This window comes from Cucumis sativus, chromosome 5, assembly GCF_000004075.3.
Source record: "Cucumis sativus cultivar 9930 chromosome 5, Cucumber_9930_V3, whole genome shotgun sequence".
Classification (NCBI taxonomy): Eukaryota; Viridiplantae; Streptophyta; class Magnoliopsida; order Cucurbitales; family Cucurbitaceae; genus Cucumis; species Cucumis sativus.
Window position 1 is genome coordinate 4,807,651 of NC_026659.2, and position 121,896 is coordinate 4,929,546.

Genomic DNA, 121,896 nt, shown 5'->3' on the forward strand with positions numbered 1-121,896 from the left:
TCGTATACATTCTCCTTTGGTCCATTAGGAAAATCTTTTGTAACTCATTTAGCTACATTATCTTTTTGCTCATCTTTTACATTTTTTGTGCAGAGATGAGATTTATGTTTTCTTATAAAAGAAATAATAACTTTAGCCTCTCTCTCTCTCTCTCTATATATATATAAAAGTTCAAAATATAAAAGATTAAAAATTTGCTCGACTCATACTTCATCCTTGAAATAACAAATTCGTCCTATGTAATGAAACTATTAAGTATCTTATTGATTTAATTTTTATAACGTTTTATCACTGTATGACACACAAGATTTGACTTAACAATCACTACAATAAATTTGACTTTTATCGATGAAATTTTTCGTCACCGAATTTGTATTTTCGTTGTGGAAAACATGTGATGAAATTCTTTCAAAGATTCTTATTAAACATCGCATGTTTGTTGCTACTAAACATAAAAAAATCGCAATATGTGACGTCCCTTGATAGTGTCATGGTATGTGACATTTATAAAGAAGTCACGAACTGTGACATGTTTTGTTCTTTTTGTTGCACTATGGAGTATTTTTGTTTTAGACATTATAGTCTTGTTATCGTAAATTTTTATGTTATTTTTAAAATATTGATATATTGGTTGTTTGAGATGTTTTTAACATTAGTCATGATATCAAACACTTAGAAATGCAACTCTGCTCTATATATAACTATTAGGATATCACCTACAAGAAAAAAAATGATAAAATCAAACTTAAGCTATTGTCACGTCAAATATGTTTTATCTTTCACTCTAAAAATGGTAGAGATTAGAATCAAATCGCTATAAATATGAGATATTACAAAGATAATCAATTCCTTCTAAAGTTTAGAGATTAAAAACTAAACCGTTTAGAAACTAAATCATTATTTAATGTATAGACTATAATACATAAATAAATTTCACATACAATATCTTCACGAATCTTAGTTGAATAGTAATTGGCAATAATGAATTTTGTTTCCAGAGGTGAAAAGTTGATCTCTCATCCCTTGTACCAAAGAAAGAATAAATTACAAGTTTGATCCCTACCGTTTTTTAGAAACTAGAAATCGATCTTTAATGGTTTATAAAGTGAATGTAGTCCTAAGATTTGATAAAATAAAATAAGAACAGAATAAACAAAGCAACAACAATGAAACAAAATAAGAGAGAGAAGTAAAGAAGAGAGAAAGTAAAGAACAAAAATTCAACTCGTATTATAAAGGCAACTTGCATGATCATTTATAGAGCATCGAAGAATGTATATTACAATATAGAATTAAATGAAATGTAGCTATGCATTTACGATATATATTATATCAAAGACTATTATGAACTATTGGTGAATTCATAATTTAACTTAAAAAATAAAAAATAAAAATAATTTTGTTATTGTTGAATTGATTTTATGATTAGAAAAAAGGGGAATTCAGATAAAGAAGAAATAATAGGTAGCTGGAAAGGGTAAGAGGTTACACTTTGGGCAGCTTTTGCACCCCATTTTTGGTCCATATTCTGTCTCTACCAATGACCTATTTGATACTCAATACTCATCACCATTCTACAGTTTATACACTATTCAACCATACCCAAAACTATATCATTTTAAATATATATTCAATATTACTACACACCCATTTATAAATACATTACAATTATTATATATCAAAACAAAATAAATGTCACTTTCATCATTTTAAGTTTAAATCTATTATGAAATAGCATTGACTTTATCAGTTTGTGTATTGTTCTTTGGTACTATATGCCTTAGTTTCATATTTTTCTTAAACTTACTTTAAAAAAAACGAGGATCAAACAAAATTTGTATGAACAAAATATTACAAATGATATAGGTGAATGGGATAAAATGTTATATCAATGTGGATGACAGTTTTATACTATTGGATGTACGAAAGAGAAATTGTAAGAAAATGTATTTATATTGGTTTGTTGTTTGATGAGACGGTTGAATGTCATTTTTCTTGACAAGTTATTTATTAATATTGATATTTTTGTTTAAAAGTATATAATGTTTAAAATTAATTTTGGAGTAAGCAATGACATTTCATATCTCAATAAAAAAAAATACGATGGTTTTAAGTAGTAATTAAATTAAACTCGTTTTTAAATTAGTTGACAAAATAGAGAAATTATTTACACTTTATGATTATTAAATTTTATCTTCAATTGTTTTTTCGTCATAAAGTATAAATAATTTTTATTTTTTATTATTATTATTATTGCTGGAAAAACAAACCCTTTAGTTATTTTGAAACAAACCCAATATTAGTTATGTTTTTTCCAAGGAAAAAAAAATCATTTCATCCTATATGTGATTTCTATGATCATTATGTATCACTTTACTTTTTATTTGATCTTTAAAATCCAATTTATTATATTTTGTACTTAGAAATTAACACCATAACTAAAGTGAATATTAGTACTAATTTATATATAGAGGTCAAAATATAAATTAAACTCAAAATTTAATGGTAAAATGTAACATTTGAAATTTTAAGTAATTTCATAAATTATAAATTTGGTGTTTCTCCAAAGTGAGAATTCAGTACAAACCTTGGTTAAAAAAAATAAAAGAAAATGAAAAAGAGTACAAACCAACAACTATCATATTTCTTTTTTGTTTGTTAAATTTGACGAGCCAATTGGGCCTTCAACTTGGACTACACTCACCGTGCTAAAATGGGCTTTCTCTTCTAAAAGTCCATATAAAACCTCCTCCTATGTGTAATTTTTCGAAAACAACCATTTAAGCCCATTTTAAAAATTAAGAATCTGCATTCAGCCCATTTTCAAATACAACAAAATTTTAAAAACAATTTTTTAGTTTGACTTTTGTTTTTTAAAATATCATTAAAAAATGATAAAATTCAGAGGTGGAATGAGTGCTTATACAACTTAATTTTCCTAAACAACAAACAAAATATAAATTGGTTACGTAATGCTAGATGAAAATAGTATATACTATGGTAGATAAATAGTATTATAATGTTTTTTTTTCCCTATCAATCTAGTTAACTAAATTTGAGTTGACTCTCCTTATAATATATAGTTTATATAGGTTAGTAATTCTTTATTGGACTATGGTAGAGAATAGTTGTATTAATTTTAGGTATATTATTGAATGGTTGTATTAGTTTTGGATATATTATTAAATAATTAACTTGGTTTGGAATACAATGAATTACATAATAAATAAATAGACACTAGAAACAAAAGCTTATGAAGTGATGTGGTGTGGTAGATATAGAATCAGAAAATATAACATAACCAACTAAACTAAGCTAACTGAAATGAACCGGACTGAGTTGAGACTGAATGACCAAAATAGGTCTGATCGATGAACCTTAATTGGACCCGTTCAGATTGAACCGAACCGGCTTTGGTAATACACGAGACTCGTTTCCCTTCTTTTCGTTCTCATCTGGGCGTCGATGAGACATTGAGCGAAAGATCTAAGGTCAAAGAAACTGTGCAACGACGGCGACAACGGCTGGAACCTAGTGCTGAGTTTAACTCATTCTGAATTTCCGGATGAAATTGAAACTACACCTATTATTGCTCCTTCTCTTTGGACCTTCTTCCGACCTTTAGTGGTCGGAATCGTCAGTAGCCAAGAGTTGGAATTTCATTTTCAGGCTAGTTTTTCGTATTCAAAGGAAATATTTATTTTAAAAAAATGGAGCGAAGGAGAGCACCGTGGGGTGCTTGGACTGGGTGCCAACCAGCTGGGAGGTCGCTTGGCACCGGATCGGAGATGGATCTGCCTTCGTCGATGTTTTATCGAATCGGCGAAAGCAGAGTTATTCAATAATTAGCTTGATTTAGAATAAACACTAATTAACTTTAAAACGTTGCATGCTCGTTTGATTAAAATAATTAGCTTGTTCTTTTCACTAATACAGATGTTAACTTCTTTATTTGGAAAACCAAAAGTTAATTTGCTTGGTTTCTAGAAATCCACAAGAGGGTTTAATCGAAGACGGGGATTGTTGTATAATCGGAGTGAAAGTAAGTAACGTGTCTTGATCTAGAAATTACGAGGTATTGTTTTACTTCTTATTTCAGAAATTTATGTTCTTCTGAATTTGTTTTCAGCCTATGTTATTCAATCCTACTCTACGTTTTTTATCCAACAAGAGATAATGTTACCTCAAAAGGTAAGTAGGAGCTCATTTTCTTCTGTGGGTTTTGAAATGACTGTTACTTTAGGTCAATTGATCTATGGAGGAAAACTTAACCCAGAATGAGACAATATATGATGATGGTGTTGCAGTTCTTTTAAAGTTTGTATGTCTGCTTTCAATTGATTGTTTATTTGGCACTACAATATGCTCTCCTTTTGGTCTTTTTTATTTTTTCTCTTTTCTTTCGAAATACTGTCTGGTGGGTTGCTTTTGATACCTATTGTGCTAGTGCTTTCAAGGCATTACAATCCAAAAACCTCTCTTATCAACTGCCACTTTTTTTGTTGTTTCTTTAGGATAAAAACAAAACTTTTTGTTCATAATAAATGCAAAGAATTCCTGTTCAAAAGTGAGCCAAAAAAAGGCACCTTGGAAATTCCCATTTGTGTATAAAAGTTGTATGTTGGGTGTTGTCACAGAAAAAGGTCTTTGTGCACTCCAACTCTGGAACACAATGACATTCTCCCCTGGGGGAAAAAACTTTGCTTTTCTGTTGGCTTGCCAGATTTTGTTTCATGAACTAACAGTCACAAAGATAGGAAGAAGCCTAATAGGGATGTTGAATTTCTTAGGATATGGTTTTGTATTAGTATAATTATTACATTATTGAATAATTATTTTACAAGCTTTTAAAGATAACACGTGATTCGAAAGCCAATAAACTTAAAACAAGATTCTTCCCTATTTAGGATAGCTGATAAGCCTTCTGCGCACATGGGGATTGGTTTGAATTTGCTTTGTCCTATTTGCAGGAAGAAGGAGAAATCTACTCATTTATTTTGGGAATGTTAAAATGTAAAAGAAGCTTGGTCAAATTTGATTCCAAACTCATTTAATCTGCTTAATATGTGCAGGACTTGATGGGATACGCTTGCCTATTGAAGCTGGATATGTCAACCTTAATGCGGGGAAGATTGATAAAGTTGTTTGGACGTTTAGGAACAAAATTGCTAATTCATGGAAGATGAACACCAATGCAGCATGGCTTGAGAATGTTGGTAGCAGAGGTATCAGTTGGATGGTTTGTGACTCTGATGGATCCTTATCTGCTTTGGTTCGCAACAGCTCAATGCCAAATGACCTGTGAAGGCGCTTGAGACCACAGCGGTTTGGGAATATCCTCAATGTACTCCATCTGTTTTAAGCAGAGATGCTTTACTGTTATTTTTGAGTCAAATGCTTTAGAAGTTATTAATATTCGAACCGGTTGCTCGGAGGATCTTCAAACAATGATCTATGAACTTTTAGGGCTAATTACTTTTAACACTATCAAAACTATTCCCATGAATGACCAAGTGAAAACCTCGGACAAAACTATCACGATGTAGGTTACAAATGAAATCATTGAACAAAATGAACCTCATTCTCGAATTGAAATTAATAATATATATTTGTTATTAAAATCAAGTTATTTCAAAATATATATATAAAAATTAAATTCGACACTAGATGACTCATTTTTTTATTTTCATAATATAAATACATAAGTGTGATAAATAAATAAAAGCAAACAAACTTGAAACTCCAATGAAATTCCTCTAACTACTTAAAATTCAAATAAATAAGAACTTATTATTTAAATATAATAAATTTATACTCATTTTTAATTTTGTGTTTACAATATATCTATTTTTCAATTAGGATTTTCTTCTTTGTTCCAAAAGAAAGAATCAATAAACAACAAATAATTTCAATTTCAAAAGTGGGCATTTGGTCTAGTGGTATGATTCTCGCTTAGGGTGCGAGAGGTCCCGAGTTCAATTCTCGGAATGCCCCAAATTTTTTTTATTTTTTTTCCACTTTTAAAACGCACGTTTCCTTTTTCTTTTATTATTTAATGTTTTTTCAAAAAAAGATCGGTTTGGACCCACTATTTATAACGGTCCGGCTTAGTGTTACCAATCACGACTATTCCAAAGTGGCCCCCAGTTTTTTCATCTTTATCTAATCTTTTATTTTTTAAATTTATTTTCTTATATTCATTTTATTCATTAAAACAAAAACTAAAGGCAAAAAAATTATTAATTTTTAATATTGCACGTTCTAGGACTAAATACATTATTATAGTCTATATATCATATGCTTATGTATATTTGAACATTTCTTTTATAATATATATTTGTACACTTCACTAAGTTTTATTTTCAAGTTCAATTTACATTTTTTACATATGTATAGTTCAATATTGGTTAAATTTTATATCTATATTAGTTTAACTATTTTAAGATTGACCATAAGCTTATAATCTTATGGGGTATGTTTATATTTAAAAGTAAACTAAACAAATCCCATTTCTACTTTATCTATGTCTCCCCTATTTTTATTTTAATCGGAAATTTTCAGCCAAAGTCCAAATTCTATTTTTGTCTTCTCCATCAAATTTTAAAATATAATTATTATATTTTTGTCTTTAAATATGTTGGCTATATGGCTATATGGCTATAACCTATATGCTATAAGGATTTTTTTTTCTTACCCTTTTTAAGGGAATAAACATATAAGATTAAATTATGGTTTTTTTATGTCATTATATTAGTAAGTGTTTATTCCATTTTAGTAATCTTCTATTTAGTTTGTAACCATTCAATAAATTTTATATTTTAATTTGTTTCAAAATTAAATAAATAGTAATTAATAATTTTGTTGAAAGAATATATAATTAATTTTTCCATTGAGATCAAAATTGAAATCGTTCCAAATTACAAGATGAAAATAATATTTTTGCCTATATATAATATTATAGTTTATACTCTTTGTAATGTTTTTTCTTCCCCTTAATTTAAATAGTTTCAATTGCAACTATTTAAAAGAAAATGACATTTTTGTACTAAATAATAAATAAATAATTGATACTTCAGTTGATAATGACATCAACATTTAAACTGTTACTTATGAATTATGATTTAATTCCTCATGTCATTTTCAGATTTATTTTGCTTTCAGTGTGATTTTTAGATAAAACAATATTTCAAATTTCAAATTTCAAAATCCTTACTGATCTAATTGCAATGAAATAATTTTAAGAATCACTGTTTGAGGAATGTAAAATAAAAACAAAATAATTTAAATGATTTTTTTTTTCTAAAAACATGTTAATTTAAAGATTGTATGGAGAACAAAAATGTAATTAGAATTATTGAAAATGAAAATAGGGTTAGAAAAACATATTAAAAAAATGCAAAAATCGAGTTGAATTGAAAAGAATGATAATTGAAATATTACTTTATTTATCCCTACTTTGCATTCACACACATTTATTTCACCTTTATATTGTTGTTTTATACTTTATTTAACCATTTTATCTTAAGCTTAAATTCAGACATAATTCCTTAGTTTCTCACTCACAAACTTTCTATCTACAAATCTTTCTTTCTGATACCTCTAAATATTTTTCACTCAACTAATTTAGTAATTATATTTGTGTAACTGATTTCAACCACTGTTAATTTAAGTGCTTTATTAGGTTGAAGAATGTTTGTTGGGTAAATTGCAATCATTCGGGGGAAAAAAATAGTACTTTGGTGAAATTAAAACAGCATCTTTTCTAATATCAGAATTATTTTATGATCATATGTTTTTTTAGTTTGAAGAAATTAGTAACATTTCTTTAGTTTGCAATCATTTTTTTGTCCATGAATTTTAAAAATGTACATTTTGGGTTTATAATTATGTACCCAATTGGTTTAGGTTTTCAAAATAACTCACCTTTTTAGTTCACTATTTTTTCTAAGACCAAATTAGAAAAAAGTAATTTTAGAAATGATATAATTTTTAGAAATTATTATTTTAATTTAAAAAGATAGTTTCACCATTTTTTACCGGAACATTAAAGATTAGTTAGTTTATGAACTACTTGCATGCAACTTTAATATGATTCATGTGACTTCTAATTAAAGATGTCCATATCATTCATATGTGCTCCAAAATAGTCATAGCTAAATTTAGAATTTAGTTAATGATCTTAAAATTTGAGTGTACTAAGTTTACAAACTTTCAATCGTATCTAATTTTATATAACTTTATGTCCAATAAATCTGTGGAATATATTATCAATAGTCTATTAAAAATTGAAATTTTCATACTATTATACATTTTAAAAAATTTAAATATATATTAAACTTTAAAATTAAGAGACTAAACAAATAATTAGAGAAAAAAGGAACAAAATTGTTTACTTTTCACTGGTTCATCCACTAAAAAATAATTAAAAAAGAAGGTAGATGCCTTCAAAAGTAGAAGAAAAAATTATTATTATATAGTAGATTTACTAATATTTTTACAAAGATATTTTGGACACAATTTATAAATGTTAATAATAATTTTTAAAAAATGATTAAAAAGTAGGAAAATTAAAAACCTTCAACTTAGGGAAAAGGAGTTCATACGAAAATAGGAACTTTGTGGTAAAAAGAAAAGTTGTTTATTAGAACATATAAAGTGAATTTTTTAAAGAGAGAGAGAAAATTATCATCCATCATAATCAAACCTAATTCAGCTGGGAGACAGGCCAGAGAGATGAGAAACAAAAATAAAATAAATAAAAGAGCAAATTTCTCTCTTATTTTTCCAGTACTCCGTCACTCTCTCACTCTCTCACTCTCTCACTCTCTCTCTCTCTCTCTCTTTTATTCACTTCTCTTCTTCAATAATTTTCCCACACACATTTCCCTCTTTCATGGACCTCTCGCCCTCCCCCCTCATTCCACCTCCCTTCTACTAAACCCCCAACTCCAAACTAATCATTCCATTCCTCAATCAATTCTTCCATTTCATGTATGACCTTCTATTCCTCTAGTTCTTCACCCTCACCGCGACGGTCATGCGCTCCCCTCAGTCACTCCGCAACGGCGGCGTCGGCGGTGGTGGTACACCATCTCCTCACGCACGTATTCCTACTCCTCACCATCACTTTCACTCCACTGTCTCCGTTCAGAAACTCAAACGCTTCAACTCTCTCATCCTCGTCTTCCGTTTATCTACCTTCTGTTTCTCCCTCGCTTCTGCTGTTTTCATGATTACTAACTCTCGTGGCTCTGGATCCGATTCCCCTCGCTGGTACGATTTCGACGCCTTCAGGTACGTTTTTTTTGCCAATAGAATCACAACTCACAACTAATTTCTCTTCCTCTCTTCCTCTCTTCCTCTCTTCCTCACTTCCTCACTTCCTCACTTTTCTCACTTCCTCAAATCTTCAAAAATCAGGTATGTTTTCGCGGCGAACGCCATAGTTGCAGTTTACTCATTGTTTGAAATGATCGCTTCCGTGTGGGAAATCTCAAGAGAAGTGACTTTATTCCCTGAGATTTTGCAAGTTTGGTTCGATTTCGGCCATGACCAGGTTGAAACCCTAAGTGTTTATTATTTTTATTTCTCTTCTTTGTGTTCCTGTTTTCCTTGTGGTCTAATTGGAATTAGGGCTTTTTTGTTTCTGATTCCATAGGCGTTCGCGTACCTTCTTCTGTCTGCAGACTCGGCAGGGACGGCTCTTGCCATAACTTTGAAGGGAACCGACACGTGTAAGGTAACGAGTGCATTTTGTGTTCAATCTACCATCTCCATTGCCCTGGGATTTGCCGGTTTCCTGTTTCTCGGGTTATCCTCTTTGCTTTCGGGTTTTCGGGTCGTTTGTTTTGTTATCAACGGCTCTCGTTTTCATTTCTAAACACATCCTACCGCGGAATAATTTGATTTCGCTACTTATATCTAATGGTCCTTTCATCTTTTTTTTTTCTTTTCCCTTTCAATTTGGTCCTTAATTTATATATTTTCAATTTTTTTAATTAAATCATAAATTTATATTACAAGTTTATCCCCATGAATTTTACGGTTTGTTGTTGATACGATCTTCGAAAAGTCTTTAGTGTGAAATAGCGTTGGGATTCAGTATATTTAGTTTTTTTAAAAACGCATTTTTCTATCATGTGTGATTTTGAATTTTGTCTAATTAATCCTAAACTCTTTGGTAATTTTAAAAAGATCGCAGAAGTCAGGAATGTATTTGGAACGAAATTGAAATTAACATATCTACAGCCTTCCAAGCTGAAAGTCCTCAAAGTATATGTACTTATGAGATATTTTCCAAGGTTCAATAGCTAATCAGGAGTATACTGTAAAATTTAGGGATTAAACTTCGTTGATAAAAGGACGATAGAAAGAAATTATTTAATTGAAAATTTTGAAAAATTAAGGATCCAATTGAAAGTTTACACAAAAAAGATTTTGGACCATTTGATATGTTTGGCCATTGGAATACCTGTTCTTCACTGTTTATTCCGCTGTCGGTTCTTTCTTTTCTTTGTAGGCTGTACTATTGTGTTGTTTTCTACAGAAACGACATGTCGTTTCTGGCCTCATTTTTAACATTTGGGTAATTCTTTTGTGCATAGTCAATAGACTCATAGTATTAGTAGCTCCCCTGTGTAGGAATTTTTTTTCCAGGTTTACGATAGAGAATAAAGTTCATTTATTTGTTGAAGGATTTTGTTATTTTGGAGACTTGAATTGTTGTAGTTATTACTTGTTATGATGGTTAAAAGTATACAACTCCCTTTAGATTTCCTTTGCTGATCTAGTACTATGAGCAAGGTTCCACAACTTGTTTTGGAAGATTGCCTTAGGTTTTTAGTAGATGTGTTTGGTCCAAAAGTTTTACACTCAGCTCTACAATTTAAGATAATTTCTTTAAAAAAAAAACATTACAAGTTACCATCCATTTTTTTTTTCTTAGTTGTACTCACAAGCTTCTACCAAATTGGTTCACGAGGTGTAAATACATAAGAGGGGTGAGACAATGGTCTCTCCACACATCTCCACTATAGTATGTTTTGTTTATGTTTCACTTGAAAAGATATCCCATCTATATGTGTAGCGGCCCTTTTATGACTTTTTCCATGTTTTAAACATATATATATGAAGGAAAACTAAATTTTTAGCTGTAGGCTGTAGCATACCAACTATATTTCACTCAGCCATCGTGAGAAAGCTGCAGTGAATATTGAATTTTAGTCCCAATATTGGCATGGTTTTGAACATTTTGATGATCCTTTTAATCTTTTCTTCAAGTTCACACTGAGACGTGCTGTGATTTCATTCACCAACTTCATTTCATCAGTTCAATAGTTCATTATTTTTAGTAATACACTGAAACTAGAACTAAAGAATCAATAAATCAGAAGATAAACTTCAATCTAGATACTAAAAACAACAAAATAAAGTAGTAAAATTCAATGTTTATTAGTGTGCTTAGCACAAAAAAGAACAAAATGAATGTCAATATAATTCTACAAATTACCTCCATACATTATAAATTTTTTACTTGATCATTTGTCTAAAAAATCACTTAGTAGACGCTTCTTATTTTTGGATGAAATTTTGAGATATGAAGTAGTGTGACACTTACCTAAAAATAAATATTAAAGTTTGAGGGTATTTTTTATAAGGAGCATTTTTAAATATATATATATAGATATAAAAAAATAGGGACATTAATGGACTAGTGAGTTAATTTTGAAAATGTATGTAAAAAGTTAAAATCAAACAAATTTTCAATAATTGATCATTAATATTTATTATTTGAAAATTACATTTTTTTTTTGTGAATATACTAGAATGAACCAATATACTTATAAGATATGGGTGAAGTTTATTAACTTTTGTAAAGTGACCAATATATTTGTAAAATGTGTATCAATGTTATATTTGGTAAATATTTTCAATCCTTTGTCATCTAAAATAATTCTTTCTAACAAAATGTAAGATTAAATAATAAAATTAATTTTGAGTAAATATAAACAATTTCCAAAATTTCGTTCTAGGTGATTACATTATATTGACTCTTGATTTTTATTCAAAATTCTAAAAGATTCGATAACCTTTAAAAGAATGAACAGCAATAAGAACAACTTCTAAAAACGGAAGATTGTTTTAACATGTTTAAAAGTGAACTTTGATTGTAAGTGTAGTGTCTTCTCCCAGAGGGATATTGATTGAGAAATGAGTGGAGAAACCAAATGGGGGATCCATGTAAGAATGGAAGAAGAAAAGTAAAATGGTGTGATCGCAGTGGGATTTGAACCCACGACCTTTAGATTCGGAATCTAATGCGATATCCACTCCGCTATGCGACCCCTTGATGCAACAGCGATACAAGAATCGATTTGATTACGATTCTATGAAAAACGACAGAGCAAAAAACAAGAAGCAGATGAAAAACTATAAACAAGTTTCAAGCATCTGTGATCTGGTTTTACGATGCACAAAAGGAAATTACGAAGAAGACGATATGTAGTTGTATTTTGCGTACCTTTGTGTTTTTAAATTGCAATGTCTAGGGCTTTTTCGATGTCGATGCGATTCGGACTTGAGTAGATTCCGGAGAGGGAAGAGAATCAATTAACCCGATCCGTTCGGTTTCTCTGCCAGTTGATGACTGAAGAGAGCGGGGGCGATGGAGTTTATTTTGGAATTTCATAGATTCAGTGGAAGATCGGTTTGCGATTGCGATTTGATTTGATTCGGGCTCCTTAGAAACCTATAACCTTGTTTTTCGTCTTCCATTCGACTGACGGCACTCTCTCTAAATATAAATTTATATGGGAACTCGGTTATATCAATTTAAAGATTTTTTTAAATAACAATAATTAAATAAATATGATCAAAAATAGCAAAAGTTTTGCCAAAAGACCATAGCAAAGTCGTGTTCTCACATACACGATCCATCAGCGAATTTAGTATAGGTTCAGGAGCTCGAGGCCCCCTCAACTTTATTGTCTTTATAATATGTATAAATCAAATCAATTAATATTTAATATTTGTAGACAGTTTAGTAATAATCATGTTTATCAGTTTCCCTTTCAACCAGACTTTAAACTTACTTATGTAGTTTTTTCTCTATTATCAATCAATTTTCTGAATCCGCCACTTATTGCCTCTACATATCTCAAAAAACTCTCTTCTCCGATCATCAGTCATCGTCATCTCCTTCTCCTAGTCCGATTTGATTGTTATTGTCGTCGGTTTGTATTGCCACATTCAATTTAAGTTTTTTTCATATATTGTTCTTCATTTTTTTTTTCATATATCGTTCTTCAAATGTGATTATTGGTTTATTTTTGCCACCAAGTCAGTTTTAGGAGGGTGAAACTTTGGCTGTAAATATTGTTTTGGGTTTAAGACTTATACTGTATTTGCACTTTCCTTTTCACCAAGAAACTAAACAATAATGGAAGCTTAAATAAGAAAAGTAAATAATTGGATGAGTTATTTATCTATTTTCAGCTAAAGAGAAAAGCATTAGAACCTTAAAAAAGAAAATAAAAAAAATAAAAAGAAGAAAACATCAATTGGTGTTGCCTCCATATGAAAATTTGAGTTATAATTTAGTCCATTTATATCAATTGATTCAAATACTAATTTGATTTCATTTTGAAATTACCAACTAAAATATATATGATTTAATGGAGTAATAAATAAGTAAAGTATATTAAAGAGTTAAATAAAGTAAAAAAAAAAAAAAGTTGTGAACCCAATCCATTACTTAGTCGTAACATTTGACCAAACCTACATGCACGACGTGATTGACCACGTAACTTGTGACCGACCGAATACCTGACTTTGCTCCAAATAAAATATTATCATATTTTTTTTAATAGTTTAAGCTCTAATCCTATTTTTTTTCAACAATTATTTTAGAAATTTAATTGAAAAAATGTTTAAAATATTTCATAAATGAACGGAAGTTGCAAATGTAGTGATCAGAATCAAAATGCTTAATATGTACGAGGACATTTTTAAAAAATTACAAATGTAACAAAGTCTAATCAAAATAAAATAGTACACAAATTATTCTCACCACTAAACTAGAGTCAGATTAATGATATCAAAACTAAAATTTATTATAACAAACATGTGGTCTAAGCGGAGTTAAAACTTAAATAAATTACAAATTTTAAATTAAATTGAATGTTCAATGTTTTAATATCCTTATAAAAAATGACAAAGTAGATAAACTATTTACTTTATGGCAAAATAAAGTGTAATAAATTTTTGTATCAAATACATGACTTCATACCTAAGTCGCATACTTGATACACAACTTCATGCATGCCATATACCTAACAATCATCACTACTACACTAATAAGACAATTAAAATGTCATATGTGCGTTCAAAGTCGTGTATCCTGTACACGACATAGGTGTAATCATGTACCAAGTCTGAATCCTTCATTTGAACTTTAGCCTTACACGAGTTTCTTCAACTTTATACCAATTGATAATTAATACCCTTAAACTTTACGACAAAGGTTAAAAGTTGATCTAAACAAAGTTCAAAACTATCTTTTTAGAACTTATATTCAACTTTCAAACCTAGCTTTGGAATATTTTATGATATGGAAAAGTTAAAAATTAAAATGTAAATGAGTATGTAACCATTATAAGTGTGTATGTCATTATTTTTATTTTAAGAATACAGTTACCCACCAAGATTATGAAAATAAAATATTTGATATAAAATCAATATCTACAATACTTAATATTTATTTGGGAAAATGTCTAAAGTATTTTATATTGGTAACTATAAAGTGCTTCTAATAAATAGATTCAATTTTATTGTTTGCTTTGAAATCAAATAAATAAGTTTATCTATCATTCTTTGCAAAAAAAAAAAAAAAAAAAAAAAAAACCGGTCATTCATTTTTAAAATACTTAAATTATTTATATATTAACATTGAAAATATATTTCTTTTGAGCTTCTACTTTATCTACATAAAATTCCCAATGATTCTTTTATTGATTATATAAACGTCCATCAATATGTTACATACTTATCTATATCAATATAAATATATATGTCCATAATTATATAACTATATATATAGAAAACAATAATAAGGAGATAGAAAGAGTTTTTCAATCGTCTACCTTTTAATTTAATATAGATATGAAAAAATTGTTGGAAAATATATATATAAGAAAAATAACTCATCATTGAAAAATAAAAAATCAAGATAATTAATTTGATTTAGAATATAATTAATATAAAATATAAAATATTGTATATTTATGATAGATGTGTATTAATATAAGATATGGTTTTAAATATAGGAAAATAAATCAAAATATTACTCATTAATGTAAAAGTTTAAAAAAGAATTACAAACGTATAAACAAATCCAATCCCACAAAAATTATTTCTAAACATTTTATCTTGATCTGACTACAATTTGGAATCTATGAAAAAGAAAGTAATTACTTGAAAATAAATTCAAAAAAATATATATTAATTTAAAAAATATATATGTATATATATATATATATCACAGATCTTTATTAGGCAGCCAATCGTCGGATGACACATTGACAAATATAACATGTTATGCCGTATAGAAGTTTCTATATCGCGTATAAATACGGCATCATCCTATAGCCATAACCCTTCTTTATTATTCGTTTAATTCGTAATTATCTCAAAACCTTAATCTCCTAGTGGTAAACCCAGATTTCTACCTATCTCAGGTAAATTCTTTGTTGTTGAAGGGAACTTTTCATAATTCTCACGTTTCTCACTTTCCTTTTGATACAACTCAATTTCATTCATTTTTTATTTTTTTTGCTTTTTATTTGATCTTATATATATATATATAAAGCCTTTTATGTGTTGCAATTTCATTCAGAATCATATATTATAATCAACAATTTTCTGGGTCTTGCAATTTGGCTATTTGCTTTTAAAGGGTAAGATAAGATGATTTTTTCATTTTTCTTAAAACCCCTTTATGATTTTTCCTTTGATTGGTACGTGTTAATTGAGATTGAACAATAGTTGGGTGGATTTTGTTTTTGATCCAATTCAGGTTTATTTTGAGTTTCAATCTTTTGTTCATCTTATTTTTTGTTTCAGAAATTTGAGGAGAGGTCTCAGCAATGGCTAAGCAGTCTTCAAATGGAGATTTTTATACCTCTACAAAAGCCCCTCCTCCCCCTTCCCCTCTAAGGAGTGCTAAGTTTTTTCAGGTAACTATTTCTTAGCCTTGTATGGCTGTTTGAATGATGAGATATCTATAATCAGGTTGACTTTTTTTATGGATCCCTTGTTGAATGTGATTGATATTTTTGCAAATATAGCTTTTTCCTTCTTTTTAAGAAACTTCATTTGATGATCTTGCCATTGAAATTTCCACTGTGAAGTAATTGGATTGAAGTCTCTTTGTTTGTTGATCTTAGCTTGTTCCAAACATTTTGGGATTAAGTTGAATGGGTTTTTTTTTGGGGGGGTTTCATAAAGGTTACCTCTAACAAGTTTGAAGGATACTACTAAGAGAGTTTTGTGATTATAATAATAAAGTGGGATTCAAGCTCGAGTCTGAGTGACTAGCTCGAGGTTGTGACTTCTGTCAAATGACATACCTTATCACTCTTTAACAATTGATATGAAGCTTTTTTTTTTTTGAAGAAAATTGAAATTTGATTGACATGGAAGTTTCTAGAACATCACCTTATGTTTCTGTTTTGAAGCACATTTTCATTTTTATTGTTGTGTTAGAATCATATGCTCTGCCTTCTTTTTTGTCAGTGTCCAAATCAATAAAATCCTTGTGTGACAATCATCTTAGTCTTACTCTGTTTTGTGTTTCAATGACAGGCTAATATGAGAATTTTGGTTACGGGAGGAGCAGGATTTATTGGCTCTCATCTAGTGGACAGATTGATGGAAAACGAAAAGAATGAGGTATAGAAACCTCGACGGGAGGAGTTTTAAGCAAAAATTACTGCCAACTGTATGGTTTGGAAGTTCATGTTCAAAGTGTTTTTCTTCTCTTTAGGTCATCGTTGCGGATAATTATTTTACTGGTTCGAAGGACAACCTCAGAAAATGGATCGGCCATCCTAGATTTGAACTCATACGTCATGGTACTAGCTTGTGTTTTCTTTGTCTACATACTTTGTCATCTTTTATTTGTTTTCCCTTTTCTGCTTGTTACCCATGATTTATGACGACTCTATTCTTCCTTTTCACAATGCTAGATGTCACTGAGCCGTTGCTGGTCGAGGTGGATCAGATATACCATTTGGCATGCCCCGCCTCGCCGATCTTCTACAAATACAATCCTGTTAAGGTACTAGAATTTGAAGAACTCTTTGGGAGGTCAAGTTGTTGTATTCTTATTTGCAAGCCTGATGTTTTAACTTTTAACTCATGGTGTTTAGACAACAAAGACAAATGTCATTGGCACATTGAATATGTTGGGACTTGCCAAGAGAGTTGGAGCAAGGTTAGAACAATGACTTTCATGGCTTGGGATTAGTCATCTGTAATCAACTGGTTTAGTATATATATATTTATGTTATTAACCAATGATAATGACAATTAGGATTTTGCTTACGTCGACTTCGGAGGTATATGGCGACCCCCTCGTTCATCCTCAAGACGAAAGCTACTGGGGAAATGTCAACCCAATCGGTATGTTGAATATTCTCAAAACTGATGTCTGAGGATCGATTTAGATCTCCCTCGCTCCCTTGTAACATGAGTTCTATATACATGAAAGGTGTTAGAAGTTGCTACGATGAAGGAAAGCGTGTGGCGGAAACATTGATGTTTGATTATCACAGGCAGCATGGGATTGGTGAGATTTATGTCCTTTTTTTAGACCAATATTGTGTTTTTACTTCATCCAGTTTGATGTCAACTTAATAACTGAGAGAAAATTTTCTGTAAAAGAGATAAGAATTGCTAGGATTTTCAACACATATGGACCGAGAATGAATATTGATGACGGTCGTGTTGTTAGCAACTTCCTTGCTCAGGCAATCCGGTAAGTTTCCATGGGCTGGAATCTCTACTAGTCTGCTTTGCGTGAATTCTCACATACACATGCTCTTCATAATGCAGTAGCGAACCATTGACTGTGCAGGCGCCTGGTACACAAACCCGGAGTTTCTGTTATGTTTCTGACATGGTATGTGATCAACAACTCTGAGCTCTAATTTTTTCACTGGTTTTCCATGTCTTTGTGTTTGGATATGGTGAGGGCTCTCTACTCATGGTTTATTACTTTTTAACTCACCAAGGTTGAAGGACTAATCAGACTCATGGAAGGAGATAATACCGGGCCGATTAACATTGGGAATCCAGGTTTGTATATAACTTAACATAGAACTGTGAGTTCCAGGTAGGCAGGCAACTGTTCAACTGTCGTTAGTAACTCTATCATTATTTTCTTAGGTGAATTTACCATGCTCGAGCTCGCTGAAACTGTCAAGGAGGTATGATATTTATTTCTCTCTCCCTTCTTTCTCTAAAGCTAACAAAAAAAAGTTAAAAATAGAAAGACTGATCAAAATAATCCAATGTGAAAAAAACATAAAGTGTATGTTTGGATGGACTTTTTAAGTGTTTATAACTCATTAAAAGTTATATACAAACTCATCAAAAGTTATATACAAGCTCAAATTGTTGAAGCTTTCAATTCATTGCTTTAGCTAACTCCCAATATCATTTGGTTTTTGCAGCTCATCAATCCGAATGTCGAGATTGTCATGGTCGAGAACACCCCAGACGATCCAAGACAGAGGAAACCAGACATTACAAAAGCACAGGAGGTTCTTGGATGGGAACCAAAGATCAACCTGAGAGATGGACTGCCTCTGATGGAGGATGATTTTAGGGCAAGGCTTCAAGTGCCAAGATAGGCCAAGTAAATGGCATTTTCTTAGGAAACAAACACTATATTTTTCCTTTGGCCTTTTGCATAAAAATCTTTGCAGCTGCTTCATGGTGAATGGGAAACATGGTTGAGAGCGAAGTGAAGATGTTTTGATGATGAGTTTTTTAGTCTTTTACTAGGTTGTTAATAAGAATGATTATTTTCAATTTTTATTTTATGAAGTTAATTCTTCAAGGGAGAAAGAATAAAACATTTTTCATTATGGATTATGAACAATGCTTTGATGAATTATGAGTTAAAATGAGGGGTGTTATTTTTGAGGATTCTCTTTCTTTCCATTCATTTGCTTGGCCAATTTATTTTTCTTTTAAAACTATTTAACTTTGACTGTTCATTTTCTCTCTCGACTCATGCCACTACTTTTACCCAAATGGTAAATGAGGCAAAAAGAAAAAAAATAGGAAAAAGGAGTGATTGTTCTTTTAGACATATATTTACTATTAGACTTTGATATTTCATAATCTGTGCTAGAGTTCATACTCCCTAAAATAACACAATTTGAGTGTAGAAATTTAAACTCAGATAGTTGTGATTTGCTTTTTTTTTTCTAATGATTTCATATATTTTTGTGATATAGTGGAAACTCAATATGTATGTACTTGTCTAACCTATTTCTATTTCTTTTTTTATGAATTTTAGTGAGGCATAGTGAAAATTAGATTCAAAATTTTATGAAATCCTAAATTAAATTGAATTAAGGTTAAGAGAAGTTTTCTCTTTGTAGTTCCTAATTTGCTTGAAGTATTCACATGAACTCGAACCACCACTAATGTTGACTTGATATTTTCCAGATTTAGAATTGGGTTGTGGAATTCGACGAGTGAACGGTTTGAAAGAGAGATGGATAGAACTTTGGAAGTTTGAACTTAGGTTGAAAATAATTTGAAGGAAAAATAAATAAAGAGACACGAGTCTTTCAAATTTTATAAACAGTTTACATGCAAGTTTACTTGTAACTCATCAAAATCCAATCCAACACCTCACAATCCACTGTCTCTTGGTGGCTTGATGTTAACACTATGTGCAACAACTTATCCCACTAACAGTTAGGGGTTATTTAACAAAATGTTAAATTTTTTCACTAATTTTAGTAAGAGGACAAGATGATCTCTTCGCCATTGTAATGAAGTCAAAAGTTAACATTTTTACTTTTTACCTTTTTATTTGTCTTTACTAATCCTAACTTTTGAGCATGAATCTACCTTTCATCTTTCTGAAATTCAAATCACATTTGAATGTAAAGTCGGTCAAAAGTTAATCATTTGACTTTTTACAACTTTTACCATTTTCATCATTTTCGAGCTTTCAAGTAGCATTCATATTTTTATATTTAAATCATATTTAAATATAAAACTATATCTCTAAATTGATAATCAACTTTTATATCACACGTACTTGTCAGTTTCTTTCTCCTCACTCAACTCGAACTATTCGAACTAATCCAACATAATGTTCTAAGTTAATTCCATATGATATAATAGAGAAACCTAATGATCTATAGATCATGGACTCGAACGATTCAAGTTTAATTGACTAAACTCTTTTAAATCGAGCTAATAAACATTCGTTAACTAACATGTCATTTCATTAAAGTCTCGTACGTAGTTGCACTCCCTTCACTATAGATATGTTTGTGTCCATTTGATATGAGAATATGACCATGATTAGTAAGTTAATCCTTCACAAGTTGTTTGTAATTTCCGTTGGATAAAAATTACTCGTTTTACCCCTAAGATTACATCTTATTTCTTAAGTCTCGTCAATCCTCTAATGAACAATTGATTTGAAGTCCAACCTATTAATCAAATCCCTCTCTAACCAATGAGAGGGTGGACCCCTTGTTCAATACCTAAATTCAGTGCTTAAGGAAACCGCCTATATAGTAACCATAAAATGAGTAGGAGTGAATTGTGTATTCCATCCGATGTTTCAGCTATCCACCTGGTCTTACCCTCTAAAATGGGAGCTAGGCTTATTGGACTCGTTAATGAGTTACCCTCACATATGACATATCTAAGGATGATCCCATGAGAACATAAGTTCATAGTTAGTTCAGGATTAATATTAAGTTATATGTGGGTCATCAATAATCCAAATAGTCAAATTTATACAGTCAACAATGTTTTAACGTGACTATTTCATGGTCATAGTCTTATGTAAAGTTTTTACATAGGATGTCCCCCGCTTTCATGTCTCCACATAAACGATTTAGGATCACAATCGTTTCACTAACTACAAAGTAGATCACATCCATAGTGTTTTCAAAATAAGGTGTCCAACTTTATTCATATACTATAGACCATTTAGGTTATATATATACTCGAACTTGATCCATGTTTTCTATCTCTAAATAAAGTTCAAGTTTACTCAATATAACCTCGAGACTTTAGTTTATTGGATTCACAATTTTAGTATTAAATTACCATAATAATTCATCAGTAACAACTTTAATGAATAGAACATGATTTTAAATTACAAACTACACGCCTTATAACATAAATTCCAACAATTTTGATAAGCCAAGCCAAACACAATTTATAAAATGTTTATCATTATTAATCACACCAAAATGTTTTTAGTTCAAATCTCCCATTTATATATACTTTAGACTATATTATCCGTTTCAAAACTTATAAAAAAAATCACAAAAACGTGTTAATTAAACGTAAGAAATTGATTCAAACTATTTCATAATCACTTAACAACCCTTCTAACACATGTTCAATTCTTATATTATATTACAAGTTGGTTTGTAATTTATAAACATTACCAAAATTCCTATTTCAAGAAATATGTCCAACAAACAAATTCTTAAGCATCATGAAGACATATATATACAAACGTATAAATATTTAAATTTATTAAAATAAAATAATTAAAATTGTTTATTGGTTTCCTTAATTGAATAATTAAACACTGAGTTCTAATTAGTAATTAAAGAGTGTGTACGAAACCACCCTTAATTAAAATGAAACATACTAATTAATGAAACAACAAAAGGAAAAACTCTATACCCTTTAACCAGAAAAGTTAACAACTATAATTAGATCGAATAAAACCATGATTAATAACAAATTGACAGAGCCATTAATAACTATAAATTGACAATATTTATATTTGTTTTAATGCTATACCTTTTTTTAATAACAACAACTAAAAAAAAATGTTTTCTCAATTTCTTTTAGCAATAACCATATACTACATCATATTTATAGCAATAACCTTACTTTAAACATATATGAATAATAAGTCACAAAATACAAAAATACCAAATAATAGAGACGATAGTAAATCTAACTATCCAATTCAAAACAACTCGAAAGAAATAGGTAAATATGACAAAATTTTAGATCTAGTTATTGAAATCTATCGGTTATAGATTATTTGTCACTAATAGTCTTCTATCATTAATATAAACTTCTATATTTATAATTATTTAAAAAGGTTGTACGCCTAGTTGTTATGTCTAAAAGCGTTATTCAATGCAATTACCCTAATCAATAAAAGTTTAGTTCAACTAGTATTCAATAAAATTTACCTAGTTCGTAGTTCTAACTATTGTACTCAGGAGGTTTATGGGTACAAATTTTGTCCATGCTTATTGTTTTTCCCTCATTTATAGTTTCAAACACTTATGGGTAATATAAATATTTTAACCACGGTCAATCTTTCTTATTTTTCAAATCATTTTCAATTAAACCAACCTACCTCTATGTGTATATATATATAAAAAAGGACATTTTTAAAAATAACAAAGTAAAGTTATAGCAAAATTTTAGATTATAGCAATGATAAAAATGAATAGTCTTCTATTATTATCTATCACTCTAATTGATAGAAGCATATAAATGTCTATCAATGTTTACTATTGATAAAATATCAAAATTTTGTCAGATGTTGTAGACAATTTTAACAATTCTCCTATAAAACATTTACTTTTTAAAATTTTAAAATTAGATGTTTGATTTGTATCGAGCCACGAAACAAGAGAGTTATTTATTTATTTATAATCAAAACTTATAAATGTTGAGAAAAGAATAATGAATGGTTAATTTGTAGGTTGTTTAATTTATTTTACATTATATAGATGAATAATGATGTTAAATTTGGAAGTAAAATGAAAATGAAAATAGACCAAATTGAAAGCTTATTATCGAAATAAACACAACTTAATTTAAAATCCCCTTTGGTGGTGGTTATTATTATTATTATTTGAAAATTGGGGTAAAATATAATGGTTAGTAATTTTGAGGAAATTGAGAAAATAGATAAAGGGAAGGTAAGGCAATGTGTGTGTATAAAAAATGTAATTTAAGAAAGGGCATGCTTGCCAGCTAATAAGCTTCATAAAATTACGCCCATACGGACAGCTAATTCCACTCTCGCGAATTTTAAGATTCTTTTTTTCTTCTAACTCTCAAAATTCTTTCACATTTCGTTTCTTATTATTTATTTATTATTACAAAGGATTCTAATTTTCTAACTATTTTTCTTTTTTAGAAAATATTATAATTTTCTTCTTCTTCTCTTTCCATTTTCTCTCTCTCTTGTCTGAAACTTTCTCACCGGCAGCGAAGCCTCAAACAGTTTCCTTCTGATTCTGTTTCAAATGTAGAAGAAACAACAACACATAACCTCTCAGCACCTTCAACTCACTTCTTCTTCTTCTTCTTCTTTCTTCTTCTTTTTCTTTTTCTTTTTCCATTTCTCTTGTGTTCTTATGTCTTCTACCTTCAGTCCCTCTCGGAGCCCAGGGAGTTCTCGGCTCCAACAGTTGGGACCTGTATCTGGAGTCTCTCGTTTGAGATCTTCATCGCTTAAAAAGCCTCCTGAACCGCTAAGAAGAGCCGTCACTGATTGTCTTTCTTCTTCTGCAGCTAATTCGCATCATGGTGGTCCTTCTGCTTCTGTTCTTGTTGCCGAAGCTTCCAGGACCCTCCGGGTGAGTAATTCCATGGTTTTTTCTCTTCATTTCTTTTGGATCTTGTAATTCTGCTTGGATTACTTCATTATCTGCGTTTTTCTGATTTGGGTTTTTTTTTTTTTTTTTTTTTTTTTGTTAATTGTAACTTTCTGTTCGTTTGACTTGAGTTGTTTGGTTTGAGGGAATTTCGTTGGGTCTGAGCTTAATTTTTTTGCCTTGTTGAGAGATGGGATTTCTGAACTTTGGTGGGTTCTTGTGAATATGATTGTTTGTTTCGTTTTCGCTATTGAATGAATTGTGCTGATATGAATCTAGGCTGGTGTTTTCTTTCGTTTTTTAATGTTGGTTTTTTTGGGATTGGACATTGGGAGTGTCGTCTCTGCTTTTTGTAGCTTATTGGTGACATGAGAATAATTGCAGCGTTCAAGTGGAGGTGTAATTATGGCAATTTACTTCTTTTAGGTGAATGTGTTCCCGTCAATCAATTATGTTTAAGGAAATAAATCACAACTAAAACAGGACGTTCAAACACTCATGTCGTGTTGCATTATTTAAAAGTTGTGCTCATTTCTGCTGGGTTTCATTTGCATCACGGGCTAATTCTCATATTTAATTATTCTCCAGTTATAATGGATCGGTATTATCTTCATCCTCCTACATTTACTCTTTTATTTGTTTAGTTTATGCATTTTTATATCTGCATAAAATTGTGTTCATTCTAACAATGACATGAAATATAAAACGGTAGTGAATACTGTGATGGCTTGGTTAGTAGTACATAGATTTTGAGTCTGGTTAAGAGGCAAATTCGGTGGATTAGAACTAATACTGCTGCTGCTCAGTTAGGAATGTTTGGGAATTTCAGACCCTGTCAATGTAGGGACAAGTGATTAAATGACATGTTCAAACCTCTCATTTTTTATTCCAATTTCTCATCTTTGCAGCAGGGTTCACCTTCATTAGGCTAACCATGGCTAATCTGTAATTGAATGCAAATGATTTGCATTACTTATCCTGTCTTTACCCATCTTTCTACAAAGATTGCCGCTTCACCTCAGTTGAAATTGGCTGAGAATTCATCCAGTCACAACCCCACCGACCTTTCTCCTTGTAGTCTGTCTCTGTATTGGAACTGTTTGAAGAAGGTACCCTCATTGCCATCCTCTTTTTACAATTTTGATACCTTACTATTTTAGCTAAGCCATAGCCACTCTAAACTCCTGCATTTGGAGCCTCAATCATTTGAAAGGCAGCAGAGGAAGTAGGATATTCCCGCTCCACTTCATTAGTAAATCAGCTAGCCTCAATAGATGGTAACAGGTCTGTAATAGCATGAACTTTAGATTTTATTAAAGTTCTCTCTAATTTAAACTTAACAAGGATGATTTCTTTGGAGATTTATAGTTTATTACTTTTGAGAAGGTAGAGCTTTTGAAGGTCTTTTTGTTGGGTACAAAACATAGTTGGACAGATATTTTAGCCGAAGGTGGAATTATGAGTTCACTCAGAAGTCTAGTATATCAATGCTGTTGACCAGTCCTCCTGGGATGGTTGTGTTGTTTGCCTCCATGCATCCAAATGTTGGCAGAGAGTTATTAGAAGTGTTCAACCAAAGATGGATCTTCAAATATTCAGTTGGAAAAGTAAACACATAAAAGATGAGCTAACTTAGATCCTCACTTCAAAATACCAGAAAAAGGATCAGTGAAAATGTGTCAATACCGGGCTACGTAACAAAGAAAAAATTTGGGCGTCATGACTTTTGTTTGGAGAGCCAATCTTGAAGCATTTGGGCTGGCAATGATGCTGAATATACACACTAATTAACGGTAAGTTATCAGCAAATTGAATGGATGTGGCAATACTTGGATACCACATTTCTAACTTTCAAAAACACCCTATAAGAGACTTTCAAATTTTTGGTTTTGTACTATCTCAACATAGGGACGTCGGTTGAGGGGTTCCTTCTCCAACATCCCTTTGTAAAAAGGGTTGTCTTCTGTGGTTTGCAGCAGTGTGCGCAAGTTTATGGGTTGTTTTGGGAAGCTGAAGAACAGTGTAGAAAGGGATGTAATAGTCGGAGCCCTGTTTTTGGTGGGCTTGGCTTTTGTATATTCTTGTATCATTTTTTCCATAAAAATTGGTATTACTGGAAGCCAATGAAATTGTCCTGCTGTCAACAACCAATAGAAAGGAAGAAGATCGTTAATTGAGGTTGGAGCCTGAACTTCAACAAAGACAACTGTGGGTGCAGCCGCACACTTGCCAAGTTAGTGACGAATATGGTCGTTTGACTTCCTCCTGTTATTATTGCTTTGATGCATCTTATGCAGGAACACAATGAAATCAAGCCAACAAGGCAACAACCCATATAGGTGCATCAAATTTATTTTCAATGTTCTATTGGTGTAATTAGTGCAAAGAATGCCAACATGAGCTCAGCTTAACTGACACCTATATGTACCTGTGGACAAGAGGTTCCGAGTTCAAATCTCTCCACTCTGTTTTTTACAATACCTTTTCAAAAAAAAAAAGTGCAAAGAATCCTAATTCTAATAAATCGAAGATACTAATCCTAATAAACCATGAAAACTAATCCTAATTCTAGTCAATCAAGGAAACTAATCCTAATGCTAACCTACAAATTTGAAGGGTTTAAATTCCATCCAACATCCCAAGATTTGAGCACAAAATGTTGGGTCGGATCGTGTGGGTCGAGTTCAATGGGTTGTGTTGATATAGCCTAAGTAGTTTCAAGGAATAAACCTCCAAGGATCAATCATATGAATAGTTTATTAAGGTGATAAATTGTTTCATACAAGAGGGTTACGCTATTATTGACTGAGTTGCTCCCAGGTTAGCTTCTTGGCTATATTGTGGGGATTTCGGATCGAGAGAAACGGCAGGATGGTTAGAGAGGTGGAGTTGTGTGGTGAAGTCTAGAAGGTCATGAGTCTCATATTGGTTTGCAATGAGGCAATCATAATTTGTATGGTGAGGTTTGGAAGGATGAGGTTTGTAACTATGATCTTCGATTGATTTTGTTGGGTCGAGATATCTTTTTGTTTTTGGTTTGGGTCCTTGTATATTCTTTCATTTCTCTTGATGAAAGAATATGTAGTTAATTTTTTGTTTTTGGCCTTGGGCAGGATTTTTTTTGTTGGTTAGATTCTTTGTTCTGTTGCTTTCTTAAAGGTGTTAGTAATTCCTGGTGGCTCTTGGCTTGACCCTTTTGGTTGGTTAATTTTTATCTTTTCTCCCATTGAAGGATGTTTCCTTGAACTTTCAGTATCTTTTCATGTTTAAATGAAAAATTATCTGTGGTAAAAAAATTTGCTTATTATTAACAAGCCATCATCTCATCAGAATTTAATTCTAACATCAAAAGCTTGATCAAAATGATAGGACTATTTGGCCGCACCTGCAACAACAGACCTAGCATATTGTGTAATCTTGGAACACACAATTGCAGAGAGGGAGCGAAGGTAACCAAACTTTTTAATGATGCTGATCTAACTAGACTTATGAACTGTCTTTTTTGCTTAAGATGGTGATTCCTAATGTTTACTTTTATTTTTCACATTCTGCCAAGGAAGATGGTTTTGTACTATATATCATAATTTTCACATTATTTTAAGTTATTGGCAGATGTATACAAGCATCAGGATTTTTTTTCAAACCATGTTTTGATAATTACATTTTTTTTAATTTTGTTGATAGAGTATGCTAGTAGCCAACTTTCAAATATTTCTTTGCGATGCCATTGGGTTTGGAGGATCGTGAATATTTTCTTACTTTTTTTTTTAAAAAAACATTTTTGTATGAGCACATGCTAGAACCCCAACCCAGGTGAGTCCAAGAGTCCATGCAACTCTCTCATTACAGCTAGGCGTGGTTGATACCAAGATCTTAAGAAATTGATTTATTTTAATGGCATTCGCTAGGGGGAAAATCTTTTATATTCTTCTATTAATATTACTTACGAGACACATCATTGGCATGGCTATATAACAAGAGCAATTAAAGATCATGTGTATTCTAGTATTATTAGTACTTGCTAGATACTTTATTGCAGCAGTTAAATATTTGGAAATTAGAGAACTAAAATGATGTCTGATTTTATGCTTGTATTCTGAGAAGGCATTATATCAGTTACCTATATACTTATTTAGAATAACCATGGGTGTTAAATGCTGGCTAACTCACATTGCATATTTGACTAGTCTCTTTCTAATAAAAACAACTATTAAATCACCAATTGACCCAAAAGCTTAAGCTAGTGGGTAAGGGTAAATTTAAAAGTATCACTAACATCCCCCTCACTTGTGGATTTGAAATATGAGAAAGGTCCAACAAGTGAAAATAAACATTAATTGTAGAGGAACCAACATTCTAGGGGCTTGAACACAAGACCTTCCTGGATCACCTGTTCTGATAGAGTGATATTGTCTTAAATCACCGATTTAACCCAAAAGCTTAAGCTTGTGGGTAAGGGTAAGTTTAATTATATATCACCAACAACAATCTTTCATTGGAATAGAATGAAAGAATACACGGGCAACCAAAAAAAGCAGCCGACAAAAAAGGGAGCACCTCTCCAAGAAGGGCCTCTAGCCCTGTATAATAATGCCTTTCAAATAATTATGAAAAATCTTTGTAGCTGAAGCTCATTTGACTAGTCTCACCAAACAATTACATGACCCTAGAACCCCTGACATAAAAAACTCATGAGATATGACATGCTATGTAGGTTTCCATAAGGATTAAGCCATGACCTGAAAAGCTTTGGGTTGGAAGTTCTTTTTGATCATTCACCATTATCCTATTTGCGTGGTTACCTGTTAGTAATTTTTTGGATGGAAAACATTTTTTTTATTATGCATGCACAATTGTGTTAATTTTTCTTATCTCCAGCTTTTTCTTTGAGCATAGATGTTCTGCATTTCCAGTGCTATTGCTGCTTTACAACTCATTTGGCTTTTTCTGCATCCAGCCCAGCTGTAGTTGCAAGGTCTGTGGCACTTTTGAAACGCTACCTTCTTAGGTATGTTTATCAAATCATCTTATATTTCAGTAATACCCTAATACTTGTTGAACGGGGTTGAATATCATCGTGAATCCTTCTTTTTTCCTTTTAATTTTTTTTGGAAGAAACAAGGTTCTTTACTTTATCAACGAATACAAATACAAATACAAACAAGGCTTTTAGTGTATTTCTCTTGTACTTAGAGCATTAGTCTCATTATTATCTCTGTTTAAAAAAAAATATAAATCAGGAAAAGTATAATTCCTTCTGCCCAAGTTGGATGACAGAAAAGATGATCTCCCAAGAGCGTAGTCTTACACCCAGGTCATGTGTTGGAACTTGGTGTAGATGTATATTTACACCAATACCTAGCATTAAAAATAGCCCAAAAGGTGAAATTAAATAATTGAAGTTCCTATTATTCCTCACACCAAAGGATCTATCCAAAGGATTTGATTATCCACCGAAATTGAAGAAAGAAAATCATGTATATCGTCCTGCATTACCATAGAAAAGAAAAAAGGTCATAAAATTAATTTTCAGAAGAAAAAATGTCCCTGCGATGGACTTTATTCTCCTTCAATATAGGCATTTCGTTATTTTAGCTCAAAATTTACTTCTTATATCACGAATTTTGGTCTACCAAGACGGGATACATTGATGGAACTACTCACTGTCCAAGTCTTTCAAGTGGATTCTTTTTGTTATCAAGAACAGAAGATAAAAAAAGAGGATGACATTGTAATAGGCTGGATCTCGATCTCACTGTCGTAATAGGCTAGTCTTATTTGGGATATGGTGTTTTGGTGCTAAGGGGTGTCAACCTTGTTGAGATGTTCGGGTGCTCTTTCTGATCCTTGTTTAGACTTCTTTATTTCGCTCTTTGTATAAATCTCTTGTACATTGAGTTCTTATTGTTAACAAGGAAGTTTGTTTCCGTTTTTTTTAAAAAAAGGTGAGATGAGATATTCTCACGCACCAAGTTACAAAAAAGAAGCCCAAATGGTGTGTAAATATGAGTTTGGCTTAAATTACAAATTAGTTTAGAAGTAGACGACAAGTAGAAGCAAAAGGAGTGACTAAAATCCCAACATATGTCCCTATATGATTAGTGACCATGAAAAGTTCTCGAAGTTCTTTCATACTGTAGGTTCCAATGAAGGGCGAAAACTCCATTAGACCAAAGAATTTTCGCCTGAGCATGAATACAGGGACCTTCAATAATCTGAAGAAGGGAGGGGCTACGTTCAATACCTCGACTTGACTGCTTGTTAATAGACTCTTTTGTAACCATGATCTTGTTTTGATTGTTAGATATGCCCCTTGTTTTTTGTCTGGATAAATTATTATTTTCTTCTGGTACAAACCATAACCCCCCCCCCCCCCCCCCAAAAAAAAAAAAAAAATCGACCTGATCGAGTTTTTTTCCCCCACAAATTAACTATCAAATAACTTTTGTCAAAACTTGTTATCAATTTATTATGATAAAACTATTTTTTTAACTCAATGTATGCATATGAGAATACTTTTTTTAAAGGAAAATTAATTTAAATGACAAAACTACTAAAAATACTTACAATTGTAACTAAATATCAGCAGATAGAGTACTAACTGTGTATGTCATGAATGATAGACAGAGAGTAGTTTATCACAGTCTATCACAGATAGACTTTGTGAATATTTGGTTCATTTTGATATATTTAAAAACAATCCTTTTTAAATGTATTTTCAAATGAACACTTATTCAGAGGTTAGGAATTGCAACAGTTTTTGAAGTTTAAGGTCAAGATTGTAAAACTTATTTGCACTCAGGTGCAATTTGGTGAAATCAAAAGTTTAGGGAAAAATTGATAGAATTTGACCATTTAAGGAAAGGAAATTAATTTTTTCCCAAAAAAATCAGTATGGCTGACTGGAAAGTACCATTTTGTAGCATCTCAAATGATTCAAGGCGGGTGAGCTCAACTCTAGATGAAACAAGTCCTAGCTTCCTACTTGACAATTTGCAGCAGTTTTTTTCTCTCTATTATTTTTTTCTTTGCATTAAACAATTCTACTGCTACTGCATGCTCTTCTATTCTCTAGTTCTCCTTAAATGCCTTTCCCGACTACTCATTCATTGGAGGAGCCGTTCCTGCTGTTTTTTTATACGAATTTGTGGTATACTTTATTTTTGCAGATACAAACCCTCTGAAGAAACATTAATGCAGATAGACCGGTTTTGCTTAAACACAATTAGTGAGTGTAGTTTTAGTCCAAATAGAAGGTCATCACCATGGTCTCAATCTTTGAGTCAACCTTCTGCTGCACCTACAACCTCTTCTACTTTTTCTCCATTGCCAGTATCAAGTATTGCCTCTGGATCTCTTATAAAATCACTGAAATATGTTCGCTCCTTGGTGGGACAACACATACCAAGGAGATCATTTCAACCAGCTGCTTTTGCTGGTGCACCTTCTATGTCAAGACAGTCGCTACCTGCACTGTCATCTATGCTGAGTAGATCCTTCAATTCACAATTAAATGCTGCAAGTAGTGCAGAATCTTCAGAGCATAAAGACTCTACAGTTTTATCTATATCAAATTTATCTAATATTGAAGAAGTTGATGGTACGGTTGACCTTGAATACATTTCACTTGATGCCTTGAAATGGCGCTGGCTTGGGGAACAACGGTTGTCTCTTTTTCAAAGAGAGAGGTAATTGGCTTGTTAAATAAGCTTCATTTTCTTTATGCCTTTTATGCATGCAGTATAAGTAAATATGCTTATCTTGTTTCCTCTTCAAAAGAAAAAAAGTTAGGATGGTTATTCTACCGTTGCTAAATTAAATGCTGAATCTGTTCGATGGTGCAGCGATAATTTTGCTAATACCCAAGATTTGAGAACACGTAATCTTCTAGAGGTAGGCGCAGCAGCACTTTTAGTTGGAGATACAGAAGCCAAAATGAAGGATCAACCTTGGAAATCTTTTGGAACAGCTGATATGCCATATGTTGATCAACTATTGCAGCCTTCACCTGTAGCAACTATAACCAATTCTTCCTCTGCCCGTCTCCACTTGAGGGCTATAACTGCATCAAAGCGCACAAAACCAGGCTTGCATCAGATCTGGTATTGGTTTTTTGTCTTATTTTTATTCTTGTTTCCATGTATTATACTTCTCCTCATGCTTGCTAGTCTTACTTAAAAGATACACTAGACATTGACTAAACTGAAGTTTTGGAGGGTGTCCATGTCCCTCTTGCACAAATGTCAAGTCTTAGGCTGCGATAATACAAACTAAAGTACTCTAGATTTCCCAGATCCCACCCCTAAAAGTTGTAAGAAGTATAAAGATGGGCTATCAATCTCCCTGTTCTTGCACTAATGTCAAGTCTTAGGCTGCGTTCACTAGGACCTGGAAAAGAACATTTTTATTAACTATAGTTCTCCATAATAGATATTAACCTATAAAACAGTTAGAGAAACTTAGATTCTGTTTTTATTTTGTTAATCAGTTTGATAACTTCCCCCACTGTAACTAATTATTTCTCTTTCTCATATGTGTATAAATACCATTGAGCACATCATAAATAAAATGAGAAAGTCAATTATATTTCCCTTGGTCTTCTAATATAACCAGATTATTTAATCAAATTATACTTAAAGAAAGGTTAACTTTTATAAATTTGTTTCTTGATTTCTTGGTAATGTCATTTAGGGAAGATTCTCCTGGGAGTACGTTTCGACCAAAGGCTCGACCACTCTTCCAATATCGTTACTACAGGTACAAAACAGTAGATTCTGACATGGAACCCTGTAAGTTCATAAAGTATAGAAAATCATTAAGCCAGTACTTGCTTATTTCAATTTGTAAAGTCACACAGAGAGTAATTTCCATGATTATGATCATTGCTTACATGGAGTTGCTTGTGAATGATGGCCTTGTTATAACAAAAACTAGTGGTCTCATTTTCATGCAATATATGAAACTTACATGTGTTTTGAATTTCTACATTAACGCTTTTGCTTTCTGTTTGATATCTCTTCCAGGTTTCTAATTGATGATTGTATGGTGTTCAATGAAAAGTTTGGTTCATTTTAAAAGAAGGATGATTTTGGTTCATTTTGTAATTACGGCCTTTCCATGATTTTTAACAACCTGGAAAGCTCTTCTACATTAGTCTTTTTGAATATATCTCTTTGTTTTCTATCAAAGTTTTTTTAAAAAGAAGTATATGATTGTATGTTGTTGTTGAAGTGGTATGCTGGGTGTTACCATATCTTAGCGTCTGTTTCATGCAATTACTGTTATTATTTTTTTTTCAAGGAACGAATCAATATGAGGGTCTGGCATGCAATATTGATTTAAGATACTGGTGATTTGGTGAACATGAGTTCTTTAACACGATTTCAACTAGTTATGACATATTCCATCATCTAAGAGGTCATTTGTTCAAATCCCCATTCTCACATGTTATTAAACTCTCAAACATTCTTTAATATTTTGTTCAAATTCTCATTCATACATATTATTGAACTTCCAAACGTAAGCTCTTTAATCTGAGGCTGTGAGCAACATATGTGCATATACATTTTTTCTTTCTTGAAGGTATATTGTGAGGCTCCACCATGTAATCATATTAAAACTTCTAATATTAACCAAAAGTTAAAAGGAAAAAAAAAAAAAATTAAACTTGAACAAGAAGTTTTTATTAATCCTATTCATAGTATTTTGTAGTTGCATTGTACCTCACAAAATTAACTTCATGCCTATCAGTGAACAGCAGCCTTTGAGACTGAATCCTGCCGAGGTGTGCGAGGTTATTGCTGCAGTTTGCTCTGAAATGTCGTCACCCATTGCTAATCCTCTTACAGTAACATCTAGGTTAAGTACAAACAGTGGCAAGCCATCAATGGATGTGGCCGTAAGCGTTCTCGTAAAGCTCATTATTGACATGTATGTTCTTTTTTTTTCTCTTCAGATGCTTAAATTAAATTAGGTCATATGTTTGCATATTTTCATATACTACTATATTTTTGTTAAAAACGATAAAGAAAATAGACACCGAGTAACGTGGAAACTCAAGTACCGGTAGAAAAACTACGATATGATTTTCTTATTAATTTCTCATATAAATAAAAGATACAAAGAGGAAAATAAATAGACAACTTTATGATAAAAAAGGAAAGGAAATTAGGGTAAATCCTTCCTTGGGCCAAGCCACTAATTCCGCTCAACATCTCCATTTTGTTGAGGGGTGTAAGCATCCGAGCTCTGGTGAACAATCCTTTTAGAGGACAAGAACTCACTAAGGATATGGTTTTGAAACTTCCCACCATCATCACATGAAAAATTGCAATTTTTGCATTGAACTGCGTTTCTATAGTGTGATAGAAGTTCTGAAAAATTGAGGAAACCTCGAATTTATTAGTGAGTATAAGAAACAAAATTCTTAGAAGAACCTTTCAAGTGATCTGTAACACCCGAGTCTAGGATCCACGGATTCTTCCTATCGACACTGATAAGACTAAGGAACTGAGGCATACCTGACTGAGTAATGACTCCTAGAGTGGAGGGTGGATTGGGACCATTCTGGTTTACGATAGGGCCAGATGATTGAGAGGTTCTAGCAGACACACTCGTACAAGCACGCCCTGAGTTCTGTTTATCATTTAAGGAATGTTTTTACCTCCTGGAGGACGACCATGAAGTTTCCAACACTGATCCTTAGTGTGCCATTGTTTCTTGCAATGCTCACAGATAGGGATTGGTTTTCCGTCGTTCTTCTCACTATCATGGGTTGAGGATCTAGCACTGAAGGTAGTGGATTCAGTAGCAGGAGTACTTAGAACACTTGTAGCATTCGTATGTTCTTCTTCAAGACAGACTTCATAACACACTTCCATTAAGGAGGAAAGGGGTCTTTGACTAAGTATACGGCCACAATGTCAAACTTGGGATTGAGACCAATAAGGAAGTCATAAATCCGATCAACTTCTTCAAGTCTAGCATACTATATGCCATCATTTGGAGTATCCCATATTGTCTTTCTGCACAAGTTTATCTCTTGTTAGAGTAAGGAGAGTATTAAAGTAGGAGGCTACATCTAGAGTTCCTAGCTTGCAATTATAGACGAGAGACGTTCTGACTCTTTGAATAGAGTTTCTGAGTAGTGTCCCATAGATCCTTCGGTAGAGGCTTTCCAATTTGTGGTTCCATACTATTAATCAACATGGACAGAAATGTGAGTCCTCCCTCTCCAGAGACGTTCTTGGGCATCAATGGGTGGGGGCCGAAGAGTCTCCTATGTCAGAAAACTGATTTGGTGACGGCCCTCAAGAAGCATTTTTACTGATTGAGACCAAGAAAAGTAGTTCTGGCCATTAAACTTCCCTTTGGAAAAACATTTGTAGATGGTGCAAGAGAACTAGTTATATAATTTGAGGACAAAGTAGGGAATGAAGTTACTAAGTCCTTGGAATACATCGGTAAGTCGGTTGGTTTGTATTGTGCCGAAGATTCACCACGGATTTGTGGTTTATTATGGAGTTGATTGATCCTGGTACCACGGATTTGTGGTTGCAGTAAAGAATCAGAGTTTAGCGGCTCATAAAACGATGGCAGTGTCTGGAAACCGAGGGAAGCGGCGGCACGTGGATGTGTGGCTGACCAAAAAGGTACTGCTGCTGGACTTGGGAAAACAGGTGGGAGTAAGCTGGCTGGAGTCAGGCGACGGCATGTGGGGATATGTGCTTGGCAATGACGACGCGTGGGTGGATAGCTGAGGCGTGTACAATTGGTTTCCTCCACTAAGCTGTTGACTTCGAGGGTGGGCCCATTGTGATCATTGGCGTCTTCTGAAGCTGGTGGAGCAGCAACAGCGGCGTTGATCTTGATGGCTGTCTCGTCTTTCTCTGTTTGGGTTTCATCTATAATCGTGTTTAGGGTTTTATCTGATAACATGTTAAGAGTGGTAAAGAAAATAAACATTGATTTACGTGGAAACCCGAGTATCGAGAGAAAAACCACGATTTAACTTTTTTTTTTATCAATTTCTCATATAAACAAAAGATACAAAGGGAAAAATAAATAGACAACAAACTTATGATTAAAAGGAAAGAAAGTTTGGGTAAATCCTTCCTCGGGCCTAGCCCACCAATTCTAAGAATTTTCAATCCATGGTGGCCACTCACATAGGAATTAATTTCCTACGAGTTTCCTTGACACCCAAATGTTTTAGGGTTAGACGAGTTGTCCAAAAAATATGCTATTCATTACTCATTCATTTCATTTTGTGTGCTGATATGTTTTTAGTACTCATTTAATTCCCTCATGTGCACATATTTGCACTCGCATCAACAATCTTTTGTGCTCAAGCTGTTAAATATAACCGTTGTAGAGTTATGCCACAAAATGATTTGATTTCTAGGAGGAAGAGAGGAGAACAATAAGATATGGAACTTTGCCCCCCCCCCCCCCCCCCCCCCCCCCCGGTTTGTTTCCCATAGATATTTTATAAGGAGGGAGAGTTAAAAGTGGGCATGGAGAGTTAAAATAAACTTGATTTGATGACTTTGATCTGATATGTTTAACATGTATAATTTTGTTAGGAGAGAGTTGAAAAATGGGCATAGAAAATTTGATGTGTTTGCTCTTCTAATTTCATTTCTCTTCCAACAAATGAGTTTTTCAATCTGGATCCTTGCTTGAACGAATGGGTCCATGGTTTAGAGACAACGGGCTTTGTATACCACTAATAAGAGCAGCAAGTGTACGACAAAACAAAGGAAATGCATTGAGACCTTTATCAATTATTCTTTAGGTTTGATTCTGCATAGTTGGGGTCCCTTATTGCCTCCTTTTCTGTGGGCTTGGTTTTTTGTATGTGTATTCTTTCATTTTTTTTCTCAATGAAAGTGGTTATTTTCAATAAAAAAGGGACATGCCATAGAGATGTTCGGAAACTAGAATGCTCTATCTCTTATGAGAAAAAAAGCTAAATCTATGCTTAGGTAGGGGTCTCTTTCGGCTTGATCGTGCTTGTGATTTTTTGGGCCTCACCTTGCGTTTGTGGATGTTTGCTTTATACAAAAACGTCAATTTCCCTCCATCTTAAAAACTGTTGTCTACGTACTTGGTCTCAATCAATATGGTTATTATCTTGATTGTTTTTTTACCAATATGTGGAGCTTTTGGATCAACTTTTTGCTTCTTTTTCTATGGGGTGCTTCTGTTTGATGATCTTTGGATTGTAGTTTTGTGTAGATCGTCACCGTTGTTTTGGTGTTAGGTTGGCTTCTTGCTTCATCAACCCAACTTTCATCTTCTTTTATTTAATCACCTTTTTGTTGTTCCCCTCCCCCGTGGTTTATTTTGTTTCCTTTCTTTTTATATGGGTTTCCCCTTTGTATCTCACTGGATATTTCATTTATCAATAAAATTGTTTCTTATAAAGCAAATATGTATTCCCAAACGCATACATTGATTATCTTATACATTTCTTGTGGGCCTTTGGTCTTGCCAAAAGAAATATCTAGTATCCTGGCACTAGTTGCATATCTAAATGTATGTGTTTTGTTGCATAGTTGGAGCCCCTTCTTGTAAGTAGATATCTCTCCCTTTTTTTGGGCTTGTGTTGTATATGCCCCCATATTCTTTCATAAAAGATGTTCTAGTATCTTGGCATTAGTTTTTGTGGGTCATCCCTTCCAAGGTAAGAAAAAAACTTTTTGGGTGGTCTTAAATTGAGATTTCTTTAGATATCTTTTGTGTAAGAGGAATGCACAAATTCTTAGGCATACCTTCACAACCCTGACTGTCTTTTTGAATTTTGATTTTATTTCATGTTTCTGTTGGTGTTAAAATTAATATCATTTTTAGTGATTATAGTCTTTCTCCTATAATTTCCCATTGACGCAGTTATTAGTACTTTATATTTAGGTATTGCGATCCTTTTATGCTCCCTTATATTATTCACTAATGGAATTTGTTTATCTTCTAAAGAAAACATATATTTTGATCTCTCACTTTTTCTCTTTATGTTTTTTTATTTATTATTATTTAAATACTAATGATTTTTTTTATAATTGTTCCTTGTGACTAGAAGGCTATTTTCTGTTAATTTTACTGGTAGGGGTTGTCTCTTCCCCTTCCTCTTTAGGCACTTCTTAAATTTTATGTTCTTTATATCTTTAGGTTTATTATTCAAAAAATGTGTGCTGATCTTGAAGGACATCTGAATTTATTTTGCCTTTCTTTATTCTTGAATTATTTCATTTGTACTCATCTAAATTCTTAGGTATAACAACGTAAACTGTTTCTCTTATTTTGAGATGACTTTATCCAAGAAACAATTTGATAGTATCCAAGAAACAATTTGATAGATCGGAATATTACTCTCTCAGGAATGTAATGATAACCTTAAGTCAAGGTTTTGTGAATAATTTTCATTGAGCCAATTGATGTTCCGATGTATTTTCCTTTTGTATACTTTTTTGTTTGTCAAGCATGACTGAAATTATTCAATAATTTCTCATACAGGTATGTTCTGGATTCTGGGATTGCTGCACCTCTCACTTTATCCATGCTTGAGGTGAAATATCAGTTCTGAATCGATTTATCATTAAAAAGTTATCCAAATAGCAAATGGTCCCCCATTTAAGATTTGTTTTAACGTTATTTCTTAATATTTATTTCTCTTAAAGGAAATGCTCAGTTCTCCAAGATCAACCTGCAAAGTTCGTGCATTTGATTTAATCTTGAACCTTGGTGTTCATGCTCATTTATTAGAACCAATCACGCTTGATGAAAATTCTACAATTGAAGAAGAGTATTCTCAAGAATCATATCTTGCGGAAGAAGCTCAATTAAATTCACATGGGAAGAACAATCTTGATTCTCCTAACAATATCAATGCAACTTCATCTATTAACAATTTCGAATGTTGGATTCTCAATATCTTGTACGAGATACTGCTTCTTCTTGTTCAGGTATGAGTTTATGTCATGGCTTTGCAAAAAAGATTCCTTCTTCAATTATGACAGCTCAGTCCAAAAGTACTAAGATGATTTTCAACATCAGCTTCTTTGAGAAAATTTGGCAGAAGGTTCTGATTTTTGGAATGTTCAGGAATTCCAAGGATAAAGCTAGGTGCCTTTGTCTAACAATTGGAAGGCTCAATTTTTTTCTTTTTCTTTCTTTTTTTTTTGGGGGGGGGGGGGGGGGGGGGGCGTCTCAACCCCTTGCCTTTAGGTTGTTCTCCCCTTTTTGGTTGGATATACTTATTTGTTTCCTATCCAAAAAAAGAAAAAAGCTAGGTGCGCTTTGTCAAATGCAATACTATCTGTTCTTTTGGGAAATTTGGCTACAATGAAATCTCAGAAGTTTCAATGAGAAAGCTAGGAGTCTCGGGATTTTATGGGAGAAAATGTTGATTGATTCTTTCTCTCAGAGCCCTTTAACAAACTTAGAAAAAAAAATTCTTCTATTTGGAATTTGTTTTTTAGTTTTTGTTGTAGCTGTGGACTGAATTTTCTCTTTTCTATTGCTCTTAGTATAAACTCTTTTACTTCGAACTTAAGGTTTTTTTTTTATTAATAATGATTTAAGAGGCTTGTCTCCGTTTAAAGAAAAAAAACTTCGAAAAAGTGCTCTAGTCAAGAGAAATAAAGCACCAAACACTGTTGCTAGAACTCTTTGAAGATTCTGTATGCTCTTGTATTCTTTTTTGTGTGCTCGTGTATTCTTTCTTTCTTTACTCAAAAAGTGAAATCCAGCCAAACCACCCTCTCATTGACTGCTCCTAAAAATACTCCGAAGGACAACAATTTAGCAGGTTACACACCAACCCTCCTTAGATACTGAAAGGACCCCTCACAAAAGCCAACATATCTCTATTGGAGCAAGTTAGCTTTTTAGCCCCCCGCCCCCCAAGCTTTGGCAATCGCATACAAAGAGCTCTTTGTATTTGTGCAGAGGGATAGTTAGTAGCAAACCACCCACAGTAATCCCCTCACTTCACCATCTAGAGGAATGAAAAGTTGAATGAGAATCTAGCGAAATGTTATTGTGCACCGAACAATTGACTGATATGATGATTTTGATCAGAATATGGTAAATTAGTGCCTGGAGAGTAAATACAGAAAGCCTTTTAAACCAAAGCCCTAAGAGAAACATGAAATATCACCAAAGATCAAACCTCATTAGGGTCCACAACCCTAAACACTTTATCGTTTCTCTTTCCATAGATCCCACAACAAAGCACATATCCTCACAAACCAAAGAAAGCGCCCTCTCTAAAGGGTGGTTGAAGAAGGAACTCCCACTGACTAGCTAGCAAGACATCAAACTCTTGCATGAAATAGTTCCAAATAGATCTTGCAAACTAGCCTCTAAGAGAAAGTGATCTTGCAAACTAGCCCTCTAAGAGAAAGTGATCTAGGTTTTCCTTTTCCTTCCGATAAAGAATGCAACAAAAAGGTTTTGTTAACAAAGAAAACTTTCTCAAAACCTTATCCATTGTATGCACACGACCAAGCCAAACAAAGAACCTAACTTTCTTTAGAATCTTAAGCCTCCATAAAATGTCAAAGACTGACCGGACAACAGTAGAGGGATCAACTAAATTCCTAAAAGAAGACTTACAAGAGGAACCCCGTTGGGTTAGGACACCAAACTCGAACATTTCTTCTCTCCAATCTAAAGTCAAAACTCTCAATCAAAGAAAGAACAGAGGCCACCTCCTTTGATTCCCTATTGGACAACACTTGATGGAAACCAATGGAGAAAGAGACTGAATTCCCTAACCAAATGAAAACATTGGACATGAAACAATTTTTCAAGGAGGGTAGATGGTATGACCTATGAATAAAGAATTCCTCTTTGCTAGAGCAGAAGAACACCGTGCCATCCGCAACTCGCAAATACACAGAGCCACCTCCTTAATCCCCACCTTAAAGGGCTCACATGATGCTTCCCTCCATCTTGATAAAGGAAAATTAGGATTTATGAATTATTAATATTTTCCATTATTATTTTCCTTCAGTGGTTTCTTTGAGGTCTATATATTTCCTATGTAGAACATCATTATGTACGTTGAATTATTCAATAATATAGAATTTCACATGGTATCAGAGCTCTAGGGTTTTTTGTCACATTAAAATTAGCCGTCATTGCTGCCTCTAGGCTTGTTCAACCTCTACCTTCGTCGATTTGACTAGCCATCGATGGAGGTAGACCCACGTGTAGATTCGCCGTTCTTTGGTGCCAACACCGCCCAACGCGCTGTACAAACTGCTGCAAAATCGAATATTCCAGTTCAAACCAGCACTCTGTTCCAAAGCGTTTTCCATCTTCTGTTCAGATTGGTGCGTCTTTGACCCATCTGTCGTCCGTTTCATATCAGGTACAGCATCACTCAAATTCATATTCACCATCCAGATCTGTTTCCATGGATTTCTCCAATCTGCTGCCTAGTTTGCTCCAAATTTGTCTCGGGGAGTTCATGTCTCCAAACAACATCATGGGTTTCATTCTCTATTTGTGTTCGCACAGCTGTCTCTAGATTTTATGAGTTAAAGCCCTTTGTCCATGAAAAATTCATGCTTTTCTCAACCGGTTTGGTTTGTTCAATTAGCTCGATTGGTTCGATTTGGTTCAGTCTTGATTCACTGGTCTACTTTTGGTTGGTTCCATCATTGAGTCTGGTTCAGTTAGCCCAATTGTTATGTTCTATTTTTTGTATCTGTTCCGTTTCCAATCAGTCGTTCATGGATCTTGTTATAATCTCTTATTGCCCAAAAGTTCTTTGTTTCGTTCTTCGTAGGTTTTGTTATAGATCTCTATACTAGGATCTATGTTTCTATCCCAGAAGTTGTTTGTGGGTTTGTCTTTAGCCTAGAAGTTCTTTGTGTTATTGTTCTTCGTGGGTTTCTAATTCTATCATAGATTTACTGACTTGATTAAGACTTTTTCTTAGCAAACTCAAGTTCGTGATTCTAGCACCTTCAGTTTGAGGGAGGGTGTTAAAAGAAAAATTAGGGTTTATGAATTCTTAGTATTTTCCATTATTATTTTCCTTTTTGATATTTTTCATTTATGAATTTTCCTTAAGTGGTTTCTTTGAGGTCTATATATTTCCTATGTAAAACATCATTATGTACTCTAAATTATTATGTTTTATTCAATAATATAGAAATTTCACACATGACACACCTGACTATAAATGATATCGCTTAGCACGTCCACCACTGAAAGGAATAATTTATTGAGCCCTTCGGAGAACCATTAATAAGGATCAAATAATTCACATTCCTAACACAAGCCTACTTCCACATTCTCCACTTGTACCTAAAACCTTTTTTCTCCAACACCCTGACTAAGAAATCCCAATAGACATGGTCATAAGTTTTCTCAAAGTCGATTTGAAAGATCACCCTCCTTTTTCTTGGCTCTATTATTTTCAGAGGCCACATTTATCTAAAAGAAGTTCTATTTTACCTGTTTGGAAACTCTTTCTTTAGTGGGGGTTTTTGTGGGCTTGGTTTTTTTTATATGCCTTTGTATTCTTTCATTCTTTCTCAATGAAAACAATTGTTTTTATTAAAAAAATGACAAAATTTTTCCTGGTATAAAATTTGTTTAAAGGGTACTTCTTGAATAACCCAACATAAGAGCATGGTACACAACTGAAATGGAAGATGTGTAACTACAATAGCTGATGGCCATTATTTTGTAAATATCTAAAACATCCATTTTGTGATTGCAGATTGAAGAGAAGGAAGAATCTGTCTGGACGTCTGCTTTGAGCTGTCTACTCTACTTTGTTTGTGATAGAGGCAGACTCAGGAGAAGCCGATTAAAGGGCCTTGACATAAGGGTGAGTTGTTTGTTAACTTGCCTCAAAGATAATGTAGGAAAAAAGAAAACATTGGGGGGTGGCTGTGTGTTGTATCTGATTGTGCAGTCTGAATTTCAGCCTTGAGTTTGTTGATTTACACACAAAAAATACAGAGTTGTGTGAACATGTATTTTATCTTCGATTTTCCCTCAAGTATGAAAAAGAACTGCAATATAGCTCATCAATTTTTTTGTTGGGGGGTGGGAGGTAGAAGAATGATACTGATTTTCATGTTAACAAATGTATTTTTGTAAGTATAAATATTAGGGTTGAGAGGATTAGACCAAGGAACTCAGCCTCACTGGTGGACAAAATAAACAGCCATATGCTAAAAAATTAATAAAGCTTAAATACAGTTCCTTCCAAATATGTTTACGTGGCCCTTTTTATTTCTTATGAAAAAGCTTAGCAGGTGTATAACCCATGTAGTTCATTGCGACTATCTGGTCTGTTCGCAGTAAGGAAATGTAAATTGTATAATGCTATTCATCATTAAATTTTCTTATCTTAATTTTCATTTAGCTGCTTTATTGATAATGAGTGGCAAACACATCAGACCCTCCCCTACTTTCTTGTGATCTTGAAATCAGTCATAGCCATTGGTTTGTTGTCAATAGGGAAATGTACATTGTAATAATGCTATTCTTCATCATTCTTGTGCTGTTTTATTTAGCCTCTCTCTCTCCCCCATTTCTAGGCATCTCTATTATTCTCCCTGTATAACTCTATTGAAGTTTGAGTTTATTAATATAAAGAAGTTAGTCTCCGTTTCAAAAGGAGAACAGGGATGTGATGCTTTATTTTCTCTTTCTTTCCTTTCAGGTTATTAAGGCATTCCTGGAAACTAGCAGAAGAAACTCTTGGGCTGAGATAGTCCATTGTAGGCTTATTTGCCTGTTAACAAACATGTTTTATCAAGTCTCGGAGGATCCCACAGAGGGTGCTTCAAGCCCCATATTTCTTGTAGATCAAGTGGATCTGGTTGGAGGAACTAAGTTTATTTTCTTAGAGGTATGCCAATTTGTTTACGGTTCAGCAGTACGATAGACCGACTCCTGGGAAGAAATTTTGATGTACTTCAGCTAATGATTACTGCAAGAAATCTCGTTACTACATCTATTTTGTTCTTGGGAAGTTACCTTAGAGATACCCCAAGTTAATCCTTGATTTGCTAGTTTAAATCTAAAATGGTTACTAGTTTGTGATAAGTTAAATTGTTTGACTGGCATGTTGACAGTCCAGTTATTTAGAATTTCCTCTAGATTAGAAGTGGCATTCATTCCTTTTTTCTTTCTTGTATGTGAACTGATGATAACTGATAAAAACTGTTTTAAAACTGTCTAACTTTTCTAATATTTTGAGTATTTTTTTTAATGCAGTATTCTCTAGCAAACTCAAGAGAAGAGCGGAGAAATCTCTTTCTGGTGCTTTTTGATTATGTTTTGCATCAAATAAATGAATCTTGCATCACTACTGGAGTTATGGAATATGGTGATGATGAGATACAGCCCCTTGCAAACCTGTTCACTCTCGCCAATGCACCTGAGGCTTTTTACATCTCAGTTAAGCTTGGAGTGGAAGGTGTTGGAGAGATTTTGAAAGCGTCTATCTCATCAGCATTGTGTCGATATCCTAATAGTGAGCGACTAAATATGGTATGGGTCATCTAAACTTGTCAGTGTAGGGTGTCAATTTACTTTGGATAAAAACAGTTCTTCATGGGATGGGGTTATAAATTTATCTGAAATCGTAGTTGTATCTTGGCATGCATATTCTTGGGAATTTCTAGATACATTATTTAAAATCATTTTTACTCAATTAGCATATATATCAAATATTTGTTCAAACCCTTTCTATCAACTTCGTTTTACTTCTAAGTTCTATCTCTATCTGTAACCTCCACCACCCATTTATTGACATCAGCTCCCTCTCCTGCTTCTCTCTCCTTGTTTTTCTGGAAGCAAGAAACTATTAGGTATCCACATTCCTGCACTCAGAAAATACACAAACACCACCCAACGGGGGTATTGGCCTCCCTGTGCAGTACTTTTTTTTTTATAAGAAACATGTGTATTCATATAACAAAATAGAACAACCTAAGGGCAAGGGACAAGAGGGCCCTCCTAGAAGTAACTAAAAAATGATGGTCTTCCAACTGTTGAATATCATTGAAAGGCTATAATAATAAAAGTGTTTGGTGTAATTCGTACTCCACCAAGAAGTTGTGTGTTGCAACACAGTAAAAAAAAGAATCAAAAGAATTATATCTATCTTAAAAAATTGTACTATTCCTTTCTTTCCAAATGCACCACAAAAGGGACCGAGTAGCACATCTCCATAAGATGTTTCCTTTCGGGCTATAACCTCTAATGTTGAGCCCTTCAATCAACCAGCTATCAACTGTACTAGAAAGACAAAGCTCCAAATCAAAAAATCTAAATGAAGTTTTGTAAGCTTTCCTAGTAAAGAGAGTGCAAAAATAAGTGGTTCAGAGTTTCCTCTTCTTTGAAGCAAAGGCAACACATTGAGGGGTTGAGCATAGTGAACTGAATTTTTTTTTGTAGCTTCTCATGAGTGTTAAGGCTTCTGTAAGCGAGCAACCATAAGAATTTTTTTACCTTTTTCGGAATTTTAGTCTTTCAAATGTGACGAATCAAAGGAACAATAATGGAGGGGGATCTCTTGGTTAAGTTGAGAAGAGTAGACTTTGTAGTAAAACTACCATTAACATTAGGAATCCATTTAAGACTATCATCACCATCTGAGGGGGCCCAAGAATGAAGAATTTTTAGAATTGAGGCCATATTGACAAGCTCGTCATGGAACATATTTCTTCTAAGGCCCAAGTTCCACGAATGAGTAACAATACACCAACATTCACATAAGCATCCTTGTTCAATGACAAGGAGAACAAGTTAGGAAATTTTTCTGCAAGTGGCTCACACCACACCAATTGTCCTTCCAAATTCTGATTTTGGTTCCTTTTTCCAATACAAAAGCTGAGAATTTAAAGGTCTCCTTGTGCTTCAAAATACCGGCCCATAATCTGTAAGACTTCCCCTGTTCAGATCTTTAGTAGACCACCCATTCTCTTCTAATCCGTAAATGGCAACAATTAAGCGAGGAGGCTTCCTTGCTAAACCTCCAAAACCATTTAGTGAGAAGAGCATTGTTCTTTTGCCTAAACGAGCCAATCCCAAGACCACCATAACAGATCGGGCGAGAAGTACAATCCCATTTGACGAGGTGGGCAACCGAATTAGTAACCCTCTTGTCCAAACTAAATTCCTTATCATCTTTTCCATTCTATTGATAACAGCAGCTGGCGCTTGAGCAAGGAAGAATAAATAACAAGGAAGACTATTAAGAATTGATTGTACAAGAGTTATCCTTCCCCCTTTGCAGAGGGACTCATTCCTCCACCTATCGATTTTATATCCGAATCGCTCTTCAAGGGTGTTTCACATCTCTTTTTTGTTACGATCCCCTTGAATAGAAAGGCCCAAGTAATTAAAGGGAATCCCTGTGTAGTATTATTATACATTAAAAAATGGTGTTTTAGAGTTCACAATAACACGAAAATCAGCAAGAAAGATAAGAGAAAAATGGCAAAGGAACACGCCAAGGCAATCGACTATTTGGGAGAGCCGCCTTTCCTATCTTTGAGCTGTGTCATTCCCCAAAATGTTTACCCTTCACATTGAATCCCAAAACCCTACAAAACCCCTCTTACCGTTTTTCTTCCATACACTTTCATAATAGGAGGTATCACGGAAACCTGTTTGAACATTCCATTGGATGAACGAAGGAGGGAGAGTTGGTTAGTTGGAAGATGGATGAGGATTTGTAGTGTGATTGGGGTTGAGAAAGGGACATTTTAGAAAATTTCCCATCCTTATCTAAACTTATTTTGGTATAAAATTATGAACAATTATGATGGGGACAATGTGGAATGCAAAATCCAAAGCAAATATTTATTGATCTCCTTTAGTAATAATCATTTAGGAAGAAAGGGATCTCCTATATGCAACATGGACAATTAAGCTAGATTGAACCTGTCCAAGAGTAGTCTGTAATCATGTTAGGCCTATTCTTGAATGTGTTATCTAGCATCAGTAAAAATGGGAAAGTATGGTACTGCGAATTAGTTATTGGTGCACGTTGCTTATATATTTCATTGAGGGGATAAAGGGATGCTATTGGTTATTTTGGAAGGAGTAGCATCTTGGAGAGTTCTCAGCCTGCCCTCTTGAATTGACTCAAGGTCTTGTTGGGTGATCTTCACCCCTTGCTCTTTACAAAAAACATAATACTGTATGATATCTATAAGAATGCTATCTTATTAGTCAACTGAAAGCCCTCTTGTAAATTTCCTGGCTTTAGGGTGGTACAAATTATTCTTGTTAGACTTTGAGATCCAATGGATTTTCCTCTTAATTTTATCTAACTTCAACTTGAAAACGACATTTGATTGTTTTTCTTCTTTTGCAGCTCTTGGAGAACATAATGGAGAAATTTAATACAATAATCAAATCATTTACGCATTTGGACAATGAGTTCTCGTATATGATTCAGATAACCAAATCTCTCAAACTTTTTGAAAGCATTCAAGGTTCTATGTTAAGAAATGGTGTTAGCATGAAATCCAAACTATCATGGGCCACTCTGCATTCCCTTCTTCATTCAGAGAGAATTGCTTATCGTCAAAATGGCTATGTTTGGCTAGGGGATCTTCTTTTTGAAGAAATAACCAGTGAACGGGATGAAAATATGTGGACAAATGTGAAAAAATTACAGCAGAGAATCACATACGCTGGTGTAAATGACTATTCAACTACTTCAGACATACCCCTTTCCATCTGGCTTATGTGTGGACTTCTAAAGTCGAAACACCCCATCATTAGATGGGGCTTTTTATTTGTTGTAGAAAGACTTCTTATGCGATGCAAATTTTTGTTGAATGAAAATGAAATGCGAAATTCTGGCAGCAATGATCTTGGCCAAGCATCCAAAGATACCCGCCTTGAGAAAGCTAATGCAGTGATAGATATAATGTGCAGTGCACTTTTCTTGGTCTTTCAGATCAACGAAACAGATCGCATCAATATTTTAAAGGTACTTCTTTAATGATATGAACAGATCATCAGCATATGCTCTTTGCTCTACATATTAAAGTCATAAAATTGAAAATCCGAAAAACTCTAGAGAACGATGCACTTATGAAACGCAGACATCTATGATGCTAGGTAATATATTCATATGACTTATTTCAAAAATCTAGCAAACCTTTTACATGTTCTCTAAAAAAGTAAACCTTTTTAATGTAATTTTGGATTAGAGAAGTCCTTTTAAGGAAACCTTGAGTCCATTACATATTTTTTCAGCGCTTCTTGTTTTCTCATGAATGATTTTATTTCTAATTTTGGTATTGTTTTAGATGTAATATGCTTTTGAAATTTGCAATTGGATATGTTCTAATAATATCATTTCTGATCCTGCTGGAGCGTTAGAAAATTTAAAAGAAGTGATGAGTATATTTCTTCTGTATAATCTGTTGTCTTCTTGATTTTGATATTGCTGACCATTTGACTTTTATATAGTATTTCGTGTATGTGGTTCTCATGGAATCTGAATCAATATTTGTTTATTACACTATTTTATGGGCTACTCCAGTGATGGAATCTTCTTTTGCACCCTTGTTATCTGGTACTTAACTAGTGTTTTTTGTGGACAGATGTGCGACATACTCTTCTCTCAATTATGCTTGAGAGTACCACAATCTTCTGACTTACCGATTGGAGATGATCTGCCCCATGGCAGAGTTATAGATTACTCGGGTGAAAGTAAAACAACAGGACTTTTTGAATCTGAAGCTAAACTGGATGGTAATTTCTTTGGTGAGCTAAAGGAGGAGAAAGGCAGATACAGTAAAACTTATAACAATCCTCTTGATCATGAGACAGCCTCCATGGCAGCATTGCTGCTTCAAGGACAAACTATTGTCCCCATGCAGTTGATTTCGCATGTTCCTGCTGCCCTTTTCTACTGGCCATTGATTCAACTTGCTGGAGCAGCAACAGACAACATTGCTTTAGGTGTTGCTGTTGGAAGCCAAGCAAGAGGGAACCACCCAGGTGCCGCTTCTGACATTCGATCAGCTCTGCTCTTACTCCTAATTGCCAAGTGCAGTTCTGATTCATCTGCTTTCCAAGAAGTGGATGGGGAACAATTTTTCAGGTGATTCATCATAGCTTTCTCTCTCCCCCTGAATCTGTCTTCTCTGTGTGGATATGTTTAACAGTGTTTGTGTTGCTTTGTTGGGTTTTTACAGAGAGCTTCTAGATGATACAGATTCAAGGGTGGCCTATTACTCTTCAGCGTTTCTTTTGAAGGCAAGCAAATTCCTTTCCACCACAAAGTATCTTTGTATGATATTTCAAATTTCTTTTTCCTTTTGTCAATGAATGAAGATTTTTTCATTTTATTTTCAGCGTATGATGACGGAGAAACCTGAGAAGTACCAACACATGCTTCAGAATCTTGTAATTAAAGCTCAGCAGGTGATGTTATCACGTTTGTTGTCAAATGCAGATTCTAGTTTGATTAATGTATATGCAGAGTATCATCAATCTATTTGTATTAGGCATTCACATTATCTTTACTATTGTTCCTCTGCATAAATAAAATGTCCTTTCTTTATTCTTTTTTTACTTTCTCCTTTTCGTTGAAAAAGAATGAAGGGAATACAATGATAAGCAAAAGTCCCCAACAAAAAACTAAGGGCAAGAGGGAGCTCAAATCATTTACCAAATGAGTGGGGAAAAAGAAAAGAAAGAAGTTGCGGTCTTAGTGTAGATGATGCACACAAGTGAATGAAATACTTCAAAGTCTCATTCAATTCCCCAAAATGTACAACATGCTGCCATATTCATAGACTGGCACAAACGAATTGGGATAAAACTGGCTGTGAAGGTGGATTAAATATATTCACCAATACAAGAACTTGAGCAAAATCTTAAAAAAAAAAAAAACTATTCAAATAAAGCTTTACAAGAAACAACAGAACAAACAAGCATGATCAAGAAATGCCAAGATTATGATGTCCTTACATCACTAGATATGGCCTTTAGTTAGACCTAATGGAAGGCAAAACATCATAATGATCGTTGTATTTTGAAAATTTAGGCTTCACATATCTTTAAAGTTAATTTTTGCTCGCATGGCATTACCTGAAGGCTGTGGTGGGCCTTTGTATAAGCAGATTCTTTGATTTGGCTGCAGCTTCACATCTCTTTTCCATGTGCAGTTTTTATTTTTAAGGATAAACAATAATTATATTTATAAGAAAAGGGGGAGGGAAAGGAGAAACCCCACCGTCTCTCACAGAACTTGGGGGATTGTTTATTTTTTGTTTCTCTTTTTAATATATATATATATATGTATATTTTGGGTTAGAAACCAAGCTTTCACCGAAGAAAATGGAAGAATATATAAGGACATACAAAAAACAAGTTCACAACTACCTACAAGAGTGAACTCCAATCCAAAAGAATGATACTAAACTGATAATTACAGGTAGTCAGATAGACATACAGCCACAATGAGACACTAAACCTCTTCCGTCCAAAGCTCCTCCAAAAACCTCTTCATCCCTCTAAAAGCTGTACTGCTCCTCTCAATCCACACTTCCCACGAAATAGCTTTAGTCTGCCACAAGGTCCTGTCCTTATTACGAAGCAGGGAGAGCGAGTTCAACACATTCTCTTCAAACAAAGACTTCTAGAGGTTTTGTGGATCGGTGACAGTGCTCTCCAGTCTTAAGAGTTCCTTGAAGAGATAAAAAGATCAAAACTTAGATGTGTACATAGCAATTTATTGATTAATTTAACTCAACTCTATACTAATATTTAGTTTATATAAAAATTTAATTGGTTTTAGTAGCAGAAGAAAAAAATCTACATCACATGCATTGTTGTCCGTCTTGTTGATTTTTTACCTTAATTCACGCATGTCAAATACACCTTCAACTTTCTTACTATATTGCTAGAATTACTTTTAACCAAGATGTTCTCTTCGTTTGATAATTGAGCTGAAATTGCTGACATGATTCCTTCCTTTCTTTTCTCACCATGCAGAGCAATAATGAGAAGCTGTTGGAAAATCCATACCTTCAGATGCGTGGTATACTTAAGCTGGCAAACGATATGGGTGTTGAGTTGTGATTTACTCTGATTTTCTGGAAGCATTCTGTTTGGATACATCACATTTGGCGTTGTACAGAAAAAGTTTTGATATGCATGGTGTTTCGATCACTTGCTTTAATTTACATCTTTGGAGCATATGAAGAAATGCGCCTGACTAAGTGTACATGACAGAGCTTGTGTCCTCATATGGGAACTTAATTTAAATCATGCTAGGAGAATGACTATCCATTGAGAAAGGCGATAGTGAAACGACGGGATGATCTTGTTTATTCATAGTTTTATCTTGCCACTGTACAGTTGGTTCTTGAATTCAGCCATCAACTCTGTTTTCTTTGCTAAGCACTCACGAAGGAAGATGGTGAGCTAATTTGATGACTGGCCCTGCAGATAGCTATGTAGAGATCCATCCTCGGCTATGCCAAATAACTTTCCTTTTCAACCATACGTCAAGGAGAAAGCAACTAAGGCATCCGGGAAACCCTTCTAGATTACTCATTTGTCTCCCCTCATTCGCCCCCAAATCATTGGAAATGGAAGTTTTTTTATATTTTCATCAGGTACTACCTATTATCTCCATGCTTCTCTTATTTTTTTTCTTTTTCCCAAATGAATAGTTTTCTTTGTGTTGCAACATGGAATATCAATATTCTTTGAGCAACTATCACTTGTTTTCAAAATGGAAAAATACTTGAGTGCATCCCAAGTCACCAAGTCTAGCGTACACCTATGTTTGTGCATTCCACTAAATTGTCTTATCATAACTCATCATGTAGCAAATTTTTTGTATATCTTTCTTTTTATATATATAGTTTTTGTTTGATGAGCATTAGATGCATAAAGATAGGTTCATTTTGAGATGCACCACCAAAGCATTGCTTTTTTTCAATCTTTTACACTAATATGTCTTCTTTTTGGTGGAAAACAGCTGTATGTTGTGTATAATGTTTTTGGACGGACTTGCAAGTGAAACTTGAGAAGATTCATTTCATTTGTACAGAAACCACATTACCTCCAACAAGCCTTCTTCTGTTTTTGTCATTCCTGAAGGCAATCTTTTAACCATGTTTTTTTTTCCTTCTAGAATCTTCTTTGTTTTTACCAAGTTTGTAAAGTCAGCTTAACTGATGGAGAAAATATCATCAAAATGTCTCCCACCATATGGCTCTTTAGTCTCATTTCCCAGAGCATTGCAGGTGTCCGATATTTTTAGGACATTTAATTGCCTGCTTGCCTGGCATGGGTTTTTCTGGAAGCTATGTTTTGTGATAATTATTATTGTTGCTTCTTTAACATTTAAGTTTTTTTCTGCTAATTTTTCCCCCACAGCCTTAGTTGGTAATCGAAATTTTCATTTTTACTCGTGTTATTGTATTGGTATTTTGCTACTAAAAAATGTTAACCTGCAGTCTCCATTTTTTGTCTATGTAGAGAAGAAGATAAATGCTCATATTTTTTGTTTTATTTAGATATTTATACTGCTGCTAGTAATTTAAGTTTCATTAATGTATATGTTTATGTACGTGTGTGTGTATACTGCTGCATTAGTTTCACTTTTATTTTCTAAGTCAAGTTTTGAAAAATGAAAATGATGATGGTTTGACAAAAGTAAAACCTCAATTGTCTTTGGAATTTGGGTTAGCTTTCCTATAAATCAAAATACACTTAGAGGGCGTTTGGATGCTCGTAATATTCCAATGTAATGTAATGCAAGTTCACGTCTGGATGAGTGTCTAGAGTTTGAATTGTTATTAAAACTCATCCTGTTCGCGACAGTTTTCAATAAACCATATTGGCTCTTGTTTTATGATCATATTTTTGTTTTGGCCTCGAACAATTGCCAAATCTTCATAAACAGTTTTCAGGATGGTGAGCTTTCTAAGTGAGATAGCAAGTAAATGAGTTTACAATGTAATTGCATTTTAACATTTCTTTGATTTTTGGTAATTCTCATTGCACTTAACTTTCTAAAAATGTTTTAAATCTTTTTCCTTTTTAATTCTCATAGGGATATAATCTCACTGAACAAAAAAAGAAATATGATAAAGGTTTTTTCAAAAAGAAAAAAAAACGCTTACATATATCTAATTTTGTTTATAGAATAGAAAATGTTTTCTAAAAAAATGTATTGCGTATGTGGGTGTATATGTATCATGTGTATGTATGTTACATGTGTATAATTTTAATGTAACTTTTTGCATAATTCTAATGTAACTTTTTGCGTAGTTTTCTGTATGCATTGTATTTTGTGTTCTAATTTGTTTTTGATATCACGTTAGTCATCCTATAAATTCTGCTACTCACTATATCCATAGAAAAATGAATCTATCTGAAAATTCAACTCTATCTCAAAGGTAAAATTGATACATATCGATTTTTGCACATTGGCCTAGAACTATCGAAAAACTTGTTGTCTTCTTCATTATTCATTCAAGAACATCAAAATCAACCATGATAAATATCAAATTGTACAATTATCAAATAGAAAACTAATTGAGATAAGTTTAAGAAAGAGTACATTTTGAATTCCTTTCAAAAGTCATGGAATGCTCTTAAAATATTTTATATATGTTAACGAGTCTTCTCCTCTAGAACAGAGGTGTTTTGCTTCAAAGGTTTTGACGTTACTTGACTTTAAATTCATCTTTCAATGCTAACCATTTAGTTTTATTCTAAAAAATGAAAGACAACATAAAGAGATATAGATTTCCCTACATAGATTAACCATAACATCTAACTAATTAGGTGAATGAATAAACAAAATATTACACCAAACTTTTTCTTAGCAAAAACTTACATGTTTTATAACAAATTTGAACAATAAAGATTAAAACAATCTTTTAATATACTAGAACGAAAATAAACATAATTCAACTAACACAAAGTTTTTTATTGATTCTTTTTTTGTTCAAGAAAGAGAAAAATACAAACGGGAAAGATTGGTATGCACTTATGGGTAAGTATAATATTTTATGAGACAAAAATGATGGGTAAATTCATTTTTTATATATATTTAAAGATGAAAACACTAATAAATAAATAATATATATAGGAAGAAAAAAAGTGGTGATATTTTGTTTGTTTGTTGTTGGCAGTTAATTTAATGAAAATAAAAATGAAGAAATAAAATAGAAAAAGGAACCAATAAGGTAAGAGTAATCGTGTGTAGCCGAGTGTAGGATCAAAATGGGTGAACTCATTTCGTTAAATGAAAAAGCGCTTTTGGTATAACACGCGTCTCGGTGCAGTCGATCGGTCCCAATCGGCCAATCTCCGCGCGAAATCATACAATCTGTTTTTCATTTCTCTCTGCGTTCGATGTCGGCGACGACTTCCTAAGCTTCGTTAAGGTAATTTCTCTCTTTTCATCTCTCTGTATTTGATCTTTTGACGGTCATATCGTTTGATTTCACAGAGTCATTGTTTGTTTCTGTCTATTCCTTGAAGGGAAATCAAATTTCGTTCTAATATACTGGAAACCGATGGCTGCACCACCGGCAAGGGCTCGTGCTGATTACGATTACCTCATTAAGCTTTTGCTTATTGGCGATAGCGGTATTTTCTCAATTCTTCTTCTTCTTCTTCTTCTTCTTCTTCTTTTTTTGGTTGTTGTTTGAGTTTTGAATTTTTGTGTTTGATTTGCTTGTTGGAAATGGGAATGGAAATGGGAGGTGATGTGAAAGATCTGATTAGTGGGTTGTATGCAGTGTGCTATGGGATTTGAGATTTGTTTTCATCAATGTGATTTTGAGATTCCTTGTTTTGGTGGGGGTAAATTTGTTGCATGTTCTCCGGTTGTGTTTGGATTGGTCCTTTTGATTTGAAAATGGTCGATTCGTGTTGATCTTTCCATTTATTTGGGACTATATTTTGTGCTTAAGTTTGGCATTCTCGGCATGTTATGTTTTACATTTAATCTTCTGGTGGAATGCGCCTTGGTTTTTTGTGTAACAACGTTGTATGCCTGGTTAAAAGGGCTGTGATCTTTAGACGCCAACAAGGGAAAAAAACAACATTTTTTTTCTGATCGCTAATGTTGAGTTTTATGCTTAATTGACTGGTGTTGTGGCTCCCAAAATGCTTGGTATGATAAAGTTGTAGGTGTAACGTTTGATCTTTCTGCTTCTGGCATTAAGTTCCTTCATGAAAGAATAGTAAGTTTAATTATGGAAATTTCATGCAAATTTTGTGATAGATTTGTGTGCCTATCCTTGTTGCATAGTAATAATTTTCACCTAAGCTTTTTCCGTTTTGTTTGTTTTGCAGGTGTGGGAAAGAGTTGTCTGCTTCTACGTTTTTCTGATGGTTCTTTCACAACCAGTTTTATCACCACAATTGGGTGTGTAGCCTGTGTACCTTTGACGTTTGCATGTTGAAACAAGTATTGGATCAATTCAAAAATATTCAGAAGGTTTAGTAATGGTCATAGACTCGTGGTTAGGACTATTAACTGAAATTTGGTACTAGGGTGGTTTGGAACAGTCATATCAGATAGCTGGTTTGACATTTTTATACACTGTTGATAATCTGTATGATATTAGTAAATCTGCACAATAAATTTATATGTTTTCTAAGTACGAGTAGTATGGAAGCATCTCTTTAATATCAGATAATGTGCATCTTATGGCAGTATTGATTTTAAGATAAGAACCATTGAACTTGATGGGAAGAGAATCAAATTGCAAATCTGGGATACAGCTGGTCAAGAGCGTTTCCGGACTATCACAACAGGTACAAATCTGATATTTCTTGCTGTTTCTTCTATATATTATTTTGGGAAAGATGCTCCTCTATGAATGAGCAGCTTCTGACTGTACGATTGAACTTTTGTATTAATTGAATGTAGAGAGGAAATTAGGGATAATGTTGGCCTTTCTTAAATGTACTTGGGGTTTCCTTCCAAATTTTTTTGTAACCATTCAATCTTTTCTATTTTAGCCCGTTGGAAACTGGTTTGGAATACTGTTTGAAAGGGGAAGTGTTAGAAACGAAGGTAGTATGGGATGCCTTTGTCCTACATTGGTTAGAATGGAGTGACCAATGTGGCACTTAAGTGGCTTGACCTCCCACCCCAATAGCTGGCTTTTGAGGTGTGGTTCTCCAAGGTGCTTAAGTACCTAACAGAAATCTATAAATTTTTAAAAGTAGTTTGATTCACCTAGATACAGTTGCTGATTTCAATGTTTATTTTGACATAAAAACATTTCCACTTTTTCAATTTACTAATAAACGGGATCTCTCCTTGTACTTTTGTTTATTTATTAAACATAGTGGTTTCTGGTTTCTTAAGTGTCCTGATAAGTATGAAGGAAGTAGGAAATGGGAGAGGTGTGAATTTTTTTTAATAAAGCGCTAATTTCGTCATGTGGTATGGAGAGAGAAGTGGTAGTGAAGTAACTCCCTTCTCCAGCTCCCTAAGACCTATTTTTATTTCAATGATAGTGAAGTAAAAACTTTAATTTGTCTGTAATTTTGATGATTATACTTTGAATGTTTGCTGTAATTGTGTTTCACCCTGTAGCTTACTATCGAGGAGCCATGGGAATTTTGCTGGTCTATGATGTCACTGACGAGTCATCTTTCAACAGTGAGTTATTTTATTGTCTATTTATAAAGAATTGATTTGAAATTGCTACAGTATATAAAATATTAAATCCTTGACCTTGATGGGCTCGTAATTCATTCAGTCTACCATTTCATTCAAGATTTTTCCAACTTCGTCAAATTAGTTTTATACCCATCAATTTTCGTCAAGGTGGGTATGTTTTACTCTTTGGAGCGTTTGTTAGGGCATTGGGGGTTAAAAACAAAGCAGTTAGTGCCTTGGGGGTATTATTGGATTGGGTTTTTGTCCTTGATGTCAGATTAATCTATGTTTTTAAGAAAAATGACCTGTCACCAAATGGATCAAAATTGGCCTGAACCAACCACGACTGATCATCTATCAAAACCAAACCAATTCACTTATCTTAAAATTATATTTATGTATCAAACTGAACTGATTAAGACATATTGTTCAACTCCAAACCAACTAAGAGTCTTTGGCTTAGCTGCTCCGGGATTTGAGATGGTAAGAAGACATCTTTTAAACAACAATTTGCAAAATTTGGCAACAAATAAGTTCACTTTTTGAAAAATCTGATTGCTTTATACATTTTAAAAGAAATACCTTAAAGTTCCAAAAAGTAATATTAAAGTGATTAACTAGGGATCCTTTTTTAAATTCTTTCTAATAATTTGATATGAAATCACCTTAAGACGTAGTGACCAAACAAACCTGGGATTGAATTCACTCTTGGGAAAATGTAACCAAAAAAATAAGTATTCTAATTCACTCTTACAAAATGGGGAATTGAAAATAGTAGAGTGGACAAAATATTTGCACTTCATAGCAAAATCAAGTATAGTGAATTTGTCTTATAGTGGTTTTTTGCTATGAAGTGTAAATAGTTTGTTTTTTATTATTTCTGGAAGAAAAAAAAACCCTAATTAAAACAGGTTTTAAAGAAAAATATATCTTTTATAAAAAAGGAAAAAAATATATATTTTTTCTTTTTGTGAATTTCATTCCTCAATGAAATTGTAACTAAAAAGTATATCAAGCTCACGCTAAACCAACTTATTTTGGTTGGATATCTTGGAAGTGTCTCTGGATTTTTTGGGTTCAATCACACTCTTAACTTTGGTCTATAGCCAGTTCTACAATTTTCTTATAGCAATCTTTTATGAAATTTCCTCTTTTTTTATTCAGACATTAGGAATTGGATCCGCAACATTGAACAGCATGCATCTGATAATGTGAACAAGATACTGGTAGGAAACAAGGCTGATATGGATGAAAGTAAAAGGGTAAGCATTTTGTATAGCTCTATTGCACTCCAATCTTGTCTTTCCCATTGTTTGGCATCAGAATATTACAGGTTCAAGATTTTAGAATGCAACGCTCTAAAGTTCGCACTTAGCCCTCAATGTAACAAAGTAGAAATTAGTTTTAATATTTGACAGTTGATGTTATCCTTTATTTACCTTGTATCTTTCTTTTTTAATTTTGTCACAGGCTGTGCCTACTTCTAAAGGTCAAGCTCTTGCTGATGAATATGGAATCAAATTCTTTGAAACTGTAAGTTAGAGATGCTTCAAGATCAAATCAATGTTTTTAAAAGCCCGCAGTAAATGCAAAAAAAGAAAATCTTATAGTTCCAATTTAACTATGATCTCTCTCCTTTATGTAGTACTTTTACATACAGTTCTCCTCACAAAGAAAAAATCTGCACTTCATTTTGTGCCTTGCGTTGGATCCCAAAAATCTATGTGGATCAAATAAAGTTAAGATGTTTGTTTGTACTTAGTTCTTGGATTTAACATATTCTGCAGAGTGCAAAGACAAACCTGAATGTCGAGGAGGTTTTCTTTTCAATTGCCAGGGACATTAAGCAAAGGCTCGCAGACACTGATTCGAAGGCAGAGGTATGTTTTCAGTTCTAGATTTCTTTGATGAATGTTCTTTAGCCCTATGAAGAAATTGTTGTCACCAATTAAAAGTTTAAAACCATAATGTGGATGAGATCTGTTGTTAATACAGCCTCAAACAATCAAAATAAACAAGCCAGACGCAGCAGCCGGGGATGGTCAGGCCGCCCAAAAGTCAGCTTGCTGTGGCTCGTAAAATGGTAGAAGAAAATCAAACCAATTGAAAGAGCGAAAAAAGATAAACGCTCTTCATATCCAGTGGTGTCTTCTGGGAATGAAATCAAAGCCTGGTGAGATTTACGGTGGGCTTGTTCGTCTATCCCAGTCGTCACTTCTGTGAATCATCATCATCAGTTTGTGTGTTGAATGTTTTCTTTTTGTTCCTCTATTTTGGCAAAAGACAGTCTGATTTTCCCTTTTCTTCTTATTTTTATATATTGGAGGTTGGGATTTAGGACTCTTCAATTATTTTACATGTGTTTGGTGTAGATAGATAATGAGGATTATTAAAGTATGTTCTTCCTTTGAGGAGCAAGAAAGAATGTTGGTCTCTGACTCTCTGCATCGGTTGGCTTTGTAATTGGGATTATAAGACCTTCTTAACGCCCAACTCTAATTGGAATTATTGAATGTTAACTTTTGCTACCATGGTCAAGCTATGCAATTACTTTTATTGGCTTGTTGGATTATTCTGCTTTGAATTGAGTCCTCTGCTTCTTCAGGAGCGAATATTTTGGAGTAGCTTTTGCAATTTGCATTAAACTTGATGAGCATTACAGTTTAGGAACTATAATATGTATTTGAAATATCAAGAGAGAGTTATTGTGGAAGTTGAGACATCAAAATGAAATTATACCTCAATTTTCATTCATTGAATGGAGTTTTCCTTTTGTTTATCTTTTAATTTTATGGACACTTAAACAATTGCAAGAATTAAATGGTCAAAAAAAGAAGTGAAAGAAAAAAAACTAAATTACCAGGACTGAATTTATTATAACTTAACCTTCATTTTCTTCAAAATCTCTAAAAAGAAAAGAAAATCATCTTCAGAGCAGAAACCGAAGGGTTTGAAACCATATTATGAGAAGGTATGAAACCTTATTTTGGTCCGAACAGCGAGCATACAAATGCACCAACCATTATCATGGAGTCTTTCTTCATTCGGACATAACTGAATTTGCATAAGTTCGAAGAAGATCGAAGTCATCCTCATAATCAAGCTGAGTTCAACAACAAATGGCTATCCAAGCAATTCATAAAATTGCTCAGAAGCACTTACATTATTGAATCATGAATAAGATAGCAACAATCACTCAGTCTCTAGACTGGACATTACATGTAGGTTATAACGGTTGAAGACAGTGCAGTTTTATAGGTTTTCCGAACAAATTAAATAGTAAGATCAGTAAATGATAATAGATAAGCAGTTCTGCATTATGGAAATCTCTATGATCTGGAAATAATTGATACACAGGAGAGGAATGACTTGGAAACATACACTGACATGACTTATTTGGCTCATATTCCATCTCCTGATTAGACATCTTATAATTGCAAAGTGAACTTCATCTCCTTGGCCTGTTTTTGGATTTTCTGTAAAGAAAGACAACTCCATACGAGAATTCTGACCCGACAGAACGCATTGTGCTTTATTTCATGGCAATGATGTTGGTTTTGATCGTCATGGCTGCTGCAGCAGTTCAATAAATTCAATGTTATTGATAAAATAATGCAAACCAACGGCCAAGCAAACGACTTCAAGAGATTAATGTAAGAGTAGGAATGCCTTGAAGGATTCAGACTGACATAATAAGTTCTAATTTGAACATTTTGATGATATTGTAACCAGTTTAGATATAACATATTCAGCATTTGCACACAAAATTGGTTACACAGTGCGTAATTTAGCATTATGTACAAAGGGCTAAAGCTTCTAATCTGCAGTTTTATCTTATTTCCAGTCAAAAAGACAGTAAATTTTATCAATCACGACAATGAATACCAACCTTCAGGGTGTGTTCCCCTTTTCTAGTTGCTTCTATTCAGCTTGTCAAGTAAAAATCTTACTCCCTCTCGCAACGTTGCTCTCTTGCCCTCTTGGTAGTTCCATAGCTCTGATGTGATGTACCGTCCACTGGGATTGTATTCATTTATCTCCACTAAAGCTGATATCACAGCCTTGCACACTTCCTCGCCATAATCCTTTTTCAGACCTTTCAGTTTCTCATCTTCATCATCCAAAATTTCAATTTCCTAAAACAGCATAATGACTAATAGTTAAACATAAGCATCAAAAGGCCTCTTCAGGTAAGGAAAATGTACGTAGCTTGAGAATGCTGGCAAAAAAAGCATGAAAAAAGCCAACATAATCACTGATTTTCTTCTACGCAAGCATTGAATCGTTCCAGTAAGCCAAAAATCAAAAGATAAAATCAAGAATGTCTATGAACACATAAACGTACTAAATATGAAGCTAATATCAGATATTATCAGTGTTGTGTGTAACATATATTACGATGATAAACATTCTATCAGCAGCTCCGTGCGCCACTAAGACAGATGACTGGAATAACATTGACTATGGACAGTATTCCATACTAGTCTGGTTTCAACCAATCAGCAATATTTAAGAAAATTTTGGAACCTATGGACGTTATACATTACTAGTTTGATATCAACCATATCAGCAATACTTAAGTACAATTTTGGAGCCTAGATAGTAAAATAATACACTGACTAGTCATGTGGCTTAATATATGGTGGGAGGAGGCAATGCAGTTGTACTATAAACTTTTCCCCGAAAGATGCAGAGATAATAATGTGCCAAGATTACAGTGTCGAGTACTATTTGTTTGTTTATTTGTTTATTTTTAATAAATATAGTCCAAGCTATCGTTGAGAAAATGAGAGAATGTACAAGGGCATACAAAAAATAAGTCCAACCCCAACACAAGCTACAAAAACGGACCCAAATTCTGAATTCAGAAATAGGACCAAGCTGATACTTACAAATTTGTTGAAGCTATTTTGATAATTTTGGGTTTAAATTGAAGATGGATTTTTAAGCACTGAAGAACACAAAGCAAAATAAATTACTTGCACGGGTTTTCTAATTTTCATTTTATTCATAACTGATTCCCATGAAGATGGGATTTCTAGAAAAACATATATGAAATAACTTAGGCCCAGTTTGGTAACCATTTTGATTTTTGTTTTTGGTTTTTGAAAAATGAAGTCTATTTCCTCTCCAAGTCTTACAATAATTTGCATCTTTCTTAAATATAATGGTTTAATTCTTAGCAGTAGTGTGTCCAGGCCTAATTTTCAAAAACAAGAACAAAAAAACAAATGGTTATGAAACACAATCTTATATTACATTTCTGACAAATTAATTTTTAAAAGAAACTCCATTTGTTTAAAAAGTAACATATAGAGAACCAGAAACCAGCAATGATTTAGTGGGAGGACAACAAGGAACAGAAAGTAGTTTCTGCGTGTAATTACATTTCTATTTCTACAGCAACAAGAGACATACATATTGAGTTCTTCTTCCATTTTTCTTTTTCTTTCTTTCTTTTTTTTTTTTTTTTTTTTGGGTGGGTGGGGGGAGGGGGCACTGGGAGGTTGTGGATTATCTAATTAATGAAAATGCAATATTGGCAATAAAATATCCCTAATTTGTAAGAAAGATAAATCCAAGATGCATTTGCCTAGGAATGGCATATCTAACAGTAAAATCACTTGATTCTAAATAGATATGTGACGTTAGGTCCCACAAAACATACATTTCTCAGTTGCAATGAACAAAATTGAAGAAAGGAACTACAAAAGAATCACCTTTTCTTTTCCATCAGGAGCATCTTTTCCTTCTACCTTAATTACTTTGAAAGGATGCCAGTCTGGGTCCTTGAGATATTCTGCCCACAATGAGCACAGCTCTGAAGCTCTCTCGTCTGCTTCATCCTCGTTATATATTTTCTTCATTGCTTCATGGAATGGTTTTGTGTCTAATTCGCCCATTCTCTTAATGCGCAAGTGTGAGCGGCCAGGCAAATCTTTAAAAGCCTAAGAAACGAGAGCATTGAACAGTATTAGGAGTTCAAAAATTTTAACTAGAAAAAAATTGTATTTTACAAACAGAAGAAAAGATATCCGTTCAGCTACATGAATATAATTATATAAAACTCATGCTAATTTTAGTTGGCAAAATATGTCAACTCCAGTAGATGCATTGACACAAAAAATGAATCAAGTTGCGTGCAACCTCCCTCATAACCAATACTTTAAAATTCATATTTGAAATATATCAGACCTTTATGGGACGCCAAACACAGCCACCAGACATATATGGTAATTTCAAGTTTTCCCACTAGTAACTCAACGCTTTCTATCCTGTATGCATGACTTACAAAGTACTTTGCAGTAAGAAAATATTCTTACATTAATTATCTCTTTACGAGCTTCTTGGAGTTCGTCATTACTCTTGCGCTGCTTTACTATCAGTGCTTGGTTAAGGTCATCAAGCTCTTCAAGGTCTCTTTCCTTTTCACTCAAATCTTTAAGTATTGACTCTGCCTTCTGGACATCCTCAGCATCTTCCATGTGCTTCATAACATTCAACGTCCCACGTAGACGCTCAATTTCCAACTCTAGTGCTTGCTTGGCATCCAGTTGTTTTTCCAGTCTGATTATTCTATCATGTAGGTCCTCCTTTTGTTTCTGAATCAGTAGAAATCATAAATAAGTATTCCCCATTCTCTAATTTTGATAATGATATATTCTAATGATTAATAATGCACACACACACACCACAAACCTTTTGATCATCTGCCAGCTTCATAAAATCTTCGTCAGCCTTCTGCTGCTCTAGTTCAGCCAATTGAAGAGAACTATTTCTCACTTCATACTGAAAAGAAAAATGAAAACAAGCGAATAGTAAGAAACCTCTCCATACCCGATGTGTGGAGACATATTTCACATAAAACCTGCAAAGGCTGTTGAAAGATGAGACTCATTTTTCCCTTCGTCACTGCAAATCATGAGCATAAGAATAGTTGCGACAGAATCAATCATTAAAGAAAGTACCTTTTCTTTTTGTAATTGCTTCACACTATTTAATGCATATGTTATTTTCTGCAATTAAAAAAGAAAGAGAGAAAGAAGTTTGTACCTTTTCGATTTCTTCAGCCAGATACTTGCTCTCGTTTTCATTTTGTGCTTCACGCTTCTCCAGTTCTCTTCCTCTTAACTCAAATTCTTTTTTCTGAGATTCCAGTTTCAACTTTAGTTTTTCGTGATCACTAAAGATCTTCTTAAGGTGATCCCTGGCACCCAGTTGGATCTTTTTTATCTCTGCACATGTGAGAAACATTAGATAAATTCAACGGTATAACTTGGAATATCCATGAAAGAAAAAGTAATATGTAATAATGTGGAAAAAAATTTCTGGTTTTGAAAGGCAGGAAAGATCATTTTAAAGCTCTATATAAAAAACCTTCGTTATAAGCTTGAAGTAATTTCTCTATCTCCCTCATTAAACTGTCAACGGTGGCGGAGGTTTCATTACATCTTTTCTCCATCTCTGTCAAGTGTTTGTTCTTGAGCTCAATGATACTTGTAAGATTGGACACAAGTCTATCTTGTTTCCGTGCTTCCTCCTGAATAATTTCAGATATGGTCTTGAGGTCTCCAATTTTACGTAAATGTTCCCCAATTATATTATTTGAGTTGTAATCATCAGCTCGAGCAACCCAAGCATAAACTCCTAGTTTCTCAGTAGTACCATTAGCCAGCCAATCCTTTTTCCCATGACGATCTGCCTCATAAGCCCTCTCAAAAGAAATAGCATTATGCAAACCAGGCCAATCTTTATTAAATTCCACAATAGCACAACCTGAGTGGCCGCGGTAATTCCACAAAGGAGTAACCCTTGAGGGATTAAATCCTCTTTCTTTCAACTCATCCCTAAACTTTGATCCACTTCCTCCCACAAATCGCCCATCATCTGTACGCCTAGTTGGAATGTTTACCACGATTCCTCTCCAAGGCCACACAAACTTTTCATCATGATTGCAATCCATAACAGGATCATTATTGCTAGCAGTAGCAGGCTTTGATGGACCAACAGCATCAGCTAGATCTTTCTCCAAATATTTCAATAGAGCTAAATGATTAGCTTTCTCTTTGGTACTCCGTTTATTTGAAGGACTCTTTCCTACCCCAGATGCATGCTGCAGGAGATCCTTGTATAAGAAATCCCTCTTTCTTTTTTTCGTACAGTAGGGGCAAGTAAATGTCTCATGCGAGAGCTTCACAATGCGTTTTCCATTTTTCAGTTCATCGTATGACTTGCTTTCCCGCTCATCCATTTCGGATTCACTCACATCCGTGTCAACATCAGAATCGTCAGTCGAACTTTCCATAAACTTGATGAAGAGCACCTAGAGGGGAAAAAAATCTTAAGTGACATTCAAATTCATATGTAATTTTGCGGTGACATTTGAATCTGTAGAATCAAAGGCAGTAGATAACACATTTGATGCTTCACAGATCATAGGATAAAACTGTGCAGCAGACAGAGAGAAAGACACATAGAGCAATTTTAACTGCTGGCTCACAGCACTCAATCGAACATTGAGGTTTCACCATGCTAAATAAACAAAATACACGTTCAAATTATATTAATCATAAGGACAAAAAAAATTCTCCAGTGAGCTCTTGGCACAACAACAAACCCCTAACCCCATTAAAGCCATCCTAAACCCCAATATATTGATGGAAAAAGTAGAAAGAGATCTAGAGAAAATGCCACAACAACTAAATCCACACTTCCCATATGAAAGGAGGAAAAGAAAACCCAGCAATGACAACAAAGCTCGAACACCAGAGCAGGATCAGTCCAAAAGAACAAGAACGATGAATTCCAACCCAAATGTCAAACATCAGAATATACACCAATCTCAAATCCCCAGCTCAAAAGAGAAATGCATTGCAATTTTAATCATGCAAGAGAAGCAAGACCATGCATGAAATGCTTCAGGTAAATCTAAACTCAATAATCCACCCCAATTCAAAAAGAAAAAGCAAACCCAAAATCCAGAAAAGGGTAAAAACAAGAACAAAACTTTCACAACACAGAGATCACCTGACAACAATCGCCTAATCCAAAGGCGTGTGATGAAGAGAAACAACAAAGTGAAGCGTTGTCTGAGCTGAGAAAGAGAAAGGGGGTAAATGAATTCGAGAATTGAGAGCGAATCGAAGACTCGGGGTTGGAGTTAAGGACTGAGTTTAGACAGTGGAAAAAGTTGAGTCACAGGAGAAATGCGACAAAGGCAAAATGGGACCTGGGGCGGGGTCCGCAATATAGTAAGCAGAGGCTTAAAGATGATGAAAATGAGACGCGCATGTGGGCGCGTTGGTTTAGGGAAAGGAAATGAAGAGAGAGACTCAGCTCAGAATCCAAAAGCGTAAATCTCCATGGCTGAAGTTGTGAGCTCTGACCATGAAAGTTGAACTTATTGACTTCTGAGCCTTACAAAGTGGCGATGCGAGCCACCATTGGGACTTAGGCTTCCCCCTCAAAATACATACATACACATAATATAATATAGAATTAACTTTTGGAGGATTGCGGCCTCCCCGCAATTTAATTTACTTCAATAATTGTCCTTCACCTTTCCCCTTCTTCACTATCACAATTACTATTTACTCCTCCATTTAAATAATACATTCAATCCTTTCATTTTGTCGTTTGCTTAAAAATATATTACACTTTAAATTTTCACAAACCTTTGTTTCACAAATATCATTCCAGTATAATTTTTCTTACAATTTGGATAAAAATTTAGATATGAAAAATATGTGATATTCGCCACCTTGTTCTAGGTCATTGTCACTTAGTTTTAAGTCTTTATTTTTGTTTGAAATTTTATAGAATTTACAGTTCAATCATAGTTCGTAACTGTTGAAATTATACAAATATTTTTTTAACAAAAAAGAAGGTTCAAAAGAATAGGTTATGATTTAGTCATTTAAATTTTACTCAACTAATTACTATGCATATAAATTTTCACTTTTTGTAAGGAGGTTTTTTAACCAAGTTTAAAGGTATTATTAAAAAATATTAAATTAAATTTATTAAATATTAAAAGTTCAAATGTATCTTTAAAATAAATTTTTAATAGTTTTCATCCAAACAAATGTTTGGAGTGTTTTTAATTTTTTTTTCCATTTTAAGTGTATTAGGGTGTAGGTGGATTAATTAAAACTTTTAAAAGTAGTTTTGAAACGTATATCGAAGTGCATGGCTGCTTACTTCGGTTGATTGTAAGTTTGGATTATCCACTCGATGACGTAATATTAGAAAGAAATATACAATTAGTTGTCAGTTATGGATATATTTAGGTTTAATTTATATATTTAATATTGATTGTTTTAACAAAATAAGCATACCAACTCATTGTTCGACTTACATCTAACTCTCCATTCTTCCAATATTTTCAATGCTCCATTTGACAAGTATCACTGTCACACTCTGAAAACAACTTTCAATAACCACTTTCATGAATATGTCCAACTTTAATGACCAACTCTAACCTTCCGACGACAATTTTAGAGAACAATTTCAAACTCCGACAATCACTTTAACAACAACTCGGACAACTATCTTTATGTAACCAACTCCAACAATCAATTACTATTGATGGCATTCATCTTCAACAACCAACTTCGGTCTTCGCCTGACTAAATTTACCAACTAATTATGGTCTCTATATATATTTTGTGCATGTTTAACCCATACATGTCTATGACTCTTAAAGTGTGTTGTAGGATTGTTGATTATATAAATAATCATATTGTCTACCATAAGTGTAATTAGCTATATGTAAAATGAATAGAATTTGAAAAAGTACGTACTTAATACAACGGTGGTACAAAAACTTAAGAAAAAAACAAACAAAAATAACCACAACAAAAAATCATAAAATAGAAAATTGTTTTCCCATAGCATTATTCTAGCAAGAAATAATGAAAAATGGGGATTTGTTCTTTCATAATATAATCCTTATAGATTTGGAGGAAATAAAAGTTGAATCGTTGAAAAGAAGAGGTGCTATTACATTGGTTGCTAAGATGAGGGGAGATTCCATTAAAATAAATTAATGAGAAAACATGAAGCAAGCAATAGAAAGAAGAAGAATATGATGATCGGCTAAAATTTTAGAATAATTTTTTTTCTTTGGTTTACCATTTTATTTAACTATATTCCTACACAAAAAAATTATTTTCGTTCAATTTAAAGAAAAATAAAACAAAGTTAAAGAAATATAAATCTATAAAAACATTGCCATCTATATTTCATCCAAAGGTGGGTAAAATTGTTGAGGATGATAGTAAAAATATACGAGTTCAAAAAATATTACTAGATTGTATCAATTAAGCACTCTAAACAACACCTGAACTAAATCATGCATATGTATTAAATCCATTAAAACTTTGTCCAATCTTTTTTATGAAAAGTAAATATAGATTTTTGGGCCATTCAATTGGTTCCGTTTTGCTCTTTTTCCCCTCCTTTTATGAAACACTGTGGACCTTTGCTTTAAGCAATGAGATACAATTTTGAATATAGCTGGGTTTCAATGAAAATAAATAAAATGTCTATTACCTTCTGGACCAATGACCAATGTCTATGAAAATAAATATAGCTGGTTTCCAAAAAAAAAATATAAATATAATAAAATATAATGGTTTGATATACAAATATTATATATAATAAAATATTATTTGATTAATATATGAATAGTATATATAATAAAATATCATTATTTGATATACGAGTTGTAGTTGTTAAGGGTAGTTAATTATCTGTATATCTTCAACCAAAGTTTAAATTTCAAATCTTCCACTTATGTTTGTTGTTAGTTGATCTAAAAAAACACTATGACCTCATTTAGTTGGACGTCTTTTAGATGAGAACGTGTTTGGAACATTTGAAATTCATGCTTGTTTGAAGAGTTTTGTCTATTATATTGGAAATATCACTATTTCATACATCTTTGTTACTTGCGACCACTAATTTGGAATGATTTTTTTATAATTATTTTTTCTGAAGAAACCTTATTTTTATTTTATTATTGTTTTAACTTTTTCTTACACATTTATAAAACTTACTTTGAACCAAATTACCTCTTTGAATTAAAATTTATAAATTAAAATTTTATTATTGTTTTAACTTTTTCTTACACATCCTAAACATAAATTAAAATTTTGTTTTGACAGTGTTTTAAAAGTCTAAGCTTTCAACCCTCAAACTTTTAATTGCAAAAATTATGCTCAAACTTTCGTGTAGTTTAAGATAAGCTCTAAACTTATAATAGTTAGTAAAAATTAGATGAAATAAGATAAGATCTAAACTTATAATAGTTAGTAAAAATTAGATGAAATATAGATGTTTCGTAATAATATATTATATAAATTTAAATTATATAATTTGAAGGTGTAATTTGATAGAATTTTGGGGTGTGAGGATTGAATTAATAAAATTAAAAGTTGAAGGAAGAAAAGAGTAGTAGGGTATTGAATTTTGCAATTTCCTATTTAGATTTAACTTTGACATTAAAAAACCATTCTTCTTAGTTCTTACCCAAAAATAAAATAAAATAAAAATCCATCGTACTTCTACTCTCCCTTGCGCCAAGTCGCTTGGTTTCTTCAATAAACTCAAAGCAATGGCGCCGTAAATACAATTCGTTCTTCAATTCACCAAACTGACCGGGATTAACTCCCATCCCCTGCCAAATTCTCAATCCTTTACCCAGATTCTCTTCAGATACTTTGCAATTCGCACGCTACAATTCGAATCTAGAAATGTTCACTCAATTTGGATCAACTTCCGATACGCTGAGTAAGGCTTCGACCATGGTGTTTCGGATCGGCACAGACGCCCACCTCTACGACGATCCCGAGGATGTTAACATCGCTCCCTTGCTCGACAGCAAGTTTGACTCCGAGAAATGCGAGGCACTCAAGCGCTTACTTGCTCTTATTGCTCAGGGTTTTGATGTTTCCAACTTCTTCCCTCAGGTTCTGTTTAATGAAGCATAATTTCTTTCTCTCTATAATTATGAATTGTGTCCACGCTCAATTGCTTGAAATTTGGCAGTTAATTCGTTGAGCTTTGGGGGACTTAGTGGTTATATATTCTGAGTACTTTTAGTTTGATTGCAACTTCAGGTTGTTAAGAATGTTGCATCTCAGACATTGGAGGTGAAGAAGCTCGTTTACTTGTACCTCTTGCATTATGCTGAAAAGTATGGTATATTTCGGATTCTAGTTTCTGAATCATAAATACCCTTGTTCTTTCATCTAGAGTAATGGCTGTGTCCTGGACGATTATTGTAGCTTAAAAAGTCATAGTTTTAGCCTCTTAATATGGGCCATATTCGATCATCATTAGGTGCTTGTGTGTTGTGATTTGTTGTCCATTGGTGAATGTTTGAGGTGTGATATTTACGTAAGTTATGTTTTGCACTTTAGGCGTCCGAATGAAGCGTTGCTGTCTATTAATTGTTTCCAGAAGGATTTGGGGGATACGAATCCTCTTGTGAGGGCATGGGCTTTACGAACCATGGCAGGAATTCGCCTCCATGCCATTGCACCTCTTGCTCTTGTGGCAGTGAGGAAAGGTGCCAGGGACCCTTCTGTGTATGTCAGAAAATGTGCGGCCAATGCTCTTCCAAAGCTTCATGATTTGCGGTTGGAAGAAATTTCCTCAGATATTAAAGAGGTTTGCTTGATTCTTGACTTGTCAAGTAAAGTGTCGTCATTATATCATGCATGCTTATTAGAAGGTCCAATAGAGGGTGAAGTGTAGATATGTTTATTCTTGACTAGATCAACCCTGATCTTCAGTGTTCCTACTCCTAAGAAGGTCATTATGTTTACTGAGTGCTACTGCACTTTTAATTAAGTTTGCAATATTTTGCAGATTGTGCTGATATTGTTGGGTGATTCCTCCCCTGGTGTCGTTGGTGCTGCTGCTGCTGCCTTTGCTTCTATCTGTCCAAACGATTTGACTTTGATTGGAAAAAATTATAGAAGGTTGTGTGAGGTCTTACCTGATGTTGAGGAATGGGGTCAAATAATCTTGATTGGAATCCTTTTGCGCTATGCTGTAGCAAGTATTGGGCTTGTTAGAGAATCCATTATGTATTCTCTGCAATCTGTAGAGGATTCTAGTTCAGAAAAGAATGACGTTGCAAACAATTTTACATCAGCCAATGAAGATAGTGAGATGAATGGATTTAATGAGACGGCATTAACAAATATGATATCCAGATGTTATAATGAAGGGCCAGATGAATATTTATCGCGACTAAGTTGTTCGAATGAAGTTTTTCCTAAAATGGATGATGGACATTTTGTGTCTATTAAGGAGAATGATGATATCAGGATCTTATTGCAGTGTACGTCACCTTTGTTATGGAGCAATAATAGTGCAGTGGTTCTTGCTGCTGCTGGCGTGCACTGGATTATGGCTCCAAGGGAAAACATAAAAAGAATTGTTAAACCGTTAGTGTTTCTACTCAGATCATGTGATGCTGCAAAATATGTGGTATTTGCTTGTTCTTGATATTATTTGTCTAAACTTATTTTTCAATTGGGAGGCTAAATATTATAAATGGCTTCATTGCCTAATTATGTTCATACACATACTAATCTGTCCACTTTGAGCAGCTTAGATAATCCTCCAATAAGCGAATTATATACATGTTCTTCAATCATAATTTTCATTTGGAATAATGATAAAGTCTAATAGTTAAATTAAATGACACCTCCAAAATAGAAGATCTCAATGTTACATTTGTATAAATCCATATGAAAATCTGAGATGATGGTTCCAGGGGAAATTATTTTCGTCTCAATTGGCTATACTAAAAGGGATTTGGAAAGATGGTAGGGAGTGAATGTGCTGTAAGCTTAAGTTATTGCTTTTGTATATTTTATCATGACACACACATTGAGGTTTTTTTTTTAATTCAACATGTGGAAATGGGGATTTAAACTTTTGATCTCTTAGTTGAGAATTTAGCCCATGCCCAATTGAGCTATATGTTAGGATACCACATGACAAGAAACTACAGTATAATACAGCCTTTCGAGAGGGCTACTCTCTCCCAATGTTTTCCACAAGAAATTACGACCAAAACCTTCCCACTTGCTCCCATCTCACTTTCACTATTTATAAACAAAAGCTCTAACCACTTACTCTCTAATTACTAATATGCCCCTCCTACCTAAATTAGGGGTCTTACACTATACAAATGTTAGCTATTCTCCTATTAAGATGAAGGGCTGTTTGTTGATATTGTATGCTTCTCAGTCCATAATAAAAATGTTGCATTTTTCATAGTTCAAAACTAAAAGTTGAAGCAATGCCTGAATAAGTAAATAACTGCATGCATCTATATATATGTATACACTTTTTGGTCTTGCTTGTGTTTAACTGCAATTTTATCATCCAGTAGTTTTCCATTTTCAGATGGTAAGAAATGTCAATTGACCTCCACAGGTTCTCTGCAATATTCAAGTGTTTGCTAAGGCAATGCCTTCTCTCTTTGCGCCACACTATGAAAACTTCTTCATCTGCTCTTCGGATTCGTATCAAGTAAAAGCATTGAAGCTTGAGATACTATCGTCCATTGCTACCGATTCATCTATTTTATCAATCTTTAATGAGTTTCAGGTAATATTTATGCATTTCCTTCCTTTTTTTACCCACCATTTTATTTTTTTGTTGTCATGTGGTGATTGTAAAATTAGTTTACCTCCTAAACTTTTGTTACAAGAAAGAAAAGAAGACAGGACTGATAAGAAACCACATCCTCAACATCACCAAGAAATTAAAAAAAAAGGCTCTCCAATTTTCTGGCATTTAAGTAAATGAAATTTAACAACCTTGTGAAAGAAACCACCTAGAAGCTGAAAATAGAGCTGGATGAAAAATATCAGCCAGATTAAACTCACGAGTAAATTACTATTTCCAGATTTATCTGGAGGGCCAATTCCTTGGGTAAAGCCCTCCCTTTGAAATGCTCCTTGAGATGAAATATACCCCAAAAAAGGGTTGCTTACGAGAGCTCTAACTTAGAAGCTAAATACCGAAGATTAGTGATAAAGATACATGAGTCCCTAACATATGTAAGGTTTGGCAAGCAGTAATTTGTTGGGGAGTTAACGAAGTAAATTGAAATATCTAGTTAGTTTGTACCTCTTGGTAATAGTCATTTCCCATCTTCTCTGCTTCATTATCATTGAACCTAAGGAATTTCAATTGTTTATATATTGAATTTATTCTTTGGTTGCATTAGGCTTCAGACTTTTGATGTTCACAAACCTTTCTCTTTTGTTTCTAGGATTACATTAGAAACCCAAACAGAAGGTTTGCAGCTGATACGGTTGCTGCAATTGGCTTATGTGCTGGGCGGCTCCCAAAAATAGCCAAAATGTGTTTGAATGGGCTGTTGTCTTTAATAAGACAGGGTACGCAATTCGTGCTTTCTTTAAAGTTTCTTCCTTTTCTTGGTCCAACTCTAAAATGGAAAGTTTACAGACACTTCAACTTGTGACAATGGAGCCATGGATGAAGAGGCAGCTGTACTGACTCAAGCAATTACATCCATCAAGTTTATTGTAAAGGAAGATCCAGCCAGCTATGAGAAGGCACTTACCTATCTCTTTGAGCTATATAACCTTTTGCTTAATATCACTTTATTATATTCTAACTTGTACCAGTCTATTGACTATGTTGACATATAATATACATTAACAGGCCAGTCATTTCATTGCTGTTTATAGTCTGACAGTCATTCTGGTTTTATGATTGAATTTATAATTTTTATAATTCATCTTCGCATGAATGATAGTCTTGGAAAAAGAAATTTCAATTTGCATGTGGAAGAGCTTCAACCTTTTTATATATAATATAATATGCCCTCCTTAAAAATGCACAGTATATTATTTGAAATCTGATTTAAAGTACTTTACACTTTTTGCAGGTAATTATTCAGTTGATTCGTAGTTTGGATTCGGTCAAGGTCCCTGCAGCCCGTGCCATGATTATTTGGATGGTAGGGGAGTATAGCACTTTGGGGGATATTATTCCAAGGATGTTGGTTATCGTGGCTAAGTATCTTGCAAGATCATTTATTTCAGAAGCACTGGAAACGAAGCTTCAGATACTGAATACAATGATTAAGGTATTTTGAGAAACTGCATTTGGCATTTGCGGATTTTCTTTTTCATATTTTATTTTTGAATCTATATATCTTCTATAAGCCACTCTTCACATTCTGAGTTCATCTAGTTCAAGGGTTGTGTGAGAATAAGATGAATGGAAATGTTAGATAACTATTTTTGGTCTACTGTTAATTAATCAGTTTAAGTAATGTTAAACTATTATTTACATAATATGCTTTTATGGATTTTGCATTTACTGTAGGTCTTATTGCGATCAAAGGAGGAAGACATGCCAACTTTTAAAGTAATTTTAGGCTATATGCTCGAAGTGGGAAAATGTGATTTAAATTATGACCTTCGTGACCGTGCAGCCTTTATTCAGAAGCTCCTGTCATCCCATTTGGATATGGAAGCTCCTGAAGAGAGTCTATCTAAACCTAGAGATCAGTCATGGGAACTTGCAGAGCGCATTTTTGGAGGACAACTAAAACCAATACAACCTGAACCTATCAATTATCGATTTTATCTTCCGGGATCTCTTTCACAGATAGTTTTTCATGCAGCTCCAGGTTATGAACCTCTTCCAAAACCATGCACCTTGGATGAAGCTGCAAGTACATCAGGAGATGGTGATTCATATGAGACAGATAATACGGAGTCATCTTCTGGATCCTCGGATGAGGAGGACAGTGCTTCAGATTATAGTTCTCAGCATTCTTTGAGTGGTTCTAGTGGCAGGGATGAAAGTTATGGGGCAAATCGTCAACACGAAAATGCTGGTGCTGATCCTTTAATCGAACTTTCCGATCATGGCAGTACTCATAAAATTCAGAATGGAGCCTCGGCCTCTGGTTCTGCAGAGTTAGATGAATTGATGTCAAAGAATGCCCTAGAATCATGGCTGAATGAACAGCCAAATTTAGCAAGTTTAAGTACCTCAGAGAAGGCTGAAGTTCGAAGATCCTCTGCTAGAATATCTATAGGAAATCTTGGGAAACATGTAATACGTAAAAACTATCAACTTTTGGATCCTGCTACTGGAAATGGCTTGAAGGTGGAGTACTCATTTTCATCTCAGATTTCAAGCATATCTCCTCTTCATGTTTGCATTGAAGCATCCTTCAAAAACTGTTCTGCTGAGCCAATGACGGAAATTATGTTGACTCATGAGGAATCCGACAAAGCTATAGATTCAAAAGACGAAATTCTTGTGAGAAGTGAGAGGTGAGGTTTAGTTGAACATGTTTTTTGATCATTCATATCATCTAATAACACTTTGCTGTCAGCTCACGTTTTCAACTACGGGCTGCTTCTAGTAAGCATGGATAAATCTAGATATATATTAAGTTGTACTTGTACCATGCATGTCTTATTTGAACTCTATGCCCAAATAGTAGTGAGGCACTCGACAACTAATGCCTAACTTCTTTAGTTCAGTCATGATTGTAATTCATCTATTCCTCTACGATCCTTCAATTTTTTTTTTTTTTTTTTGTTTCCATATAGTGCCTAACTTCTTTAAAAATTGTTAATTCTGCAGGTCCTCGACATCTAATAACACTGTAACAACACCAGTTTCCATGGAAAATATTACATCTCTAGGACCTGATCAGACAGTCAATAGAATTCTTGAGGTTCAATTCAATCACCACCTCTTACCTATGAAGTTAAATTTGTACTGTAATGGGAGGAAGCATCCTATTAAGCTGCACCCTGACATTGGATATTTCGTGAAACCACTGCCTATGGACATTGAAGCCTTCACAGCTAAGGAGTCTCAGCTACCAGGAATGTTCGAGTACATGAGGAGGTTAGTAAATCCCGACCACCTTTCATTTTACCATAAGCATAAAAAATGAACTGAATTGACAACATGCGTTTATAGTTTTTTCTTTTGTCTTTACCCTCGTTTTGCTAATCGATGATATTTAAGTATTGTACATATTATAAGTATGCCAACCATCGATGGCAGTAGTGGTAAAATAAAAGGATTGAGTTTGATACATATCACAAACACGTGCATGAATAAATGGGTACCTTCTTTTAGCTGTATTTGCAAGATCCATCTTTCCTCTTCTTGGCCTAGTTTTTCCATAAAGCCCCTGCGCCCCTTTTTGATATTTTAGGTTCTTGCCGTATTTATATTTGTATATGTTTATGTTCTACAATTATTTCCCCGCATTCTTAAACTTTATCCAACTTTGAACCTCCTATCTCGAAGAAGTATTTATGCATCCGAACGATTAGATAAGAGGACAAAGGAACTTGAAGGTGGCCTGATTTTTAATTTTATCAGTATTTTAATTCTATAGCAAATGAAAGTTGTCAGGAATAAGTAGATGATTTAACTCGGCTGTTCTGTGTTCTTCAGATGTACATTCACTGACCACCTTGGGAAGGTTAACGATGAAAAGAATGAGAGTCCAATAGAAGAAGATAAATTTCTTCTAATCTGCAAGAGCTTAGCATTGAAGATGCTAGGCAATGCAAACATTTTCTTAGTATCCATGGAACTCCCGGTGGCTAACTTTCTTGACGACGCAACTGGTCTGTGCCTTCGGTTTAGCTCAGAGATTCTGAGCAACTCAATCCCGTGCTTGGTTTCACTGACCGTCGAAGGAAAATGCTTAGAACCTTTACATGTAACTGTGAAAGTAAACTGTGAGGAAACTGTATTTGGGTTGAATTTTTTGAATAGGATAGTGAACTTCTTAGGCAACCCATCTGTCTCCAACCAATAAACGGTAAGTCTTCAATTATTTTTGTTAATCACAATTTGTGCTGTTTAATGTTTTAGTTTGTTCAAAATGTTGTTTTTTAAGAAGGATAACTCTTGTCCTTTCACCTGTATCATATCATGTCTTCATTCGCTTGTTAAGTTCTATATATATATGTAGAATTTAACTTTGATTAGTGGATTCATATGCTATTATAATAAATAATTTTCTCTGAGGAAAGGGGGAAAATGGATATTAGATTTTGAAATTGCAATGAATGGATGTTGGAGGAGTTCATACATGTTTTGTCCTCCATTTATGAATGAGTTGTTTCTTATATTCAATTTAAACTTTAAATACGGTAAAATAACTGAAATAAACCTATAAAGTTGGGTTATTGTTATATTAATATATTTATTAAAATTAATACAATTTTGATAGGTACCAAAAGGTAAAGACAACAATTCACCATGTAAATAAAGTCAAACTACTCATAGCTAATTGCTAGTAGCCAAAGTACTCTAAAACATTATTTTAAATCTTGATTGTTATGAAAATTCTATTTAAAATTGAAAATTCTAAGGCAATTATTTTTTAGTGAGTAAAAGATGTGTAGTGTGAATTTTTAGTGAGTAAAAGATGTGTTGTGTTTCACGCTGATTTTGAATATGACAAAAGTAATTTTGAATATTTTAAAATTATTTTTAAACACGTGGAAAAAGTTACAAAATAATTTTGTTTTTCAAATATTGGTAAAAATAAATAAGGTTGTTTTTCAAATATTGACAAAAATAAGGTATATTGAAAAAATAAACATACACAATTGTTTTTCAAACTAAACTATTGCCAAGAGCGAAATTGTTTACACCTTCCCTTAATTTAGTCATAACCTACGTTTTTAGTCATGTCATAGTGCATAAGTTTTGTCAAATGTCAAAACCATTGTTGTGAAAAGAGTCCACCCACTTCAATATTTCGTTCAGTTCATTTTTTTTTTGTAATGTTTAAAATTATTTATTTAATAATGAAATCATATATATTTTTTTTGAGTAATTTCAAAATGAAATCAAATTATTTAAATAATATTATTTTAAAAATGAAATCAAATTATTTAAATAACATTATTTTAAAAAATGAAAATGGTAAAATATTAAAAACACATTCTTGAGAAAGAGAATGAAAATTAAGATTTGCAAAAGAAAGAAATTAATTAAATGAATTGAAATTGAAAACTAAAATTTAATACTTAAACATAAAATATATATTTTTAAATAATCTAACAATAAAATATATTTACGAGTAATTTACATAAATGTAACAAAAACTTAAAAGATTTACCGATTGAGTAACCAAATAAGAAAAGTCCATGAGTTAACATTGGTTTATAAATTGGTTGTACGCTAATATAACAAAACAAAATATTCAAATTCATATTGTCAAGAATAAATAAATATTTCTAAAAAATTTTAAAATTGTTATTAAACATAGAAAATCTACCAAAATGTTTAAAAAACATAACAATAATTTGATATATTTTTCTGGCAAAATTACCAATTTTTCAATTAGAAATAATAATAAAAATAGCATATTGCGAAGAATAAATAAATAAATATTTATTTTTTAAAAAAAGCATACGGACCTGTCGTTCAGCAATACCGTTAAAATAAGAACGGGTCCAACCCAAGTATTTCGACATGTCGTCTAAGATCGTGAAAAAACCCTAGCACTTCAATTTCGAGCCCAAAACTGTGTCTATTTAATCTCAGTTTCGCCGCATTCTTCACCGCAAACCAAGAAGCCTTCAATATCCGATCTCTTCTTCTCCACTCGTAATCGCCATTTCTTTCTCTAATCTGCCATTACTCGGGTTTCTCCTTCTGCTCTCTCTGTTTTTCCCAGACGTTTATGGGCTATGATTAGAAAGAGAGAGGCTCGAGTGGGATTCGAAATTGAAATCCCTGTTCCGATTTTTTTCCGAGAATAGCGATCGACAGAGGAGAAGAGGATTGATTCAAGGTGCCGCCGTCTTCTAATGATGGCTTTGGTATCTTCTGAACTTTCTTCTATCTTCTTTCGCTTCTGTTTTCTCGTGATTTCTTTTGGACTAGGGTTTTCTCTCACGGTGACGGGTTCTTTTAAATTTCTATACACTTGATATGAGCCCTAGTTGTTTTTTGTTTGATTTGATTTGCATTCGTTGTTCATTATGTGAGTCAACAAGATTTTATCTGTGGGCATATGTTTTCTCATCGAACAATGAATGCTATAACGAAAGTTTGATTGCTCATTCTCCCTTGAATTTTCTCGGGAAAGTAAAATTTTCCGGGAAAGGAAAAAGGGCGTTTGGGAGATCAGGCAGCGGCCAGACAACCGTAGGGATGATATCCACAGATGATGGGTTTCTTCTATCCCATTTTGTCTACTGATTCCATCTCATATTTCTTTTCATTTTCCCTCTTCACGTTGGGTTTCTTAGTAGAACTCAGATTCGTGAAAATGCTTTTTGGGGTTCTCAGTTTTGATATTAATTTGCTTTTAAAATGATATATTTTTTACTCTCGAACTTCTTTTGATTAAAAAATATTCGTTTTAAATCTCGATTGAAGTGCGAATCTCGAGAAAGAGTTTTGATTGAAGTTTTAATAAAAACTCTTGGATCTTGCTTAGAAATATTGGTACAGTCTAATACTCGCAAGTTTGTAACGATAGTCACTAACTAAATAATATGTTAAATTGTTTTACAATGTACTGTATTTTGTAGAACATTTAGTCCCCATGTTATGCCATTGTGCAGGAAGAGGAAGCTGAACTTGTTGAGCTCGAAAACTGTGGAACCCAAATGCAATTAAAAAATACTCCATGGACCAAATTTTCTATCTTTAACAAAAAAAATAATTATTTCACAAATCAAGACATGTAAGTTTGGACAAATTGTGGAATAAATTCCCAAATCAAACCAAGCAGAGGGAAAAAATAAAAATTAAGAACTAATTGGAGTTTAAAATTCTCAAATCATAACAATTTCTTATTTTCTGTTTTGGTCTGATTTTAATATGGTTCTGAAAGGGCGACCTATACTATTAAGAAAGAACCAAATTTGAGCGATGAAATTAGTATTAACCTTAAAACGTAAGAATTCACAACATTTTTTTAATAGAACCTTGGAAAGAATCACTGACATGATTCATCGGTTGGAGATGGATTTGGTCATCAAACCATATTTATGGTTATTTTCGTAAATGAAACCCTCTTGATAAAGCCTAAAAATTTTCTAAACATACTGCTAGTTTAGATTTTTTCCAAAGACATGGATGAACATCTCTTTATCTCTTATTGACCAGCTATGACTTGGTTTTTTTGGGTACATCGTCGTACATTCCGACACCAATCAAACCTTTACGGTGAAACACCATATTTTAAATATTTTAAACGACTTGGCAAGGATACATTTGGTTTTTAGTTTACATATATTATTTTTCATAGTAGAAGTAAAGTCTAGTAATTGAATCGAGTCATTTATATGCTTAAAAGACCTGATAGTTTAGTCAACTAATGTTCTATGCTAGCAAGTTTAAGTGTCTTGACATGTGTTCACATGGATACACTATACATGCTTCTTAGTCTTTGATTGATCATTGATAATCTTTAGTTTGTTTGATTTGGTTATTTTGGTCCATGGTTTTGTCACTAGATTTGTAGAAGTGAGGAAAGATTCATGGTTTACCACTGTGAAAATTCTATTATGCAATTAAGCTTGTTTCTTTGTATTGTACTGCATATCCAATTGAGCATATTGAGACAATGCATGATAGTACATTTACTCGTATAGATATTATATTAAATCTGATTCACTAAAACCAAAAATGATAAAATGTTAAGAATACAACACAATAATCAAACAAAACATCTACTACTACTAAATTTATCACGAACTTTTTAACAATGAAAAATGAAGATATGTAGTAATAGGTATTCATTTATTTGTAGAATTAAATGACTATTGTTAATATTGACGTTGAAACTGAAAGGGTTTGGGGTTGTCTTAAAAAAACTTTCTTTGTCAAGATTGTAAATGTTTTCAGAAAAGACCTAAACCTATAAAGGGACCTGCAATAACAAATCTATCACGTAAAAAGAAGTGAGGGACTTGTTTACCATAATAGAACTCCAACTTCATTGAACTGTATAGTTGGCCACGTTTACGAGTAGAATTAGTTGGCACACCTTTTTACTTAAAGGTTAGAGATTGAATTTTAGTTGTTGCATTTTAAAATTTGTTTTTAATAGATGTGGCGTAAATTTAATTTGGTTTCATAATAGAAGATAATAACACCCAAAGTTAAATTAGAAACTATAAACATCTATTAATGTTCTATTTGATATTCCATGTTTACTAATTTACTACCTTAAGTTTTTTTGTTAGAAAATTAAACAACAGATTGTTAATATCATTCTTACAACGTTATGTTATTGGATAACAAAAATAATTCTCTTGTTTGAAGAATGAAGGAATGATTGTGTTCAATATTCTTTCTAATTCTTCTTAATTTTAGTGTCAATCCCTATTTTGGTAAAGCTTTTTAGGTGTAAATCACTCTGAACTTCATACATAACATCAAAGTTGTAATTTCAAACATACTCCTCTTAGTAAAGTTAAAAATGTCTATCTATTATAAGGTTTGGAATGAAGTATAATTTTAATCCATACGTTTCCAGATTTGCTCTATTTTAAACTTTAAAGAACAAAATGGTATTTAACTTCACTACATTAGAAATGTCTAGTAGGGTATGTGAATTTAAAACTTGACTCCAAAGATATGTAATAACAATTTTTTAGTAGGATGTATGAATTTAAAACTTGACTTGAGAGTATATGTAATAACAAATTTCTAGTAAGATATATGTTAATATATTCATTAAGAATAATACAATTTTGATATGTACCAAAAGGTAAGACAACAATTCACCGTGTAAATCAACTCAAACTACTCTTAGCTAATTGCTATTAGCCAAAGCACTCTAAAACATGATTTAAATAAATTAAAATTAACTTGGTTGTTATGAAAATTGTATTTAAAATTGAAAATTCCAAACCAATCGTTTTTTAGTGAGTAAAAGATGTGTTGTGTGTCGTAGTGATTTTGAATATGACAGAGTGATTTTAAAAATTTTATGTATGGAAAAAAAATAAGCTATATTGAAAACATAAACAAACATATTTGTTTTTTAAACTAAATTATTTCCAAAATTGAAGTTGTGTACATGGGTATGTGACTTTCCCTAATTCAGTCACAACCGACGTTTTTAGCCATGTGCAGAGTGTCACAGTCATATTTGTCCAAAGTTTATCTTTATGTCTCATATCTAGTTTAGGTAGTTGTCTTTCATTTTAAGTCTATGTCTCATATTTTAGGTAGTTGATTTTCATTTTAAGTCATAAAGTTTGGGTGCGACGTTTCAGCATTTTCATATACAAGCTTAGCTGAAAATGTTCAAAATGTACTATAGGGGAGACATACATTTTAAGTAATTGCCTTTCATTTTAAGTCTACCCTACCCAAGCATTAATTGTACTCTTTGCAATTATTTTTCCTTGCAACTGACGGTCTTTAATGTCTATTGTAACGTCTATTTAAATGTATTTCTTTCTTATCGCATTTGGAAGTTTATGACATACGTCGACGTTGTCCGCAACTTTCTCATTTTGATCGGTTGATTGGTTCATCGAGTTAAAACAAGTGTCAAACAATCGTCTGTCCTAAGGTTGAAACACTGCGATTGTGACACAGAGCACGCGCAAAAGTTTTGTCAAATGTCAAGACCAATGGTGTGGAAAGAGTCCAATTACTTCAATATTTCTTTTAGTTTATTTAATTTTTTTATAATATTTTATAATTATTTATTTAATAATGGAATCATATATATTTTTGTGAGTAATTTCAAAATGAAATCAAATTATTTAAATAACATTGTTTTAAAAAATGAAAACGGTAAAATATTAAAAACACAATATTGAGAAAAAGAATGAAAATTAAAATTTGCAAAAGAAATAAATTAATTAAATGAATTGAAATTGAAAACTAAAATTTAATACTTAAGCATAGGAATATATATTTTTAAAGAAGGTAAGAATAAAATATATCACTTAATTTTTAAAATCACTAATTTGATAAATGTAACAAAAAAAACTTAGAAGATTTACCGATCGTATAACATAATAGAAAAAGTACATGATGCGTGATTATTCTTTTATAAATTTCATATATGCCCTCACAATTTATATCTTCTTTGTGATTTATTAATCTCGGATCATCTTAGTGTAATAAAGGCCTGAGATCGAAGAACCGAAGGAAAAATTGTACGACAATTTTGTATGCTCGAGATCTAATAAAATAAAGAAAAAATTATTCCATCACGGAGCATCTCAGTGTCACAAAGGCTCAAGATAGAATAACTAAAAAAATAATTTTTTCATCTCGAAACATGGTATGTCCGAGATCATGTATCAAAATGACATGATCGTGTATTGGACGCGTGTGACCGATTTATTGCGTGTTGACTAGGATATTTTTTGTATTTTACATTGGAGGTATGTGTGCTTTTTCATTTTCAAAATTATTCAATATAATATTTTGATGATATGTTATATTTTTTAAACAAAATCCATTTAAAAACATATTTTTAAGAAGAAAAAATGAAAATTGAAAACTCAAGAGTTAATAAATTAATTAAAAGAATTGAATGTCACATTAGTGTATATGTGTATAATTGCAATAGTGCAACTTAACAAATTCTACTAACAAATAACAATATAGCTCCACTAATTTATTGCATGTACGGCTAACATAACCAAAGATTCAAGTTTCTCATCACATCATGTTGTCAAGAATAAATAAATATTTCTAAAAAATATATAAAAAATGTTATTTATAAACATAGAAAAATTTACCAAAATGTTAAAAAAATATAACAATAATTTCGTATATTTTGGTATAATTACCAATTTTTCCATTAGAAACAATAATAAGAAAAATTAAAAAGAAAAAAAAGCATACCCGACCTGTCGTTCAGCAATACCGTTAAAATAAGAACGAGTCCAACCCAAGTATTTCGACATGTCGTCAAACATCGTGAAGAAAAGCCCTAGCACTTCAATTTCGAGCCCAAAACTGTGTCTATTTAATCTTAGTTTCGCCGCATTCTTCACCGTATTCTTCACCGCATACCCAAAAGCCTTCAATATCCGATCTCTTCTTCTCCACTCGTAATCGCCATTTCTTTCTCTAATCTGCCATTACTCGGGTTTCTCCTTCTTCTCTCTCTGTTTTTCCCAGACGTTTATGGGCTATGATTAGAAAGAGAGAGGCTCGAGTGGGATTCGAAACTGAAATCCCTGTTCCGGTTTTTTTCCGAGAATAGCGATCGACAGAGGAGAAAAGGATTGATTCAAGGTGCCGCCGTCTTCTAATGATGGCTTTGGTATCTTCTGAACTTTCTTCTATCTTCTTTCGCTTCTGTTTTCTCGTGATTTCTTTTGGATTAGGGTTTTCTCTCACGGTGACGGGTTCTTTTAAATTTCTATACACTTGATATGAGCCCTAGTTGTTTTTTGTTTGATTTGATTTGCATTCGTTGTTCATTATGTGAGACAACAAGATTTTATTTTTGGGACATGTTTTCTCATTGAACAATGAATGCTATAACGAAAGTTTGATTGCTCATTCTCCCTTGAATTTTCTCGGGAAAGTTCAATTTTCCGGAAAAGGAAAAAGGAGGTTTGGGAGATCAGGCAGCGGCCAGACAACCGTAGGGATGGTATCCACAGATGATGGGTTTCTTCTATCCCATTTTGTCTACTGATTCCATCTCATATTTCTCTTCATTTATCCCCTTCACTTTGGGTTTCTTAGTAGAACTCAGATTCGTGAAAATGCTTTTTGGGGTTCTTAGTTTTGATATTAATTTGGTTTTAAAGTGATATATTTTTTACTCTGGAATTTCTTTTGATTAAAAAATGTTCGTTTTAAATCTCGATTGAAGTGCGAATCTTGAGAATGAGTTTTGATTTAAGTTTTAATAAAGACTCTTGGATCTTGCTTAGAAATATTGGTACTGTCTAATTCTCTCAAGTTTGTAACGATAGTCACTAACTAAAAAATATGTTAATTTCTTTTACAATGTTTACTGTATTTTGTAGAACATTTAGTCCCCATGTTATGCCATTGTGCAGGAAGAGGAAGTTGAACTTGTTGAGCTCGAAAACTGAAGATCCCGAATGCATATCAAAATGAACCCTATAGACCAAATTTTATATTTTTAACATAAAAAAATAATTATTTCCCAAATCAAGATATGTATGTTTGGACAAATTGTGGAATTAATTCCCAAATCAAACCAAGCAGAGGGATAAAATAAAAATAAAGAATTAATTGGAATTTTAAATTCTCAAATCATAACAAGAACTGAAAGGGGGACCTGTATTACTATTAAGAAAGAACCAAATTTGAGCAATGAAATTAGTATTAACCTTAAAACGTAAGAATTCACAACATTTTTTTTAATAGAACCTTGTGAAGAAGCCACAGACATGATTCATCGGTTGGAGATGGGTTTCGTCATACCCTATTTATGGTTAGTTTTGTAAATGAAACCCTCTTGTATATGGATTAACCTCTCTTTATTTTATTGGATTGAATAGTTGGCCACATTTACGAGTAGAATTAGTATGAACAACCGAGTACATCTATCTCTTAAGTGTTCAATTTTAAAATATATTGAAGTTGAAAATTAAAAGTACTAATCAAATGTTCAATTTTAAAAAATATTCAAGTTAAAAAATAAAAGTACAATTAGTAGTGACAACTGTGTAATTTGAGTAATGACGCTACCTTCTTTACTGTTAGAGGTTAGAGATTGAATCTTGCATTTAAAAAAAAATTGTTTCATAATAGAAGTTAACGCATAAATGTAATTAGATTGAATCATTTCCTTTCAATTTGTTGCATTTAAAAAAAAATTGTTTCATAATAGAAGATAATGCATAAATGTGGACTATCGTGGGACAGTAATCACACCCAAAGTTAAATTAGAAACTAGTCTTGTAATGTCGTAGTTTTTTGTTAGAAAATTAAACAAAAGATTGTTAATCTCATTCTTAATTACATTCTTAAGCTTTATGTTATTGGATAACAAAAATAGTTCTCTTATTTGAAGAATGAATGATCTTGTATTCAATCTTCTTTCTAATTCCTCTTAATTTTAGTGTCAATCCCTATTTTGGTAAAGTTTTTTAGGTGTAAATCACTCCTAACTTCATATCATATTATAATATCAAAGTTGTAATTTCAAACGTACCCCAAACTTCATATCATATCATGACATCTTTCAAACCTACTCTTCTTAGTAAAGGTACAAATGTCTATCTATTATTAGGTTTGAAATAAAGTATAACTGTAATCCATATATTTTGAGAGTGGTTCCATTTTAAACTTCAAAGTACCAAACTTAAAATGAAAATGAAAGAAAAAAATAGTATTTAACTTCACTACGTTAAAAATGTCTAGTATATAGGGTATGTGAATTTAAAACTTGGCTCCACTTGAACGAGTATATGTAATAACAAATTTCTAGTAAGATATATGAATTTAAAACTTGTTTAGTGCAACAAACACAACAAATGTGTAAAGAGTAACCCAACTAAGAATCAAGGCTATTAAACAAAAGATACCTTAAAGCAAAGAGCACTATTGTATATATAATTATGCTTATATAATAATAATAAGGAAGCTGCGGGCTATACTAATTTAGCAGCCACTTTCAGCCATTTTCTCATTACAACAAAGTAACAAACAACAACAACAACAAAACCCCCCCTTTCTTTTTACCTTTTTCTTACCCACTTTTCCCACAATAACATTCCCATTAACAAACACACACTCCCATTTCCTCCAAGTCAAAAAGTATCCATTCCCCCAAAACTACGCACACTTTTCTCATTTTCTCCCACTTTCTCGCCCTTTTAAGAACAAAAAAAGTAGAAAATTTGAAATTAGTAATGAAAGAAAAAGATAAAAAGTATTAGACTCTGAAGTTCTTGCCGGTGAAAGTTTGGCCAAATTGCCAATTGGAAGGGACGATGTTCCAAGAAGTGGAAGTGCGACGGTCACTGGATGTTACCCTAAAAGAAAGTGACTGACCGACCAAAATGGCATTTGATTGCCAGTTTTGACCCCAATTTCTGCTCATGCTCATCCACTCTGTTTTGCTGCCTTTTACGCTTGCTTTCACGATGTCCCCTGCTCCTGCCACGTTTGTTATTAGTATCAAGTTGAAGTATCGGAAGCCGTTGATTGTGAATCTTATTCCTCCTTGTTTCCGGCATGGTACCCTGTCCATTCATCAATAGTTAGAATGTGACGCACATATATCATTTGTAAATGTATTCAAGTATAATTTCGTTTTTAGGAATTTTAAAAAAAGAACCACATTCACTCCATGTTTCAATTTCTATATAAAAATAAATCTAAAATACTTTTTTTGTACAGAATTCAAAGGTATTCTTTTCAATTTAGACATAATACTTTCATCCTTTTTCTTTTCCTCTCAAATCACTATAGTTTTGACCATAGGCTGTAGAATGTAGAAAAGTCAGAAATGACAAATGAAAAGCAAATTAACAAGAACATGAAAACGTTGAACAACAGTGGACAAAAGGGTTTTTAACATTTTTATCAATATGGGATGATCTGAAGACGAAATGGCCAAAAATATATTTAATGGGTAGAATGCAAATCCCGAGCCCATTTTTCATGTCAAAAGCAGAGATTCGGGCTGACTGTGGGGCCATGTACGGCATCCATGATGGAGAGGCATAGGACAATAAAGTCATGAACTACCTAGAAATTTTTCTACACTATAGTCAAATGAACCATACTTCTACACCAAGAGTAAAGAACGCAATACTCTGTAGTACTACAAATTTTTTTCAAAGAAAGACATAACAACCAAATTTGTTGAATAAACTTTTACTATCTATGATTATAGATTTGGAACTAGAATAATACTGACTGCATTCTAAAATACACTTAAACATTCACACCTAAGTAAAGAAGAATTTATCAAATGACCCGTTATGATCAAATAATTTTATGAAATACACAAACGCCCAAATACACCTACACATTTTCATGCAAAATACTAAGATGCAATACATCTAACCATCCCTTCATAATTTATTAGGTAATAAATTTTGGCTTAGAATCTAGGCTTAACAAGGATAGATGCATCCAAGCATTACTGTTTGGGTGTACCCAATTTTCTATTTTCAATTTATTGTTGTAAAGTACCAAAACCCAGTAACAGAGAAAATCAGATGGTTGAGATTTCTCCAGTTCATACACAGATCTAATTTCTCGCACGTGATCTATGAGTATCTAAACGACGCCGTTAGGTAGTGAGAAAAAAAAGGAGTTTCTTTGTACCTGCGGTAAGAGACGGGAACGATTCCGGCTCTGTACTCGGCGATCTTGAGAAACATTGGCATGGCAAGGTCGAAGTGAGGACGGGGAGGGTTGCACCAGCCGCCATTGTCACTTGGAAGAGCGTAGTTAGGCGGGCAAAAGTTTGTGGCTGTTATGAAAATCGACGGACTCCCGGAATGGCACCACTGCGGATCGTTAGCGCACTTAAGCTCGAAGCAGGCTCCGCAGCTCAAACCGTTGTTGAACAGAGCAGTGCTTAGCGCCGCCGTGTTTACGCCGTAGCCTTGGCTGTATAAGTTTCCGTAACCGCAAGCTCCTCCTGAATCAATTAAAATTCACAATTCTCTCTCAAATCAATTCAATCCGTCGTTCGTAATTAGGTTTCCCAAGAGAAATTTAGTTTAGATTAAAACATCAAACGCACAACACTTGAATCAAATATACAAAATAACTAGGTAAAATGTTCTTATAATCAATTCAATTTGAACGATTATTCTTCACGACTAGGCTTCTCAAAGAAACTCAGATTGATAAAAGCAAACACAACATTCGAATCAAACACACAAATTCAAATTATCATCCACATAATCATAACTAGCTAGGCTATTCAATAGTAGAAAGAGAAAATAAAAGGAATGAGAACGAAAAATAGTATGACAATTCGGACGATTATTCTTCACAGCTAAGTTTCTCAGAGAAATTCCAATTGAACAAAACACATACACACACACACAAATCCAAAGGATGTCTTCACAGAATCACAAGGAGCTAAGTTTCTCAGAAAATGAAGGAAAGAGAGAAGTGACAAGATATTGAGACGGAAGAGAAATGAAAACCAACAAGAATTCAATGGGAGTAAGAAGAAAGAGGGAAGATACCCATGGTTCCGGAGGCGTCACTGCCGCCATAAAAAGTAGCATGAGCACTCTGCCACTGGCCACCGGAGTAAACTCCGGGAATCCGAGCATGGACGGTGAGAAGAGAGAGGAGAATGGGGAGAAGTGTAAGAGAAAGGGCAGGAGAAGGCATCGTTAGAGGAATGAGAATTGGAAATGAAGCAAAGAATTTTGATTGAATGTGAAAGTGAAGAATGGAGGGTTTGGTATTTATGGAGGGAAAAAAAAGAGAGAGGAAGAGAAAGTGAAACGTCAAAAAAGATGATTTGAATGGGGGAGACGAAATAATCACCCTTGATTAATGGTGTTTGGTCTCGCCGCTCACATTACAACACTAAACTCTACATTATTCTTTTTTCTTTTTACTTCATTTCCTAATTTCATTCTTTTTACTTTATAATCATTTTAATTTTTCTCACTACCATTTTTAATTCATTACAATTTGGTCTATACTCTATACTCTATACTCTTCATAAATAGTTTTTTACTCTTATGTTAAATTGAGTTTCTCTTTCTAAGTAACTTTTTTTTCTTCTCATTTTTCCCTCTCCTTTTGGTTTACGGTTACTTTTCTTTGAATGGTCATTATTGCGATTTCCTTATTACATATTTGGAAATTTACCCAATCAAACAAAATCTCATAAATTAATGTAATAATATTACTTTCTATATTCTCTTTCTTTTTTGTTATTTCTTTAATACTTCCAAATTTCTAAATTTTGAAAAGACACAAAATTAAGAAATAAGAATGTTATAAATTTTATTAATTCTTTTTCCTTTTCTTCAAAGGAATATTTTTAGTTTATGAATCTTAAGAAAGTTTTTCTCAGACTTTTGTTTATGCTTATGGTATAATTAATTGATAATTTGAGTTTTGTTGAGGTTAAAAGTAGATGAATAAACTATGTTGACTTTGCTTTTATTCTTAAGCTTTAGATTAAATTTATAAACAATAGACTTTGTAACTATAATGTGCCTATGTAATTCAACTTTATAACTATCAACCAATATTAAATTTATAATTCAAATGAACCAATATTAAATTTATAACTTATAATTCTACCTGTGTTTCATTCTTAAAGTTAGTATTTAAATATCAATCAATATTAAATTTATAATTTGACTTGTCTTTTATTCTTAAAAGTTAGTGATTAAATTATTGTTACGGTTTAACTAATTTTGAGAGATTGATTGAAATTAACTAAAATGAGTCATTTGAATGTACAATGTCTAAAATTTAAAAAACTCAAATGTACGTAGATCGAAATGATATTTTAACCTCATATTCATGTGTCTAAGTTAATCATATCGGTAGAATCATAGTGCATGCATGTGATTGATGGTTGAACTCTATCATAAGCGTGATGTGCTCTAGTGAAAAGAAGTTAATGTTATAGATAAATGTTAAACAAGATAGATAACTACTTGGGGGTGCTCGATGATCATTTGTTTATAGAGAGAATTGTTGAGAATATAACCGTAGATTAACTACATAAGTGAGATGGATATACGTATATAAGTTAAGACAACTATCTTTGTTAGTGTGTGATATTTTGAAGTGAAACCTAACAAAAAAAAAAAAAGATATATATATATATATAATATGATGTTTACGTACAAATGTACAAAAAATTGGATAAAAAATATCAAATGATCCAAATTTTTGAAAAGTGTCAAATGATATTTTGTTGACCTTAAATTCGAATGAAATTACCAAAATATAGATGACACGTTTCATACAAATAATAATAAAAAAGAGAAAAAAATAAACAAAAGCCGTATTTGTAACTTCGGACAACATGACAATATTGTAAAATGAATTAAAATAGATATTTTTTAAAATTAAAAAAAAAGTTGAAAAACTATTTATATATTTAGAAATATTTACGTAGAAATCAGCTTTGAAAAAGGAAAAGAATAAATGAATATGAATATAAAATTGGGAAGTGTTTCTTCCTTCGAAAATGGTGTACGCTTATTGGATCGAGAAAGGGCTAATAATAGTAATTGAAATTACTTTTTGTCTTTCGGTATTTTTGAAATGACATTAATACCCTCGTAGGAGCCTATTTAATTTCAACAAGAATTGGTGAAAAAGAGAGGGGTATAAGCGTCATAAAAGTGGGTCACATCACAACTCGTAATAAAACGGGTGTGTATATGAATGAAATCGATTTTACTTGATTCACAAGTCCCGTTATTCTCCATTTTGGTATATCCTATGACCTATGGTGCTCCATATTAATCATACAAATGGGATTTCTTCTACTTTCTTATTTCTTTTGAGCCCTTAGATGTAAATTAGAATGTCTTCATTTTCTCCACGTAATATATAAAATGAAGATGTTATTATATTGTAATAAACAGAAACAAAAATAAAATTACCCTTTAAAATTTTTGATTTAGGTTCCATTTAAGTTTTTTAAAAAAGCAATATATAGAACTCAAGTTCAACAACTTTATGTTCCAAGTTTATTATTTTGTAACACATTTGATCGTTCTTTCTTGGTCCTCTTCTTGATCTTCTCTTTATCTCAAGGTTGCCGCCACCATGTGTGTCCTGTACGATTTTTTTCTTTTGCTCATTTGATCTCTTTCTACCTTCTTTCGTCACGTTTTTTAACCTTTTATGGATAATCACAGTTATTTAAAATTAAACGTGGATGAGATAAAGGAAGAGGGAGGAGGAATGGAAACTTAAAAGGCAAAAGAGAGAGAGAGAAAATCGTGGCAATGCAGTAGTGTGGTACGTGAAATATGGTGGCAATGGCAACCACGAAGAGGAAGAAGGTCTAGAGGAGGAGGAAGGAAGAATGAAAAAAAGATAAGTAAAAATATCAAAATTTTAGTAATTAAAGCTAGAAATTCTTTTCATTAATAATTAGAGGGAAACTAGCCGAGGGACTAAGAATACTACCAAATACAAATTTTAGAGATAAATTCACAAATCTCCAATTATAAATAGTATAATTTATTACCAGATTATATATAATAATTATAATTCTAGATAAAGTTTTCAATATCATCTACTATTTAGTAAAAAAAAAATTGGAAATTTTCTTCATCAGTACTATTTTATATTTAGCAGTTCTTCTAAATATATAAATAATAATAATAAAAAAATCCCAAGCTCATCTTTTATCAACTATATAAAGCTCCAAAACAAAATTACACATTATATTTTGAAAATCTTAGTCAGAATTTACAAGCTTCTTTTGAATACATGTTCTAAAAAAAATTGAAGATTGACCAACAATTTCAAAAGGTTTTTTTTTCTAAAAAAAAAACTTATTTCTCTTTTAAGTATAACCAAATAAAAGCAAGGCCTAGTTATAAAACAATTTAAATAATGAAAATTATAAAGGATTTAGATTTAGATTTTGATTAAAGAGAGAAGAAAAAAGAATAATAAAGGATTTGAATGAAGAGTGGTTGATGTCGCAATTCACCCAACAGCCCGCGAAGACTTTTCATATTTTTTTTCCCTCCCTTAAAATCATATTAATATTAATAAAAAGAGCTCGAAGAGTGGAGGTAGGTCCCACGTACCCGCATTTATCGGTCCACGTATTACGCCGTGCATTTCCCGTACCTTAAATATATGTTTGGATTCACATTATCTATCACCATAATATAACATAACATTTTCTTTTCTTTTAGACAAAAACCTAACCTATAGTTTTATTATATTAAATATATCACCTAAACTTACATAAGTATTTTGAGTTCTTTATTAATAATAATTCATTATTATTAAACTATTTGTTTGAGAATTTTGAGACAGAAATTAACTTCTTAAATTACATATATCCTTAATTTTAGTTAGGGAACCTTTGTCTTTATAAGTCATTATTTTCTTCCCTTTTTTCTTTTTATTTTTTTATCTTTTCAATTTCGAGTTTATCCAAACTCTCTTAAAAGTATATATTATTTTGAGCAATTGAGTAATTATTCCCGTCTCCATGTTCTGATTAATTATTATTAATTTAGTGATTTATGTTTGACTTTACATACCTCCATTATACTTTTGAGTTATTTTTCTAAATAATATAAATGAGTACGTCCTTTGGAATTTAAGCCTATGGTGTAGATCATATTAATATATATATCCCATTCATTGATGTTTTGGTTTGTGTAGTTGCAAATAGCTTTATGCTTTTTATCCCAAAATGAAACTTTTTGACTTAACCCATACGCCTTTATACCAAAATTCTTTTGTGTTCAGATTAATTTTTCTTCTTCTTTATTATTTGATTGGTTCAAATAACTAATAATTTTTTTTTCTATTTCTCTCGTGCCTTCAATAGCTAGGTATGAATTTGATCCTTTTTAATTAGCATTCACCTATCAAAATTAAGATTAAGAAAACTTTTTTTTAGTTTAACATATGGAAATTTGGATGTCTAACGTGAATTTAGTTGTCAAAATAATTAGGCTCGTCACTTTAGCCAAAGGAAAAAAAAAAACGTTCAAAGTCTTATCACTCAAGTCAAGATTCATGTTTCTTCTTCTTCCTTTTTTTTTTTTTGCAAGTTGTATCACTTTAGATAAAAAGAGGGAAAAATATGTTTCACATTTCATAATCGTCTTTCCTACTTTTTTTCTTCTTCTTTTGACTTCAAGGGGATTGTACAAGTTTTTTTTTTTTTTTTTTATATATATATACAATGGAGAGTACTAGAATTTAAATCACAAATTTTGTTAATTTTGAACACCTTATTTAATAATGTGACATTAAACTATTTTATGAACTATTTTTTAATCGTGATTAATTTTTGTTTTAAGTTTTTTTAAAAAACGTTTATCTTGATCCTCAGGAAATGAAAATCCCACCAATAAAATAAAGGTGTTTAGGCTTTTGGAGAAGGCAACAATTAGGGCATGAAAACACAGTTAGGGTTAGTTAGGGAACTTTAGAATATTTATTATGATCATATTTTTCTTCTTTGTGATAAAATAATTTGAGAGATGAGTAAGGAGAAAGAAGATAATGATAAATTAACTTTATAAATAAAGAGGAAATAAAATGTGATTTGATTTGGCCACATCATCAAAATGTAATTAATATAAATCTAGCTAAGGGTAAGTATATATATATATATACATATAGAATATGGTTCAACAACTTCATACCAACCTTCAACCTCCCTAACATATGATCCCCCTGAGTTTTAGGAGATTATGTGACTTTTTTTTCTTCATAAAATCCCATTTATTTTATTTATTTATTTTATCCATAAATAAAATAAATAATCAAGTTTTTATGATCAATCCCATTTATTTTATCCATATGGTAAGTTAAAGGAGTACATATACCTTTTCTAGGATGTTCAAGTCTTGTAATCTTACAAGTGGTTGAAAAACATGCCTTTCAAAAGTAATAATAATTAAGATTATAGCCATGTGACACATTTGTAATGATATATCTCCTTAGTGCACCATATTGTTGTATACTATGATCAACAAAATTGAAGAAAGATTATTACTAGGCTACATGCAAGCTTTAATATATATACATACATACATAATATATATTTAGAGAGAGTTGCTTCAACTTTAGTGGACCTAATGTTACCAATATTTTGATCATATTCTTACTTTTTTTTTTCTTCTTTAGATTCAAAAAAAATGTACGAGCTGTCGAAGCTCTCACAACCAAGCTTTACGCAACCCTCCACCCCAAAAAAAACCAAGAGCACAATTCCAAGTTTCCAATACAAGCAAAGTTATTATTTGAAATCATATTCCTCAAATTTGTTTCCCCTTTCATACATTCTTGTCTTCCTTTGTAGGCATCATTGAAAATCTTTCGTGTGCTAGGTTTGAATGTTTGATTCGCTTTAAGAAATGGAACTCAGATTTGAATATTAATCGACGAGTTTTGTAATTGTTAGCAAACATTTTTTTTTTGTTTTATGTTCTCTATTGTTTTCCTCCTTTCATATATATTCACGTCTTCTTCGCAGAGATTGAACATGTATGTTTGTGTAGTTAGTTGGAATGTTTTATTTGATTTTGACAAAATATTAGAAGAGTAGTTGTCTAGAAAAGATAGCTTGCGATAGTGATGGGTTCCCAAGGACTCTAAAAGAAGTTTATGCTTTTAATTTCAAATCGCTCCATTAAAAACATTTTAAGCCAACTCATCTGCCAACTTATGGTACATTTCTTTTATATATTTTCAAGTTTCAATATGAGATTAGTGAAACGTGTGAGTAGTACAAATTTTTTTTAGTGTTTATGGTTTGTAATAATTTTCACACAATGAACTCTTTTGAGTGAGGTGTAGTTTTCTTTTAGATTTAGATTTTTCGTGTAAATTCTTGTGTTCTAATTTTATTTTGTTTTAGCCCACATAAATAGATATAAGTTTGAATGTTAATCAATATAACTTTTCTTTTAGTCTATCAAACAATTTCTTAATCTACTTCGATATTTCTAAATGATCCATATTTTTAGAAAAAAACTTGGAAAAAAATAATTAACAAACAAACTTAATTAAAATGAACAATTATTGTAAACTGAAAAACTATTTATAGAATCTAGCAAAATTTTTATCAATTATAGACACTGATAAATCTTTGTCAATATCTATAAGTGCATTGATAGACACGGATAAAAGTTTATGAACAATATTTAAAATTTAGTGTTTGGTAAAAAATAACTAAAAAGAAAAAGAAAAACACATTTTTTTTAATTTTTTTAAAGTTGAATACACAAGGTAATTAAAGATGGTAGTAAAGTAGCAATTATGGTAAATAATTTCACTAAAAAATGATAGTGAAGATTGAAGAAGTTGTGGAGTAAAGAAAAAATTATTACATTTAGAAATTGCTTGGTGGAAACTATAACTACCAACCAAAAACATCAAACTATATAACTACCCTCCAATATATACTCATCATTTAGTTTATAATAAAGACAGAGAGAGAGAGAAAAAAAAAGAATCATTTCTTTATATATACATATACATAAATATACACTTTTTCTCACATATTTCTCTCTTCTACAATTCATGCTTTCTTCAATGAGAAGAGAAATTCAAAGGGCCATTCATTTTTATACTTTAACATCTTTAATCTTTTTGTTTCCCCTCTTCATATTTAACACATTCACAAATATTTTAAAAGTTTAGGCTTTTATAAATATTCAATCACATCGTGAACAATAATGAGAACTAATTTGAAGGAGTTGCTCTCTATCTTTTAAATCTTTGTGTGTTTGAGGTGACATTTTCTGTTTAACTTTCATTTTGTTCCATCTTAATTCGTTTCTATTTTGAATTTTCTTTTGTTCTAATATTTTCCATAAAATTTAAATTTCAATCAAATTTTAATCGAGTCATTCAATGTTTTTTTCCAATTGAAATTGGTTATTATTTATTTCTATCTATAACATATAAATAATAGTAGTTTTGGTCCTCATATTTATTATAAATAAAAAATCATAAGTTAGTTCATTTGGCTTCAAAAACAATCTAAAAATATTATAACAATAATTTTATTTATGTGAACACAAAAGGCAATTTTTTTTATAAAAAAATCCTTATTTAAGATTTTTTGGGCAGAATGACTTAACCTACCCTGTCCTTTTTCTCTCCGTTAAAGATAAATGGTGGGGTTAATTATCTTTAATTATTACCTATTCACTTAACCACCCAAATTATATCTGTTAAAAAATAAATGGTAATTCTTTTTTTGAAGCAAAAATGGGTGTGGGTGGGGTTATTAATTATCTTTAATTATTACTTGTTTTAATTTGAATTTGAATTACATTGGTTTCTCGAATTTTTAATTGTTCATATCTACTTTCATTTAAAAAAAAAAAGGGGGGGAAAAAGAGTTCATATCTTGATGAAAATAGAAATCAAGATTAATCAACATTTAATTGATTAAATTTGATTTTTTTTTAGAGAAAATGATTAAATTTGATTTTGATTTCGATTATTTTCCTTCCATAATTATTTGATTAGGTTGCCCTTTTTTTATTTCTTCTATTTTTGTTATGACGTTTCATAAAGCTTTTAACTGAGGAATTATCAAAAGTTAAAATTAATAACATTAATAAGATGTTTCCATATTTATTTTTGTTATGCAAATAGTACACTAAGATTTAAAAATAAAATTAGATACTTTATTAATTGCTTGCACGACATTATTATTTTATAAAAACATTGCACAAGTAAAATCAAAAGAGTTTAAATGTAAATGAATTATTTAAACAATTATAAATTTTTGTTACTTTTCTTTATATTCACGTTAGTAAGATTCTCTTTATATTTTATTTAATTTTTTACAATATAATATATATAAAAGATTGATGTATTGTTTAAGATAAAGTTGAAGTTAATGGAGTAGGAACATTTGAGTAAAATTTAATACCGAAAATAAAATAACGATGAGAGGAAGTGTATATATATATGAAGTTGGGCCTTTTAAGTTACTACAAGGCTTGGGCCTATTCAACAACATTTGTCACTTCAATCAATGTACACCTTTTCTTTTTAAATAGAAAATTTTCCCCAAAATTCAATTTTTCACTTTATAAAAAGTATATATGTACATATGACGAAGACTTTACCTAAGTATATATATATATTTTTTATATACAAGTTTTGTTTTGGTTCAATATATAATAAAAATGGTTTTATGAATGTGAATTACTAAACACTATAACTAATAATTCTAAATCACTTTCATTGGGTGGAGTCAGTTGTTGGCGGTGGCTGCAACGTTGGTGACCATGATGGATATGAGATAGAGGATTAGTGAGAATATTTTGGTTGTTTTATGTAACTATTAAGGTAGTTTACTCGAATCAACTCATTAAGTTAGTTAAAAGTTAAAGAAACTAACACACCTAAATATGTCATATGAAACCTTTCACACAAAAGTTCAAATAGTAGATCAGTATGATAGAACTTAAAAACTTAAAATAATGTTTATGATAAATTGGTAAGTAAAACTTAGCTGAACTACCCCTTTCCATTTTCCTTTCTTATAAACATCTGTTTGGTGAAGAAAACAACAAAAACCAATCTCTTTTTAAACATTCAAATTACAATTTCTATTTCATGAAACGACCCTTCTTTCAATGGCCCTTGTAGATCATCATCAAAAAATCCACCCACTAACAGATGTTGAACCACCACCACCACCACCACAGTCATCAGCACCGCCGCCGCCGCTGGAAAAGGCTCTCCACCACCAAATTCTCCCTCCAAAAAAGAGAAGATCTTGCCTTTGCAGATGCTTATGTTACACATTCTGTCTCATTTTACTTCTTCTCATCATCCTCGGAGCTGTCATTGGAATTCTCTATCTTGTTTTCAAGCCCAAGATCCCGACGTTCTCCATTGATTCCTTGAATATTAGCGATCTTCGACTTAATTTTGACATGTCACTCTATGCCAGGTTTTCTTCAATACATATACTTTATCAAAGGAACCTTTTTTTTTAGTATAACAGAAAAGGATTCGAAACCACATACACTCGTGATTATGTCAGTTTATAAAATACAACAAATAATGTTTACTTTCTTATTCATATTTTAGATCATTTTGTCACCTAAAAGATCTCAGTATATTGGATATGTTTAGTATCTAAATTAGTTGAAATTTTGTAACTAACAAAAAGTTGTATTTAATTCATATATTTCTTAACAGGTTCGACGTGAAGATCACGACGTACAACCCGAACGAGAAGATCGGAATATACTACGAGAAAGGAGGAGTTCTGAGCGTTTGGTACACAGAGAACAAGCTTTGTGAAGGGTCATTGCCAGCATTCTACCACGGCCACCGGAACAAGACGGCGTTGGATGTGGTTTTGACCGGAAGGACGGTGTATGGAAGCACTTTGATGTCGGCGTTGGTGGAGCAACAGCAGACTGGTCGCATTCCGCTGCAGCTTCAGGCAGTGGCACCGGTGGCGGTGAAGATGGGGAAAATGAAGCTTAAGAAAGTAAAGATTTTAGGGAATTGCTTGTTGGTGGTGGATAGTTTGACTGCTAATAATGCCATTACTATTAAAGCTAGTAATTGTAAGTTTAGGTTAAAGCTTTGAATATATTTCTTTCATTTGTAAATAAAAGTTCTCTAATTTTTGTTGTGTATTCTTAGTCATATATATATATATTTTTTGTCAGTTTAGTCTTTAAATTTATATAAAAATAAACTGGTTGAGTTTTCAGGATACATTTTTTTTTTTTTAATTTTTAAAATAGGTTTAAAAGGTATTATTATGTTAAAAAAAATATCGTTTTTTAAGAATAATTATATGATTTTTGAAACTAGAAAAAATAAAATATTTGTGAGAGTAAGAATAAGATGATATGATGTTTAAAATACATGTGATTCATTGATTGTGCTATGCTTGTTTACGTAGGATATTTGAATTAATATCTATATAGATTCTAGAGGGTTTTTTTTCTCTCATTATTTTATGAATTATTTAAATGTCATGTATAATGTGATCAAACATATATATATTTGTAATTTTGTGTACATTTCAATTTTTGGATTCATTTTTCACGTCGTTTTAATTAATAATAACAATATTTTTAAAATATCGTTTTAATTATATAATGTGATCATCACGTATGTGTGTAAGTTCGTATACATTTAAATCTTGAGTTCATTTTTCACATGGTTTTAATTATTAATAATGTTTATAAAATATGGTTTTAATTATCTAAATATATATATAGTAATTTGTTTTATTTTTCTTTCTTCACAATGAGAAATTATAATATTTTTTCTTTATATCCTCTAAGTGACTAGTAGTTGAATATAAGGAGATTAGCCAAATTAATTCCTTTGCTTATTGGTTGTAATTTCAACTTTTCTCGTTTTCATTTATGTTAATTGTTCTTTGAAAGGGTATTGGATGTATTTGTGGCCAATTATTATTATCTAATAAATGAAAATGATATGAATTATAAAAGAAAAATTAGAAAATGAAGATAAGAGAAGAAAGTAATAAGAAAAAAAAAAGGGGAAGTGGGGAGGATAAAGTAGGTCTAACAACTATGGCTGAAAATTCAATGCATATAGTTGAATCAAACATTAGAAGCTAACCAAAATTGTTAGAGATTTCAAAATTTCAGCAACGCTCATATATTTTTTTTTTTTTGAAAAATCACATATAAAAAATCAATAAAATATTTTAGGGTTTTTTTTTTAAAAAAAATATAACAAATAAAAAAAAATACATACATAGAATAATTTTGAAAATAGAAAAATACGATCGTGTATAATTCTTCTTCTAAACGATAATCATCATACGCAATCGTGTACAATCATGATACGCGATTGTGTAAATCGAGTAGAAAATGATACACAATCTTGTACTAAATCTAAATCATTCTAGTTTAGGATTGTGTACCAATATCGTTTAAATTTGGTTCATCATCATGTATCCAAATCTTACCAATATCCTTATAAAATATTTATATTTGGTAAACGATTTTGTAAATTTGGTATATGTACCAAAATCTAAACAATCGTGTACAAATATCCAACTATTTTTGTTCAATATCGAGTATCAAATATAAATATTTTATATATGATACATGATTTTAAACCAAATAACACTTTAACAAAAACAATACAAGATTGATCATTAATTGAAAACAAAGATAATGATTTCAAAAAGAAAAAATTGCATTAAACTAAGAGAAAAAATAAGAAAAATGAAGAAAGAAAAAATTTAAAAACGACAAACGCAAACCTAGAATATTTTAGAAAATGTCCGATCTTATTAACATTTTAATTTTGTTACATGAACAGCCATAAATATTTTGTTGTTTTATTATATTTATGAAAATTAACTAATATTTTACACATCAAAATGTTATATATATAAAAAGCGTTAAAAATGTATTGACAACCAGAAGGAACTAATAGCATTTGGATTTTGGAGAATAGGTCAGTGTCAATAGAATGTGGTTGAGTTAATTAATAATAATGATGTTGTTATTATTTAGATTTAAATTTGAGAATAATACTAAATTAATTAAGGGATAAATAAGTGACATACTAAACTCATGTGAAATGAATAAACTGACTACACTGATTAGTTTAAATATAATTAGGTTAGGTTTAAAGAATAATTAAGTAAAAAGAAGTTGGTTTAAACAACTCAAATCCCAAAAACAAATCTAAAATCACAGTGGAAATTTCAAAGGGGCAATCATACTTAACTTCTGTTTTATAGTAAAAGCCTAAACCAAAGTTCAAAGTTAGTAAAAGCAACTCATTCAGGAATATTATTATTAGGATTAAACAAATTAGAAAGAGAAAAAAAAAGAGATGGGTTTGGTGCTTCCACCTATTTCTAAAGTAAAGAATCAATTCTCCCCTTTAATAAGAAAGGTTGATCCGAGTAATTATTTAGACTTCGTTTCGTAACTATTTCAATCTTTTAATTTTTTTAAAATTAAAATTATTTTCTTTTCATTTTTGTAAAATAGACTCCACTTTAGTAAGGAATGTTGTTTTAATATTCTACCGTTTTATTATCATTAAGTGTAGAATATTAAAACAACGATACCGTTCTTTTTGTTACTAAAATTAATTTTGAGATCTAAATTAGTTTCTACCATTAAAACTTTCAAAAACATCTTTGCTTCTTCTTCCTCGAAATGAATATCTTTTTGGAACTTTGTACAGAAAAAATCTACTTCTTTTTTATTTCTTTTCTGTTTCTAACCTACAGTTTTTATTGATTCCAATTCATTCTTGGACAAGTACACATCTGAGTTAGAGTATTGTGTGAATTTTGGATAGCAATCGACCGACGTTTTGCTATTTATTACCAAGGTTGCGTTGTTCTTGCTTTCATGACAATTGTCTATATATTCTATGACACAACAACGATCATCCAATCTTACATTTAGTTCTTATAGTTTGAAAAAAAATCAAATTTTGGTTATGATGATTTATAATTTGAATTTAGCTAAGGTATACCGTTTGATTATTGATAAAGATGAGAATTTTATCGAGGCATAAGAACTATTTTTATTGTTTTTTTAAATTAAGGCATAAGAACGGATCAATTATTCTTTTTGACCAACTATAGAAACAAAATTTAAAACTTTTAAAATTAGTTGTTTTAAATTTGACTTTGAGTTTGAGAGCACTTTAATAGATAACAAAATATAAAATTAATAGATGAAATAATTTTTATAGACTCAATTTTAATTTTTTAGGTAAAAATATTAAAATATTAAAATGATTATCAAAGTATGGCCTTTTGATAAAACAAAGTATATGTCAATAGTTGTACTTTGAGTATAGATATATCTCCGTTAATAAATGGAAGATAAACAGAAGATACAACAAAATAAGAAGTAAACAAAATAAGAAGTAAGAACACAACACATTGTTAACTATCTATGTCTAGAGGGTTCTTGACTTGAAATCAAAGATTTTGTATTACTTTGAAATATAAATCATAATTACATCCTTGCGATCATAAGTACAAAATTTACAATTCAGTTTTATCATTTTGTACTAATTAAGTGATTCTATATCTTATTAAATAGTAAATCAATCACTAATATCTTTCCTTTAATTATGTATCTCATCAATCAACATATTAATGTGTTATACGTGAAGCTCTCACCCTTAATCAAGTATCATATCAATCATCAAACTAAGGTACTCTTAATCTTCGTTATCGTGAAGCTTGATCTTCTTCTTTAAGAAGAAAGACTTTTAAAAGTCTTTCTATATGATCTTCTTCTTTAAGTCGAAATACTCTTCGTACTGAGAACTTACATAAGAACTTACTTTGCTTCTTTGATTACCACACAGAATACGATCAATATTTCGTTTTTGATGCACACCCACAAAGACACCAAAGACCATGATATATATAAGCAACCAAGATTGTGCCAAAACCCATGGAATGAGGAGAAGCAGAATCTTAGAAACAAATCGTTTTCTAAAAATCATATGTCGAGAGATAAAGACTCTAAATTAAAAGAATATGTACTTAGTACATAATACTTTTGTCAAAGAATATCTTTTAATAAAATAGAGGCTTCAAATCTTTGAAAATAATATCTTTGCCACGAAAACTTCCATGAAAGAAATTCTTAATAAATATTTGGACACGGACCTACCCATTTTAAAAGACCTTAATTAGTTATTGTCTTTTAAAACATGATAGTGCAATTTAATCTCTAAAAATCATTTTAATTTAGAGAAAACTTATATTCTATGTCATACAAATTTATGTGTTGTTATGGGAGACGTTTCTTCATGCATAGATAAGTTATTTGAAGTAATTAAAACGTGATCAGGGGCTAACGGGTTGTTTAAGTTTAGAAATTGAAGTTAAGAGATGGAAAGTTGTGAAATTCACTCTTTACTTCGTCCAACGAGTTCATTGCTCCAATTTTAAAAACTAACATAATTTTTGTGTTTTATTAACATTTACATTAAAGTGAGAGGAAGGCATATGTGGTGTTGTACAGTCGATTTGAGCACTACCACTGATTCTCGTGCCCTTGGGTTGGGTGCTCAAATGAACGACGAAGGATTTGGTTGCGACTCAAGCTCTTGTTTGTCTGGGTTGTTTTGGAAGTTGAGGCAGGAGAGGTGATGGTGATTGTGATGGAGTCACTTCTTGCTGAAGCTTGCAGTTGATGAGGAAGAATCATTCATGTCTTTTGCCCTTTTCCTTTTTGGTGTTATTCATACAAAAGTTTATTATTTTACATTTTCAACCTCAGATACACCGACTCAATTTGAACAAGCGGCATCAACCAAAATCTTGTCCCGTCTACCGACTAAACTTGCCTGCAAACCGGGCAAGCATCTCCATACCAACCTCATGATCAGACCCTTGTTACACCCAACTCCTCACCCTACAAAATTCGTTCACATAATTAACCACTCACTGACATTTCACACCTTCAAACTCGTCACACACCCCTTAAGACGCTAAGTATTCCGATCATTCCACGGAAACCTTAGCACCCAACACACCACACCGTTCAAAATCGTAGTTCGAAAAGCTCATTCAACAACGACAGCAAACACAATTGCATACCAAACATAACGCAGAAACATCCATACCTCTCTCGATCAGCAAGACAGGCTAGTGTCGAGAGATCTTAGTTATTCTTCTAATTTTCGACGGTATACATACCTTCCAAACTCGAGTTCATCAGTTTGCCACCAAAGAAACGTCATAGCTATCTATACCAACTCCGAATACTATACAGCGTCTTAGAATCATAATGCCACATCCTGCAGCCACCACTTCAACTTGTCATGTTTTATATGTATATGACTTTCACCTTTATTAATAAAGAAAACAGTTTAAAATGCTTTAGGATGATGTAAGCAAATTAAGATCTAAATTATAACAGAGAGTATGAGTGATGATGATGCTGAAAGGAAGGTGTGGGCATAGATTGAGTGTAAAAGGTGTGTTCTTTAGGCTTAAGAAATTGGCACATTGATTGTGGAATCAAGTTGAATCGTTTTTTTTCTTCTTTTTTTTTGGCTTTTTAATATTATTCCCCAATAAGCATCTTTTGAAAATGTTTGATTTCTTTTAACATAAGTTAAGGAAAAAAAACTAAATCATGATTCATTCATTTATGATACAGTTCTGAATTTGTGGATATTCAATTAATATATTATAATATATGAATTTGATGAAAAGATTAAGATAAAATGAATTCAACTCGTTGCGATTATCTCATCAACGATTTAATATCTTACGAATTTTCTTTCATATCCTCACATGTTAACAGAGATTTACAAAATTATTTTGACAAAAATTAAAAAGGTAATAATTTACATATATATTTAACATGTGAGTTGGTATATTAATTATAAGTTATAAATTTCTTATTTATGAAACTTATTTTGTTCATATGTTTTTTTACAAACATTAATTATAAACCTAAAAAGTTGAATGTATGTTTGTGAAGGGCAAGCATCTGTAACTGATCTAACTCTTAACTCTAAATTAAATTCAAATTAAACTATGATTAAAGTGAAACATGGGATAGAATGTTTATTTAATAATAATTTGAAATTGAAATAGGTTTTAATTTTTTAATACCACCTTTTAAAAAGTAATTAAAAAGTAATGATTATATATCGATCATGATTATTCTTCTTTATTACCAATATAGTGACTTAAAAAATGGTGAGTGGTAATTTTATGAATTTTGAAAATATAAAATTATGTCCGACTATATTTAAAATAATAATAATAATAATAATAATAATAATAATAATAATAATGATAAGGTTTAGGTTATTTAGAATAAATAAGGAACCGACAAATGTGATTGGCCAATGAGATGACAATCCAACTATTTATTTAATATTCACACCATACCCTTCCCTACTCTTTTTCTTTCTTTTTAAAATCAAATTTATTTTCAAACAATCATATAATTAATATATCAAAATACCCTTTCAACCAAAAACATCTTTGTCAATTAATCATTCATAAGCTAACTCTACAAATTAAGAGGAAATTTCTTTCCTTTTTTATGGTTGAATTTTCAACTTTCTTTCAAAAATATTCTTTTCGGGACTACTTCTGTTAAAATAAAATGGAAAACCAAATTATTAAAAAGATAAAAGATTTCGATGCATATTATATCATGTCAATTTTCATTTTTTATTTTATGAAAGAATATAGTTTTCAACATAATTTGGAAGTTATTAGTACAACTACTTTTGACTAGAAGACTCAATGGTTCAAATCTCCATCTCTAATTTCAAAGTTCACAATTAGTTATAATTGATATATACACAAGTTATATTAGGGTTCATTTTGTCTTTTTAAAAAGTTTAGAACTCTTCAAATTCAAGAAGTCATTCAAATTCAAGAAGTCATCAAAACAAGATAAACAATTTTGCATCTTTAAAATATGAGCGAGATAATTTGAGAAAGTATCTCTAATAAAGTTGTATCTAATAATACTTATTAAGGATATTCTTAATCTTTTAACCTAAGTTTGATAATTATCGAAGGCGATTGTGATATAATGTTCGAATCGTTAATTGTTTTTTCAAAAGGAAGTCCACTCTCTAACATCCACACCTAACATATATATGTGGGAAAGATCCCAAGCAAATCTTAAGATTCATTGAAATTTTGAGGAACAATAAAGGGCTAGTGGTCAATGTTACAATTTAACAAAAAATATAACATTATCGATAGATAATATGAAAAGATTCTATTTCATTAACATTATATTTTTTTTCTTCTTATTCATGTGTTTATTAAAATAATTGATGGGTTTTATTTGATTACATTTTTCAATTTTGCAATATAAAATTTTAACAACAAAAGAATCCCATTCTTTAAAAATTAATAATTGGTTTTGTCCTTACATATAAGTGGAACACAAAGCATGAAAGGACCATAAGGTTGTGCATCAATTTTGGTCTCATCTTTGCAATTATACTTGTTTTATATAAATTTAACTTACAACACATGTTGGGATTGAATGAAGGATTTCATTCCTTTCTCAAACATTATTTTGAATAAAAAAAACTTTGAAAGTGTTTTTTCTTTTTATCAAATAACTCTTATTATAAAAAATGCTCCACTCCAACATTTTTGTAAATATAGAAGATAATTAATCTTATCGAAAACTTAAGGAGCATGATTGGGATAAAGAGTAAGTTACTATAATGTAATTGATTATTTTAATTTAGCTAGAGGTGGTTATTATAGTCTTGCGTAATCTTCGTCTCAAATGACATCTAAGAAGGTTGATGATAGATATGTAAGATTTGTAGTACGGAGTTGAAAGAAGGGTAATGAAGTAATTTTGTTTTGAATTAAAATATGTGGAAAGAGGTCATATAAGACAACTTTGGAATTGAAAGAAAAAAGAGAATTAGGAAAATGGAGATTTAAAAGTGCAAAAAATGGGATAAGAGAGAGAAGAAAGGAAGTTTGAAAATGAAAATAGAGAGAGGTTTTTGAGTTGGAGTATTGGAGAGGCAACCAAACCCACCTTTTGTGTGCAGCTGTGTTTTGGGTATTAATTAAAAAAAGAAAAGAGTATTACTTTTCCTCAGCCTTAGCTTAGCTCTCATATAAATTATAATGTTAGGTATATTATAGCTGTATTCACAAGCAATCACATGCACTTTCACCCCTTCCATCTATATCCCTTCTCTCTCTTTCCCCCTCTTTCTTTTCTTATATATATATATATGTATTTCTTTTTTATTTCTCTTCTTTGGATCTCTCTATTCTCTATTCTCTCTCTCTCGTTAGACACAACAAAGATTTTCATTTTAGTTATGCATTGGACTCCACCCATTAAAGTGTTCATATACCTAAATCAAAGGACTACATCTCAGATAACTTGGTATCTTTAACTATGGAATTTGATTTGTTTTAGTACAATCATAAAGGGTACCTAACTAGAATTTTTGTTTTTTGTTTTTATAAATGTTATGAGTATAATTATAATTGCTTGCGATTTTATGATTTTAAAGTAATAGATATTTCAATTTGTATTGAAAAAATTATTAATAAAATATTGTTGGTATATATATTGGTATTTATTTAATTTTTTTTAAAAAAGGTATTATATTAGATGTATCGGTATAATATAAAATATTTGACCTACAACTTTTTAGAAATATTGGAACTAACAAGCTAAGCTTTTGTATATACATACATATACACACTACTAGTTAAGACTAAAGTCACATAATATTTATTTTATAAATATTTTTAAAAGTTTTATTATTTATGATAATCTTTCATAAAGGAAAAATGAGAGTGGCACTTTGAATTGGTTTTAATTGAAAAAAAGTGTATTAATTACATGTCTCGTCAAAAACAAAGTAATGAATAAAACAGGAGTTTGGGAGATTTATTTGATTTTATGTTGTTTTGACAACTAACATTCTACCATTTATGTATTTAATAAACTTATTTTACTTACTTTAAAAAAAAAATTGTATTAAATTCTGTTTATGCTTTTTTTAGTTCAATGCAATTATGGTGGATTTAGCTGTTAACTATAATGTCTTAATTAATTAAACTATGTTTAAATTAAAGCTTTATCGCAAGCTTGCAACAATAGGAAGGATTGTTCTTAAAAGTATGAGCAATAGTCGTTGGTGCATAGGAGTTGGTTCTATTGTATTTGTTTTGAGTAATGATAAGTTAAACTAGTAGTATGATAATAATATATATGATTATTAACGATAAAGAAAGATGTGTTAACCTCGACTTAATTAACTTAATTAGTAGTGGTTTTCTTATTTGACTTAATAGTGGGGGAAGATTGGTTTGCTTAATTTTCTAAATTTTTAACAATGTGAAGATTTGAATTGGATTTAAGAAATTTTATAATATATTTACTGAAAAAAGGTAGTTTCAAGTTAGCACTTACATTTATTCTATACTATGAATTTCATAATAAAACAATTTACTTTGGTCTGAATTTTGGAATATAAAAATTAGGCAAATATAATCATTTAATTCTTGTGTGTTGCATTTAATATAATGTTTAGGCCATATTCATTCTAAAAACTAGATACATGTGACTCAAACCACAACTCCACATGCCATCTTTTGTAATTCTTTTCCTTTTTTGTTAAATGTATGGTAGAAATTAAATAACATGACTATAATTTAACTTTTTGAGAAAAATATATAATTCAAACATTGTGTATTAATTGTAATGTTATACTTTGGGGGTTCAAACAAATTATGATGAATAGGGCATGGTGCAATTGGTTTAAAGGCTCTAAACATGTAATTAATTAATATATAAGATACAATCCAATTACACAGTATTTTATTGGCAAGATTCTTTCTCCATTAAAACTCAATTATTTGGGCAATCATGATCGTAATTCGTAGCATGGTTATTTTATAAACTGTTAATAATAAGGTTTAAATATCATTTTGTTCTTTGTATTATATATTTTGAATTTCCATTGCATTTATATATATATATATATACTTTTTATTGTTAATTACGTTAATTTTGTGTAAACTTAAGAAGTTTTTACTTACAACAAAAAAATAATTTCAACCTTTTAGGGAAGAAATTATTCATTTAAAAATAAGAAAAAAATATTAATTAATTCAATATTTACAATTTTATATTAAAACAGAGATCAATTAGATTTAAAGTATTATTGTATATATCATAATAAAAAATTACATATATAACAAAAAAATTACTTTTGGAGTAGTGATAAAATATATCACTAAAATAGAAGTTTATTAACCTTTTAATTTCGAATATCACGTTTACATTATGTTATTGTTGATGTTGACTAAAATGTCAAACAATTTTTTTTTTCCTTTTATTGAGATATCTCTAAGGTCATTTAAATTTTAGCATACATATATATATCCATCTAATTATTAAATGTCATTCCACATTTCTCATATTTCTTAGTATAGTTATATATATATATAAAGCAAGTTTTATACGTTAAGTAAACAATTCAAACTTTATTCAATCAATTCTAAGTATAAACATATTTCCTTTTTACAATTCAATGTCTTGAATCTTGATTATTTAAAGTGGTCAAAATGGATGGGTTCATCTAATAAATAACAAAAATTAGAGATTAGAGTATTTAGATTTAGTCTCTAAAAAGTATTTAGATTTATTGTTTAAACATTTTCAACGTGAAAAATTGAATATAAATATTTTATATAAAATTTTCTGTAATACAAATTGAAATCTAAGAGACCAAAAAGCAAAAAGATGAATAAAAATGGTACTATTTTAAAAAGGTGAACCTACCAAAAAAAAAGTTTGTGGTCTATAAACCCTAAACCCATAACTATAAATGTTGAATAGTAGCTATATACTCTATAAAGTTTAAATAAAACCTCAAAACTTTGGGTTGCATTATTATGGCTCTCTAATTAACTCAACCTTAAAAAAAAATTGACCACAAAGATGATAAAGATTGAAGTATAGACATGTTGCCTCTTCAAATCCTAAAATAAACAATTAATTAAAGTAGTGAAATACATTTGGTACTAATTAAACTTTAAAATATGTTGAATTTTAGTTTTTTAAATTTTACTATGGTCTAATTTTATTTCTTATATTTAGACTATTCCTATTTTTTTAATAATTTTTTTCTTTTTAAATCTATGAGTTCTTTTATTAAGTATCCAAACTATTTAACTAATTTCGATAAAAGTTAATTTTGAATGACTAAATTTAAGATCTACCAAAGACTTTGTTTGGTGACAATTTTTGTTTTTTACTTTTTGGTTATGGACAATTAAAGTAAAAAGAATCAATTTGACCACTAAATCTCTTGGTTTGGTATTTGTTCACGTTTATTAAAACAAAATAAAAACCTAAAAATTATAGTGTTTTAAACGATATTGATAAAGAAAACAACTTGTCTATTTAATATGAATACCATGAAATGAAAAAAGTAGACATAATTTTTGAAAAGAAGAGATAAAAATAAAATGATTAGGAAATGAAAAATATAAAAACAAAAATTGAAAACACATAAAATGTTAATAATAAGAAGAAGAAGAAGAAGAATATTGGAAAAGAGGTTCCAAAAAGTAAGGAAACCCGACCCGAGGAAGAGGGTCGAAGAGAGGGAATGCGGGACCCAGAGGAGACACGTGGAGAGAAAGGAAGGGTCTATCCAATAAAATAACAATTGGCGTATAGTAAAGCGCGCTTTATCTATCCACCTGTCTGGACGAGACGTGTCCCACACGGATAATGCTTAATTCCTTTCTTTTTTTTCAACTTTTTTTATTTATATTTTTCTTTATTAAAAGAAAAAAGAAAAAAGAAAATAATAGGATATCCGCAAACCACTTTGGTCCACTCCTCTATCCATACTCTTACGCCTCTCTCTTCACCACATTTTTTTCTTCAATTATCCCTCTTTTTTTTTTTTTATTATTTCTTCTTCTTCTTCTAATTTTCCCAATAAATTACAATTACAATTACATTCATAATTTATTATTTTCAATTTATTAGGTCCACCAAATTGAAATCCCCCCCAACTTAATCTTGAATATGACTACACAATGCACATCCACTAATCAATCTTATTTTATTTTCATGCACAATCATTTTATTTACCTTTTTCTCTTCCTTTATAATTTGTACTATCAAAAAACCCTTTACAGGTATAACTAACTAACTAACCAAATTTAACAAAAGTTTCAAATGAGTATTTAAGATGGTGAGTGAGTTATTATAGTTGGATTACAACCATTTGTGTAGGGAGTGTAGATTATTTTAGTTTGTGAAGAAAAAACAGTAAAAACTATATCAAAGAGTAAAAGAAATAAAAATATAAAAGAGTTAAAATGTTTTAAATAAATATTTATTGCACCAAAATCATGAGTATAACATATACTCGAACAATCATTTCTGTAATAGATTATCAATCATTCTCATAATTTTTTTAGGAAAAAAGTTTAGGATTTTGGTTAAAAAGATGAAGGAAAAGAAAAAAAAAAAAAAAAAGGAAAGAGAGAACCACTATATATATATATATATATAAAATTTGTTAGTTGATTTGAATAATAAGTAAAATAAAAAAAGAAAAGAAGGTTGCGTATGGAGAAAAAAAAAAAAAGAAAAAAAGGGGATGCCACGTGGCAAAAGGTAAGTTGGAAGGGAGTGGGAGTTATTACGTTAAGAAGCAGTCTCTCTCGATTTTTACACGGAAAAAAATGGAAAAAAAGAAAAGAAAAAGAAAAGGGTTTTGGTGGGTTTAACCCGATATAGCCGGTTACCGTGATGGCTGTCCACCGGTTGTGCCGGTTTCGTGGTCAAACATTTTAGGATATATGTCTGTAAGAGGTTTTAGCCACTGTTTATGTTCTTCCTTTTTTCTTTTCTTCACAAACACCACCCGGGGTTTTTCATTTTCTCTTCTCCAATTCTCTCTCTCTCTCTCTCTCTCTCTCTCTTTTACCCAAATCAAATTTTAATTCTCAATTTTCTTTCTTTGGGATTTGTGTTCTTAAAAATTTCATGGATCTCTTCCCTTTTCTCCCCACTGGATTCTGGATCTTCCCTTTCAATTCCCTCTAATTTTCTTACATTTCTCTTCTTCTTCTTCTTCTTCTTCTAATTTCAAATCTTTAGCTCCAATTTGGATCTGGGTTTGATTGAATCATTAGGATCCTTCTTCTACAGGTGAGTTTTTATTTTTCCTGCTCAGAGATTTTCTCGGAGTTTTGGATTTTATATTTTGGGTCGTGTTCTTCGGGTTGTTTGGTTCTCGCAAAATATGGGAATCTGTCTGGATTTTGCTTCTTCTTCTTTTTTTTTTTTAAATGGGTTTTGGGTTGCTTGTGGTGTATTTCTGTCGGAATTTTGAACAATCGGGTCTCTTCAGAAATTGTCTCGAGTTCGTAAGCTATGGTTTTGGGTTTAAGATCGGATCCAGTTGAATTGTTTGAAATTGGTTTGGTTTCGGTTGATCCGATCTTCTCTGTTTGGTTTATATGCTTCTTGAAGCAAGTAACTTATGAATTGGGGTTTTTGATTTGGAGGTTTTGGAATTGGGTTTTTTTTCGGAATTCTGAATTTTTAGTGGGTTTTCCATTTCTCCAATCTCTAGTTGAAATTTTGATTTCCATTTCAAGTTTATTTGAATGTTTTCTTTCATTTCTAAATCTGGGGTTTTTTGTTTTTTGTTCTTGCTGACGTTGTGAATTTTGGGAAGTCTTCCTTTGCTTAGATGGGGTTTAACAAGGGATCATTGCTTTCACATTGCTGTTGTAATGCTAATTGTGGTAGCCTTTTTGTTGTATTCGTGTTCGTGTTTGGCTGTATAGAGTTTCAAATTTGAATGAATCTGTTGTTTTGATGATTGGCAGTGAAACTGGCGAATCTCTCTGCGTTTGATGAGTTTTTACCACAATGAATGCCTAAGATATGGTGATGAAGAAGAGATTGGATAATGGATTCAGTGGCTTTTCAAATTGGACCGTGCCCAGAGGTCCGAGATCTCTTAGAGTGAGTTCAATTTCTTCTTTAGATCTCTCTATATATCTTCACTGTTCTGTTGAACTGGTACTCACGTTTTGCCTTTGATTCTAGAAGAAGGTTCATCGAAAGAAAGATTTCGAAGATGGCCAGATCTGCGCAATTGAATTGCTGGCTTCTTTAGCGGGGAAGCTTTTGCAGGATGGCGAAAGCACAGCATGCAGTAATACGTCGGATGGAGATCGCTCGGTGATTGGCACAAATGTCGTCAAGGAAGAACGGTCAAGTGAGGAGAAAGCTTTCAAGGTGGAGTGTTGTGATGGTGGTAGCAGCCAAAGTTGTGATCTTGATTTAGAAGAGAAGACTGATCAGAAGCAAAATCTGAACAAACTCCAATATGTAGATAATAATACTGTTTTGGATTGTACTTCAGTCGTAGTAAATTCTAACAGCTCAGACGAGGCCTGTGGTGATGTTAAGCCTGTGATCCACAAGACGGAATTCGAAGATTATCGCACGAAACCAGAGGAAGGCTCCCCTGATTTTCTAGAAACAACAAATACTGGTATGAACATTGTTGATGAAGAACATGAGCCCAAAGGATTTGGAATCGGATTTCAAAAGATTACTCATTCACACAATTCTAAGGATTTGAAGAAGTCCTATGGAAAATTATCAACTATGCCCAATTCAAGCTTCAAAACTAAATTGCCCTTGTCAACAGATGCCATTCGTAGTTCGTTTTCCAGATATAGGAATTACCTTAAGTTAGCAAGTAGAGATGATGATGAAAAATTTAGGTCCAATAAATCTAGCATTCACTCAAACTCGTATAGGCCTCCATCGCGAATTGCAGGTCGACGAATAAGGAAATTACTGAATTCGAAACACTGGAAAGTAGCTCCAAAGTTGAAGGACTGTGAGGTTGCTAGATCTGGTGAGATTTCTTGTTTCTGCCACTTTTGAGGTGTATGTGTGAAATAGTTTGACCACATATTTCAAGTTTTTGTCTTGGAGTGAAATGTCTGTCTTTATAACTTACAATTCGTTTTTGCAACAGAATCTATAGGCGAAGAAACAAGAAACCCTTTTCGCAAGAGAAAACTATATTTTAACAGTGAGAGGTACCAGGATAGTCTTTACAAAAGGAAGAGATTTTTCGACCGAAGCTCCATGGTGAATTCTGATGGAGGAATGAGCAGTGAAAGCGTAACCAACTCTCCTGAAAAGAGCGTCCACATCGATAAGTCTAGTTTGGCTGCAATATTGCATGGAGGTCCTTAGCTAACTTATTGCTTGAATTTATAGTCCTTGTGAATTGTAAAACTAACATTTCTTTTCTCCAGTAATCTCATAAATTTCCTTTGTGTATTATGCAGCAAGTGTTTCACCATCATCAGGTCAACAAGCATCTTTCCTCTCCAAAGATGCTCATGGTATGAAAATTTCCTTGCAACTCAACATCTTTCTTTCATCTGTCTCGCAAATTTGGTATCATGCGGTTGGTTCCTCATCATCTGCTTGGGGTTGTTTGACAGTGAAATTTAGCATTAGATCTTTCAAGGTGCCAGAACTATTCATTGATGTCCCTGAAAACGCAACTGTTGGTTCCCTGAAGGTAAATGAAGTGCAGTTCACCTGAATTTTTTTTTTTTTTTTTTAACTTATAAACGCAATGTAATAACTTTCTATTGATGAAAGTGCCAAGAAGCCATGAATTTGTAAATTGAACTTCTTTAAGTGAATGGAAAATGTTGGTAAAGGATCTTGGATTTTTCCTAAAGCAGTTTTTATGTTGTGTTACTTTACCAGAAGATAGTACTTGAGGCAGTAACTGCTATTCTCAAGGATGGATTACACGTTGGGGTTCTTGTTCACGGGAAAAAGGTTAGAGATGATAACAGAACCCTGTTGCAGACAGGACTTACTTGTAAAGATAATTTGGATACTGTTGGTTTCACGCTGGAGCCAAATCTTGTGCATAATACTACACCAGCTTTGTGTTCTGAGGATCCTCCTCAGATATTAGCATGTGAAATGACTGAACTTCCACCCAGGTATTACCATTGCGTTTATTTCATTCTATCTTGTGAGATTTCAGAGGGCTCGGGAAATATTTGCAATTGTTTTCTAGCGAGTTCCTATACTTGGGTCACTAGCTTCTGTCTGATGGCTTATATGTTGTTCAACTTCTTTACAGCTCTCCTGTAAATCCTGTTTCGAGCTCGGTAATACTAGATCTTGCCTTACCAAATCATTCATTGACCTACTCCCAAAACCAAGATGAAAATAAACACGAACTGGTTACTACCAGCATTGACAAGTTACCTGACAATTCTTTACAAGATTGCAAAGCTTTGGTTCCTGTTCCAGAAATGACTATGGAAGCATTAGCTGCAGTTCCCTTGAATCCAAAATCTAAGCGTTTGGAAGTTGTACAGCGTCGAACCAGAAGACCGTTCTCCGTTACAGAAGTAGAAGCGCTGGTTCAGGCCGTTGAGGAGCTAGGAACTGGAAGGTTTGACAATGCTCTCTAACAACATAATTGACCTTGTGCACGAAGCATGAGTTAAACCAATCTAAACAGTGTATTACCCTTTTGCAGGTGGCGGGATGTTAAATTCCGTGCATTTGAGAATGCAGATCACCGAACTTACGTGGATTTGAAGGTGGTTTTCCATATCCTTAACAAACATGTGTTAGGGTGATCGATGATTACTTTTGAAATAAAATTTTAACCCAATGAGGATGTTTTACAGGATAAATGGAAAACCTTGGTTCACACGGCGAGAATATCGCCTCAGCAGAGAAGAGGAGAGCCTGTCCCCCAAGAACTTTTGGACCGGGTGCTGGCTGCACATGCTTATTGGTCGCAACATCAGGCAAAGCAACATGGTGGCAAGCATCTTCAAGCTGGAGTCGTGAAGGCCATTGAGGGCTCTAGCAGTTAGGCTTGTCATCTAAAAGAAACTCCCACATATAATGTAAAAAGGAATAGTAGGTACATTTGACACTTTGCTGTAATCAATCAAGGCAAATTGTAAGCATGATTTTAATTTCTTGTATTCTCTCACACTTTGATTCATTGTTTAGCTTTCCCATTTGGGAAGAATTGTCATTTGTAAATATGATTCTTGTAATAATGAGATTCTAACAGAATTCTTTTCTGTGTTTAGACATTCAGTGTATTTAGTTTTATTGTAGTCTATCAATATCATGAAACTCAACTGTAAATCTTTGTTGGGTAATATTTTGACCCTAAAGTCTCTTATTCCTTTTATGGTTTACTGAATTATTATGCTTACTAAATCTTTATAGCATTCTTTTAAGCTAAATATGAATATTCTTAAGAATGGACCAAAGTGAGATTGTGTTTAACATTGTATGTACTTCATTAGTTAACTGAAAAGGTGGATTTTGAAACAATATAGATATTAAGTTTCTATTCATGTCATCACAATATCTAATTCCTTAGAACTCAAGGCATAGTCGTACAGCCTAAAAAACAGATCTTGTTCAAGCAAGGTAGTGGAATCTCAAGGTCTAATTTTAACGAAGTTAAAACTTCAAAACCAAAATTAGCTGCTCAAGTACGACATTGAAAAATGAAACGTTCACCTAAAAATAAACAAATGAAATGGCAGGTAATATGCAAAGAACATGTATTAATTATCGACATTATATATTGAAACATGTCAGATCATGAGTAAGTAGTATACAACAATTAAACATGAATTATGAAAGATACGGCAGCCATCATCGAACTTAAATTTACTAAAGAGAGTACCGTAATTGGTATCTGCGAAGCCAATCCTCTCCCTTCTCATAATAATCCAACCTACTGAAAGTCTGCGTTGTGAATTGTGAAGCAGCAGCATAAACAGAGGCCCCTCGCCATGCATCGAGAATTGGATCCAGCGCTCTGACCACCCTAATAGGTGATCCACATGGCCTAATCATCCGAATTCCAGCCTCTAAGCGTTCCCTTATGCCAGGAAAAAGACAACTCCCTCCTGTAATGAGTATTGAATTGGTTAATCTTTCTGCAATATCGTCACTGTAAGATGGCAACCTACGTAATGAGACGCCAGTCATTTCATCCAATCCTGTCTGATCAACTCCAATCCAGTTGGGATGAAATAGAATTTCAGGACACCGAAACCTTTCGACCCCCATAACTATCTGGAAGTCTTCCTTGGTAAGTGGACGAAATTTTGGCAATTCGGTTGTTTGAACATCTGACTTGGGAACAAAAGAGGGGTCTATGTCCTGATAAGAGTAGTATGGCATTAGACTTGAAATCAGTAATAGGTAAAGCAGACTTGTAAGTGGGTACTGACCTGAAGCCTAGATGATAAACGAACCAATTCAGCTTCATCCTCATCAGGGCCTTCATCGTCTTCGTCATTGTTATCTTTGCTCATAAGTTTATAAAGCTGCCAGTCTTCATCTCTTGCACCAAAGGTGTCCTCACCCTTCCCACGATCAAAGGCTGCTGTTGTTAAAAGCCGCATTCTCTCTCTCTGGGCAGCGTTCAGTCTCTCACCACGTCCTACTCCTCCAGACACATTATGCCCATTTGTATGGCCTCCATTAGTCTTGAGTCGTTTTCGCTGCTCCACTTTTTCAGAAAGCTCCTTGTATTTGACATGCAGTTCCTCTAAATAAAGCTCAGGATTCTCCCTAGAAGAGAAGAAATATGAAATGGAAAGAAGGCATTAAAATAGTAATTCATAGCAACAAATGCAGTATACTAGCATCGTAGTCCTGGAACCATTTAACTGAACAATGGTAACTTCCAGGACAGCAAGCACAATATTATTAATAATTTGAGTCCTCTGGAAACTAAAATTGTGAAGGTTGGAAGACATTGGTACGCACATTCTCCTTTCTTCATCTAGCTGGTTTCTCCTTTCTCGTTCCAACTCTATTTCATAACGTTTCTGCTTTGCACGCTGCCGTCCTTCAGATGTGGTTTTGAGAAACAATTGTCTTCTTTTCTCCTTGAGCTGCCAAGGAACACGATCATGTTTAGAAAATGTATTGACGGTTGTGAACAATAGAAATAAACAAATGTATAAAACATTCAGGCCCTTATCATGCATATACAGCTTTCTTTTACCTGCTCAGGTGAAAGCACGTCATCAGGGACATTGATGAGATGAAACTTCTCATTTATAGCATCAGCATGATCCTCAGCTTCCGCTTGCTCATCCTTCGGTTCACCCTTTGCTTTCCGCAAAGATTGTGTTGCTTTGGTCAGAGCAGACTCAATTTCTTGCTTAGAGATGTACCCAGTCTCTGACAAGAAAGATGGAATATCATCCTCTGCCACTTGCACAAGCTGATGCAAAAGAAACTCCAAACCACGCACTTCATTTTCTAGCTCATTGATCCTTGAAGATCTTTTTGCTTCAGCCATTTCTCTCAATCGTTGCCCTTGTTTCTCCTTAATTGCAGCCTTTCTCGCAATCTCTTCTTCCGAAGGAGGCTCTTCAGTAGGTGGTGGAATCCATGGGAGCTGCCAACACCTAGTTTTCTCTTCTGCTTCCTTAGTCCCTTTCTGTTTGTAGACATAGTATTCATAACTGAATGATGCAATGATGACGATAACAATAGTAATAAAGCCAAGAAGGCCACCTGAAACAATTGAGCCTCTGATGCATAATCTGAAGCTATATAGCAATGCTCCATCTTCAGATCTTCAACCTTCTCCCATGTGAATCGGGCCCTGTTGCATGAACTATAAGTATGACTTTTTTTCCTTCCTTTTTCCCAACTTTCACCCACTATACATGTTAAATGAATTGAACTTACATATGATGAGGATATTTTAGTGAAAGAAGTTGCTTTAGAGAATCAGTCACATGGTATCCACCAATATTCGTTCTGCAGCATCCTTTATAAACAGGCTCCCCATCAATGAACTGATAATGATGACCAGTGATAAAACTATCAAAGATTATTAAAATCAAGTGTCCAAGAGGCAATTCACAATAGCCAATAATAAAAACTATGCATGATTAGCACAACTAGAAACCATCATAGTCGAGAGAAAATGCAATAATACATAAAGGTTGAAAGAAAAGAAAATGCAGTAGACACTTGGATCATAAACAAGAAAGTTCGTATAGACTAGAAATGATATCATTACCAACTCAAGCATTGATAAAGTCAGAAAGATCAATAGCTGAATCAACACAAGCAAGTAAGCTCATACACACAGTGACAGCCAACACAGAAGTAGGAAAACCAACTTTGACCATGTATTTAACCCTTGTTGAATCGGAATCAACAACTTCTCAAATGATAGAAAGTAAAACAACTCATGAACTCTAGTAAGAGGATGAAAGAACAAAGCAAACCGGAATAACGTGGCTTGCGGTAAATCCTGGGCATATAGCAAGGCCATCTTTATCACATATCCCAAGTTGTTGGTTGTACAAATAGCTGAATGCTGCATCAACACCAAATGCTGCAGTAATGGCAAATAAGGTAAGTAAACCCATTCAGCCAAATGTTATAAATAAATTTAATTATAGCTTATGTCTAGATGTACAAGTCAAACATAATATATTAAGTTTTAATCTGTAGCAGCAGAAAAGGACGGCCACAGCAGTAAAGAGCTTGAAAACACTACTGCACAAAGATTACGATTCTCATCCGTTAATTCAATAAGGACCATACCTATCGAAGGAACTCCATAGGTTTCAAATAAAAGCTCTGCCATTTTACTACGAGATTGAACTGGATTGCATACACATTCTGTTATCAGGACAGGGTGATCAATCTGCTCTGCCCTCAAAGGAACATAAATCAAATTAAGAAATTCATTGAGAACAAAAAGTTAGGGACAAGTAAAGACACATTATTTGAAATTGTAAGGAAAATAGATCATCAAATTAGTGGGAAAGAGAAAGAGAAAGATTCATTGAAGTTAAACTTGTAAAACAAAGAAGAAGAATGAATATTGAATCATAAAAACTAATGCCTACCTGTTTCACCAAGTGAAAGTTGTATTCTATACCATCATTAATGTCTAAACTATTTTGTAATTTCAAATCCAAGTAAAGATAATGACTTAAAATTCATTTCACCACATATAACCTCCAAAGCTGCAATAAGGACCCCCAGTTGTTGATCATTGCAAAAAGAAATAACATAATTTCGAAAGCAATTTTCAAATAGTGCACCCAAAGAGAAGCTATGCTAAAATACATAAAATTTCAAATCTCTTCCCACAAAGCAAGTCCTATTTAGACCCGATGTTCTTTCCTATTTTTTCACAACCAAATATTCCAAAGAGCACAAAACCAATGCGCCCTAGCCAAGAAAGCTTACTCCATCATCATATATGTTCAAGCATATGAAATAAAGATATGCCAAAAGTCGACCAAAATAGAAAGATTAATGTGAGAAATAAAAGGTACCTACAAAAAGCTTGCTCCATCATCATATTTTTTCAAACAAGAAAGCAATTAGGTACGACAGAACAAGGTACCAGAAAGAGGTTGAAACTTAATGTTTGCACAATTACCTCTGGTCCACTTGCTCCAAGTCGATCAAATCCAAAGTCAAGAACCTAGAAGATGCAAGGAAATATTAAAAAGCTACAACCTTATATTCTCAAGGTTCATTTAAGTATACACGGGCATGCACTGACACCATTATTCAATCTCCAAATACTTTTTACACTTTTCTTCTGTTTCCCACCTATGATTATCTCCGAGATACAATGAAATTAACAACTTCAGACAATGCATTTAGTTCATAAAATTAGATCGCAATTTTCCTTTTCATTCAATGAGGGACCTCTTAAATGAAAGTGTTTGTTTTATAAGTCAGTTGAACTATGCTTAGGTTGGCATTGGCTTGTATGTAGGTTGTTATTGGCTTGTATGTAGGTTGTTACTAAAAGTGACAATAGATAAAACAAAAATCCAACTTACGTATTCCATAATCTCAAACTGATAAACAACATTGCCATCAAAAGCAGAGCGAGGACCTGAACGTGTGCAATCAAAGTATTTCATCAAAGACGGATCATGATCTCCAACTATAGTAACCGTTTCACCTGAATTGCAATAAGAAGAACAGTAGATTACACTTCAGTAAAGAACAATACATTTTCCGCACAGGTGGAAGTGCGATAAGAATAAGACAGTAACATCTCCACATAAATGGACAAGTAAAGCTAAGCCCCAATCGTAAATACCCATCAAGGATTCTATCTTCATTTTACTTTGAAAGTGTAAATTCTTCAAAAGTAGACCTACCAGTGGCTTTGTGGCGAGGTCTCTGGACAATGTTACGGAAAATAACGCGAGGGTCGGACTCTCCAGCCCATCTGAAAGAATAAAACAGAACACATTTTGATTGAACGTAAAAAGAAAAAGGATAGATTGTGGTGCTTATCCTAAGAGTTGAAGCCATGAAAATGGAGACTACCCAATGCGAAAAGCGGAGGCACCATTGTCGATAACGATGGGAGTAGTAGAAGGGAAGTGATTGAAATCAGATTGTCTCTGAATTTCCGATACGAATGGCATGTTTAACGAGTCCAAAAGCTGAAACAGAGAGAAATTGGGAGTTTAGAAGAAGGTATGTTCTTGTTTGCCCTAGCTTTGCAGCGAACTGAAGAAGAAGAAGAAGGAAGAAAAACAAAGGTGAAGGATGTTTTCGGTTGTTGAAACTTGGAACAAAGCTGACTGGCACGGTCAAGATGGAAGAAAAAACCGACGGTTTAATTGAACCGGTCTTTGGTAATTATAGTAAAATTCGACATTTGAATATTTCGTTTCGTGGGTTCATAATTTAATTGACGGAGTTACGTGTCGATGACGGAAGTTTCAATCTTGATCTTATGGATAGTTTTAGAAAAGTAGTGGTGTTCAACCAAAAAAATTATCCAATTAAAGTCCTCATGTCATCACACCCAAAAACAACCGTAATTATAATTTGATTTTGTTCGAGTAATTAAAATTTTTTATATCCGGCTCGAAAAATTGAATTAAAGAAGGTAACGAAGGAAAGTCCAAACTCAAGTCCACAATTAATGAATCTAAACACAAGTCCATCAAGTCCAATCCTAATAAGTAAGTAGGTCCAAGCCTAAACCCAACTAACAAATAGGCCTAAGCCCACA

The 121,896-nt window shown here is 32.4% G+C and overlaps 10 protein-coding genes, 3 long non-coding RNA genes and 4 other non-coding genes across 24 annotated transcripts; 12 read left to right on the top strand and 5 right to left on the bottom strand.

Moving 5' to 3' along the window:
• Window positions 1-5,922: 5,922 nt before the first annotated feature.
• On the top strand, window positions 5,923-5,994 carry TRNAP-AGG. Its single transcript has one exon. It is a non-coding gene; the product is annotated as a tRNA-Pro (tRNA).
• A 2,688-nt stretch (window positions 5,995-8,682) lies between these two features.
• On the top strand, window positions 8,683-10,693 carry LOC101220142 (CASP-like protein 4C1). Its single transcript, XM_004147642.3, has 3 exons — window positions 8,683-9,294; window positions 9,421-9,556; window positions 9,659-10,693. The coding sequence occupies exons 1-3, from the start codon at window positions 9,038-9,040 to the stop codon at window positions 9,878-9,880; spliced, it is 615 nt and encodes a 204-aa protein (XP_004147690.1). The 5' UTR covers window positions 8,683-9,037; the 3' UTR covers window positions 9,881-10,693.
• Window positions 10,694-11,429: 736 nt separating this feature from the next.
• On the bottom strand, window positions 11,430-12,803 carry LOC116403972. Its single transcript, XR_004216887.1, has 2 exons — window positions 12,521-12,803; window positions 11,430-12,386 (listed from the first exon to the last, which is right to left on the bottom strand). It is a non-coding gene; the product is annotated as an uncharacterized LOC116403972 (long non-coding RNA).
• Window positions 12,272-12,344, bottom strand: TRNAR-CCG. The gene has a single exon. It is a non-coding gene; the product is annotated as a tRNA-Arg (tRNA).
• A 2,786-nt stretch (window positions 12,804-15,589) lies between the features above and the next one.
• LOC101219906 (UDP-glucuronic acid decarboxylase 6) lies at window positions 15,590-19,212 on the top strand. 2 transcript variants are annotated; one of them, XM_031885123.1, is made up of 14 exons: window positions 15,667-15,734; window positions 15,893-15,953; window positions 16,120-16,232; window positions 16,861-16,947; window positions 17,042-17,129; window positions 17,244-17,335; window positions 17,427-17,491; window positions 17,591-17,679; window positions 17,768-17,845; window positions 17,941-18,034; window positions 18,112-18,178; window positions 18,291-18,354; window positions 18,445-18,485; window positions 18,732-19,212. In XM_031885123.1, exons 3-14 carry the CDS (start codon window positions 16,143-16,145, stop codon window positions 18,909-18,911), a joined length of 1,035 nt encoding a protein of 344 aa, XP_031740983.1. In that variant the 5' UTR covers window positions 15,667-15,734; window positions 15,893-15,953; window positions 16,120-16,142; the 3' UTR covers window positions 18,912-19,212. The 2 variants fall into 2 exon arrangements, with proteins under 2 accessions (XP_011654949.1, XP_031740983.1); XM_011656647.2 differs by lacking the exon at window positions 15,893-15,953 and having other exon boundaries at window positions 15,590-15,734.
• Window positions 19,213-23,422: 4,210 nt separating this feature from the next.
• On the top strand, window positions 23,423-52,428 carry LOC101205603. 3 transcript variants are annotated; one of them, XM_031885413.1, is made up of 19 exons: window positions 23,762-23,888; window positions 24,815-25,015; window positions 27,276-27,355; window positions 28,864-28,914; window positions 31,076-31,594; window positions 31,751-32,008; window positions 32,598-32,663; window positions 33,657-33,836; window positions 38,421-38,472; window positions 38,585-38,869; window positions 42,646-42,756; window positions 43,600-43,788; window positions 44,157-44,432; window positions 47,269-47,892; window positions 48,512-49,014; window positions 49,109-49,169; window positions 49,269-49,337; window positions 50,913-51,538; window positions 51,907-52,428. In XM_031885413.1, the coding sequence occupies exons 2-18, from the start codon at window positions 24,860-24,862 to the stop codon at window positions 50,997-50,999; spliced, it is 3,567 nt and encodes a 1,188-aa protein (XP_031741273.1). In that variant the 5' UTR covers window positions 23,762-23,888; window positions 24,815-24,859; the 3' UTR covers window positions 51,000-51,538; window positions 51,907-52,428. The 3 variants fall into 3 exon arrangements, with proteins under 3 accessions (XP_031741272.1, XP_011654951.1, XP_031741273.1); XM_031885412.1 differs by lacking the exon at window positions 24,815-25,015 and having other exon boundaries at window positions 23,423-23,888; window positions 33,657-33,840; window positions 38,425-38,472; XM_011656649.2 differs by lacking the exon at window positions 24,815-25,015 and having other exon boundaries at window positions 23,423-23,888.
• A 1,747-nt stretch (window positions 52,429-54,175) lies between these two features.
• LOC101219666 (ras-related protein RABE1c) lies at window positions 54,176-59,134 on the top strand. The gene is made up of 9 exons (XM_004147640.3): window positions 54,176-54,328; window positions 54,426-54,533; window positions 55,245-55,317; window positions 55,609-55,709; window positions 56,500-56,565; window positions 57,730-57,827; window positions 58,036-58,098; window positions 58,353-58,445; window positions 58,561-59,134. The coding sequence occupies exons 2-9, from the start codon at window positions 54,461-54,463 to the stop codon at window positions 58,642-58,644; spliced, it is 651 nt and encodes a 216-aa protein (XP_004147688.1). The 5' UTR covers window positions 54,176-54,328; window positions 54,426-54,460; the 3' UTR covers window positions 58,645-59,134.
• Window positions 59,135-59,587: 453 nt separating this feature from the next.
• Window positions 59,588-66,001, bottom strand: LOC101219429 (protein INVOLVED IN DE NOVO 2). Of its 2 annotated transcripts, none has more exons than XM_011656650.2 (8): window positions 65,593-66,001; window positions 63,943-64,888; window positions 63,619-63,800; window positions 63,265-63,354; window positions 62,889-63,167; window positions 62,286-62,513; window positions 60,455-60,701; window positions 59,588-60,135 (listed from the first exon to the last, which is right to left on the bottom strand). In XM_011656650.2, the coding sequence occupies exons 2-7, from the start codon at window positions 64,868-64,870 to the stop codon at window positions 60,477-60,479; spliced, it is 1,932 nt and encodes a 643-aa protein (XP_011654952.1). In that variant the 5' UTR covers window positions 64,871-64,888; window positions 65,593-66,001; the 3' UTR covers window positions 59,588-60,135; window positions 60,455-60,476. The 2 variants fall into 2 exon arrangements, with proteins under 2 accessions (XP_011654952.1, XP_004147687.1); XM_004147639.3 differs by having other exon boundaries at window positions 59,588-60,138.
• A 3,092-nt stretch (window positions 66,002-69,093) lies between these two features.
• LOC101219192 (AP3-complex subunit beta-A) lies at window positions 69,094-76,676 on the top strand. 2 transcript variants are annotated; one of them, XM_004147638.3, is made up of 11 exons: window positions 69,094-69,536; window positions 69,687-69,763; window positions 69,990-70,239; window positions 70,441-71,067; window positions 72,025-72,198; window positions 72,869-72,995; window positions 73,066-73,175; window positions 73,511-73,711; window positions 73,954-74,915; window positions 75,232-75,501; window positions 76,063-76,676. In XM_004147638.3, exons 1-11 carry the CDS (start codon window positions 69,321-69,323, stop codon window positions 76,430-76,432), a joined length of 3,384 nt encoding a protein of 1,127 aa, XP_004147686.1. In that variant the 5' UTR covers window positions 69,094-69,320; the 3' UTR covers window positions 76,433-76,676. The 2 variants fall into 2 exon arrangements, with proteins under 2 accessions (XP_004147686.1, XP_011654953.1); XM_011656651.2 differs by lacking the exon at window positions 69,094-69,536 and having other exon boundaries at window positions 69,681-69,768.
• Window positions 76,677-78,112: 1,436 nt separating this feature from the next.
• LOC116403665 lies at window positions 78,113-81,954 on the top strand. The gene is made up of 2 exons (XR_004216436.1): window positions 78,113-78,452; window positions 79,203-81,954. It is a non-coding gene; the product is annotated as an uncharacterized LOC116403665 (long non-coding RNA).
• On the top strand, window positions 78,699-78,849 carry LOC116404169. Its single transcript, XR_004217110.1, has one exon. It is a non-coding gene; the product is annotated as a small nucleolar RNA snoR143 (small nucleolar RNA).
• A 1,482-nt stretch (window positions 81,955-83,436) lies between the features above and the next one.
• LOC116404035 lies at window positions 83,437-85,761 on the top strand. The gene is made up of 2 exons (XR_004216968.1): window positions 83,437-83,887; window positions 84,639-85,761. It is a non-coding gene; the product is annotated as an uncharacterized LOC116404035 (long non-coding RNA).
• LOC116404168 lies at window positions 84,134-84,283 on the top strand. The gene has a single exon (XR_004217109.1). It is a non-coding gene; the product is annotated as a small nucleolar RNA snoR143 (small nucleolar RNA).
• Window positions 85,762-86,132: 371 nt separating the features above from the next.
• LOC101218950 (expansin-A4) lies at window positions 86,133-88,980 on the bottom strand. The gene is made up of 3 exons (XM_004147637.3): window positions 88,767-88,980; window positions 87,889-88,207; window positions 86,133-86,795 (listed from the first exon to the last, which is right to left on the bottom strand). Exons 1-3 carry the CDS (start codon window positions 88,915-88,917, stop codon window positions 86,486-86,488), a joined length of 780 nt encoding a protein of 259 aa, XP_004147685.1. The 5' UTR covers window positions 88,918-88,980; the 3' UTR covers window positions 86,133-86,485.
• An 8,826-nt stretch (window positions 88,981-97,806) lies between these two features.
• On the top strand, window positions 97,807-98,897 carry LOC101205367 (NDR1/HIN1-like protein 6). Its single transcript, XM_011657872.2, has 2 exons — window positions 97,807-98,197; window positions 98,449-98,897. Exons 1-2 carry the CDS (start codon window positions 97,878-97,880, stop codon window positions 98,846-98,848), a joined length of 720 nt encoding a protein of 239 aa, XP_011656174.1. The 5' UTR covers window positions 97,807-97,877; the 3' UTR covers window positions 98,849-98,897.
• Window positions 98,898-111,635: 12,738 nt separating this feature from the next.
• LOC101218720 (telomere repeat-binding protein 3) lies at window positions 111,636-116,014 on the top strand. 2 transcript variants are annotated; one of them, XM_011656653.2, is made up of 10 exons: window positions 111,636-111,956; window positions 112,643-112,781; window positions 112,869-113,688; window positions 113,812-114,027; window positions 114,131-114,187; window positions 114,290-114,369; window positions 114,564-114,808; window positions 114,952-115,269; window positions 115,357-115,420; window positions 115,511-116,014. In XM_011656653.2, exons 2-10 carry the CDS (start codon window positions 112,701-112,703, stop codon window positions 115,700-115,702), a joined length of 2,073 nt encoding a protein of 690 aa, XP_011654955.1. In that variant the 5' UTR covers window positions 111,636-111,956; window positions 112,643-112,700; the 3' UTR covers window positions 115,703-116,014. The 2 variants fall into 2 exon arrangements, with proteins under 2 accessions (XP_011654955.1, XP_004147684.1); XM_004147636.3 differs by having other exon boundaries at window positions 111,659-111,956; window positions 112,866-113,688.
• Window positions 116,015-116,389: 375 nt separating this feature from the next.
• LOC101218485 (actin-related protein 5) lies at window positions 116,390-121,446 on the bottom strand. Of its 2 annotated transcripts, XM_004147635.3 has the most exons (12): window positions 121,200-121,446; window positions 121,028-121,098; window positions 120,701-120,825; window positions 120,289-120,333; window positions 119,439-119,541; window positions 119,117-119,226; window positions 118,569-118,678; window positions 118,392-118,482; window positions 117,874-118,314; window positions 117,633-117,760; window positions 117,092-117,434; window positions 116,390-117,020 (listed from the first exon to the last, which is right to left on the bottom strand). In XM_004147635.3, the coding sequence occupies exons 1-12, from the start codon at window positions 121,298-121,300 to the stop codon at window positions 116,526-116,528; spliced, it is 2,163 nt and encodes a 720-aa protein (XP_004147683.1). In that variant the 5' UTR covers window positions 121,301-121,446; the 3' UTR covers window positions 116,390-116,525. The 2 variants fall into 2 exon arrangements, with proteins under 2 accessions (XP_004147683.1, XP_011654957.1); XM_011656655.2 differs by lacking the exons at window positions 121,028-121,098; window positions 121,200-121,446 and having other exon boundaries at window positions 119,439-119,546; window positions 120,701-120,784.
• Between the last annotated feature and the right edge of the window lie 450 nt (window positions 121,447-121,896).

What these genes read in the sequence shown, in the direction of transcription:
- LOC101220142 (XM_004147642.3), top strand. Translation starts at nt 9,038, where the DNA reads ATGCGCTCCCCTCAGTCACTCCGCAACGGCGGCGTCGGCGGTGGTGGT. An exon ending in TACGATTTCGACGCCTTCAG is followed by an intron (nt 9,295 to 9,420) that starts GTACGTTTTTTT and finishes TTCAAAAATCAG; the next exon opens with GTATGTTTTCGCGGCGAACG. An exon ending in TCGATTTCGGCCATGACCAG is followed by an intron (nt 9,557 to 9,658) that starts GTTGAAACCCTA and finishes CTGATTCCATAG; the next exon opens with GCGTTCGCGTACCTTCTTCT.
- LOC101219906 (XM_011656647.2), top strand. Translation starts at nt 16,143, where the DNA reads ATGGCTAAGCAGTCTTCAAATGGAGATTTTTATACCTCTACAAAAGCC. An exon ending in GGAGTGCTAAGTTTTTTCAG is followed by an intron (nt 16,233 to 16,860) that starts GTAACTATTTCT and finishes TTTCAATGACAG; the next exon opens with GCTAATATGAGAATTTTGGT. An exon ending in GCCAAGAGAGTTGGAGCAAG is followed by an intron (nt 17,492 to 17,590) that starts GTTAGAACAATG and finishes AATGACAATTAG; the next exon opens with GATTTTGCTTACGTCGACTT.
- LOC101205603 (XM_031885412.1), top strand. Translation starts at nt 23,667, where the DNA reads ATGTCTTCTACCTTCAGTCCCTCTCGGAGCCCAGGGAGTTCTCGGCTC. An exon ending in AAGCTTCCAGGACCCTCCGG is followed by an intron (nt 23,889 to 27,275) that starts GTGAGTAATTCC and finishes TCAAAATGATAG; the next exon opens with GACTATTTGGCCGCACCTGC. An exon ending in TCACTTTATCCATGCTTGAG is followed by an intron (nt 38,473 to 38,584) that starts GTGAAATATCAG and finishes TTTCTCTTAAAG; the next exon opens with GAAATGCTCAGTTCTCCAAG.
- LOC101219666 (XM_004147640.3), top strand. Translation starts at nt 54,461, where the DNA reads ATGGCTGCACCACCGGCAAGGGCTCGTGCTGATTACGATTACCTCATT. An exon ending in TTTGCTTATTGGCGATAGCG is followed by an intron (nt 54,534 to 55,244) that starts GTATTTTCTCAA and finishes TTTGTTTTGCAG; the next exon opens with GTGTGGGAAAGAGTTGTCTG. An exon ending in TTTCCGGACTATCACAACAG is followed by an intron (nt 55,710 to 56,499) that starts GTACAAATCTGA and finishes TTCACCCTGTAG; the next exon opens with CTTACTATCGAGGAGCCATG.
- LOC101219429 (XM_011656650.2), bottom strand. Translation starts at nt 64,870, where the DNA reads ATGGAAAGTTCGACTGACGATTCTGATGTTGACACGGATGTGAGTGAA. An exon ending in ACTTCAAGCTTATAACGAAG is followed by an intron (nt 63,801 to 63,942) that starts GTTTTTTATATA and finishes TCACATGTGCAG; the next exon opens with AGATAAAAAAGATCCAACTG. An exon ending in CTCCTGATGGAAAAGAAAAG is followed by an intron (nt 60,702 to 62,285) that starts GTGATTCTTTTG and finishes ATGCTGTTTTAG; the next exon opens with GAAATTGAAATTTTGGATGA.
- LOC101219192 (XM_004147638.3), top strand. Translation starts at nt 69,321, where the DNA reads ATGTTCACTCAATTTGGATCAACTTCCGATACGCTGAGTAAGGCTTCG. An exon ending in TACTGAATACAATGATTAAG is followed by an intron (nt 73,712 to 73,953) that starts GTATTTTGAGAA and finishes CATTTACTGTAG; the next exon opens with GTCTTATTGCGATCAAAGGA. An exon ending in ATTCTTGTGAGAAGTGAGAG is followed by an intron (nt 74,916 to 75,231) that starts GTGAGGTTTAGT and finishes TTAATTCTGCAG; the next exon opens with GTCCTCGACATCTAATAACA.
- LOC101218950 (XM_004147637.3), bottom strand. Translation starts at nt 88,917, where the DNA reads ATGCCTTCTCCTGCCCTTTCTCTTACACTTCTCCCCATTCTCCTCTCT. An exon ending in TGACGCCTCCGGAACCATGG is followed by an intron (nt 88,208 to 88,766) that starts GTATCTTCCCTC and finishes TAATTGATTCAG; the next exon opens with GAGGAGCTTGCGGTTACGGA. An exon ending in GTTCCCGTCTCTTACCGCAG is followed by an intron (nt 86,796 to 87,888) that starts GTACAAAGAAAC and finishes ATGAATGGACAG; the next exon opens with GGTACCATGCCGGAAACAAG.
- LOC101205367 (XM_011657872.2), top strand. Translation starts at nt 97,878, where the DNA reads ATGGCCCTTGTAGATCATCATCAAAAAATCCACCCACTAACAGATGTT. An exon ending in GACATGTCACTCTATGCCAG is followed by an intron (nt 98,198 to 98,448) that starts GTTTTCTTCAAT and finishes ATTTCTTAACAG; the next exon opens with GTTCGACGTGAAGATCACGA.
- LOC101218720 (XM_004147636.3), top strand. Translation starts at nt 112,701, where the DNA reads ATGGTGATGAAGAAGAGATTGGATAATGGATTCAGTGGCTTTTCAAAT. An exon ending in CCTCTCCAAAGATGCTCATG is followed by an intron (nt 114,188 to 114,289) that starts GTATGAAAATTT and finishes GTTGTTTGACAG; the next exon opens with TGAAATTTAGCATTAGATCT. An exon ending in ATGACTGAACTTCCACCCAG is followed by an intron (nt 114,809 to 114,951) that starts GTATTACCATTG and finishes ACTTCTTTACAG; the next exon opens with CTCTCCTGTAAATCCTGTTT.
- LOC101218485 (XM_004147635.3), bottom strand. Translation starts at nt 121,300, where the DNA reads ATGCCATTCGTATCGGAAATTCAGAGACAATCTGATTTCAATCACTTC. An exon ending in CCGCAAGCCACGTTATTCCG is followed by an intron (nt 118,679 to 119,116) that starts GTTTGCTTTGTT and finishes CATCATTATCAG; the next exon opens with TTCATTGATGGGGAGCCTGT. An exon ending in ACGTGCTTTCACCTGAGCAG is followed by an intron (nt 117,761 to 117,873) that starts GTAAAAGAAAGC and finishes GTTCCTTGGCAG; the next exon opens with CTCAAGGAGAAAAGAAGACA.